General features: G+C 43.8%; 4 protein-coding genes and 1 pseudogene across 20 annotated transcripts in view; 2 read left to right on the top strand and 3 right to left on the bottom strand.

Annotated features, from left to right (window-relative positions):
- The window catches only part of KAT6B (lysine acetyltransferase 6B), a 185,688-nt gene extending 182,039 nt beyond the window's left edge, over positions 1-3,649 (top strand). For 3 of the 4 annotated variants that reach the window (XM_040242365.1, XM_040242366.1, XM_040242367.1), the window contains exon 18: positions 1-2,039. This exon is cut by the window's left edge and continues 474 nt beyond it. In XM_040242365.1, the coding sequence (XP_040098299.1) occupies positions 1-2,039 (2,039 nt within the window). The other variant, XM_040242364.1, reaches the window with a different exon arrangement.
- A 4,282-nt stretch (positions 3,650-7,931) lies between these two features.
- Positions 7,932-40,526, bottom strand: DUSP29 (dual specificity phosphatase 29). 4 transcript variants are annotated; one of them, XM_040242371.1, is made up of 5 exons: positions 29,172-29,260; positions 21,445-21,561; positions 20,783-21,030; positions 17,842-18,062; positions 7,932-8,583 (listed from the first exon to the last, which is right to left on the bottom strand). In XM_040242371.1, the coding sequence occupies exons 3-5, from the start codon at positions 20,899-20,901 to the stop codon at positions 8,339-8,341; spliced, it is 585 nt and encodes a 194-aa protein (XP_040098305.1). In that variant the 5' UTR covers positions 20,902-21,030; positions 21,445-21,561; positions 29,172-29,260; the 3' UTR covers positions 7,932-8,338. The 4 variants fall into 4 exon arrangements, with proteins under 4 accessions (XP_040098305.1, XP_040098302.1, XP_040098303.1 ...); XM_040242368.1 differs by lacking the exons at positions 20,783-21,030; positions 21,445-21,561 and adding an exon at positions 40,445-40,526 and having other exon boundaries at positions 29,172-29,405; XM_040242369.1 differs by lacking the exons at positions 20,783-21,030; positions 21,445-21,561 and adding an exon at positions 33,356-33,451 and having other exon boundaries at positions 29,172-29,405.
- An 18,380-nt stretch (positions 40,527-58,906) lies between these two features.
- On the bottom strand, positions 58,907-71,908 carry DUSP13 (dual specificity phosphatase 13). 10 transcript variants are annotated; one of them, XM_040242360.1, is made up of 9 exons: positions 71,649-71,908; positions 70,591-70,808; positions 69,069-69,276; positions 66,562-66,756; positions 65,473-65,567; positions 62,712-62,801; positions 61,674-61,847; positions 60,042-60,262; positions 58,907-59,375 (listed from the first exon to the last, which is right to left on the bottom strand). In XM_040242360.1, exons 3-9 carry the CDS (start codon positions 69,153-69,155, stop codon positions 59,173-59,175), a joined length of 1,065 nt encoding a protein of 354 aa, XP_040098294.1. In that variant the 5' UTR covers positions 69,156-69,276; positions 70,591-70,808; positions 71,649-71,908; the 3' UTR covers positions 58,907-59,172. The 10 variants fall into 10 exon arrangements, 9 of the variants coding, with proteins under 9 accessions (XP_040098294.1, XP_040098288.1, XP_040098291.1 ...); XM_040242354.1 differs by lacking the exon at positions 70,591-70,808 and adding an exon at positions 68,705-68,782 and having other exon boundaries at positions 71,649-71,861; XM_040242357.1 differs by lacking the exon at positions 70,591-70,808 and adding an exon at positions 68,705-68,782 and having other exon boundaries at positions 66,661-66,756; positions 71,649-71,861.
- A 1,627-nt stretch (positions 71,909-73,535) lies between these two features.
- On the top strand, positions 73,536-125,726 carry SAMD8 (sterile alpha motif domain containing 8). Of its 2 annotated transcripts, XM_040242352.1 has the most exons (6): positions 73,550-73,761; positions 100,859-101,451; positions 110,378-110,473; positions 114,186-114,303; positions 120,790-120,940; positions 121,121-125,726. In XM_040242352.1, exons 1-6 carry the CDS (start codon positions 73,588-73,590, stop codon positions 121,423-121,425), a joined length of 1,437 nt encoding a protein of 478 aa, XP_040098286.1. In that variant the 5' UTR covers positions 73,550-73,587; the 3' UTR covers positions 121,426-125,726. The 2 variants fall into 2 exon arrangements, with proteins under 2 accessions (XP_040098287.1, XP_040098286.1); XM_040242353.1 differs by lacking the exon at positions 121,121-125,726 and having other exon boundaries at positions 73,536-73,761; positions 120,790-121,104.
- A 4,410-nt stretch (positions 125,727-130,136) lies between these two features.
- Positions 130,137-130,748, bottom strand: LOC120865267 (annotated as a pseudogene).
- Between the last annotated feature and the right edge of the window lie 11,832 nt (positions 130,749-142,580).

Below are 142,580 nucleotides of genomic sequence, written 5' to 3'. Positions count from 1 at the left end.
CAGAAGTCTGCATGGACAAAGAAGACCCTGTGCATTCGGATGATCACGAGGAGGAGGAGGAGGAGGAGGAAGAGCCGTCTCACAACGAGGGGCATGATGCCGATGATGAGGATGACGGTCACCTGGAGTCTGCTGAAGTGAAGGAAGAACACCCAAGAGAAGCCTTCAAAGAAGTCCTGGAAAACCAGGAGGCTTTTTTAGACCTTAGTGTCCAGCCTAGTCATTCAGACCCAGAGGTCCTAATGGACTGTGGTGTTGACCTCCCAGCTTCATGTAATAGTGAACCTAAGGAGCCTGCTGGAGCCACTGAAACTGCCCCTGAATCTGATGAGGAACCCCCAGGAGCGCAGGCACAGAAGCAGGACCAAAAGAACAGTGAAGAAGCAGATTCTGAGTTCAAAGAGGGAAACACAGCCACCTTGGAAATAGACTCTGAGACCGTCCAAGCCGTTCAGTCCTTGACCCAGGAGAACAGTGAACAGGACGACACCTTTCAGGATTGTGCCGAGACTCAAGAGGCCTGTAGAAGCCTACAAAACTACACCCATGCAGACCAAAGCCCACAGATCTCTGCCACTCTAGATGACTGCCAGCAGTCAGACCACAGCAGCCCAGTTTCATCCGTCCACTCCCACCCTGGCCAGTCAGTACGTTCTGTCAATAGCCCAAGCGTCCCTGCCCTGGAAAACAGCTATGCCCAAATCAGCCCAGATCAAAGTGCCATCTCAGTGCCGTCTCTGCAGAACATGGAAACCAGTCCAATGATGGACGTCCCGTCCGTTTCGGATCATTCGCAGCAAGTTGTGGACAGCGGGTTTAGTGACCTGGGCAGTATCGAGAGCACAACCGAGAACTACGAAAACCCAAGCAGCTATGATTCTACTATGGGCGGCAGCATTTGTGGAAATGGCTCTTCACAGAACAGCTGCTCCTACAGCAACCTCACCTCCAGCAGTCTGACACAGAGCAGCTGTGCTGTGACCCAGCAGATGTCCAACATCAGCGGGAGCTGCAGCATGCTGCAGCAGACCAGCATCAGCTCCCCTCCAACCTGCAGCGTCAAATCTCCTCAAGGCTGTGTGGTGGAGAGGCCGCCAAGCAGCAGCCAGCAGCTGGCGCAGTGCAGCATGGCTGCTAACTTCACGCCGCCCATGCAGCTGGCCGAGATCCCCGAGACTGGCAATGCCAACCTTGGCTTATATGAACGGATGGGTCAGAGTGATTTTGGGGCTGGGCATTACCCACAGCCGTCAGCCACCTTCAGCCTTGCCAAACTACAGCAGTTAACTAATACACTTATTGATCATTCATTGCCTTACAGCCATTCCGCTGCTGTAACTTCCTATGCAAACAGTGCCTCTTTGTCCACACCATTAAGTAACACAGGGCTTGTTCAGCTTTCTCAGTCTCCACACTCCGTCCCTGGGGCACCCCAAGCACAAGCTACCATGACCCCACCCCCCAACCTGACTCCTCCTCCAATGAATCTGCCACCACCTCTGTTGCAACGGAACATGGCTGCATCAAATATTGGCATCTCCCACAGCCAAAGACTGCAAACCCAGATTGCCAGCAAGGGCCACGTCTCCATGAGAACCAAATCGGCATCTCTGTCACCAGCCGCTGCCACCCATCAGTCGCAAATCTATGGGCGCTCCCAGACTGTAGCCATGCAGGGTCCTGCACGGACTTTAACGATGCAGAGGGGCATGAATATGAGTGTGAACCTGATGCCATCCCCAGCCTACAATGTCAACTCTGTGAACATGAACATGAACACTCTCAATGCCATGAACGGGTACAGCATGTCCCAGCCGATGATGAATAGTGGCTACCACAGCAATCATGGCTACATGAATCAGACGCCCCAGTACCCTATGCAGATGCAGATGGGCATGATGGGGACCCAGCCATATGCCCAGCAGCCAATGCAGACCCCGCCCCACAGTAACATGATGTACACGGCCCCCGGACACCATGGCTACATGAACACAGGCATGTCCAAACAGTCTCTCAATGGGTCCTACATGAGACGGTAGGCAACATGGGCAGTCACAAAACCCCTGGGCATCTCTCTCGGATTGATCTGCACAAATACCTTCTAAGAGTACGATTTCAAAACCAGCAATTGGTGTGAATGCAAAAACATTTGTTGGCACCATTTATTATTAAAAAAAAAAAAAAAGCTGTATGCAGCAGAAAGCCTTATAAAGTTGTTTTTCTTTTTATCTTTTTTTTTTTTCCTTTTTCCTTTTTGGTACCTTTGTTTCTGTTACTTTTATATGAAATTCTCTGCAAAGGAAGGCCTCTCTTGGGACTACATATGGAGGCAGCCACGCGCTGCGACTGCTTCCGTTAAATAATGTGGATATCAAGCCCCGCCCCACCCCCAATTCTCTGTTTTAATACTGGACCTGAGCTTTTTCTTTTCTCCCCTGTCCGCTCCATGTAAATGCCTTTGCCGTCTTCAGTTACTGTGTATTTTGTTTGAGGTGACGCTCCAGCATGCCGCCGATGTCTTTGTTAGTGACAGTGCATTCTGTAGTACTGTACGAGTGTTGTGCTGACAGTAAGCCATTTCTTAAGTTTCTTGCCTTGATTAGGGTGCCCTGATTTGAGGGTTTAAAAAAAAAAACTATATTTTTGTTAATTATAAAACTGTAAAGAGCTATAAAAGCTATTCCCATTTGGTTAGTCAAAAGGGTTTTATTGCTAAATGTTTGGTGTAAAGTTGAGACCCTTTTCCATTTTGGTGACAGATTTCTTTGGGGAAAAAAAGGCAGCTTTCTGTTTTATAAATGCAGACTTCTGTTTATTGAATGAAGCATATCTCAGTGTTTATCTGTCAGGTTTTGAAACATTTCATATATGTCCAAATACTTGGCAGGATTTAAAAAAAATAGTGAATTTGGTGTAAAGTTGCTATTTTATGGAAATGCCTCTAACTTTACATTTTCATTCCATCTGTAGATTTTTCTATCTTTATAAAATATTGGAGTTATTTTTTAAGGAAAAATAGAGAAGTAGCTTGTGAATAGCTCAAACTAAGCTTACAAATCGCATGTAAAAAAAGCAAAAAAAAGTTATTTGTGTCTGTTTATATTGCTTCCTTTTTTGTAGCCTTTGTACCTGTACAGGGTGACTGTAAGGGCCAAGCAGGAGAGGCGTAATCCTTGTATAAAATAGGAGCCAGCGACACTCTTGTATTTATCTGTTCTCTTTTTAGTCAGTCACTTCAAAAAAAACAAAAAACAAAACAAAACAAAAAAAGCTGTACATTTTAACATAAAATAAATTATGATGAGCCATTTTTAGCCTCTTGTGTCCTGTCATATTATGATTGATAGAGAATGACCAATTGAACTGTATATCATGTGTCACATCTCAGATCACATTCACATTTTGGGAAAATAAATTATTTAGTGTAAATCGGAGTTAAGAGATTTTCTGATTTGTTTTGACTTTGTGGGAGGGGTTGGCAATAAATAAGAGTAATATCTAATAAAACCATCACATATACCAAATACCTATTTAATAAATTAATTTATAATGGATTTTAATGCTTTTCATGAAAGTTTATTTTATGCTAGTGCATACCTTCTGTATGCCAATCATTGTCTTTAAAATAAAGTGAATTTGTTTTTTTCTTTTTGACTTTGATCTTCATTTGCAAAGGGATCCTGCCCAAATATCCAGCTGCCTCGTTTGTACAGTCTATATAAAATCCCCTCAGGGCCTAGTCCATTGGTAGCAAACTTCGTTTTTATTAACAGTAATACCAAAAAAAAAAGCACCCAATTTGGACTTGAATGTTTGAAATATCATTTTCTTGAATAAGCATGCAAGTTTTGCTCTGTTGTGAATGAGTGATTGGATGTTATTTTTAGAGTCTAAAGTTTAGGGGGAAAAAAGTCATTGTTCACAAACATTATGGCATTCAGAGAAAGCCCTGTCTGACTGTGAAAACATTTGATGATTAAGTGACAAGCCTAGAAACGAATGCTTGACTCGGCACCCGCGTGGAAAGGACAGTGCACACGGTCACAGGTCCCGATGGAGGGCTTTGCCTCGTGCACTCACTCACCCTTATTTTTCTCCCACAGTTATGAAGCAGTCTGGGCTTGGTGTCAAGACTTTATCTTTTGGTTCCTCCTGCCCAAAACTGTATAGCAAGTGGGGGAACGTCTGTAGTAGCTGGAGGGAGGGCTTCCAAGAAGACACTTCTGCAAAGGCTGTTGTCACCAAGGGGAGAAGAGAACGTTTAAGGTCCTTTTCTGGTAGGAAAGGAAACTTCTCCTCCTCCTTCAGAGCAGGAATTGATGGCGTGCTGTTGTTGGAATCAGCTGCTGGCATCGGTTCTAGAGCTGCCGAGGATCTTAGCAACCTGGTGGATCCACACCTCAGGCAAGAGTCTGCCCCTAGGAGGGGTAGGGGGCTTGCGGGGATTTGCTAACCAGCTGATGGAACTCTGCAGAACCTTCCACAGGCCCCACCTGGAAACCGGCTCATATTTAGTCTCTTCTCTTGTGCTAAATAAGGTTCTTTGGGGACTGAGATTGTCCTCTGTTCCATGTATTGCAATGGCTTGTAACCGCACCCTATGGTTTGTGTGGCGCCTGGGCTTACCACACTCCGCCTGCCTCACAGTCCTCCAAGGAGCTTGAGGACAAGGCCCAGTCACTGCCTCAGACCTGCCGCACCAGAATTTAAGAACGGTACTAGGGACTCCTGGTGTCCTATAGGCTCCCCAGGGACTGCAGCATAGCCAGGGGTGGGAGCCCCTCTTCGAGCCCCAAGTCCTAGCATTCGTCACAGATGGAAAGGGGTGAGTGGGGAGAAGCTGCTGATCTGAGCCTGCCCTGCACTTGCCTACTCTCACTTAGAGAAATCAGCTCAGCCTTAAATGTGACACCAGGGAGCCCAGAAAACAGGAACTTGGATTCATCAGGAGAAACAGAGTCATTATTAGGTTGAGACCCATCAACAGGCCATACCTTCTAAACCCAGTAATGTGTTCTTTCATTTAGAAGAATTTTTTAACAAGGGACTGTCAATTGCCAGCCTGGCCTTTTTACTGGCGCAGGTGGTGCCTACCCAGGTGTGAAGGCATTGGCTTTCCTTGCCAACATTTCATTTTAGAAAAAAATGACACAATATCACAAGAAAAAAATAAGTCACAAATATCCACCTTTGCAGGGAATGGGGCAAACAAGCTAACTTAATTGTCCAAACACACTGAACTGAAATCTGTGAGCAGAAACAAATTTGATGCTCTCCAAATCATAGTCTTTTTTTTCTAGAACACTTTACTCTGAGAGAAGGCCATAACTTACCAGCTCTCTGATTTAAAGGCTTAGCTAGCTAATACGTAATGCTTTTAAAACTGTTAGGTGCTATACAAATATAGGTTACTTTGTTGTTACAAGCAATACTGATTTACAGTACAAGTAGTTACATTATGAAGCAGGAGCTTCAGTTTCTTTGCAGCACACTCCTGGTTTTCCTTCTCCCTTCTCCATCTTCCCTATTCTCACTCCTCCAACACCCAAGCGCTCAGGCACTAGCGCTTCCTGTTTTCTCATTATCTCACCCAGTACCATGACTTCAAACACCACCTCTATGCAGATAGCACCCAGGACTATATTGCTAACAGTGGATCTTCCTCTGAACTCTCTCTGTAGATTGAAGGTGAAATCATGGATAATCTTTTGTAGGTCTTAGACATGATGTAACTGGTGATCTCTAGCCCCTCCTTCCATTTCTGCCCTGGTCAACCCCATCTCAGTACTAAGGCACCACCAAGAAACCGAATCACTGCCTTCCAGTCCTGTCCCTCAAAGTAGGCTTTGTCTGTTCTCTAGGATAATTCTAAAATAATCTTGAATGCTAGTCACCTGGTGCTATCTTAGTCCAGACCATCTTCCTCTTTCCTGTCAACAGTTCAACACCCTCTTACTGGTTGCCTCACCTCCCTACAATCGATTCTCTATATTTCAGCCAGGCTGATTTTTTTTTTTCCAGAGTGATCTTAAAACATAGATCAAACCATTCCCCTGCTTAAAAACTGATCGTGGTTATTCTTTCCACTTGGAATAAAATCCAGTGTCTCTACTGTTCTGTATCCATCTCCTGTCTCACCCACAAGCTCCAGCTTTACTGATGGGCAGTTACTGAAACACACTCCCACTGGGTAGAAACACACTTCTTTGCCACCTCGGTGCCACTTCACCTGTGCTGTTCCTCTCTGCACTTGCCTACTCTCACTTAGAGAAATCCTAGAATGTTCCCTCCCCATTTGGAAGTTGCTCTCCTGGAAGTCTCATCTCCCCACATCCTCTCAGGTCTAAAGTGGGTTTTCCCCTGCCTCATCCCCACTGCTTCTCTCCCTCAGTACCTGCTTCCCTCATCCCACGCCGTTACAACAGACATTTCTGCACTGGCCTCCTAACCCAACTTTTAGCATGCCGTAGGTTCTCAAATACTTGTTGACCAAGTGAATATATCATTTCTGAAGAATTTAAATGCTTTTGCAAAAACTTCTGTTCTCCCTTTCTTCTAGCCCCGGCTCCTATCTCAAAGAGGCCAGGCTTTAACTTCAAAGTGATCTGCTTCTGCTTTGCTCGACAGGACTCATAGCCCCACAAAGGTGGGAACATGTGGGAAGGTGGAGAGAAAACACAAGAACCCTCTGAGGGACACCAGCAGCCAATGGACCTATCCTTCCCACATGTGGATTCATACATACTTCATGATGATGTATAAAAGTAACATCTCATTAAAATGGAAATATTTCTTTCTGGACTGACCAGAAATGGTCAGACCTAGGAGATAAGAACTGAATGTAGAAGAGCTATTGTGATCTTGTAATGGGAAAGTTTAAGTAGGGGCCACTAGAATCCCTTTTGGTCCACATCTCTTTTCCAAGAGCCTGTGTACAGGGCTCCCCTCACCCAAGTCGTCATGAGGATCCATTATGGGCCAAGGTGACTCCAGAGCAGACCATGGGCAATCCCAGGGAGCCCTACGAGGGCTCACAAAAGCAGGGCAGCTCCCCTAAAGTCACAGGGTGACCCTCGGGTGGCTTTATAAAGCTGCTGAGCTCCTAGTGGGTTCATTTTCTGTTTTCCCCGTAGGCCATTATCATTTCAGGTTTTCTGTTCTTTGACTACTGGCATCAGCATCTTTGGGTTCTGTCTGGTTTCCAGTTTCTAATTCTAGAAGACATCTCCCCCAGCTTTGTTCCTGCTGCTGCTTTCTCCTCAAGAAAGAATCAGGTGATCGTGGTGACTGGATTAGTTGGGCATGGGGGTGGGGAGCAGGCTCACAAGGCTGCCTGGTTCGCCCATTCCAGGGCAAACACAGTTGTAAATACTTTATACTGGGACTGAAAACAAGCTCGTGTTGCTTGGACTAGAATCAAAATGAAAGATTTCCAGTCTCCCAAAGTCTCTTTTCAAAATTATTGGTTTCCCTGGTGGCTCAGTTGGTAAAGAATCTGCCTGCAATGCAGGAGACCCAGGTTCAATCCCTGGGTCGGGAAGATCCCCTGGACAAGGGAATGGCAACCCACTCCAGCATTCTTGCCTGGAGAATTCCATGGACAGAGGAGCCTGGAGGGCTACAGTCCGTGGGATCACAGAGTCCAACACGACTGACTAACTTTCTGAACCGCCCCGGCTCCCTGAGGAAGGCAGGGGAAGCCAAAGAGGGGTCCTCTGTGCAGGGTCCCAGGACCTCCACTCCCCACGCCTCCCAGATAAATTGCTGTCTACAGCTTGCAGAGAGCAGCATCTCTGGATGGTGACCTGAGCCTTTGGAGTCTAACGGAAAGAAGACGCTGCAGCCACCGTTAAGGAAATCCCTGTTGTCCGCACCTCCCCACCCCAGGAGCAGACCGTTTAACACAGCTCTCCCAGGCACTTTTTCTGTGGTTAGAAAATAAAGTTATATTTTAAAATTATATTTTTAAGAATGTGACTTTCAGACAAAGCCAAATGTTTAATCACAGCACAATGTCAAGAGATTTTTAAGTCCTTTTCTCTGCTTCCATCTTACAAAAAAAAAGAAAACAAGGACGGCGCCTGCGCGCTCACCTGTAACCAAGTGTGCTGGGAAGCCGCTCCGCGCCATTTGCAGTGAAGCCAGGCGCCGGGCTCGTCCCGGAAGCCCACTGTGAATGCCCCCCTGTTCACCAGCCCCCAGGAAGTTTAAGATTGTTTGCAAGGCGTCAAGCTTTGGTTTCATGTCCCTTCTCTGTGACAAAGGAAGTCACGGGGCAGAGCTGTTTTCAGCCTCTCCTCTCCGTTCCCAAACGTCCGGCTGGCCCCGCGAGGGGGCCCTACGGCTCCTGCTCACAGCTCTTCCCGGCGTCCTCCCCGTGCTGGGCCTGTCGCCTCTGCTGCACCAGCTGCCTGTCCAGTTCCCGGAGCTGCTTCAGAAAGCCCCGGTTGGGTAGGACACAGCGGTTCTTGGCCACTTGTTGGATGGCGTCCACCAGGGTCATGTTCCTGTGGATCATCAGGTAGGCCAGGACAAGAGTCGCCGACCGGCTGCGGCCCATGGCGCAGTGAACCAGGATCTTATCTAAATGGAGAGGGGAGAAGAAAGACCCACATTGGAGAGGCAGGGTGGCCTGGAGGTTGGAGCGTACGTGTGGGGCTCAGGTGGAACCCACTCAAATCCTGATCCCTCTCCCATATTGTAGCACCCTGGGCAACTTAGTGTCTGGGAGCCCCAGCTTCCCCATTTGTACAGTGGGAATACCATCAGGAATCTTCATTAGTGTCCTTGTAAAGGCAATTTGCTTAAAGCACTTGGTACACTGCTTGGCGCATATCAAAGGCCCACAGATGTTATCATTGCCTCGGTAAGGAAGAGGGAGGGGTTGAAGTTGATGCTTCCTACCTGCCAAAGCGCCTCCAAGTAAAAGCTCCATCAGCGTGCAGGAATAAAAATTTTATGATTTTCTTTTTTTTTTTTAGTGCTCACTTGTAATTTCTTCGTGTTTATTATATATTATTTATTTTCTTAGTGCTTATTTTGAATAGGGCAGCCAGTAGAGTTCAGATTTCAAAATGTATAATATGGTGCCCACTGAAAAGTCTCCTCCCACCCGCTCCTCAGTTCCCCAAAGTGACAAGTATTACCAGTCCTTCTTATGGAGAAGTATCTGTGCATATACATAGCAAAAACATACTTTTTTCTCTTCTTTCCTTGCCCAGAAGGTAGCAGGTTTTACACACTTTTCTGTACCTTGCTTCTTCCATTTAACTGTGTCTTGGAGATCTTTGTATGTCAGCCTCTGAAGAGTTCTCGCTCTGTTATTTTTTCTTGTTGCTGCACAGAGCTCCTCTGTATGGATGAACCATAATCCACTTTAAGCAGAGGCACTCCATCCCTTCCATGACTGCAGGTGGATTGTGGAGAAATGCAGGCTTTCTGCACCATTTGCAGTCCTGATGCACTTAACCTCAGTAAGGAAAAAGTTACCCACAGTTCTAAGAGATAGAGGGCGTGGTCTGTTTGTCATGGTATCTGTGAGCATCCACATGACCCAGTCTGCCTACAGAACTCTAGCCTGTTCTCCTGCAGGCCTGGGTTCCAGAGTCAGTTCTGCTCCTAACTACCCGGGTTTGGGGTTAGCCACTCAGCCTGTGGAGCCTTAGCTTCCTCAACTGTCAAAAGGGGCAGCAACCTCAGGTCAGCAAAATCAAGTCAGTAAAATTTACAAGATAAGATTTTTCAAAAATAATTTTACCGTGTCATGTAGTACAACCACAGGATGACTATTCTTACAGTCTAGATGATGAAATCGTCATCTAGACCAGTGGTTCTTTAAGCATGATTTAAGACCCTGGGGGTTCCCAGGATACTCCGAGGAGATCTATAGCGTTAACATTATTTTCAAAATAGTACTATAGTGATATTTGCCTCGTTCACTGCTTGACTTTTGCACTGATGGTGCAAAGGCAAGGAGGAGGAATTGCTGGTGCCTTAGTGTGAATCACGGCAGAGGCACCGAACTAGACTAGTAATCGTTGTGTTCACCATCAGGCACTTGTGGGGGAAAAACAAGCCAACTTCCCGTAAGAATATCCTTGACGAAGCAGTAAAAATTAATTTTTATCAAATTTCAGCCCTTGGTTACACTTCTTAATATTCTGTGTGATGAAATGGGATATACATCCAAAGCACTTAAGCTGCAAATCAAAGTACAGTTGTTATCGCAAGGAAAAGCTTATGAGAGATTGAGTTGCAAGCTGAATTTTGCTAATTCAGCTTATGGTGTTTCGTGAAATACCATTTTTACTTAAAAGAATGAATGACAGAAAAACTATGGTAATTCAAACTTGGGTGTTTGGCAGATTTTTTATCAGAAGTGAACAAAGTGAGCCTGTCACATCAAAGAAAACAATTGACAGTATCTGTTGCCAGTGATAAAAAAGCAAGCTTTCAAGTAAAAATTAGAATTTTGGAAAAAACTTGTATCTACCACTGTGAGATTGACAGTTTCACAGTACTCTTAGGATTTTTCTGTTAAGATCAGCAGTGATATTAACAAATGTGTCTTTTGACAATGTACAATGAAAAATGTCAACATTTCAAAGATCTGCCTAACTCAGTGAATGAGACTTTCTGTGGGACCAATATGAGATATTAAAGAATCATGATGGGTAAAAAAATCCATTCCAAGTTCAAGACAGGCCAATGGATTTTCCTGTAACAGAATATGACATTTATAGATATGGTTTCAAATCCCACATCACAACTCGCCTTTAAGAAGCTATCATTTGTCAAGTTTTGGTGTAATATCAAAGAAGAATATCCACAGTTTTCTGAAAAGGCTATTACTGTATCCCTTCTTTCTCCAACTACATATCTGAGTGAGGTTGGGTTTTCTTCATATACTTCCATCAAGACACTGTTATCACAACAGATTGTGTGCAGAAGCAGATATAAGAACCCACTTGGATTCTCTTAAGTCTAATATCAAAAAGACTTGCAAAAATGTAAAATAATGCCACGATTCTCCCTAACTTTATTTTGGAAAATGTGATTTTTTTCATGAAAACATTGTTATATGCAGTTGGTTTACTTTATTATTTTTTAATGAATATTCTCAAATTTTTCAGTTTTTATTTCTAATAAAGATTGATAGATCTAACCTACATAAATGACAGCTCTTTGAGGCCTTCAGTAATTTTTAGGAGTGTGGAAGAGATCTGAGACTGTAAAATTTGAAAACTGGAGATCTAGAAGAATTTCCACTAGAAAAAAGCTCCCTTTGGTCACCGTCAATGGCAACAGCTGGGCCTGATGAGAAGCCACCATGAGAAGCAGCTTTCCATCCTTCAGGCCTCCATTCGGCAGTTCTCTAGACTAGAGCTCACAGAGCGCATCAACATGCTTAATCTCATTTCGTCCTTAATACAGCCTTCAAGGTTTCATTATTCTCATCCCTGCTTTACAGATGGGGAAATAGCCTCAGGGAGGCAAAATGACTGCCGGAGGTCACCCAGAAAGATGGTGCCACCGCTGGAAATAGTTCAGAGCAATTTGTTCTTGAGACCCTCCTGCGCGGTGGCTCCTTGCTACTGTGCCCTGGCGATTAGCATCTCTGGCTGTCCCCTGCACTGCCATACCACCGTCCCAGTGCAGTGGTGGCCCTCTCCTGCAGTTCTAGGATCTGTTTGCTGGGGCCAAGCTTAAGCTGTGTGACCCCAAAGCTGTTCCGAAGTCTCAGGCCCCAGGCCGGGAAGGATGACCAAGGAGAAAGATGTTAACAGATGTCACTGGGTTTGTGGAGCACCGTCAGGAGATACGAAGAGCTTGGCAAAGAACACTTCTGAGAGAACGCGGCTGTGTGTCCCTCTCATCCTCATCCCTCAGCTCATGGGACCAAGCCCAAGATAGAGTTGACAGTCAGTGGCGACAGCAGCGTAAGACAAGCAAAAGGGGTGAACTCAGGCACCGAGATTCTCTCTTGCCGCCTTCGTGGGCTGGAGAGGCCTGTATACCCTGCCCCACCACAAGAACCCCACTGGTGGCCTACACACACACGCTCGGAAGGAGCCTCATAGAGAACTTAATTTTACACACACTCACTCACTCACTCAGAAGGACCCTCATAGAGAATTTTACTGTGATTCATTTCCAAGAGTCTGCACAAGCTAACCAGGCAGGCCTCCAATCCTGGCAGCTGACCGGCGAGTGTGGCCGCCTTTTCCTTGAGCACCTTGGTTAGAAAGGCCAGAGGGCCAGAGCAGGGCTGGCTGCTTCAGCGCTGAGTGGGGTTTGGGGGCGGCTGGCCCAGCTCAGGGGCATGACTGTGCTCCTGGGGTGGAATGGCTACCTCTGGCATTCTAATCCCCACGGACTGTTCCAGAGATTGCCTGGCCCCTTGCCAGCTCTGCTGATAACTAAAGCGTTTCTTCCTCTCCTGGCAAAAAGGGTAATTCTTTCTGTCATGACTAAAGAGTTGAAACAGACGAAAGCTGTAGTTCATTAAGTCTTTAGGGAGCCTGAAGTCTGTTAAGTGGGAGAGAAGGGGCAAGGAGCTGGAGCAGCTCCACTCCGGCAGAAGGCCCTTCCCGCTGAACTTCGGTTTTACGACAGTAGCGCTAATGCCGGCTCAGCTGAATTTTGCTTTTACGACGGCAGTGCTGGTGCCGCCAGCCTCGTGAGCTTGGTGGGTCCCCTCGGGTAGAGGCGCTGTCCCCAGTGTCTCAGGGCACTGCTCCCTCTGTTCTGGATCTCTTGCTAAGCAACACCCTGTGGGCCCAGTGTTGGATGGTGAGGACCTGCCCTCGGGAGAGTTGGGGGACAAGGAGAGGAAGGCTGCCCTTGGCCTTTTCACAGCATGGCCCGCACCAGAGAAAGCCGGCGGCTCTCTGTGAGGTAGATGCCAGCCGGGGTTAGGACCCTGAGGGAAGGGATCATTGTCGGGGTTGGCATTTTCTAGATCGGTGATTTTCGAACTCTTCTGTGTTACATCCTGTTGCCCCCCGGCATAAAATTCACAGCTAACACGGACATGGGCTCAGCCCACCCCGTATCTTCCAAGCACTTTGTGCATTTCCGTCAGTCCTCACAACAACCTGATAAGGTAGATCAAGTCAGTGTTCCTGTTTTACAGAGGAGGCAGCGGAAGTGCTGTGTCTTAGTCACGCAGCTGGGAAGTGGCAGGACCTGATTCAAGCCCAGGCCACTGCCGCCAGAGACCTGAGAGGCTATAAAGGGGCCTCACAGGTGTGTGTATATCAGACAAGAGTTTTACAAAGTAATTAGCACTTCTTCCACATGCTGGGCATGCTGCTGGCTTCTGTTCTTTCCTAATCTTTTGAAATTTTCAAGAAATAGTAGTCACAGCCTCTAAATTGATTTCTCAGTCCACTGATAGGCCACAATTTATGTTTGAGAAATGATTTCGATTAAGCATTCCTCCTTTTACGAAAAAGGTGAATTCCCACAGGTTTATGAGGAAAAGTCAAATCCAGAATCTCTTGTTGTTCAGTCACCTAGTCATGTCCGACTCATTGTGACCCCATGGATTGCAGCACCAGGCCTCCCTGTCCCTTAACGTCTCCCAGAGTTTGCCCAAATTCATATTCATTGCGTTGTTGATGCTGTTCAGCCATCTCATCTCTGCTGTTTACCTAGCGGCGTGTTTTCACTGGTGACCAGAAGGTAAGCCTTGGTCACTCAAATCAGTCATATAGGCCAAGCCTGTTAATCACCAACTCATCCCATCCCATTCCCTGGGTTTGAGGGTATGCCCTTTGTCTCCCACTCACTACCTTGGAACCTGCAGAGTTCCTTCTCCTCCCAAAATGGTCTGTACCCGTGGAAGTCCTCAGGAAAAGGATGTGTGGCGTGTTTTAGAACTGCCAGGCGGCAGGCCTGTTCTTGCTGCAGTGGGTCAGGAGACTCTTAAAACACCCTGAAAATCTTGGTCTGGTTAAAGCCAGAAGCACCAGAGAATCAGCTTCCTGCTCAAATGCAGACTTCATTTATTTATTCATACCTTCCTTATCCATAATAGATTTTAAGATGGCTTTAAAAGCAGCCTATGGACTGTTTGTTTAAGAAAAAGAAAGGAAAGGAGTGTGGTGACACTAAAATCTGATCTTTAGAACCTCATGGTATCTGCCCCAGGATTTCTCAGAAGATTTCATTAAATTAAAACCACAGTAACTTAGCTCTGAGGATGCCACGCCAAGAGCAGAGAAGGCAGTCCAAACGGGGCTCCGGTGGCAGTATTTTTTCTGGACTTCTTTTTCTGATGAAGCATGATAATTCAGTTGTTTTAGATCCTGCAACCAGCTGGAATGTCTCATCTTTCATGATTTTGGCGACCCCTTATACTGCAGAGTCACCAGACGCTCAAAATAGGGATGAAGGACTCTTCCGTGAGGCCTGAGTGACAGAAGGGATGCCCATTGGCCTCTGATGAACTCTGACCCTCACCGTGTCATGTGACTTCTTTGGGTCTCTCTTTCCCTAGCTCTCAGGGCAGGACACTGGACCCGATTATCTCCCAAGTTTTTTCAGGAGTGACTGATGTTGCTTGGTGAGTTATTTCGGAACGGTCAGATCAAGGTTGGGTAGACATGGGGTGGGCCCCGTGGGGCTGACAACAGACCACAAGTACAGCTCCACAGCACCATGAGGGATGCTTTTCTGCTTCTCAAAAAGAGACTGACTGTGAGGGGCAGTGTGGGAAACTGTGCACTAAGCTGAAGCTAAAGGAAGAACAGGAAAGACAGGAAAAAGACACGCCTTTGCCTTTTGGCCAGACTGTCCATCAACAGCTCTTACAGCAAGAGTATAATAAGAAACATACGAGTGCATCTGGCTCTGGAATGCTACAGGAGCATCCTGTGGTTTTCCAGGGTGTGACAAGCCCCATCCAGGCAGCCTGCGCATGTGCCATACAAGCTGAGCACATACTGTCTCCACTACTGGAGTCTCTGATGACGCTAACTAGCATTTTATTTTGTTACTCTGACTACTCGGCACAGGTTACAAACTGACAGCCATTGGGTTTCTTTTGTTTGGTCTTTGCAGCATTTTAAGAAATTTTCAACTTGTTGCCTACACTTAAAATTTGAGCAGTTTTATGTTAAAATCCAGGTTGGAAACTTTTCCTGTAAAGTCAGATCTACCACATCAGCACTGATTCTCCCAAGATGATCGCTGGCTGGGACTGAGTAGCACTTGTGCCCTGTGGAGGGAATACGGGGCTCTTGGCTTAACCATAAGAACCCCCTCCCTGCACCCAGTGGCCTCCCCCACAGCCAGTGTCATTCATTTATGGCATCTGCCTGGGTCCTGAAGGGTTGGTGTTTGAGCCCTCAGCTTGAGGAAGTCTTTAGATATGCAGATACAAAGGGCACAGAGAAAGGATCAGTCCTCCCACCTGGTAACAGGGTCCTGTCCAGTCCTGCTCCCCACCCCCAGCCAGCTGGTCTAGGCTCACACTCCCTGCATGTCCTCTGACCTGTGGATATGCTTTTCTCTCTTGATGCTTTCTTGGCTAGCATGATGCTTTTGGCTGCACCATCTACCTGTCACAATCCACAGCGATGCTCTGAGATCTGCCCAGATATAAGCATATGACCCCATAGTCCATTCTTTCCTAATTCAGCAGTGAGTGGGGGCAGACTCTAAAATGGCATGTCAGGAACTGGGCAAGCTGTCCTATGCGTGTATCATGCCACTGAAGTTCAAAGTTGGAATGTCTTTTTTCCTTTTTTTTTTTTTACCCCTTTGGGGATTGCAAACTTTATTATGATGATATGCACGTGCTGGTGTGGTTATGTGCTTCATGGTGCGCAACCTTTCTTTATCAAACACATCTGAGAGCCTGCTGTGTGCCAGGTTCTAGGCTAAGTGCTTTTTGTGGGTTACTGCTGATCCTCATTATAACGTTTCAAGGTAAATATTTTCATCACCGGATGGAGAAACCAAGGCTTAGAAATCACATTGTTAGTAAGTTGTGCAGCATGAATTTGAAAGCAGCCCTGTCTTCTCTGAAGCCAGGCCCCTTCCATTAAGGGGATGGTTGAAGATATAGTAATAGCAAGTTGAGCACATTAAACAGAATCGGAAGGATCGGGTGGTTGAATCTTTTTGTTTTTTAATGTCAAATATGTTTTCAGTTAACTTCAAATACTGTAAGGCGAATTTCACCTTATGGTGATGAGTCAGAGCCCAGTTGCTTTTTGATCCTGCTTGGAAACCCTGCTTGCCCAACACAGAAAGATGGTCCATAAATAGACTCATAAAAAGGATGACTTTGAAATGAGGCATCCCCTAAGACAAGCACTGCAGCTCTGTGTTTTGTTTTATTTCCCCCCTCACTCTGACATTGCTTTCTGAACCAAAATAAAAAACAAGGTCTGAGACTGTCCAGCAGGCGTGGCCTTGGCCCAGCTGTAAGTTGCAGTTTCTGCAGCAGGCTAGTTGGTCAGTCAGTGAGCCTCTTAATTCCAACTGCTTGCGGCCAGAAAGACTTAGTAACTGTATATCCTGAATTATGTGATGAGTCCATAATTCAGTGTGTGACACATGGGGCTGAAGTCAGAGCACAGACCAAGGACTTGAAGCCCCTCTGACCTCTATGGAATGCCACTGAAATGCAACCTGCAGTCATCATGGAATATTATCTCACCCGGATGCATACCTACACTGTGCCCTTCTCTCGAAAATAGCCTTGCAGCCGTTACCTGGATTAGGGCAGCTAAAACTGCATTTGGAGCACAAGGACTAGCACCGTGATTTTTAAAGATGGTTATTAATTAACCTTGAAAAACTTGGACATTATGAGCATAAAACTCAGATTCTCATAGTTTGGCACTTACAAAGAATAACTTGTCAGCTTTCATTTTTTTCTTGAAAGCCTCATCCTTTAGTTTTAAAAATTGAAATATAGTTGATTTACAATATTGCATTAATTTCTGCTGTACAGCAAAGTGATTCAGTTATACATGTATATATAGTCTTTTTAAATATTCTTTTCCGTTATGGTTCCTCATAGGATATTGAATATAGTTCATTGTGCTATACAGTAGGGCCTGGTTGTTTATCCATTCTATATATAAAAGCTTCCTTCTGCTAATCCCGACTTCCCATTCCATCCCTCCACCAAGCCCCTCCCCTCCCCCTTGGCAACCGTCAGTTTGTTCTCTATGTCCAAGAGTCTGTTTTGTAGATAGGTTCATTTCTGTCATATTTTAGATTCCACATGGAAGTGATATATGGTATTTGTCTTTCTGAGGTTGTCAGCTTTCCACAGGAGAGTTCACTAGAGTGAATATGACTGGGGTGGGAGGATGGGAGAGGCGGGTATGAGCTAGGCTGGAGAGCAGGAGAATTTGAAGTCTCTATATTTCCACTCAGATTAGCTCCCTAAGGTTTTTCTAGCATCGAGGCCCTTGGCTATTAGTCTGGTTTGGACCCAGGCACAGTTAGCATCTTGGCAGCACCCCAGCTTTGAGGGCTTCCAACCAAACCTGGCGTTCAAAGGATGGCTGCTGTGCCTTAGGGAAGAGAAACTCAGGCCTAAGACCTCTCCTCTGAGCCCTCCTGACTTCCCACTAGTGGCAACCAAGTCCGAACCCCAGCAACTACAGCACGACTCAGTGAGGCTCAGAGACTCCAGGGGGTTCGACATTTCCAGCTACCCTGGCAGGGCAGAATTTGAGAAGGGAGCTTACTTTAAGCGTGCGGATGCCTCTTCCCACCAGGGTGAGGGGCGGGGCCGTGGACTGGGGGTGGGGCCTCGAGGTGGCCCGGGGCGGGGGTGGGACCACGGGACCACGGGCAGCTAAGGTCTCTTACTGTGATCATAGCGGAGGGCAGCGTCAATGAAAGCGGCAGCTGGGTAGAAGAAGACGCTGAGGTCAAAGGTGGGCAGGTCATCAGCCTCGACGCCATGGTACTCGATGGCCATATCGCGGTAGTAGTCGGGCCCCGTGTCCACGTTCCAGCGGCCGTGGGCAGCGTTCAGCACGTGGGTGAAGCCTGCCTTCTGCAGCCCATAGCGGTCCAGCGCGGTTGCCCTGGGTGTGTGAGAGAGAGAGGCTTGTAGGCAGAGACTTGGCCAAAATCTGGGGAAAACTCGAGCTCAGTCCACGGGTTTTTGCCATCAATTCTAGCTTCTAAATAGGCCTAGCCACTGAAATGAAGGACTTCCCCTGTGCAAGCCCTGCTCCTGCTGACCCCCTGAGTGCTTTGCTTTTTTTATATTTCTGGTTCAGCAGTTTAGAGAAAGTGGAGAGTGGGCAACCTATTCATTTGTCCATTCTCTCTTCCATTCACCAAATACAGAAGAACTTGGTGCTGGACACTCCAGTGGTGCCAGGAGTGGACTGTCAGCTGCCAGACCTCCTCTAAGGCCGTCAGAATAACCTGCTCAGTAGGCCGAGCTGAGCAAGTGAAAGGGAGAGGGCCGCCTTCACAGAGCCTCAAGGGACCCCTTAAAGCAGCCTCTCCTCTGAACCCTTGGATATTTCTGGGGTTCGAAGGGTGAGGTTCAAATGAATGGTTGAAAATGGGTCATTCAGTGTGAGGATATGGCAAAATTCTTGATCATGATGTTCAGGAGATTGGTGAACACTATACAAACTCTTTGCTTTGATAAGTAAATCATTGCCTTATTGGGCAAAGCACTGTTCTGAGAAAGAGTGTTGTTTAAGCAGTCTGTTGTTGGAACTCATTTTAGGAAGTTCCTGAAGCCAACAGTGAGATTATTTTCTCATTTATAGCCTTATCTTTCTAGGCAAGATTTTTCATTAACAAAGAGTAAAGTCTTTTTAAAGTAGGTGGCCTTGGAACATGGACAGAGGAAGCAGGAGTTATCATTCCTTGAAGGGCTAGGAAACACTTTGTTGGAAAGAGGGTTTTGAGCCTGCCTTACTATAGGTATCAACACTTGGTAATGGAGGAGAAGAGGGAGACATGGGCATGCCAAGCCAAAGAAATAGCACAACCTAAGGGATGGAGGCTGGAGATAACGAAAGCCGTTCAGGAAATGAACCTACTGTGTGCCAAGCACTGTCCTGGGTACTGCTGCCGCAGCCGTGAGCAGGTAGTCAAGGTGCCTCGGGAAGCTTAGATTCTGGGGAAAGCAAATAAATGAATGATCCATTTCAGATAGCAGTAAGCTGTGCAGAATCACTGTGGTCCTGCTGTAGGTAAGGTGATCAGGGAAGGTCCCTGCCGGGAGGTGGCATTTAAACTAAGACAACCAGGTGATAGGGGCCTAGGCAGGGGAAGGGGGTGGGGGGAACGTGTTTTATTCAGGCAGAGGCAACAGCGCGTGCTAAGAACAGAAGGGAGACTTGTGTGGCTGTAATCGCAAGGGTGGTAGTGGCACAAGAGGAAACCAAAAGCGGGGGCTGGGCCACGGTGGGCCCTGGAGGTCAGAGGGGAGCGTCTGGATTTTAGGCTCAGTATGGTAGCATGCCACATGCTACAGAGGCGTTTAAGGAAGAGGTGAGTGTTGTTTACTTCTTAAAGATCAGTCATGCGTGCAGACGGATTGAAAGGAAGCAAAAAATAGAAGTGGGGATCTCTTCCGGAGGTGTCACAGCCACGTGGTCAAGGGAGGAAGGTGGTTGGACTGGGTCACAGCAGACTTGCTGATGGATTGGGAATAGGAGAGGAAAGAAGGGACTGGTTTGGGCCGAGCATAAGATGTGAGAGGAGAGGAGAGAAAGGTCTGGAGAGGGAGTGCGGGATCTGACCATGGAGTGCTTGCAAGTCAGAATGTGCATTTGGGGGTTGAGAGGAGCTTTTTGTGTTTGAGGTGGGTGAGCCCATCTGAGCTCTGAGATGACATCTCCCTCAACAGCGCAAAGTCCACTTCTGCAGCTCAGGGAAGAGGTGACAAGGTCTGGAACCGTAACAGTAAGAGACCAAAAAGTGGCAGTGTGCTCCCGCGGAGGGCTCATCTCCAGGCCATTGGTAAGAGGATCTGGAGAGAAGTGAGCATATTGGATGCCAGCATGGATCAACACCCTGCACCTCCATGCAGCAGAAACACATGCCAAGGGCCCCGCATCTATCACTGGTTTCCTGGGGCTTTTTGTTGGTCGTGAGAGGAACCACAGTGAGCTTTTAGAAACGAGCAAACAGACCATGGGAACAGAGACGTAGGGAGGTGTGGAGTTCTACTGAGCCCCCCAGCTGGCTTTTGGGGCTGCCATGCTGACTACGAAACACATTATGCTTTCATTTTTTCCTCAGAAAGTTCTGTTTTTCATTTTTCTCCTCGCCCCAAAATATGTATACAACAAACATTATGCTTTTGGGATGTAGATCTGTGCTCAATTAAAGCCTCCACTAATGCAGTCCATCTTGCCGAGTAGCAATCAACCTCACTTTGAGGTTGAGCTCAGTGGAAAAATTAAAATAACTGTCCTTGACAGGAAGTTCCTACCCACCATAAAGACAGGTCTCTCTGGGTTCTGCAGCTGGGTTTCAACATAGTCAAATGGCAGTTTGAATAAATAGCAATTTGCACTTTGCTCCTTTGGGGGTCAAGGATCAAGGTAGATATGCAACAAGACTTGTTTCATGACACGCCCACTTTCACCCCTCCCTCCCAGAGCTGGTTTTTGACTGTGTCTGAAAGAGAGAAGGGGGTTCATGGGGAGGATTAGACCTGGTGGTATCCTGAGGCCTGTTGCAGGTCTTTGGGTTCTGTGGCTCCCTGGGCCCAGAAGCGGGGGTGGTGTCCTCACACACCCCTCTGAGGATTTCCCCCAGCTTGACTTACTCCGAGTCTAGGTGACGGCTCAACGGCAGCAAGGGGATTTGCAGATACATAAAGTGACTCTTAGTAGACAGCAGCTGTTTTGGAGGCAGGTCCCCAGTTGGCCCAGACACCCAGCTCATCTGTCGCTGGGATGATTGGAGGGTGTCACTGGTGGGATTGGAGGGTGCCGCTTGGTACTGTGTTGTTTTATTTTCTTAACTTTCAGGGCCATCTACTCAGGTATGTGAGAAAGACTAAGAAATGTGCCTCTGTTGAAGGAGAAAAGCTCAAAAAAAAAAAAAAAAAACAGAGTTAAGAAATTACTCCTAGAATCTAGGTGGTGCAGTGGCCTTAGTTTCCGGTTGTTTAAGAAAAATCCTAGATGTTGGTAATCTGTTCATTTTAAGTGTCAGCTAATTACAAAACTAACACATGTTCTCTGTAGAACATGAAAGACAAACATGCTCCTCCCAACACAAAAACACGTATTTCTACTCCTTAGAGATAAGGACTATTTGCCTTTTGAAATAAGATCTTCCAGTTGTTTTTCCATGAATATATTTGTATATTCTATTTAATGGTTGGGGGTAATATGGTAATATTATGATAATGGTAATACCACATATACAGTTTAAAAACCTTGCATGGTGATATACTGTAAACATCTTATTATGTCAACATACAGCCTGCAGTAGCTGCATCCTGTTCCCTTCCATAGATGAACCTCAGTTTTCCCTCCTCAAGTCCCTAGCTTTGGATGTTTGTGTTCTCTCTCTCTGGTCTGTCTCTCTGTCTCTATCCTGGAGAGAGAGTAGTGGTTATTATAATAAATAACTATAAACAAACAACTTGCTGTATCTTTGAGCACATCTCTGTGTCCTTGGGAGACATTTTTTTTTGAAGTGGAATTCTGGGCATGAGTGTTTTGAACACAATTGATACTTGTTACTAAATTATCTTCTAGAAAGCATGTTCAAATTTACATTCTGATTTTTGCTCATTGCTAATTTCATAGACAAAAAAAAAGGTGTCTTGTTTTTATTAATTTATTTCAGCGATGCGATTGGGCATGTTCTCTTTCATTTGTTGGACTTGTACAGTTTTACTTTTTAAAAAAAAAATTTTTTTTTTAGCTCTGCAGTGTGGGATCTTAGTTCCCCTATCAGGGATCAAACCAGCACCCCCTGCCTTGGAAGTACAGAGTTTTAAGCGCTGGGCCACCGGGGAAGTCCCCCGTACAGTTTCACTTTTGAAGAACAGTGTTATATCCCTCTTTTTGACCCAGTTCTCTTTGGCACTTCTCCCTGTCTTGTGAACCTCTGGCCTCAAATGTGGATTCTGAATCTGGTTTGGAGGGCCAAGGAAGTGACTCTCTTCTCCTGGGGTCCAGTTTCCTCAGAGACCTTCCCTCCCTTCCTCCTTCCAGCCCCTCGCAGTTTCTCCAGGAAACTTGCTTCACCCAGCACCCCTTCCACCTTGAGGAGTGACAGGAGCAGTCTCCTTGGACAGAGCTCCCGGCATCCTGCTTTTTCAGACCCCTTGAGGCCCTGTTGATTCCCGTCCTGCATACCTCAGCCCCTGCCCAGAAGCCCGTTTCCCACAGGTATGTGTCCTCACAGAGGGGAGGAGGGACGTCACGTGCATGTACGCGCCTGCCCCGGCCGCCCACCAGCTGCTCCTGTGTTGCCAGGATTCTGCCCTGGGCGTTGATGGACGTCCACTAGTGATGGGGAGGTTCTCCATACCCTCACATGTGAGGACCTGCCGATTTCCCACACCGAACTCTGGATTCCTGTTCACCATGGCCCACATCCTGTCATTTTTTGATGCCTGTGACACCCACTGGCTTCCCTGATGGCTCAGTTGGTAAAGAATCTGCCTGCAATGTGGGAGACCTGGCTTCAATCCCTGGGTTGGGAAAATCCCCTGGAGGAGGTCATGGCAGCCCACTCCAGTATTCTTGCCTGGAGAATCTTCATGGACAGAGGAGCCCGGTGGGCTACGGTCCATGGGGCTGCAACGAGTCAGACACGACTGAGCGACTAAGCACAGCACAGACACACACTGGTGAGTGTGACCCTGCTTGTGGTGGCACGTCATTTTGAGAGCGTGACCCTGATGGTGACCTTCTTCTCTGGAGTCTTAGCCACGCCTACTCCTTGCAGGTGCCTTTTAAAACAGGCACAATTCTAGTTTTTGGTCTCCTTCAATTCATCTGATATGAAGGCAGAATTCACTAGCTGTCTGTTTTCTGGGTATTCCTGTTACTTGCCGATGATGAAGCTGTTGGGCTACAAGGCCCTGCAGAAAGCACAGGGCACGCAGGTATAGTTTGTAAGCTTAAACTGCTGCATGAACCAGAACAACGAACCTCTGGGACCCTCAGATTTCTTTATTTGTTAAAGAGGACCAATTACATTGCCAGTACTTTCCTTGCAAGATTCTTGAAGAGTTGAGTGATGTTGATGATATTCAAGTTTCTTGGAAAGGTTAAAAGATAAATTCTGAACAAGGAGGAGGTAGCAAGCAACAGGAAGATGTACAATGAAATTTATCGGTGGTTATCTCTGGGTAATGGGGTTATAGGGAATTTTAATGTTCTTCCTTTTGTCTGTGTTGTGTAAATTTTCAGTATTGAACGTGTCATATATTCGCTTAGTGTTTAAATATATGCCAGGATTTTTATTGACATTCTATCCTTAGTTCTCAGGAGAGATTGACTGTTGCAAGGACCTAAGGTAGTCTCTGTGTTTTTAACTCCTTAGGAATCTCTCCATCATCTTCCCCACCCCACTAGGCTCTAGGCCTCCAAGGATTGAGGCTAAATGGGAAAAGACAATGTGTAGAAGGCCTGGTTTCAAAATATACCGTTGTATTAATGATTAGACAAGGCATTCGGCTAACCGTGAAAGGAAATGGTTGGCATTGCCGGGGGCCTTTGCTTAAAGTACTGCCACCCAGTGTGAGAAGGCCCAGTAGGGGCAGGACCATTGGCACCTCTCCCCTAGCACCTTGCCCATGACTGGTGCCCAGCTGTGCTTAGTCGCCTTGGGTGCTTGGAGGCTCAGAGTCCAGATTTTCTAGTTCTTTCAGATGACATTCAGCATGTTAAATTGTCAACCTTGGCTGTGTTTTCACTGCATCCTAGTCTAGCCATGGCCCACCCTAAAAAACGACAGTTAAATTTTAGCTCTACTTGGTGCCTCAAGGCTGAATTAGTTTTTTCTTTTTGAGGGGAAAGGTTGCAGCTGTCCAGGTACACCAGTGAGAGGTCCTGTCTCGATCTGAGGACTGTCTCAGCCATTGCTTTGCCTTCACCTCAGACCCTGATGCTGGGAAAGATTGAGGGCAAGAGGAGAAGGGGGTGACAGAGGTTGAGATGGTTGGATGGCATCATTGACTCAATGGATGTGAGTCTGAGCAAACTCCAGGAGATAGTGTAGGACAGGGAAGCCTGGTGTGCTGCAGTTCATGGGGTCACAGAGAGTCAGATACAACTTAGCGACTTAACAACTCTCTCCAGCATCTTTGACCAACCAACCTTGGAGATACCTCTGGCTTCGGAGGCTGATGGTCTGCTTGGGAGCAAAAAGGAGGGGAGAGAGAGACCCCTTGGCAAGCGAGCTCAGGCTGAGTGGGGCAGATGCAGGCATTTGAAGAGTCAGGCTTGATGGGGAGAGGCTGCTGGCTGTCGATGACCCTAAAAGGCAGACCTTGGAGGCGACTGTAATTTTAATAAAAATAGAGTCCCCACCATTCAAGCAGCAGAGCAACTTCACAGAGCCCTGGCACTGGCTCACAGGACTGCTTCTGTTGTGAGAGGGAGGAGAGATTTCTCAATGATGCCTTGCTGTGGGGAGCCTGTCCTGCCTGGGAATTTGCAGTCACTTTGACTGTAGCCAGGATACTTGCCCTCCTGCTGACTGTCAGGGAGAAAAAAGAAAAAAAGATTTTGCTAAGCAAATGAAAGATGTGAATGAGATTAAAGTTAGAATATTTAAATTACAGAAATTTAGTGCTTTCAAGCATCCTGAAGCACTTGTGAAGCACCCATTTAGGGACTGCTGATTGATAAGAGGTGATGAATTATTCTTATCTCATCATTGATGCCAGTCCCTGATTCTCTGGAGGGCAACACTTGGTTAACCTAATTTGAATCTAATTTGAATGACTTAAAAGTAATAAAACAAGTATGTGCTTAAGCCTAATAAAGCCTAATTTATTTAATAAGACATTTCTTAAAGAATTTTACTTCAGAGCTGGAAGGGACCTTTGAAATTATCCCTTTATTTTACAAATAAAGAAACTGAGTCCCAGAACAATAAGTTGTTTTGCCAAAGGCCACACAGAGTGGCCACCCACAATGGGGGCTTGAACTCTGCCTCAGTCCCTGCTGGACAGCTTTTGCTGTTCTCCACACTGTCCCTCCGGTTCCTACTTGGAGATTCAGACCCCCTACCAAGGCGTGGGAGAAGGCGGCTGTGCCTTGAGCCCTTGAGGGAGGAAGACTTCTCCACGAGGACATCCAAAAGGTGGCTGCCTAGGGGGGCCTACCGACCCCCAGCGCTGGGCCAGCGCGCTTGACGTCGACCACATCGCGCTCCCATCTGTGACCTCTGCTTGCCAGGCTGTGGTGGTACTGGGCAGGGCGGGAGATGGGGTTGCATCTGTGCCCTCCCCAGGCTGGTAAGCAGTGGGAACTTGGAGGCACCAGGCATCCCATTTGGTGATCCCCTTGGGATAAGCTAGGCTTGAGAAAAGCTTCAGAAATTCTGGAACCCACAGGCTTATAGGGCTTTGATGTGGCACTGCCCCCTTGGGCCTTTGGCCACCTGGGTCCCTGGAAGGCCGGGACAGTGTCTGTGGAGGGAGCTGTCTGGAGGAGGCCCATTAGGAGGGAGGGACCTTCCTTCCAACCTGGCCTTGGGTTTATGATAGCATCTCATGGGAGAACTGTGACTGGGGGTGTTTTCTATCCCAGGGCTGCCCTTAACACACAGGGACCCTTAGTGGCAAAGTGTGGTGACTGTTCTTTACCTTCTTCTCACACTGTGAGGTGAGTTTCCAGAACCTGCCTGATCTCTAATAGTTCACACTCAGTGCTGGAAACTGAGCTCAGCATCCGATACATTAAACCATCGAACTCACATCTCATAGGTAAAGAAATCTAAGCTCAGAAAGCTTGAGTGACACGCCCAAGACCACATAGGAGTCAGTATTTGACCTAAACATTGTGGCTCCTGAGCAAATGCCCAGCCATTCTATTCTTGAGGTGAGAGGAGGGCAAAAGAGTGAGGTGCTTCTTGGAGATCAATCTGGTCCTTCCCCCATTTATGCCATTTTAAAGGATCAAATCTAAGGAAATAACCTTAAATATTAAAAATATATTTATACCTAAAGATGTCCACTGCAGCATTATTTATAAAAGCAAGAACATGAAAATGACTGCTATATTCAACAGTAGGAAAAGTGGTTACATAAATGATAATTATGTCTATCTGATATATATAATTATAGTTATTATAATTAAGTATATGAGAAGTATATAAAAAGGGGAAAGTTTTTGAATGATGCTGTGTGGAATAAAGACAAAGATAAAATGAATAATCCATATGATTGCAACTATTTTAAACCAAAAGTAGCATATAGAAAGTCTAAGAGGAAATTACTACAGTATTTACAGGAATGGCTTTGGAGTGGTGGACTTAAGTGATTGTTTTGGGAGATTCAAAAGTTTTCTTTAACACGAAGCACTATCTTATTATTAAAGCTAATCTTTTTTAGTGCTTACTCTGTACTTGACACCACACTAGTATTTGACGTTGTTGCTGTTGTACAGTCACTCAGTCGCGTCTGACTCTGCGGTCCTGTAGCACACCAGGGTTGCCTGTCCTTCACTGTCCCTCAGAGTTTGCTCAGACCCATGTCCATATATTATCTCAATCCATACACCCTTATGAAGAAAGTTCACTTGTCAACCTATTATACCTAGGGAAATGAAGATGTCTATAACTTTATACAGTGAGTTTATATTACCTTTAAAATAGGAAAGCAGTATATTTACTATACTTATTTAATAATATTAGAAGATATTCAGATCCCACACATACACCTTTTATTGCTACTTTCGTATTAAACATTGTTGTACATATATCCTTATGTATTGGTGCTCTTATTTCTGTATGTTTCATTCCTTAAAGTGATATTTGGAGTCACAGTGTGTGCATACATTTTTTATTTTGAACTAATTCTAGACTCACATAAAAGTTGCAGAAATAGGGACTTCCCTGGTGGTCCAGTGGTTAGGATTCCATTTTTAACTGCTGAGGGCTCAGATTCAGTCCCTGATTGGGGAACTAAGATCCCACAAGCCGTGCAGTGAAAAAAAGTTGCAAAAGTAGTACAGAGATTATTTGGCAGGAAAAAAATAAAATACTAATACATGCTTCAACTTGGATTAACCTTGAAAACATTACGCTAAGCGTAAGAAGCCAGTCGTGAAAGGCCATTCATGTGAAGTTCCAGGTTAGGTAAATTCATAGAAAGGGAAAGCAAGCTGGTGGTTTCTCAGGCTGGGGGAATATGGGGAATGGAGTGTGATTACTTAATGGGTTTGGGGTTTCCTTTTGAGGTGAGGAAAATGCTTTGAAATTAGATAGTGGTTGCATAGCTCTGTGAATATAATAAAACCATTGAACTGTATACTTTAAAAGGGTGAGTTTTATGGAATGTAAGTTATATCTCAATAATGCTATTATTTTTTAAAAAGTAAACAATGAAGGCCCTATTTAGGACAGCCCAGGTTCCCCTAATGTTCACAACTGAGAGATGATGTGATAAATTATGGCACACCTATACTAAGGAATACTGAAAGTACAGAATCATTTAATTCCTTTTTTCCTGCTAAAATTATTTAAAAGAAATAAAAATCCTTTAAGTGTTTGCATATGTTTCCTTATGTTTTCCACGATATACATAAAGTGAGCTTAATTCTGGTTACTTATGGCAGAATTAAGAGAGGACAAGGGAGATTATGCAATTTGTTTTTAAAACTCTCTGTTTAGTTTAATTTAGTGTAAAAGGGCATATAATTTTTTTATAACTTTTTCCATTTAAAATTACTAAGGAAAAAAGAGGGATGCTGCCTCTGGATATCCCATGACTAGACACTTTTAAGCAGCAGTTATTGAAAATCACATATGAATGGGTCCTGTGCCATCTGACTCCTTGGAGAGGTGAGTTGTAAATTGGAATCCTGGGGGGTGGGGGAGGAGCAGGAGTGCTAATCAGGATGAAAGCTTATGAGTTAGGCAAAACTGCATTTGAATCTCAGCTCTCAGCCGCTTACCAAGCTGTGGACCTTGGGCCCATTATTTAGCTGCTCTGTGCCTCGGTTTCCTTATCTTTAAAATGGGAGTAATGAGATGACCTCTCATTGGGCTGTAGTGAAAATAAAGTGAGATCACTCATGCAAGATGCTTAGCACAGTGCCTGGCACATAATAGTCAATAAATGATAAGTATTGCTATTATTATTTTCCTTCTGGCTCAGTGGTAAAGAATTGCCTGCCAGTGCAGGAGACACAGGTTTGATCCCTGGGTTGGGAAGATCCCCTGGAGAAGGAAATGACAACCCACTCCAGCCGTATTCTTGCCTAGGAAATCCCATTAACAGAGGAGCCTGGCATGGGGTCGCAAAAAGTCAGACATGACTTTTAATGACCACCACCACCACCAACATTACTGTTATCACTATTATTATTTACAGTAGGCACTTCCCATTTTTTTTGAAGAGTGGGGCCTGGTGGCTATAAAAATCTAAAGCAAGGGACAGTGACCTCAACTTTGCTAGGTCTACCACACTTCCTGATACAGAAGGTGATGTGCTCTTATGCCACCCACCTGAGAACTGACTTTATTCTTGCTTGTCTTACCCTCAGCTAAAAACAGACTGCATTTCCTAGCCTCTCTTGCAGCGAGGAGCAGGGGAAGCCTTTGGTGGGACTTCCCTTTGGGAAGATGTCCTTTTCCTCTACCTTCCCATGGTCTGGATCCTACAGTTGGTGACAGGAGCCCTACTGGCAATGTCAGGCCATGAAGCAGCCTTGAAGAAGGAAGCCGTACCTGGGGGGGCCCAGGCACGGGAGCCTGAGCTGCTGATGACCCTGGAGTCACCATGCCAGCCTCAGCTCTCCTTCCTCTGCACATCTTTTATGTGAGACACACCAACCTCTATCTTGCTGAAGCCCCTTTTCTGAGTTTTCTGTAATAGGAAAATAAACCTAGCCCTAACTGATAAAGATTTCTCTCAGAACCAACCTGGAAAGCAAGAACTCACGGTGGGAAGGTAGCAAGGGCTGTGACCTGGGAAGGGCTGGCTACCAAACATGAGGCTGAATCTGGGCACTTACTCATCGCCGATGTAGAGCTTGGGCCAGACCTCGTTGACATGGGTGTACTGGGGACTGCCTTTCCAGAAGAGACGCTCCAGCTCGAAGGCTCCAGGAGTACAGTAATCCTCAGCCTCCCCCTCCTCCTCCACCTTCGGCAGCAGCTTCTTGGCAGATGGGTAGATGTTCTTGAGGCCTGTCCTCGATCCTCCAGATGTCATTTTGGAGCCAAGGGATTTTCTTTCCTTTGTGCAGCTGGTCATGAGAGAGGATCAGGGTTGGGGTTAGCAGGGGCAGAGTTGGGTAGAAGCTGATCTGAAGATGTGGCAGGAGTTTCCCCGGCTTGCTCTGATCCTCCTTCCTTTTCCCAGGTTATGGAGGTCAAAAAGGAAGGTCATGATGGCAGTTAAACAACACTTCCCTGACATTCCAGTCCCCTGCAGAGCAAGCATGCTGCATGCCCTCTGACATGGGCATATGCTGCAGACCCAGGACAGACTTTGGGTCTAAGAAATCCCTGCAGGCAGCCTGTTCTTTGCCATCTTTCTTTTAGATTTTTACCCCTTTGTTGGTGCCTACTCTTTCCTTTATGTGACTAGACTCTGCAGGCTGAGGCCATTTTGAGCATGAACAAGACGGCCCAGAAGGTCCCTGGCCTTCCAGACCCATGGTATTCAGTGTCTGCAGAGAACTGTCTGCAGTGGAAAGGGCACATCTGGGGATCCAGAACCTGTGAGGTCTGGGCAGCCAGGCATTGCCAGGGCTTCAGAAGTCTTGGGGTGGGAGGAAACTTGGCTGTGTGAGGGTTTGTCAACTTGTTAGAAGGTTGAACACAACGTTGGCCACCCTCACGCTAGGAGGCTGGCAGCTGTGTTAATTTAATGGTCATTCAGAAGACATTCCAAGCTAGAAAGCTGTGTCTGCAGATCAGGATGTTTGTAGAGCTTGTCAACCTCTGTGAATAGAATGTGTGTGAACAGTTTCCATTGTCCCCAAGGAAATGAATCTCCGTGGAATTGGGCACCGTGTGTTCTGTGGGCTGGGTGACCAATACACTTAGGCAGCCTGGGAAGGGAGGTTGTACTCACAGTGCTGGGAAACTGGAGGGAAAGAGGAAGGGGTGGAGTCACTGAGAAACTCACTGCTGAGAAATGGGGAGGGAACGCTATTCATATATGTAACAGAGCCTTGTGTAACACTTAATGTGTGCCAGGCACTATGCCAAGTGCTTTACAATTATTAACTCATTTAATCTTAACAACCCGAATTAATAGGTGCTGTGATTATCTTCGTTTTGGAGATGAGGAACACTGTAAATTGAGGATGTTTGTAATATGTGATCTTAGTCTTCTGAGCAGAGAAGGCAATGGCACCCCACTCCAGTCCTCTTGCCTGGAAAATCCCATGGACGGAGGAGCCTGGAAGGCTGAGTCCATGGGGTCACTAAGAGTCGGACACGACTGAGCGAGTTCACTTTCACTTTTCACTTTCATGCATTGGAGAAGGAAATGGCAACCCGCTCCAGTGTTCTTGCCTGGAGAATCCCAGGGACGGGGGAGCCTGGTGGGCTGCCGTCTGTGGGGTCGCAGAGTCGGACACGACTGAAGTGACTTAGCAGCAGTCTTCTGAGAAAAAAATAATTGCCGTGGGCTTACCCGGTGGTCTAGCAGTTAAGAATCTGCCTGCCAATACAGGGGACACAGGTTTGATCCCTGGTGTTGGAAGATGCCACATGCAGTGAGCAACTGAGCCCATACACCACACCTACTGAGCCAGTACTGAGCCCATGAGCCCCGACTGCTGAAGCCTGAGTACCTTAGAGCCCATGGTCTGCAACAAGAGAAGCTACCACAATGAGAAACCCATGCACTGCCACAAAGAATAGCCCCCACTCACCACAACTAGTTAAAGTTCACGTGTAGCAACGAGGACCCAGCACTGCCAAAAATAAATGAAAGAATAAATGTTAAAAAAAAAAATTGCTGAGAGGGCAGAGGTCAGAGTGTAGCATACAGCATAAGGAAGGGCAGGCCCCAGGGACTTAAAAATGTGAAAAAGCCCTGGGAACTTCAAAGACCAGTAGCATCCTATCGAAAGGACCCAGAGCACATCTCGAAGAGGCTCCCACTTATCAAAAATGGGACAGTTTGAACATGAATAACAAAAACAACCGCAGCTGACAGAAACACATCAAGCATTTAAATCGTGATGATACGTAAAACAATCATTCACTGTTGGAAGATGCTAGGGAACCAGCTCATTGTGAAGACAGGTCAATAAACAGAATCTAGCATTTGTTGTTCCTTTCTGATACAAACTGTACTACTGGGTAGATGAGGGGAATTTTCTTTTATAGAAGAACTTTAATAGAGAAGGAAGAAAGCACCATTTTACATCACCTGAGGAGCTAATGGATGCAGGAGCCGAGCACTGACAGCTGCAACATAAGAAGTGACGATCAGACGCTACGGGCCTTCTGATGGAGAAACACACCGCCACCACCAAGGAAGGCGTTTCGCCAAAGGAAGAGCTGGATCTTTGATCAGAGTCCTCAGAGTCTAGATCTAGCAACTGCTTTGCGGGAGATTCAGAGGACAGTTAAATTATACCTCAGGGTCTTATCTTTTAGAAATATGTAGTGAAATGTTCACGGATGAAATGATATAATGTCTGGGATTTGCTTCAAAAATAATACCACTGGAAAATGTAATCATATACTGTGTATGGGGTGGGGGGGAATGGATAGAGGTGTGATGAGGCAGGATTTGCTAAGGATGAGGGCTACAGGTAGTCACTGTTACTCCTTGTATGCATGAAAGTTTACATTAATTTTTTTTTTAAGAAGAAGAAAAGGGCTGAAACTACTGCTCTGGGAAGTTTGATTCAGCCAAGTTCACAGTAGATGAATTAAAGGATCACTGGCTAGCAGTGTCTTTGGTGATCATGGGAGGTCAGGATCTGTGACTTTTTCCTGCAGGACCCTGAGTGGAGGGGTGGGGCAATGGGCTGCAGAGGCCTCTCTTTGGAGTCTGTGGAAGTGTGATCTAAAGGCTACCTCCCACAGAATCATCTGGCTCTTGCAGACTCCTGAGTTGTACCCTGAACCAGGGTGGTGTCTAGGAGTCTGTATTTTAACAAACTCCCAAGTGAGTCTCATGCTAACTAAAGTTTGATAATATTTGTCCAAGTATGTGGTTCAAGAGTCAAGGAGCTGTTGAGTCAACAGAAGGGTAAGAAGGGTGCTCAATATGCTTTTCCATGTTCTCACTGAAGTGCAGACCCAAGTCTTTAGCCCCGAATAAGGATGTGGGACTGGGACAAGAGAGGGGCTAGAGAGCCTTTGGCCGAGGCTCCTTGAAGATGCTCCTTTGTGTTGTTTGCAGCCTCAGTGTCGGACATGTAAGAGGGGATCAGAAAGTATTTGTTGAATGAGGGAATGGCCTAGGGAGTGAATGAAAGGAGTGAATGGATGACCGAGGGTCGTGAAAAGACTTGGGGCTTGTGCTAGGGGCTTAGTGGAGCTGATGGGGCAGGAAGGAGCCTTGGGCTAATTTGGAGGAGGACGGAAGGTGAGTGAGGAGCAGAACACAGGATGGACAGTCCCCTGCAGCGGGGAGTTTCTCAGACCCTAACTCTGCTCTGGGGCATGGCTGCTGGCATTTGCAGTCACCAAGGGAGGTGTTATTTCAGGAATGGATGGAGGAACCAGCGTAGACATCCAGTCTCCTGAGAGTGTAAGCACACTCTCCCTGCTTCAGGCCTGAGGTGCTTCAATTTTAAGAGGACTGGAGCTCAGCTTGTCCATGGCACCAGCTCTTGCTGTTTCACAGTGAGTCAAAGCTGGGAACTGAAATTTGAAGGTTTGAGCCATTTTGAACACTGACTGCTACCAAAGTAGGCTTCCGAAGACGGGATTTTAGGGAGATGCTGAAGTAACTGCATTCCGAACCCTCTGCCTGCCTCCTTTGATCACTGAAGCTGACCTCACCCTTGCTGAGGCTGGTCCTCCTTCATTATACTGTGGAGGGAGCCATCCCCATCCCCGTGCTGAAAGCCTCGGCTGGATTTCCAGACAGAAGCGGAAGTGGTGTGGTCTACCCAGAGCGGCTTGGCACGCAGAGGGAGCTCTGGGATCTATTATCCTCCAGCATGTAGATTGAATGGGGGGAGAGAACAAAGCACAGAGCCGTCCAGAAACCACAGACCTGTAATCTTTCCAAATCCTGAAGGCGGCTTGTGTGCATCTCTCTGCATGGCTCCCAAGTCTCTGGATCTCAGAGAGGCCAGGAGCGTCTGTTTCCCAGATCACAGCCAAAGTGGAAGGGGAAGACAAACCTGCTCTGTTTGGTTTCCATAGATTCGACCTAAAGATTAACTGCCAAGGTCTCGATGACACATACAATATCAATCACAGGCTGAATGTCATAATGAGAGCTGGGCAGATTGTCAAGAGAGGCCTCCAGGTTCCTGTTACAGCTTCATATTGAAAGGTTTGGTCCCAGGAAATCAAATGTCAACTTGATGGCTACTTGGCCTTTATTTGCAGCATCAGCTTGCCTCTTCTCAAAGGATGATAGACTCAGGCTCCTTCCTGGAGGGGCCAGGCAGATAACATAGAGGAGTTAAGAGCATTGGGTGCTAAAGAATAAAACAAGCAAAAGCCCAGCTATTGGCCTCAGGTAGGCAATGGCACCCCACTCCAGTACTCTTGCCTGGAAAATCCCATGGACAGAGGAGCCTGGTAGGCTGCAGTCCATGGGGTTGCTACTAGCCGGACACGACTGAGCGACTTCACTTTCACTTTTCACTTTCATGCATTAGAGAAGGAAATGGCAACCCACTCCAGTGTTCCTGCTTGGAGAATCCCAGGGACTGGGGAGCTGCCATCTATGGGGTCGCACAGAGTCAGACACGACTGAAGCGACTTAGCAGCAGCAGGAGACATCAGGGAGTGGTGCGGACTGTGGCACAGTGGCGAGCAAACGCCCCCACTGAAGGGGGCAGCAGCTTGCCATTCCATGTGGGAATGTAAGCCCATACTGTTGGTTATTTTTATGAAAAGTCAGAAAGCCAGAGTTTTGTGGTAAATCAGCTGATTAAAAAAATTTAAGTCAGTAGGCAGCTGCACTAGAAACTAGTCTGTCCTGTCCCATTCCTCAGTTCGGATCACTGCCGTGGACAGCTCCGTTATACACAAAAGGCTTCCTCCCTCAAGGCCCTTTATTTCCCTGATTGAGGGCAGTTTCTGGTATTTGCACTGATCCTGTTTGTTGGAGCACCTCACAAACAACTTGTTCTCAAACCCTGGTTTCAGGGTCTGCCTTGGAGGGAACCCAACTAAGATATCGCTGATCTTAAAACATTCAAAGACACTGTGATAACAGAGAACGCAGAGACTGAGTGGTACTTGACCTGTAAGGCCCAAGTGCCGTTTCCCTCTGTGAAACAGTAGCCTTGCTTTGAGAAACTATTTCCAGGAATAATCAAAACTAGGATCCCTCGTTAATCTTAACTCCATGGCAGATTTTTCAGTGGTACAGCTTGTGTTTGATTAAAGGTTTCCCTTGCCAGTGAAGAAGGGCTAAAGCTGAATTTAGAAATATAATTTTGACACCGTGATTTGACTTTATATAAAAAAAAATTTATGGAATTTGGGATTAACCTATGCACATGACTCTATATAAATTAGGTAACCAGGGACCTACCACATAGCACAGGGAACTATACTCTGTGTCTTGTAATAATCTATAAGGGAAAAGAATCTGAAAAAAAAATGTATATATGTATATTCTTTTATATAACTGAATCACTGTACACCTAAAACAATATTATAAATCAACTATACTTCAATTAAAAAACTTTATATTATATATATATATATATATATATATATATTTTTTTTTTTTTTTTAACTAGCAGAAAAACTACCAAATACTGTAAACAAGTGGCAGGACTCAGAAAGATATTTTTGTGTGTCTTCTATTTTGGGATTCTTTATAAATAATCATGTTTTATAATAAATAACCACGTCTGTATTTTTTCACTGTGCTGGCCAAATAGAACAGTCTGGGCTGGAAGCTACTTGTGACTTCTGATTTATGATTTCCACTTCATCTGACTTGCCTCCGGGGCCTGGCTATTTCCTGGGGCTCCTCTACCTCTCTGTCCCTCTCTGCCCACATTCGCTGGCTGGTGGCCTTTCTCTACTCTCACAGCCTCAGCAATCACTGAGGACTCGGATCTACATGTCTCATCCTCCCTGAGCTGTGCCTCCTTTTTTGATCAAATAGAGCTGTAACAAAAGGGATGAAGATGCTTCAAAAACAAACACTTAACCTGGATTCTTTTGCTTTCTAAGGTGGAGGATGGAAGAAGCCCAGTGGAGAGATGCATCATTCATTTCAGCAGGAAACTTGAATATCTAAGTGGACCCCCTTGAGCCTGCAGAGATTGGCCAGGTAGCCATGTCCAGGAGTGTGAGCCACAGAACGGGCCTCCCGATTAACAAAAAAACACCATTGAAGGATCCTTTTGATGGGGAAAAGGTAAGTCCTAAAGCATATTTCGGAAAGTGATGGAGTGAACAAAGAGCTAAATTATTCTGTACAAGAAAGCAAGGGGAGTTCTGAGCCTCTAGAACATCCCCAGAGCGGGTGTGAGGGAACTGCTCTAGGGTGTGGGAGGCAGGGCTTGGGAGCCAGGTGAGGAGCATCCAGGGCACACAGCCACAGGATTCCTCAGAACAGGGATCCCCATGCTTAACTTTGTGGTTGCAAAGAGTCGGACATGGCTGAGTCACTGAACAACAACTGACTATATCAGTCTTCCCTAGTGGCTCAGTGGTAAAGAGTCCTCCTCCAATGCTGGAGACGTAGGTTTGATCCATGGGTCAGGAAGGACCCCCTGGAGAAGGAAATGGCACTTCACTCCAGTATTCTTGCCTGGGAGATCCCAGGGACAGAGGAGCCTGGCAGGCTCCAGTCCATGAGATCGCTAAAGAGTTGGACGTGACTTAGCGACTAAACAACAACTGGCTGTCAGCCCTCTCATTGTCACCCTGAAACTTCAGTGAAATTGTTAGATGGTACAGACTGCTATGTTTGCCGTGGTTTTGAGACATCGAAAGGGAAGAGGCTTGTGTTGGTGGAGAGAGGAGACCAGAAGTTTGTGAAGCAGCAGGTATAGTCTGATTCTGTTCTTATACAAAAATACATTTCACTAAAATATTAACACTAAGTATATCCTTATTTTAGAATGATGAGATTATATGAGCTTGTTCTTTTTTCTAAAATCTCTTGTGATGAACATAGACTACTTGAGAGTGTATGGCAGGGGGGAAAAGCCTGTGAAGGTTCTGTTTGAGAACTGTTCTGGGTGTTGGCGATGCACTCTCTAAACCTGTGGACTGAAGGTACAGACAGGTGGCCCTCAGGGCAAGCCCTGACCAGGAGTTCCTGCCGTGACACACAGCACCGAGCACCTTCCAGGCCATGTGAGTTTCCCAGAGGCAGGGCGGTATCCTTCGTGAGCCCTCTGGTGGCAGAGCCAGGCCTAGGTCACGTCACCGAGTCATTCTGGTCCCTCAGTGCTTCCCGGAAAACCAGAAGTGAGTCAAGTTTTGTGGGTTCTGAAGTGTATACAGTTTCTTTAAGAAAAAGAAAACCCAATAGGTGCAGGGCCTTAGAAGAGGCCAGTGCAAGTGTGGGGTGTTGACTCTTTGGGGGTAAATCTACCTCTGAAGGAAGCTTGCTTCCCAAGCGTCCCTTGGACTGGAGACAGACCTCAGGTAGAGAGGGCAGCATCCATCCCCGTCCCTTGGGACTCTCAGACTCTGCTGAGCCTGGTCTTGGTTTAGGCTGATTCGGCCAGCATCACGGCTGCTTTTTGACTTCACCTCAGAAGTTAGGCCTGGCCCTGCTCACCCTCACAATTTGCCATATCCCTCTGTTAAGTGCCAGGCCTGGGCTGGGCCAGAGAGGTCTCTGCCTTCTACAAGTTTCTGGTCTAGTGGAGCAGTTTATAATTTAGTCTTCTAAAAATTAATCCTCTTCCTTTGAAGGGATCCTGTGTTTATGGACATAACATATTTACCTTCCTAAATGTGTTGGGCTCTTGGGGAAAGTTAGCCTGTGTTGCCTACATACACATTTCTTCCATGACACCACCCAAGTTGGGCTTGGAATGTGCCTTGAAAGAAGGGGGAGAGTAAAAATGTTATTGTGGTTGGGAAAATTACTCTATTAGGAGAGTAATACCTACCACCAGAGTACGTGGAAGGGCAGAATTTGGCAGCAGTATATGTATATGAATATACATGTTTTTAATTTACTGCAAGTCATGCTTGTCTTTATGCATCTTAAATCTGCGAAAATGATCCCAACTAGGAAATAAAAGTTGTGGGATTTTTAAAAATTAAAACCTGGACGTGAAAGTCCTAGGAATTTTTTGTTGCCTATAATTTAATTCCTGATATATCAGACACAACCCAAGTTTAACAGATTTTTCTTTTCCTTTTGGATTCTGGCAAATATGTTAATAGGAGGCAATTATGTGAATTAATGTAAAATCCTTTTATTAAAAAAAAACAGAGAAGGCTTCATTTAAAGAGGTAATTTAATATTCCTTCTAAGATGGGGTTGATGTCATTAACTTGTTTGATTAACTCTTCAAATGGTTTCAAAGTGCTTCAGGGTGGTAATTTATGAACTCCTAATTGATTTTTTTCAGTCTTGGTTTGGCAGAGTTGGGCCTCCCAGAATCCGTGAGGAGGCTGGAGGGCCACATGCACCTTCCTTCCCAGACAAGGGAGCTGGCCGGGGTTGCCTTGACCTCCACGACCAGCCTCGTAGGGGAGAGGAGGCTCTGGCACTGGGGGCCGCAAGAGCCTCTGACCAGACCGGTGGTGGTGTAAACACTGCAGGCAGTTACACAGCTCATGAATTCAGGAATACATGGCCTTTTAGCCCCTCTCTTTCAAGGATCACTTCCCACTATGTGCCGCCTCAAAATGTGAGGCTTCCTCGTGAGGGGGGAAGATGTGGGGGTAGACTGTGGGGGTGCAGCCCTCACCATGCTCTCACCACCCCCCCACTTGCCCATCCACACCACTGTCACTCACTGGATCCATCTCTCTGTGCTGCGCAGAGGAGGCTCTAGGCCGTGGGAAGGCTGTAGGCCAAGCTCCCACTCTTACAGCTGCTACCACTGTGTTAGAAGCTAAGTTCTGAGCCCAGAATGTGTTAGGACTAGGGTAGAGCTGTTTGGTGGGGGCCAAAGGTCTCTGTGGGGGTAGTTGTGGCAGACAGGATGTGGCATTAATAAATACGTCTGAACATCCTCTGGGTGATGGGGCTCCTTTGCTTATAGGTGAAGTATAAGCAGAGCTTTGGGGAGAAGGAGAAAGGTCTCTCTCCAGCTTGTCAATATCTGGTGCCCATGCCAGGCTGCGATGAGACTTGATCCCCTATGAGTGGTGGGTCCAGAACCATCGAGGGTCACCTGCCCTGGAGTCAGGCTGGAGAGAACGCACGGAGCTCTGCCTTCTGACCCCAGAACCTGGAGTGGCCGTGTGCAGGCGGGAGTTCAGGGAACGAGGGAAGTGGGTGAAGTGTCCCCCCACCTCCACCTCACGGAGGGCCACCCGAGCACAGTGGCTGTGTGTGCAGGCTCTGAGGCACACTGGCCTTGCTGTGGTCTGGGCTATGTGATGCTAGAAAAGCTACTCCAAGGCTTTGTGTCTCAGTGTGCTCATCTGAAGTGAAGGTGATGAGGCGCACCCCTCCCCAGGCTGCTGCGGTTCCAAGTAGTAAGTACACGACCATGTGACTACCCAGAAGACAAGCTTTCTGAGCCGTGCCTCGCACGTGGTCAGCCAGGACCCCTTGCCAATTCACAGGGTTGCACGGTGTCTAGAGAAGGCCAGCCCTGGCTCCAGGGAGGGCAAGCTGCCCCCTAGGACTCAGCTGGGCATCACCAGGGTGATAGGAAACACAACTAAGGCCCTGGCCTCAGGGTCCCCTCTGCCCCTTGTCCCCTGTGAGGTTGGCAGCAGCCACTGGAAATCCACCCTCAGTCAGGACTTAGGGTCCCCTCCAGTCCAGTTCCACCCTAGGACCGACATGCCCCCAGCGAGGGCTTCCAGCTCGTCAGATGGAGGAGGGCCATCGCCCCAGCCCCCCAGCATAGATCTGTTTTTGCCCCTGAAGAGCCTCTGACCTCCCCCTGACTCCTCAGACCCTCCCCCACACCCACCTCCCCCTCCAGGCCCCCAGGTTGTTCCCCTGTACAGGATTCAGCTCAGAAGCCCTTTGAGTGCTGTTGGCAAATGTCATTTGGTGGGAACAAAATGCTTCTGTTGTGAAGAGGACAAAGACGAGGTCACGACAGAAGGTTCAGGGCACAAGAACACAGACCGAGTACAGAACCCCTCAGATGCTGGGCCTTTAGTGAGGCAGCTTCTCCACACACACGCCCTGCACCTTCCCCCGTCTTACTTGAAGCGTTTCCCCTTGGAATGTCCTCAGATTTCCTCAACATTCAGAGTCCCCCACTCCCAACTCTTGGGTCCAGGCCGATGAGGGGCCACTGGGGCCACAGGACAAGGGCCCAGAATCTAATGGGAGAGCCCTGGTCTGAGATACAGGACATGGTCCCACCTTCCTGCCTACAGGCGCTGGTGTCTTGGTCCAGAGGCCAAGTCCTTCAGTGACCCAGCCTCCCCATCTCTACCAGAGCAATCATCCCCAACCCCACCCTCCCACCAGGACAGGAAAAAGCTTCAAAAACAACCACTGTGTCCAAATGATGTTTAGGGTTACTGAGGATACAGGAAGCGTTCTCATCCCCAGAGTTTTGAGGACTTAGTTGTAATTTGTGCTGCCCCACACTTGAGGTGAGTCACCACGGGTGTCTCCATTCCACCCCCTCCTCCTGCTGAGGTTTTTTTCCCCTCTACTGGCTAAATGGATAAATGCAGAACCTTGCTGGAATATGATATGTGATGCAGTGCATCCAGTGCCTCAGAAGGGCCCAATGAGATTTAACCCACCCTATTATCCTTTAGAAATGGTCATTGAACTGGAAGCTTAGATTTAGAGGAAGGGAAGTGGAGAAAATTTCTTGGGAGTCTTTAGGGAAAGACGGAGCAAGAAGCCTGTCAAACTGAGAAGATGTCAGCTGGTCTCTGCTGTTCCAGAGACCAGGTGGAAAGGGGTCCTCTGATCCCCACACCCGGGACCCCAAAGAACAGTTGACTGAACCCAAGAGATGCCAGTCTCCCCACCAGAGGGCCTTACCTGTGCGCACTGGGTCCTGGCCGGGTCAGGAGGCGCTGGTCCGTGGGGCGTGTGGCGGCCGCACACCCAGCCACTCTGACTGGCATCCAAGAGCCTATTTTTAGGGTCAGATCTGCTGACGCTGACCTTGTGTGCTGCCCAGTCTATGAGGAGACCTGTGGCATCTGCTTGCAAAATGATTTGCCAGTGTGATCTGAAACCCTTGACTTTGGGAGTCCTGTACCTGGAGCACACACGCTTGTCCCCAGCCCAGCCACGGAGGCGAGACACGCGGCCACTAATGCAGGGACAGGCAGGGGGATTTCCTGGCTTTGTTTTCTTGGGATGGATGAGGCCAGGTGCCTGCGGGGCCCTGCCTGGGGCTCTGTCCTGGAGCAGCTGGAATGGGGGTGTTTTGCAAGCTGGCACAGTGCCTGTGCAAGGGCAGGGGCCCCCAGCCTGGAGAACTTTCCACTCCAGTATTTTCTGGGAGTTTCTGGAGCTGTCTTTGAGGAGTGAATGGAATGATTGCCACATCATGCAGGGTGATCAGTGAACCACATCCACCTTCCAGAGGAACCGGAAGCTTGGGTTCATTTGCATTGTGTCCCTTCTTGTGAGACCTTCGGCAGTTGTCCAATCCGTGTCTGGGCTTCAGTGGGGAAAATAATCATAATGCTACCCTCTTATGTTGTTATGAGAGTTACATGAAGTACCGTGTGGAAAGTATATAGCCAGTGCCTGATACATGCTAAACCTTTTAAAAATACTGGATGGTATTAGGAGGCCAAAAATATTCCCAATTCAACAGTCATTCCCAGATCTCTCTTCTTAACAATTCTCTCTCTCAGCCTCTTTGGCCCAGCCTTCTTTGCTCCTGGGTCCCCACCACTGTCCCTACTGCTAGGGTCCTCTTTTTTAGGGCTGCAGGTGTCGGGGGATAGCCCTGTCCAGGCTCCTCTATTTTTCTGGTAAAATCATTCCAAGGCTTCCTATAGTTCCTTTTAATGAGTGACTTGATTTTCCTTCCTTTCCCATCCCGTCACCCTTCTTGGGCATCCTTCAGTGTGTGAAGGATTAGGGGGAGTGGGTAAGGGGGTCCCCAGTCTCTCTACATCCTTCACTTAGTAGGGTCTTCTTATGTTGGGGTCATTATATTGCCCTTTACAACTTTGTATTCAGCAAACCAAAACACAATTCGCATGTTTAACGACTGCCAGTTTCATTTAGAGCAATTATGTCTTCTAGTATTTTTCATTGCGAAACTGCTAAGGAAGATTTTGCTTTTATTGATTTCTTGGTGCAGAGAATATTCACAAGGCAGAGTATTTAGGATTTAAGCATACAAAATGTATTAAGGAGGTCAAGCTGTCAGGGTCCACATGTCCCTGCCGTCATGTGCTGCAGTCAGAGCACCAGAGTCAGAGGCCCTGCTGCAATTGCCTAAGAACTGGAGAAGTCAGAGATGCTGAAACTAACTGAGGCTGAAGAAAGGTTTCCATCTAGCTGGGAGCCTGGAGGGCCAGTCCCAGCCTCAGTCCCAAACCCAGCCCAAGTTAAGGCCTGAGGTAGCAAGAGGAGCTGTTGAAGGTGTAGATTCAGAGGGGGCAAAAATCAAATAGCTAAAGACATCTGGGATGGGTAGAGAGAGAGATAACCATTAACAGAGCAGGGGAGTATTTCACACTGTCTAGAAGGATGGCCAAGGAAAGATTGGTGTGTGTTGCTGGATTATCACCTCCGCTAGACTAGCCCCTAAATGCTGTGATCAGAAGACTTGTGACCCTCTCCCCAACACCCCACATGTTGCCAATCCTTCACACATTAAAGGATGCCCAAAGGAGAGTGCCAAGGGTGGGGAAGAGTGGAAACCACGTAATTAATTGTGAGAAGCTATAGGAAGCCCTGGGAAGAGTTTATTAGAAAAGAGTGGTGGTGGTTGGGGGCACCTGGTCCATCTTTTAGTTAGCTGAAGGGCTCCCCTGTGAGAAACGACCGCCTTGTCTGCACAGCTCTCGGAGCAGCACTCAGGCTGTGAGTGAATGCCCCAAGGTCTGCCTGCTGTGGATGCAGCACACACACCATCATGCCAGGATGGGGGCAAGCCCGGTGACTGTCGGCTGGACTCAGAGACGTCTCGAACTGTTTAAGATTCCGAGGCTAATCCACCAGGATTCTGTGCAACAGCATGCCGCCCTAGTGCAGGCAAAGTGTGATCTGTAGAAACAGCTGTTGTTTTCATTGTAGCTTCTTAGGAACTTAACTTACATATGGCAGCACTTGACATAGGTTTCCACCCAAAGCCACTGCCTTCTCTGACTCAAGTGATTTTATTAGCAAATTCCCTTCCCCCAGAATCTCCCTCTACTTTCTCCATTTTCACATACGGGTAGACACTACTCTGGATCAGAATTCCACTCATGCGCAGTGGCAAGGCATGGTAGGCAGAATACACACACACTCACACTCATGCACACGCCCACAAAGGTGTCCACATCCTAATGCCTGGAACCTGTGAATATGTTACAAGGCAGACTAAGGTTGAAGGTGGAATTAAGAGTGCCAATCGTGAGATCTTTGAATAGGGAGAGTACCCTGGATCACCCAAGTGGGCCTGATGTAATCAGAATGTCTCTTTAAAGTGGGAGAGAGCGCCTGAAGAAGAGAGTTGAGTCCTTGTGAGAAGGACTCAGCTTCCTGAGGGGCCACAAACCAAAGAACAGCCTCTGGAAGCTGGAAAAGGCAACAGATTCTCCCTTAGAACCTGCTGAAGGAATGTCGTTCTGCCCATGCCTTGATGTAACCCACTGAGTCCCACATCAGGCTTCTGACTCCAGGACTGTATGAAGATCAGTGTTGCTTTGAGCCACTAAGTTTCAGGTGGCTTGCTATAGTAGCAGCAGCAGAAAAACTAGTATGTGATATTTGACTAGTACCTGATTTTTCTGGGTTGAAAAGATCCAAAGGCTTCTGTGCTCTGTGGACACCAGAGTTTATGCAGATGCTGAATCCACCCAGAGCCCAGGGAGAGAGAGGGTGCCCTCGCAGATGGAGCCCAGAGGGCCGAGGCCATACCTCAGCAGCACACGGGTGTAGTCTGACGGCGCGAGGTCCTCTGCTGTCCACAACCGTCTTTCTTTCATGTGAAGAAGAAAAGCAACCAGACTGAGGCCCGTGTTCTGCAGCCCGCCCAGAGCCCTCCACAACATCTCCAAGGACTGCCGTCCTCTTGAAGGAGTCCAGGTAGGACGGCTCTCATTTCTCTGGGGCAGTGTCCCTGCAGCCTTCTTGCCTCTCCACCTCACTGGCACGTGCCGCCCTCCTCTCCTCCAGCCTCATCCCAAGCTCGACACCATCCTCTTCTGTTCTTCCTCCAAAGCACCACTCACCCAGTGCCGTTGTGTGTGGCAGAGGGGACCACAGCACAGAGCAGGTGACAATTCCAAATTCCACGTCTGAGCTCCTCAGTCTTAGGAAGCTGTTGTCTGGGCCCCACTCCCAGGGAATTTCTCCCTCTCGAGACATCCGTCCCTGTGCCTGCCATGTTCATGAGGCTCCTCACTGTGTGAACAGTCCTCACAGCTTTCCTTTCCTTCCATTCTGGGCCTCTCCCTCTCTCCTCCAGAGCTCCCTCAGGGACCTTCCAGATTCCTGCTCTTCCAATGATTATGCTGAGCAGGTCAGCTCCCTCTTAGTCTCAGCCTCCCAAGCAGAATAAGCTAGGGGCCTCCCTTATCAAAAAGCCCACCATGGCATTTTGCCAGATAAGTCATTGTCACCCGTCTGAGAGAGGAGTTTTTTTTTTTACTCCCCTAGACAGTATCCAGAGAAGGCAATGGCACCCCACTCCAGTACTCTTGCCTGGAAATTCCCATGGATGGAGGAGCCTGGAAGGCTGCAGTCCATGGGGTCGCTAAGAGTTGGACACGACTGAGCAACTTCACTTTCACTTTGCACTTTCATGCATTGGAGAAGGAAATGGCAACCCACTCCAGTGTTCTTGCCTGGAGAATCCCAGGGACGGGGGAGCCTGGTGGGCTGCCGTCTATGGGGTCGCACAGAGTTGAACAAGACTGAAGTGACTTAGCCCCAGCAAACAGTATCATCCACAGACCCTGGAAGAAGGAGCCCTTCGCTGAGCTGCTTTTTTAGAGATCCCCACCTCTGTCTCTCTCTGTCTGTCTCTCTGTGTCTCACACACACACACACGTGTTGGGACGCTGCTGAGCACTCATTTGAATGGCTAAAAACAAGCAAGAAGCTTACAGTGCCAAACCTGAGTAAGAATGTTGGGGGTTGCAGTGACTGTTGTGTGTGTTGGTCATAGTGGTGGTGACACAACCGTACGAATTTGTCAGTAAAAAGACAGAGTGAACTTCGCTGCGTGGAAGTTTAAAAATCAAAAGGATGTGGGCAACTCATTCACCCAGGGTCTGGCTCTTCTCACAGGCACCCAGTGACCCATAACTCCGTCTGCTTTTGCGATTAACGCCATTTAGGCCGCAGAGAATGTGCTCGTCCTTCCCTTCCTCGGTGTCCTCAGAACGAAAAGTGACTGAGTCTGAATTCCGTGAAGGTTGATGGGTTGTGTCACTGCTAACTTGGGCTTCCAGAGAGGACGGGAGCCGGGGAAGCGGGACGGCTTATCCTGCTGAATCAGTCGTCAGCTCAGCAAGCGCATGGACCTGGTGGTGCTGAGCATCCTTTGTGTCTGCGTTCTGCTCCAGGGATCTGGAGGTGACCTGGCATTAATGTGGTATTCCCAACAGTCACACAACAGCTGAGGGATATTTTGGTGTGTTAAAACAATTCATAGACTTCTTTAAAGCATATATATTATATGCAGGTCTAGATGTACTATGAAGCAAATGCCACTTCTTTACATTGACTACTAGAATTATCCATCATTTTGTTTTTGTAACAGTTGTCTGTAAGATTTAACAAGGCTTTCAGAGAAGTGACTTAAGATTTTGGGGTTTATTTAGATTGTTTTGATTTAAAACTTTGATATCCAACAATTATATATTCCTTTTTACTTTTAATAGAAACTTGGAATTTTTTTTTAAAAAAGGAACTCTTTTTAAAATACACGTGGAGATGTTTCTCATGTTTTATTTTCATTTAATTTGCATTTTGATAAAAATTTCTTTGTTCACTTTGAATTGTCCCTTTTATTTTATTCTCCAGATCAGCACTGTTTAAAATATATATAATACAAAGCCATGTTTGCAACTTAAAATTTTCTAGGGGGTGTTCCCCATGGTCCAGTGATTAGTATTTGGTGCTTTTACTGCCATGGCCCTGGGTTCAATCCCTATTCGCAACGCAGCCAAAAAAATTTTTTTCTAGTAGCCACATTAAGGAGTAGAAAGAAACAGGTGAAATTAACTTTAATAATGTATTTTATTTAACCATATCCCAAATATTACAGTGTCAGTATGTAATTGGTATAAAAATTATTGAGATGTTTGACATGCTTTTTTCTATATGAAATCTTTGAAATCTGAGTATCTCACACTTATAACACATCTCATCTTGGACCAGTCACATTTCAAGTGCTCAACAGCCCAAGGGGCTGGGGGCTCCCATACTGGGCAGCCGGGGCACTGAGAGTGAGACAAGCCCTTGTGCTGATGGGACTCACAGTGGAGGTCTCCATCTATCCAGGCCTGCCCTACCTCCTTCCAGCACAGGTTGTTGCCGGTGTGTGGGTGCCTTGAAGGTTTCTGTGACTCTCCGGGGGGCTTGCTGGCAGCCAGCAGGGCCATGTCTGCTGCAGAGCTGTCACTCTTGACTTTGATGACCTAGCTATGTGAGGACTTCGTATTTGGAGAGAAGACCTAAGAGCTGAGGATGTTTCTCTGAAATCGATACCTCTGTTTATCTGCCTGGCTGTCAAAATACTGGGAGTGCCTGCTGCCAACCTCCTCCTGGGGGGCTCTGGAGCCCTGAGGACCCGGGGCATGGGCTGTAGGTTGGGGTCCCCCCAAACCCTCCCTTTCCCAGACGACTGCTGTTTGAGCCCTGCTTGAGTCTGTCAGTGATCTCAGCAAATGGGTAAATTGCGTCTCTATTAGCACCTCTGTCTGCATGCCAGGACTTGTTTATTTTACAGATAGATGGCTGTTTCCTCTTCATGGCCTGTCAGTGCATCAAAGTAACATTGATGAGGCTTGACAGTGTGATTATTCATGTGTGGGAGGCAGGAGAGTGGAGGAGGAAAGAGCATGTGCTTGCAAAACAGAAGGACTTGGGTTCAAATCCTGCCTCGGCCACGTGGACTTGGGTTCAAATCCTGCCTCGGCCACGTAACTCTGAGCTGGTACAAGTCCCTTAGCTTCCTTGGGCCTGTACATTGTATCTAACAACAGGATTTACCTATGGGGTTACCATGCAGATTAAATAAAACGATGCATATGAAGCCCTTGGCTTGCAGGAAGCAGACATTACACACTAGCCATTGCTGTTCTCATTCTCCCTCAACTCTGGTTAATTGTTTTTATCTCCCACTGGATAGATTAAGAAGCCCCTGCTGCTGCTGCTGCTGCTGCTGCTAAGTTGCCTCAGTCGTGTCTGACTCTGTGCGACCCCATAGACAGCAGCCCACCAGGCTCCCCCATCCCTGGGATTCTCTAGGCAAGGATACTGGAGTGGGTTGCCATTTCCTTCTCCAGTGCGTGAAAGTGAAGCCCCTAGAGAGGACTAAATGAACAAACCATTAGGTTGGGAGCTGAAACGCCCTCTGTGTGCTTCACTTATTTATTGAAGTGATGCCCTACTCTGAGTCCAGGCCCTGTCCTTGGAGCCGGAAACCAGGGCCTGCCCTGGATGAGCTCATTGCCCGGTAGAGAAACAGAAACCTCTGAACACACACCAGCAGCACGAGAGGCCAGGGCTGTGATGGAGGTGTCAGGTGACCGAAGTTGCCCGGAAGAGCCGGGAGACAGTACAAATGCTCAGAGAAGGCCAGCCTTGGCACCGGGGGAAGAAGGCTAGATGGGAACATCTGTGGTAATGTACTGGTGATCCATGAACCCAGTAGGCACTCAGCAAACACTCACTGCACAGAGAGTGCTATCACTCCAGACTGTCATGGACGTTTTCAGTTCAGTGCCAACCCACGCAAGTTTAGTTATGACAAGTATCTTGTGCCAATTCCAGTTAGATTTGGGGGCACTGTCTGGGATGGGAAAATACACACAGACACCCCATGTGTCAATATATAAACATATGTACACACATGTATATACAAATATAAATATGCACACCCATATATGTACACATAGACCCACATGTAGACATATGTTAATATATGGGGCTTCCCCGATGGTTCAGTGAGTGAAGAATCCGCCTGTACTGCAGGAGACGCAAGTTTGACCCCTGGGTTGGGAAGATGCCCTGGAGAAGGAAATGGCAACCCACTCCAGTATCTGCCTTGGAAATTCCATGGGCAAAGGAGCCTAGTGGGCCTACAAAGTCCACGGGGTCACAAAGAGTCAGACAACTTTAGCGACTAAAACACCACCACCACCACCACCACATATATCTATAAGCTGAACTGAGCTCAGTTTTAGGGAGGGGTTGACTCTGACACATTGTGTGCAGTGGACCTTTAGTCACAGGCTGAAAAGGGACAGAATTCACCAGGGATAGCTTAAAGAAAGAGATATCAATGAAGGGACTACATACAGAGTGTGAGTAGGGTTAAGGGAACAAGCCAGGGATGCTGAAGCAGCCAGGCAGTAGAAAGCCATGGGCTACAGCTTCCACCAGGCAGACGAGAACAACACTCTCAGGGCTGGCAGAGCAGCGAGGTGGAAGGCACTGGGGTCCCTGCATGACCCCTTGGAGCTGAGTCCCCTAACCAGTCTGGACTGCCCACCTACCTTTGAACAGTGACACCACAGAGAAATAAACAGTTACTTAAGTCACTGTGTTTTGGACTCTATCACAGTAACCCAGCCTGGACACCAGTGCTTTGAACAGCTAGTGTGGTTACACCAGAGTGGAGAAGAACAGGAATGTTGGCATACGAGGGCCGGTAACCATGCAGCATTGTGGTCTAGTTTGGATTTTATGCCAGGGAGGATGCTTACATGATTTGATGTGCATTTTAAGAAGAACATTTTGACCGGTATGTGGGGAATAGAGTGTGGTGAACAAGTAGTGTACCAGGGAGGGGTCTGCTCTGGTGCTTCAGGGAAGAGATGCTGGTGCCTTACGGGCTCAGGATGGTAGTGACAGGGTTTTTGAGAAGTTAGATTCCAGGTATGTTTTGATGGCTGATTGTAAAGAATTACCTGGTGAATTTGACTTTAAGGTATTTGTTGTGAAATGAAATGATATGAAGTAATTAACACAGGCCTTAGCACATAGTGGTGCTGTTGTTTTAATAAAAGTTCTCTGACTCTGATGGTGTAACTTTTCCCTGCACAAGTTGCTGATGAATCTTAGGAAAGAAGCTCATGTTTTCTTAAGCAACTTCACTACTTTGGTGTCTTGTCACACAGTCTCAGACTTGTCCCTGAGGCCAGTTCTCGAGGGGCATCAGGTGTACCCAGGGCCTGAAGAGACCCTCACTGCCACAGTCAGTCTGGCTTAGGGTGGGTGGAAAGTTCACACACTCTGCCCTTCCCAGAGCGCCTCTCAGGTGCTGGGCAGAGTTCTACAAGTGGAGGGAAAGGTAAGAGCAAGATAGGCTGCGTCACCGTCCTCATGTTGCTGTTCTTCTTTTCGCTGGGATGTACAAAGGAACTGAGGCATCTTTATTTATCTTTAGCTCTTCTAACCTTCCCTGCAAGCCCCCTCCCCACCTGCTTGGAATTTCAGACACTTAAATTTGCTAAATAATAACATCCCAGCTTCCCAGTTAAAAGCTCAAACTTAGAATCCTCTTCCTCTGTGCAAGCCAGACTGTGGATATATTGTAATACGGATTGTGGGTGTAGTACATCAGGGTTTGCTGCAAAAGCCGTAAAGGTGGGGAGGGAACCTTGATGCTGTGGGGCCCCTTGAGCCTGGCTGCTGCTCATGTCGGAAAAAATAAGTGAAGAGCAAGGCACTCTCTATAGCTTTCACTTCGCCCCGGGACCGTGTCTTAGAGAATGGAGGCCACCGCTCCTGCCCCTCCTCGAGTGCTCATTCTCTCCAGTCACTCACTTCCTTTTTCTTTCTCACTGGAAAATCCTCTGGGCCTCCTCTTACTGGATTTGGCCTCTTTTCGCCATTTGTCAGGGGCTATAAAAGTGAAGTGACTTCCAGGTAGGATTGACTGATTTACAAATACGTTTTTATTTTAAGCATCTCCTCTTCGGGCTTCCCTAGTGGCCCAGTGGTAAAGAAACTACTGCCAGTGCAGAAGACTTGGGTTCGATCCCTGGATTGGGAAAAGCATCTGGAGAAGTAAATGGCAACCCACTGCAGTATTCTTGCCCAGGAAATCCCATGTACAGAGGAGCCTGGCGGGCTGCAGTCCACAGGGGTCATAGAAGAGTCAGACATGACTTAAGAGACTAAGCAATAAGAACAAATGTCCTCTGCAATATTTGGGACATATTTATAATAAAAAATTATTTGTTGTTTATCTGAAATTCAGATTTAACCGGTGTCCTATATTTTATCTGGCAACCCTACTTCTAAGCAACTTGTTTATGGGGGAGACGATATAAAAACACAGCCATTGAATATTTTCAAAATATTATGCCTGATATAAGGCTTTACTCCTGCTGGTCTCTTGGCTGGACAGACTGACCTTTCAGAAAGAAGGAGGCTGCCCCCCACCTCCTCTATAGCAGGGGCTGTTCCCAGTTCCTCAGAGGAGCCCACTGTGTGTGTGCTATATGGAGAAGGCAGAGGAGACCATAAAGCAACTAACTTTGGCCTCCTGCCCTCCCCTAGACCCCTGCCCATCACACCAGGCAGGCTTCCCTGGGAAGTGGGTAGCTCCATCCTGCTGGCAAAGCTGTTGCTTATCTAGAACTTTTACAAGCACATTTTTATTGAGTTGTAATTGGAAAAAAAAAAAAAACCTCTAAGACATTCCAGATTTTTCTCATAAGCCTGCTTTAGGCGTGTGTGTGTGTGTGTGTGTGTGTGTGTGTGTGTGTGTGTGTGTGTGTGTGTGTGTGTGTGTGTGTGTGTGTGTGTGTGTGTGTGTGTGTGTGTGTGTGACTGTGGGAGGCATTTAACTTTTCTCTCTTCTTCCCTAAGTTAAGGACCAGAATAAAGATGAACTGGGGGTCTGGAGAGCCTGTAAAACTCTTTTCATTAAGCAAAATTTCTAGTGTTTGGTTAACGAGGGCTTTAGCTAAGAGGGCGGCATTTATCATTACAGTCTAATATCCTAATGTAAGTTTACAACAATATCTAAGAAACTTATATGTAATAGAATGCAGAGCCTCTTATATGTGTAAAACTCCTTGGCAAAAGTATATAAATCATATACATCTATTTAAAAGAATGAGAACGTAAACCCAGATGATGGCCTCTTAGAAAAGGGCTGGGGGTGACCACCTCACTGGGCCCCATCGCTGTTCTGAGAAGCTAATGGAAAAAAAAAATGCATCTCTCTTGGGGCCTGTGTGACCAGGCCTCCCTTCCCCAGCCAGGAAGGATGGAGATCCAGATATTCCCTCCCAAGGCTCCTGGCTTTCTCAGCAGGAAGGAAAGAAACACGAGCTTTCGTGGAGGACTTACTGTGTGCCAGGCACTGGGCTGCTCCCCTCTTTCCATCATCACAAGAGCCCTGTGCAGTGTGGCATCTGTCCTGCTTTTGCCCTTGAGGAATGTGAAGTTCAGAGCAGCTGACTGTCAGTCCAGGCTCACGCAGCTGGTTAAAGGATGGAGTCTGAATGGAAACCCGTGTCCAAGGCTCCGGTTCTTCCTGCTGCCCCATTCCCACCCCGGGCCGTTCAGCTCAGCAGTGGCAGTGTCTGTTGTAACTCCTTGTCTGGAGATGTATTGCTGCTTCTTGGAGGCACAAAGCCGGACCGAGAATAAGAGGGGTAAGGCCAGCTCCTTCTGTGCAGTGGCTGTTTCTGCGACAGACCTGCCTCCACTGACCCATTGTCCTGTCCAACTCATGTTTTTCAGGGGATCCCAGGGGTCTGATGGAAATTCAGGAAGGAACTAGTTGAGGTTCTTTCAGGGACCCAAGCATAAACTCACTCTCCAGTGACCTCAGGGGTTCATTGTAAGAATACACTGGCAAACAAGGAATCTTCTGGAGAATGGGAGTATCTCCCAGAATATTCCATAACTCCAGTGACCAGGTTTACGTGGGGGCTCATCAACATCAGCTGCTCTTCATCAATGGCAGCCTCTTACATCAGACCAGTCCACAGGCCTCTGACTACCTGAGGGTCAGGAGAATAACAGTTAAGACCAGTTTGGCTGCAAGTAACAGAGCCTTGAAAAACAGGGACTTAACCAAGACAAACATTTCTTTCTCTCTCATGTAAAGGGGGTGTGGAGGCAGTGGAGTCCAGGACTAGGAGGGATCCCAGCCAATCCCATTCTCGCCCTTACGTGGAACACACATTGCCCTTCAGGGAGACTTATCAGAAGTTCCACACAGTAATTCAGCACATCTTATTGAATAGAACATAGTCACTTGGCCAAAGTTACCTACTGGGAAGTTTGAAAAACATTCTACTTTGGCTGGGTGCCAAAGTAGAGCTTACCTGGTGGTTCAGATGGTAAAGCGTCTGTCTGCAATGCAGGAGACCTGGGTTCGATTTCTGGGTTGGGAAGATCTCCTGGAGAAGGAAATGGCAACCCACTCCAGTATTCTTGCCTGGAGAATCCCACAGGCGGAGGAGCCTGGTGGGCTACAGTCCATGGGGTGGCAAAGAGTCGGACACAACTGAGCGACTTCACTTTCACTTGGCAAGGTGCATCACCACCCAGCTAACAACTGAGGTTTTTCACCAAAGTAAAAGGGGAGGATGGACATGGGAACAAATTGAAGGCCGTGCCCAGGTGCCCATCCTGGTGCAGCCATCTATGGCTAGGACAGCAGAGCCGTAGAGTCATATGGTACAGAGTGTGCGACAGCAGGAGTCCCTTGGAAAGAGGCACTGATGTGAGGGGGATCTTTCATGGGCTGTGCAGAGTGCTGTCTGTGTGGGATGGGCCATGAGGGGCCATGAGAGCCCCTCCACCTCACCCCAAGTTTCCCCTTTCTAGTCCTGCCTGCAGGTTCAACAGTCAAGTGAAGACGTGCCTCGGTAGCACCCTTGTGATCCTGGGGAAATTAACCTGCCCTCAGTTCTTTATACGCACATGTGTATTTTCTCACGTCTGCTTAATGTGCAACCCTCTGCCGTAGTTGCTTCCAGAATCAGGAGGCTCTAGCACTAAGCTAGAGCCCTGGGAGGCTTGAAAACTAGTCTGATGGAGTCCCAGTTATGGGTCTTAGGAACCCCAGTGTGGCCCTAGAGGGCATAGGAGACAGAGTCGTACCTGCACAGAGCTGTAAAAGGGGAAGTGTTTCGAGGGATGGGCTGATGGAAGGCTCTGAAGTAGGGGCTGGGATGCAGGAAATCTCAGAAGAGGGGAGATTCTAGCAACTCCCCAGGAGAGAGGGCCAGGCTAACCAGACATCGGCTGGCTCAAGGAACATGGATAAAGAGATTAGTGCAGAAACCTGGGGGCATAACCTGAGAAGAACTGAGTGATCTGGGGAAAGGGAGAGAACACTGATAGCCCATTCCTCCTGCCTGCCAGGGACGGTGGAGCAGAGTAGCTAGCGGTAGGGTGGGCTATTTCTCTTTGAGTTTTCCTCAAACCAGCTTTCCTGAGGCCCCAGTGGCTACAGAGTTCATACTGTAGCTGCCTTGGGGAGGAAGTGGAGGAGGCAGGTGTCAGGCCAGGCTGTGAACCAGAGGCCAGCAGACCCACAGGGGCCTCCTGGGGGCCAGGAAGTCAGCAGGAGTGTGTTTTTGCCTGGAAGTTAGGTAGCTGTCGCTTAGAACAGAGCTTGGGAGAGGAGGGGGATGTTCCATTCCTGGCAGCCTCCCCGCCTTGTCCACCCCAAAGCCTTTACCACCGGCATTTCCCCTGGGCCTCTAACCATCCTCTGTTCTGCAGTGGGGCTCTTGGCAGAGAGAAGCCAGGGCTTTACTGTCATCTGTCCTCCCTGTACTGTGACGTGGCCTTCATGCACCCAGCACGTGGGTGGATGGATGTGACTGCTGTGTCCTTTTTTCATTCACCTGTTCCTCCAGAGACTGATTTAGCGCTTAACAAGTGGGACTTCTGGTCAGACTGGCTCTGCTGCTGTTGATGTATAACAAACTACCCCAAGTGTTTGTGGCTTGAGAGCGTTTTGTTTTATCTCATGATTCTGTGGGTCCTTAATTCAGGCAGGGTCAAGTGGACTGTTCTGTTCCGCGGGGCACTGACCCCTTTTCCAAATGGTATTCAGTTGGCAAGTGTGCTGATCTGAAGGGTCCAAGAGGGGGTCACTGTAAGGTCCCGGGTCTCGGCTGGAAGGCTGGACTCAGCAGGGCCAGTCAACCAGTTCACCTGTACATGGCTGCTCCAGCTTCATGGCCTTGGGGGAGTCAGACGTCTTGTAGGGTAGCTTGGGGCTCCCAAAGAGAGTGTTCCAAGAGCTCCAGGCAGAAGTTTGTGAGGCACCTTACGACCCAGCCTTAGAAGTCCCAGAATATATCACTTCTGCCCCAAATTCCATTGGCAAGCAAGTCACTAAAGACCAACTCAGAATGAAGGCTCAGGAGGTGTTTAAGAAAATAGGCTTGCTGACTGAGTTCATAGTATGGTTCTACCACTGCTAGCTAAGTGACCTTGAGAAAGTTTACTTAAACTCTCTTTGAACCTCAGTTTTCACATCTGTAATATGGGAATGTTAAAAATAGTATTTACTGCTATGGCTTATGAGAATTAACTGATTATATATATCTCATAGGGGGCTTCCCTGGTGGCTCAGACGGTAAAGCATCTGCCTGCAATGCGGGAGACCCGGGTTCGATTCCTGGGTCGGGAAGGTCCCCTGGAGAAGGAAACGGCAATCCACACCAGCACTCTTGCCTGGAAAATCCCATGGACGGAGGAGCCTGATAGGCTACAGTCCATGGGGTCGCAAAGAGTCGGACACGACTGAGCAACTTCACTAAATCTCATATCAGTGCCTGCTCTGGGAACACCTACTCACGATCACCAGTATCTGCAGTTTCCTTTTGTTCTTGGGCACCCTGCTAGACCACATTTCCCAGCCGCTGCTGCAGTTAGGCGTGACGTGACTGAGTTCTGGCCCTGGGACCTAGAGGGGACGTGATCTACATCCTCCCTTCTTGTTCTCGCTTCCGCCCATCAGCTTGTGTTCTGAGAGATAAAGAGAGCTTTGTTGGTCAGAGCCACAAGCCTGCTTAATGCTCAGGTATACACGCTCTCAAAGTCAGCTGCTATCTGTCTTAACCTCTCTGCACTGATGTTCTTGTCTGTAAAATAGAGTGATAATTGGACTCACCCCATAGGGTTGTGAGGATTAAATGAAATGTATAGTTGACCTTTGAACAAGGGGGTTAGGGGCACAGACCCTCCCACAGAGTTGAAAATTCATGTATATAACTTATTACACTTGGCTCTCCTAATAAAAAGTTCATCTGTTTCCATGGTTCCTCCAGATCTGTATCACTGATTCACATTGGTGGATTCAACCAACCATATATCGTACAGTACTAAAGTATTTACTATTGGAAACAACCTATCTATAAGTGGACTTAAGCAGTTCAAACTTGTGTTCCTCAAGAGTCAGTGGTATAGTTTGACTGACTGGCCTAGCTTCCCTTTGATCATAGTTATTTCATCTAAACTCTATAAACTGGTCATCATTACCTTTTTTCTTGATGCAAGATTAGCCATAATCAAGCCTCTTGAAGGTTTTCAAAGGATAACATGAATTTGCTGTATTTTTAGGCCTAAAACAAATAATGGGCTTCCCTGATAGCTCAGTTGGTAACAAATCTGCCTGCGATGCAGGAGACCCCGGTTTGATTCCTGGATTGGGAAGGTCTGCTGGAGAAGGGATAGGCTACCCACTCCAGTGTTTTGGGGCTTTCCTTATGGCTCAGCTGGTAAAGAATCCGCCTGCAATGTGGGAGACCTGGGGCCGAGTGACTTTCACTTTTTCAAAGCAAATAATAACAGCATCATTTAAATTCAGAATATTTCCTAAAACCCATTTGCTGATGGGTTTTAAATATAGAGAATATATTCTCTGTAAATACAGAGAATCGGTTGTCTCTCATTTTTAAAGTTTAGTCAATTTATATTTTTTAACTAGGAAATAGTTTTAAAAATAACCAAAAAAAGGAAAACCAGATATCTATACTCCCACAACTCAATATTGTCAAATTTTAACAATTTGCCATATTTGATTTCTATTTTTTTTCTAAATAAAACATTATGACGAAGCTGAAAAAAAAAGATATGTAATGTATCTAATATACTCAGCATAGTACCTGGCATACACAAAGCATTCAGTACTTGTCAACAAATTGTAAAAGCTTTTTATTTTGGAATAATTTTAGATGTACAGAAGTTATAAATAGCAGGGACATTTCTTAGCTACCCTTCAAGCAGCTTCCTCTAATGTTAACTTCTTATATAACCACAGTCCAAGTTCATGGTGTTAACAACACCTCACTTCTTTCACAAGCCTGCTCCATAGAACAGAAAGAGCAGACGCTTCATCATAGACTTCCTGGGCCAAGTGTGGCAGCAGGAAGGCTTTCTGGTGGAGGTGCCAGTCTGGAGCTCAACCTCTGTTTCCTCGGGTGCTCTGGGGCATGTTTGGCTTTCCCTGTCTTCTTCACCCCATAGCCCCAGAATCTGAGTCCAACCCTTAGAGCCCCGAGAAGGTAACCTGCTGAAACAAACGCCCCAGGCCCAGGGTACGGCTCTGTTCCAGATTGAAGGTGCTCCACCCAGCCAGCAAGGGCCAGCTGCCCCCAGTTATAGACCCGGATGTTGATTTAGAGACTAGTTTCTGGAGCCACTATTTTGGATCCTGCTGACCATGCATGAGCAGGAAATAGCAACAAGGGCTGAGCTGTCAGGCAGAGCAAGGGGATCCAAGGGAATTGGGGGTGGGCAGGCTGGGCTATGGGGCAAGGATTAGCTTTGTCTGCTCTGGAGAATTATAGGCCTCACTAACCCAAGGGAAAAGCCGAGAAATTCTCCATCCTGCCTGGTTGGGCACAGACTTCCGCTGGGACCTGTGTTTACCTTTTGGAAGAGGCCCAGAGAGCACCTGAGGCAGCCAGCTGGGACTAGGAAGAAGTGCTGCCGGGCGGAGAGTGGGGAGCCGCTGGGCAGCACCTGTCCTTCACGGCTAGGACCCAGAGATCCCGGGTCCAGCAGGCGACATCCAGCCTCATTTTAGCTTCTCTGAGCCTAAGTTTGCTCATCTGTAAAATGGGGATATTAAGTCTCTAGGACCCAGAGAGGGCGGTACATGCTTGTACAGTTTGTAAATCGCAGGAGTGAGGGGTCCTAAAGCACATCCCCTGCTCAGCTCCCTGAGCTGAGCACCGTGACTTGGAACTAGATCTGCTGCTTTGGTCAGAGGTGACCCCTTGTTTTTTTAATTTGCAACAAAGGAAAAGGACTTGCCCTCTGGAAATAGAGCAGAAGGATATAGACTCCTTAAGCCCCCAGGAGAGGGTAGGGCTGTCCCCAGAAGGCCTTGGCAGGGGAGCAAAGAGAGAGGTCAGAGGTGGCCCAAGGAGACGAGATGAGCTGGGAAGAGGGTGTCAGGGTGACCGAACGGTGAGATGCCGTGGCAGGTGGAGCTGGGAGGAGAGGAGGTCCCCCTGGAGGCAGGCCCAGTCCTGGGGCCGGGTGGGGATCCACTCCCCCTGGAGGCCCCCATAGAGAGGGCACAGTAACACACAACTCTCCCTGAAGGTAGGGTTACAGCCAGAGAGGGTGGGAGTCTTGGGTTCCTTGAGCCCAGAGAAAGCCTGATGAGAGACTGCCAGCTGGGAAAGAATGACAGAGACCCAGGCACTTACAATTCAGATGACAGGTGATACACAGGGGTGGATGGACATTTTGGTAGCTTGAGGAAGAACACTTCACTGAGGCTTGCAGGGTCCAGGGGGCTCCCCAGAAGTGACATCTCAAAGAGACCCAGTGAAAATGTGTGAGGATGTACATTCAGGCTGTATAACCTGAAGCATGTATAAAGCACCAAGAGGTGAGAGAGTGGAACATTTCTGGAAAGTGCAGGTAGATTTAGCATTTCTTAATTACACAGCATGTATGGGAACAGAATTAGAAGAGAAATGTCTGGAGACGTGAGAAGTTCTCAGAAAATGAAGAATCTTTATACTTTGTCAAGCTGTCTGTCTCTGGGGGGCTGTAAGTGTTAGAGTGATATGATCAGATTTTCATCTTAGTAAGATGTCTGGGACCTGCGTGGAGATTGGGAGGGGCAAAGCTAGAGGCAGAGAGACCATCGGGCTGAGCGGGAAGCCAGGTGAGAGGTAAGGTGGCTTGAATTTGGGTAGTCGGCAAAGATGAAGCTAAATAAGCAGATCCGAGCTCGCTTTAGGACATAGAGTTGGCAGGCCAACCGAAGGAAAGGCAGGAGTCCAGGGTGACACCCACCACTGGCTTGGGTGATAATGCCTGTCAGAACCCTTCACTAAAATGGGAACTAGGAAGAGGAATTGGTCCGGGTGGGAGGTGATGAAAAGTTCAGTTTGAAATTCAAGTGTATTCAAATGAAGGTGGCCAGTAGTATACTGAGGTTTTCAAGCTCAAAAAAGAAAATTCGGCCGCCATAGGGGTCTGAGAGTCGTCAGCCTAGAGATGTGAACTGAGGCTGTGGGAGCAAGAGGACCTCCCCTTCCCCCAAGGAGTGAGAACACAAGAAGGAGAGAAGACCCAGAGGCCAGAAATCTCAAGAGACCTTGACGTTCAGCAAGGGTCAGCTGGAGCAGGCAAGGGCTACATAGGAACCAGCAGAGAGGTAAAAGGAAAGCCAGCCCATCTAATCCTCATAAATACCTCACGAACAGGTGAGGAATTGGGGGCTTTTTGCACTGTTTTATCAGTGCACAACAAGTAAGAAACTCAAAGCCAGTCTTGCCCTATCATAACCATCCTTCACCAAGAATTTTGGCGTGTCTCCTACCCTCTTGTTTAATGCCTCTGTTAGGTTTCTGTGATTTCAGTCCGTGCTTTTGAAAGCAGATTGAAGATGAAAAGACTGACTGGATTCAGGAGATACCAGCATGTTTTTGCACAGCACATTCTGACAGTCAGTTTTGATACAGGGCAGGCATGTGAAGGATGGTGATGCCTCAAACTTTGGTCTTTATTCAGACAGTGGACTCAGACTCTGTCTCTAGACTGCTATCATAGGTTGTCTAGCCTTCTGGAACCTCCTGACCATCCTAGGAGTGAGCCACTGCCCCACAAACCACCAGAAGATGAACCTTCACCAGCAGATGAACTCACCAGAAGAGGAAGTCTTTATTATGATGAACCTTTTATTATAGAGACAGACTGAACTCTCTTTTGCATAAAGAATCTTTGGATTGGGTCAGGGAAAATCCACCTGCTAAAGGTCACCACCAGCTCTCCCTGCCTCTGCCTCAGCTAAGCCCCCACTTGCCATGTACATCTCAAGGTCACCGGAAAAAAGGCCCCCAGGTGCAGGCTGGTTAGGTGGGCCATGCCGGCCAGAGGGTCAGGATTCCTGGCTGCCCACCAGGTCAGAGCCGCCCCGTCTCCCGCCCAAGTCGGTTGTCCAGGACCTGGAGCTGCCGGAGGAAGCCCGAGTTGGGGCAGATATCGCGGTGGGCCTGCACTGTCTGGATGGCCTCCACCAGCGTCATGTTCTCGCAGATCATGAGGAAGGCCAGGACAACTGTGGCAGAGCGGCTGACCCCCATGGCACAGTGTACCAGCACGCGGCCTGTGGGGAGACCCAGCCGAGCATCAGGCACCCGTCCTTGAGGGAGTCAGAGATGCTTCTGCCCAGCTGTCACAGCATCCTGGGATACTGACACTGTCCTCACTGCTGAGGCCCGAGAAGAAAGGGGCTCGTTCAAGGTCACATAGCATGTTAGTGGCAGGGCTCAGGGTAGCAGCTGGGATCCCCTTCTCCTGGTCCAGGGTGCTTCCTTTGCAACGGGCATGCTTCGCAACTCCAGCATGCTTCGCAACTCCAGCATGCTGAGGGTCAATACTCCTGCAGTCCCCTGGGTTTGCATGGGTGTCCACCCACCTCCCTATCCTCCATCCTGCCCTCTCCCCTGCCCCTGCAGCTCCACACCAAAGCCTCAGCTTAGAGGAACCCACTCCAGCGCCCTTGCTAGGTCTTGGACCTTCTGTCAATGCCTGGCCTCTTACTGAGGGATATGGTTATCCTGATGACCACTCTGGACCTTAGTTATATCTATGATTGTTAGTTTCAAGGGTGAGATTCCCCCCTGAAGGGACTGCTCACTAAATGCTAGTAGTGAGCCCCCTGGGGTGGGAGGGTTGCTAAAGGACCCCACCATCCACATATTGGAAAAGTAGATAACCCCAGATCCCACCTGCACCCCTCTCCATTCCCTTTCTTTCCCCAGCAGCTGACCTTGGGGAACACTGAGGGCACTTCGGATGTATCGAGCAACAGGCAGAAAGTAGACACTGAGGTCAAAGAAGGGGTTGTCATCAGCCTCGATGCCATAGTACTCCAAGGGCATTCCGCGGTAGAACTTGGCACCTGTGTCCACCTGAAACTTGCCTGCGGCGACATTCACAACATGGGTGATGCCTAGCTGGGTCAACTTGTTCTTGTCCCGGGCCACGTACCTGGAGGGGCACAGGAGGAGGTGGGGTAGAGCTCACTGAGTCTGCCCCGGCTGCATTGGAATTCACCCCTTGGCAGCCTCTGCTGACCTCTTCCAAGGGTAGAGCTGGAATCAGTGAACTGGTCTGGGTTAAGGGGCTCCATTTCACTCGGGCCAACTTCTCTGGAGGACAATTCAGCCACATGCATTAGAAGCCTCAAAAACGTACACTTGCCCCAGCCTCCTCGGAACTTAAAAGAATTCCAGATGTACTCACAGACAAATGTAAACTGTATCTAGTGATATTTAAGATAGAGAAAAAGTGGGGGGTGGGGAGAATCACTAAATAGCCTATAAGAGGAGATTTACTATTGACACAGCTGAATGAAATACTGCACAGTCACTAAACTGTGAAAGATAGATGCAGGTGAACAAGAAAAGGTGTTGGTACTATACTGAGAACCCATGAAAAGAACAGGATAACAAAACAGAATGTCATTTAAAAGTGCTTTTAAAGTATGTTGGGCAGCTCCATTTAAAAAGTTTCCTATATAAAGCAGATTACAAAATGAGCTTATAAAGTGATACCATTTTTGTAAAAAAAGAACTGTGAAAAAGCTTTTATGTATGTATGTGTGTATGCATTTTTTTAAGTCAACAAGGATTTTACAACTGCTTATCTGTGCGTGTAGGGGAGATACATATTTGCCATATTGTTAATAAGATATTGATCTATATTTTCTAAATATAAAAGAAAACTTATAACATCCACATATATTCATCCATATGTTCTAAATTTTAAGACAACTTTTAGGGAAAATGAATCATATTGCACACTCTCTCTATATATATATCCTAGAGAAACGTGTGTGGTTCCCAGGGTACGTGTACTAGAATGCTTTTAGAATTTCTGTTTATAATAGCCCCCAAAGTGGAAACAATTCAAACAGAATAGATAAACTGTGATATTTACATGCAAATGAATAATATATAGCAATGAACTGTATACTGCACATATTGCTGGCATCTCCCAATTTTGAGCAAATGACGCCAGGTACAATACACAACATGACTCTTCCTATCACTTTAAAAGGTAGGCAAAACTAACACAAGTGGTGAAACTGTAAAGAAAAGCAAGGAAATAACTATTTCAGTACTCAGTGGTTATCTGCAGGGGAAAAGGTTAAGCTGAGAAGGGTTCAGTGGAGGCTTCCGGGGCGCAAGTAATGTCTTATTTCTTGACCTGGGGGGCGAAACAGGCTTTCTGCACTTTCTTGGATATGTTCTAGTTCCACAAATACTAACAGTGTAAAAGGAAATAAATACGTGAAAAGAGGTGGTCGGAGGCAAAGAGGGTGCCACTCTGCTCCTCACAGGCTCTGGGCAAGGGTCCCCTTCTGCTCCCCCCAACCCCCACCGTGGCTCGTACTTACGCATCTCCCAGGAAGAGGTTGGGCCAGACTTCATTGACGTGGTTCAACATGGCAGCCCGACGGACCCACAGTAAGCGCTGCAGCGAGGCCAGCGTGGGTGGCTGGTAGGGGGATACCCGGACTGACCCATGGATCTTGGGCCTCCGGAGGTCTTGCTTCTGCAATGAGTCCATCCTAGAACAGAGTGGAAACTGCAGTGGCAAGTGGCAGGCTCCCCACAGGTGGGTCCAGCTGACATGGAGGCCCAGGCATGGTGCATTGCCCAAGTGCCACTGGGATGCTTCAGAAGGGCCTCAGTTATTTCAGATGAGGTTATTAACCAGCTCGACTGGGACTGAGGCCTAGACCCTTTCCGCAGGAAACCAGGAGCCAACCCCTTGTCACCACTGTGGAGCCAGGAAGCCCTCTCCCCTACCCTCTCCAGAGGCCCCTGGTGTTGGAAACTTTGTTCAAGGGGCCCTCAAAGCTCCCTGTTGGTAGCAACTAGTCCAGTGCAGACCCCACCCCTTATGTCTCTGGCTACTTGGGAGTTTGTAAGGATGAGAACTCCAGATGGCTGTGGCCCACAGAAGGCTTAGACCCCCACAACTGGGCAGCTCATCTCAAGCCCCATTTCTCTGCTGCTTCTAGGGCTGGTTCTCAGACTCCCATCCTTTCTCACTGTCAGGTGTTTGAAGGTCAGAGCCCATCTCTGGAGTTGAGCCTGGGCTATGAACTGACCCTTGTTGGCACTTCCCTGCTGAATGCGCTGATGCCTCTTGGGCGCTGGGGCCTCATTCATGGAAAGTCCCTATTTTACATAGGAGGAAGCTGAAGGTCACAGAGAATAATTGGTTAAGTGATGCTCAAAGTTGTATGGTCACTAAGGAGCAAGGCTAGGGTTTCAGTCCCATTCTGTGTGCCTTCAGTTCCATCCCCCAGCCTTCGCAATACCCACTTTGAGGACTCCAGAGTGGTTGCTAACCCATCTTTCTCTACAGGGGAGCCTGCTGTGGCTGTTCCATGTCTGCCTATAGGCCCTGGGATTTTCCTCCTTACCCCTGTGACTCAGGCCAGTGCTGCAGGTCAGGCCTCACCGCGGTGGGGTGGCTCGTGTCAGGAGTCAGCTGGCTGAGGGAATCCGAGCCCCTGCAGAGCTGGGATGTCAGTGGCACCAGAACCTGGGTCTGGTGCTGGGCTGGGAAGGAGTGCCTCTCTTGGCTAACTGGCCTTGGCCCCTTCAACCAGTAACTAGGGAAGGTACAAACTGGGAAGAACTTCTTTGTTTTGTGGTAGGCAGTGCCAGGACCAGGAAGAGAAATGGGCACCCAGGAGGCCACCGGCTTGGCCAGGCTCACCCAGCGGGCAGTGGGAGGGCAGGGAGGAAGCGAAGACCTGGCTTTCCCTTTCATCCCCCACTGTGACCTCTCAGGGCAGGCTGAGTGGCCTGCCACCTACCTACGGCATGGTCTGGGGCCAGGAGTGGGGGAGTGGGTGCAGGGACAGGACCCAGCACGTGAGCAGAACGAGGCCGGGGCAGGTTCCGCCTGGAACACAAATGCTGTGAAGCGGCTAGAATTCCAGGTCCTCTCCTTGGAACTGGTGGGGGTGGGGCCTGAGAGCAGACGCAGGCCCCTGTGGACTGAAGTGCAGTCCTTCCACACCTCCGGACCCCTCTCTGCTTGGTGTCTCTTTGGGGTTAAAGGCTCTTGGCCCTGGAACTCCCCAGGGAGATGGGAGGCTACGTGAAGTGGTGGGAAAAGAACTTTAGAAAGAGGGCAGAGAGCCTAACCACAGCTCATTCTGAGGTCAAGAGCAAGTCTTAGCTCCTGTCTGGGCCATGATTTCTCTTCTTTATCTTAAAGATACTGGCCTTGCCTGCTTTAAGAAGTGTCTGGAAGGTCTGATCTGAGAATGAGAGAGGAGTGGCTGGGTTTGCAGAAACTACAGAGAAGAGTGAAGTATATATTGCTGGAGTGCGGAGAGGTCGACAGCCACACGGGTCTGGAGCTGCCAGCTGGGGCTGCAGGAGTCCCAGGTCGGGGGAGATGGGGCTTAGGGAAGCCTTGCGGGCGCAGCTGCAGGCTTCTGAGCTTGGTGTGGGGTAAGGCCGCCACCCAGTGTCCAGTGGGTGTCTTGCAGCTCAGCTGTGCCTGGGACTGGCAAACTCCTGCTGAGACAGAGCTTGTCCCTGATCCTCCTGGAGGGTCCTGGGAGATGGAGGAGCCAGCAGAGGGGTCGGGGATGAGAGCTGCTAGGCCACAGCCCAGCCTCAGCCTCCTCAGGGCCTAGGCCCAGGTCTGGAGAAGGAGGCTTTTTCCTTGAACTTAAGAATACTCGTTGTTAGGCCTCACCTTGGACCTCACACTCTATGCTCATGGATGTACCCCCTACGTGTCTGCTCTATCCTGTGAGGGCCCAGCCCCCACCCAGCGACTCATCCTTAGAGCTCTGGGCACAGCCACAGAAGGGAAGTCGGTGGCAGCAGCAGCCCCTGGTTTCTGCCATCCCCAGATCTAGACTGAGTCCTGCCTGACCCCTCCTCCTGCATCTTCTCGGCCATAACAGGGTGAAACCTGGGCCCGATGTCCAGACAAGATCGGGTGAGTTCAGGGACAGGGGCACACATCCAGCAGGGATAGGCTCTGTCTGGCTCTGCACCCCGCTCCCTCTGGTGCCCCTTCTGCTTCCTTCCTGAGTCTCCCCCTAAGCTGAGCAGCTGCCCTCTGTGGGCGGTGCTCTTCCCTCTCTTGAGTTGCTGCTGTTTACAAGTTCAGACACCTGTTTTCTGCCTTTGTGCCTCTCGTACCCTCTATGTAGCTGTCACCGGTGCCTCTGTCTCCACCCCCCTCACAGGAGCTCACGCTCCCCCACAGCCCCCCAGCACACTACCCCACATGCCACAGCCTCAGACCAAGGCTTAGGCCTCTGCAGGGCAGGGGAGCAGCTGTCTGCCATCCACCCCCTCCTGGTCTTCCCTCCTGCTCACTCTCTCCTCCTCCTCCAGGCAGACCACATGGGACTGTGGCCACAGGAGAGGTGGGGCTGGAGAGCTCAGGGCAGGGCAAGTGAAGAGTCTGGCGAAGGAAGCCTTGGGGAGGGTGGCAGGCGGGCGGCCAGTGGGGAGCTGCCTGTGACCCTGCGCCCTGTGTGCTGGCCTTGGAGGAGGGCAGGCCTGGGCCAAGTTCTCAGGTCTGGGGCTGGGATCTGTGTGGTCTTCTCTGAGCCAGCTTTCTCAGTGGAGCTGCTGTGAGAATGCCATGAGAATGCCATGTTCAGGGCACCTCCCCCGGTGTCTGCCTCCTGGTAGATGCCCAATAAATGGTGCATCTTACTCTTATTGTCATTGCTCTTACCCTTTGAAGCCTCAGCCATATCCCATGGGACAGTGAGGCTTGGTCTCTCTTTGTGTTCCTTGATTTGTCTTTCTCTGTCCAGTAATGGTTATTATATTTACCACAAACTAAGGATATGCTTTGTATCAGACAGCGCTAAAGGCTTAAATTTTTCTCACTGAATTCTCACAGCACTCTTATGGGGCAGATAACATTTACCATCCCCATTTTTACAGATGAGGAAACTAAGGCTCAGAAAGACTAAGCTCTGTGCCCAAGGTCACACAGCCAATAAGCACAGGAGCCAGGATTCAAGCCCAGGTTGATCTGATTACCAGGCTTCATCTGTGCCTCTATCTCCGACCCAGTCTCTCCGCTAATCCAGTGCAGCCGCCTCTCCCACCCCCAACACGCACACGCACAGGTGTCCTGGCCCTCTTTACCCAGCATGCTCTGCAGCCCCCAGAGTAGGGGCGCTCACCCACCTGTGGGGGTATTTGGCCCAGGCTGTGGTCTTCTCTGACGGGCACTTTTTGCTCCCAGCTTTCAGACGCCCGTCTCTGCACACTTGATGCTGTTTCTATTTTTTGATTGGAGTTTAATTATAAAGCATGATGTGCTGCTCCCCCGCTTTGGCCTCCCCCTGTCACTCCCAACTCCCCCACGGGTCCCCTGGCACGGTCAGTGCCAAGCCCAGCCAGCACCTGGCCCCGCTGGGAGCAGAGGCAGTCCGGCAAGGGGGTCTGCCTGTGACGTGTGTGGACGTGGATATGGATTGTGGGGCAGGAGGAAGGGAGATGGAATAAGCCATTTGGGAAGGTCCGTTGGTCTTCATGGGGAGCACGTGGAGTATGGGCAGCAAATTAAAGCGAGAAGGCATCTCCATGGGGGAGAGTGGGGAAGAGAACAGCCAAATCACATCCCAGCTGGCAGCGCTGACACCAGAACCCAGGCCCAGGGGCCCCTCGCTGGGAGCCGAAGGTTATAGGACTGGCCCTGGACTAAGATCCAGATCAGGCTGAGGGAAATGTGGGCAGAAAGACAGACAAAGATGTAAGTGGCGTTCAGAGCAGGTCTTTGGAACAGGCCCAGCCTACAGTCAGAAACCGTGCTTCTGGAAACCAGCCTGTTCTCTGCAAACCTCTTCCCTCCCTCAGAAGACATTCCTGGAGCAGACCTCACCGTTCTGTTAAAGTCCCTTCCAAGGCTGACAGCTCAGTTAAGAGACCTTGGATTTGGGTCTGTTAAGAATTCTCACTCTTCAGAGACCCTCCTCATATACCCATGCTTCAGTACTCTTCTCTACTCACACCCCCAGATGACCGCCACACAGCTGATTACCTGCAGCCACGCCTCCTCGGGGTCTCTGAAGCCAGAGCTCCAGCAAGCTGGGCTCAGCCCTTACTGCGGCTCCCTGAGCCCTGGCGAGGGCTGATGGAGGCAGTTGTGGCCACAGGCTATCAGGAGCACTTAGAACACCCCTCCCACTCCTGTGTCCCCCCACTCCTAGGGGAACTTAAAGCCCCTGGGAGAGGAGTCCTCAGGGCCTGGCTGAGAGGGCAGCCCCTTCCCACCTGTGAGAACTGGAGGCCGTGGCTGAGAGGGAGTGCAGGCAGCAGGAGGAAGTGGATGGAGCTGCAGGCTCGAGGGTGGGCCCCGCACTGGGCTCTTACCATCTTCTGGGTATCCACCTGGGCCAGAACCTCCAGCAGCACCAGCAGGGCCAGGGCAAAATGGCAGAGCCCCATAGCAGGGAGTAAGGCCCAGTTCTGGGGGAGAAATGAACTCCATGTTACAGGCAGGTAAACCGAGGCTCAGATTGGCCGGGACTCACCACGGCAGGGACAAGAGCTGCCAACTAAACCTGCTTCTGCCTTGAGCCTCTGTGTAAGATCAAGTGGGTTATGGGTGCCAAAAGAGATAAAGAGGCAAGTTTGAGGCCCAAGGCTCTTGAAGAGAGATGACCTCTCCCCAAAGCCCCCTCACCTCTGAGTCCTCAGCCCTAGGACTACTGTGTACAGTCACACAGGTTGCTCACTGCACAACTCTTGGGGGCCCCAGCTTCACAGACTATTTTGTGGATGTAGCCCCAGGAATTGTGCAAGGCTATAGCCCAACTGACTGCCCCAAAGCCAACTGCCTGAAAAGAAGAATGCAGAGGCCTGAGGTCAGAGGATTTAAGGCCCCAGGCTGAGGAAGCGGGGTGGTTGGGCATGATCAGAGATGTGCTGTTGCCCCAGTTCCCAAAGCCTGCCTAGAGGAATGAGCAAGGTGGGAAGATGCTCTTCCGATCCCCCTCTCGGCTGCCACACCTGCAGAACCCCCACAACAGTTTCCCCCCCAGCTTCGCCTTGGGCCTAATCCCAACCCCAGCTATAACCCCTGTTTTCTTTCATGGCATTCACCCTGAAACTAACTGAGACCTCCTTCCTGCCCCCATTCCCAACCCCAAGATGCTCATCCTCCTAACAGCACATGGGAAAGGGTTGATATTGCTCACGTGCTCCCCCTTGGCCAGGCTGGTTATGCATTCAGAGACAAAAGCAGCTCTTACGGGTAGTGGGCAGGGGGAGATTCGTTCATGCCCCAGGGAGGCTCTGGCAGGAGGAGAAAGCTGCTACTCTCCTAACTCCCAGAAGAGCCCAGGACAGTGTCCCACTTCCAGCTGGCAGCCCTTCTGAGCCAGTGGGTGGTGGGGCACAGCCAAAGTCAGATGGGTAGCAGGAGCTGGAGGTGGGATGGGGGAAATGGAGAGCATCTCTGGAGGCTTAACCTTCCCTCAGATGGCCCTCAGTGGGGATGGAATATAAGGAAAATGAGCTGTTGGAGCCAGACAGGGACAGCCCCAACATGGGCATGGTGGGAGAAGATGGGCCGTGGGCACTCCGCAGCTGCCTCACAATCTGGGGCCCCCACAGCCTCTCTACCCTCAGGAAGAGACACCCCTGCTCTCAATTGAGCAGGAAGAAAACACAGAGCTGATGCCAAAGAAATTACAGCAGCATCTTGGCAACCATTTGTGGGCTGGGAGCCTGAGACGCACCATTGCTGTGGGGGAGCCCAGCTCCTTCTGCCGGGCAGCTAGGGAGACTGGGGCCTCTGGCAGGAGGGAGGTGGCTTGGGCCGAGGAGATACTGGGGATCTGTCTCTCTTATGCAGCCTAAGGACTGAGGGCTTTTGCTCCAGATGCACTGAATATGGAACAGGAGGAGGCAGAAGGTAAATGGACAGACTTCAGGAAGGCTTTATGTCCTTTAGGGTCCCCAGAATCAGAGACGGAGGGAGGTTAGGGAGGGTCCTTCTGGAGATCTCTGAGATCACATTGGGTGGGGTGTGAAGGTAGAGAGTGGGGTGCTGAGTCCAAGGCAAAGAACTGAAGGGCGTGGCGCTGGGAGAACTTTGCATCAAGCAGGGCTTGTGTGAGGAGGTTGTGGCCAGTGTCGGGAACACCTGTTCTCTTTCTCCGTTGTGAGAATGGGTGCACGGGGCTGACATGATTATTAACTAAACTTGGAGCAATAGCTGCAGCCCCACGCTTCACCAAGGACTGGGATCCAGACCTGAGGGGAGGGTGTGCAGAGGTGTGGGAAGGGCCAGACAGCCCTCAGGTACAGGACCGGCTGTGCTCCTATCTTGGTGGGGTTCAGGTGAACCCCACAGGCTTTTGGCCAAGGAGGTAGGGCAGGTCAGCACCAGGACCAGTTTGGAAGGCCTCACCTCTTCCATTTTATGCTTCCCACCCCTTTCTTTCCCAGCCTTTCCATCTTCTCTGGCTCTGAAGAATCTGTGGGTGGGCTGGGAGTAGCGGGGAGGGACTGACGATCAAGCTGCCTGAGCCAGGCCTAGGATTGGTGAGGGCAGCCTAGTAGCTTGGGGAATGGGCCAAGCCCCTTTCAACCCTCTCTTCCAGCCCCAATCAGCCCTGAAACCCAACCTCTGAACTGCTCTCATTCATGTCCTCTGCCAGGCCTCACCCAACCTCTTATTCTAGTTGTACCCTTGCCCTCTGCCCAGCCCTCACCTGACCTTTCACTTGTCACTGCACCCAGCCTTGGCCCCTCACGCCCTGCCCAACCCTCACCTGGCCCCTCAGCTCCGGCCTGCACCCCGCAGCTGCTGGTCCAGCCGGCAGAGCTGGTGAAGGAAACCTCTGTTGGGGAAGACCCATCGGCGCTCCCTCACGGTGATCACCGCCTGGCGCAGGGAGAGCTGCTGGCGCAGCATGAGGTAGGCCAGGACCAGTGTGGCAGAGCGGCTCACCCCGACCACGCAGTGCACCAGGACCTTGGCTGAGGAAGACATCCTGCTGAAAGACCCTTTCCCACCAGCTAGCCCACCCAGTGGCTGAGGTGGGGACCCAAGTTCCTTCCCTTGCTCTGCTTTGGGTGTATTCTGTGACCCTTGGCAAATCACTCAACATGTCTGGGCCTCCATTTCCCGATCTGTCAAGTGGGTACATTAGCACCTCTTATGCCTACCCTTGGGATGGGGTAAACACACCCCAATACGGCTTCTAGGACTCTCTGTGGGCTGGCCTTGCTGACCTTGCAGCTTCACCCCAGGCTGTCCCACCCCAGCTCTCAGCTCTGGAAACACTGGGTAACTTGCAGTCCCTTGAAGCTGTCATGGTCCCTGGCCTTCAGCCTTCCCACATGCTCTTTCAACTACTTGTAAAAGTTTTTCCCTTCTCTCAGTCTGACTAACATCTACTATTCATTTGTCAGGATTCCACTGAGATAAGGCTTCCTGACTACTCACGGTATCATTTGAATCACAAAGTAGCTCATCCTTTTTGCATGGATGCAACAATGAATACTGTTGTAGAGGGAATTTCCCCCAACTTCCTGATCCTCTGAATCCAGGACCCTGTTCTGTACTCCGATCCCTCTTCACTTTTACCCACTCATCTGAGTAGTGCTCAGATGTAGTAACATTTTGAATGTCTCTCCACCAGGGACCCTGCTTTGCTTAAGGCAAGTATCTAGTGTCCCCTTATCTAGCTCCATGCCTGTCACAGAGAAGATAATAAATAGTTGATGAATGAATGGGTGAAGAAAAATGAAGGCCAGGATGCTTTGGATTGAAAAGTGCTATGAGCCATAGTCTTGTCTTTCCCATGACACAGATGAGAAACCAAAGTATAGAGGGACACTGGCTCATCCGGGGTCTGGTAGCAAGGGGCACAGCTCTCACCCAGGATGAACACAAAGCAGCTTCCCCAGGCTCCTTTGTTGCACCCCAGATATTAGATTTTTTTTTCCATTTGAAAGTACTTTGGGGCAGAAACCAGACATCTAGATACCAGATGGCAATCTCCCAAGGCTGAGTGATGCAGAGAAAGAACTGTTTTATTGTTTGGGAGACCTGGCTTCCAGCCCCAGGGCTGCTCCTAACTCGGGGCATGACCTTGTACTTCAGGCCTCCCTTTCCCTGTCTGTGGAGCAAAGCTACTGGATAAAGTGCTGGGACACTGAGCAGAGGATTTTAAAAACATGATGACTTTTTAAAAACTAGCGGTGGGAGGCCACTGATGTTAAAGGGGAAACTGGACATTCCCCCATGACTGAGCTGGGTGGAATATGGGTTCAGATGCCAGGTCCTACCCCCAGGCGTGCCAAGGGCACGGTGGATGAAGTCAGCTGCAGAGGAGAAGTAGACACTGATGTCGAACTCAGGAAGATCGTGGGCTGGCACCCCCAGGTAGCTCACACTGCTGCCATAGAAGTCAGGGCTGCCCTGACAGTAGAGGCCCCCGTGGGCGGCATTCAGCACGTGGGTGATGCCCAGCTTCCATAGCTCAAAGCGGTTATTTGCTGTGGCCCTAGGGAGGGGAGGAAGGGAAGCCATGAGGTCTGGGAAGGAGGCGTTGTCTGGTCCCCTGCTTTAGAGCGATGAATCCATTTGGGTCCAGAAGGAGCCAGAGGAACTTGTGGGGTTCACGGCTCACGGCCTCACCCAGGAGCTTTCTAGTAGGGGAGCTGGTAGTACAGGGATGTAGCTTTAGCTTCTCTGCTTCCTGAGGCAATCCGCCCCTGCCATGCCAGGACAGGAAGGAAAAGGATTGCTTCAGCCCTGGGACCCAGCTGCACCTCCCTTCTTGCCCCATGCCCTGCCTCGCACATCCGGCTCTTCCTGGCCACTACCTCATACCTGTTTCTAATCTGCAAATATTTAAAGGTGACACCTTCCTTGATTCACCTCCAGTCAGCCTTCCTCACCCAGTCTGTGTCCAGAGGAAGGAGGCCGGAACCGGAAAGGGGAGCTCTCTGTCCACCCCATTTCTCACCCCAAATCACCACAATTCCCCGTCCTTTGCCCCACCCCACCCCTAAGACCGCACCCCACCCCACCCCACCCCTAAGACCCCACCCCTAAGACCCCACCCCCAAGACCCACCAGTTGTTCCTGATGTGCCAGAAGACTGGGAACTTTTGGGAGCTCCCTTTCAGGCAGGCAAAGTCCCTGCTCCCCCTGGTGGCTGCACCTGATCACTGCACTGTTCCTAGCACGAAGGGGTCCTGGAGGAAGTCCCTGGCTTGGGAAACTCAGAGCAGAACCAGTTGCCCTCTCTCTCACCCCAACCCCCCATCTCTGGTAAAGATCCCAAGAACTGTCTCTCCTTGTCCTCACCCCTACGTCCCTTCAGCCAACTACCACTCACGCATCTCCTATGTAAAGGTTGGGCCAAACTTCATCCACGTGGCTGGAAGAAACCTTCCCTGCCCTCAGGAGCTCCTCCAGTTCCAGGACGCTGGGGCAAGGCGTGGCTCCCGCATCTCCCCTCAGCTGTGGGAGCGAGGCTTCTGCCATGGGCCAGCCCACCCACCCCTCTGTCTCTGTGGTCAGTCCTCTCTGCCTCTCCAGTGTCATTCCTCCTTCCTAGAGACTGGCAGGGACAGGTGAGACGGCAGCAAGTGACTCAGCAAATTACAGGGGCCTCTAGAGAAAACAGGACATTTTCCTCCCCAAGTCACCCCCTAGCCTGAAACTGCCTGACAGTAGGGAATCAGATCTATCTCTGCAAGTCACGTTACCTCTCAGCCTCAGTTTCTTCATCTCTCAAGTAAGAATTATAAGGATTAGCTGAAACAAAAGATACTCTAACACACAGTAGCTATTAATAGATTTAGAGTCCTGTATAAGTCTATTTGGTTCTGAGGACTGCATTAAGGTAGAGATCCAGGTGCAGAGGAGGTGGTTGGCTCCAAGGATGCATGATGGGAAAAGTTCTTCAGGTCTGGGTGGGTCACATACTAAGTGGAAACTGTTTTGACTGTTGGATGAGCTTCTGGATTGTGGGACTCAGGGGAAGTTTCCTGAGTTACAGAGCCTGAGAAATGTGGAGGGGAGGCCTGGAGGACCTCCTCTAAAGGGTACCCACAGTGTTTGTGGGGGAAAGTTTGAACAGTAGTTCTGTTATGAAGATGGCTGACTTCTCAAAAGATAAGGCTAAAATGGGCCATGTGTGCCAGAGAGGCAGAAGAGAGAGATGAATGTTTCCCTCGACCTTCTGAAGGGCCAAAGAAAGGGCTGTCATCAAAAATATTTTTGGGTGGGAGGGAGATTCCTCTGCTTATAAGGGCTTTTGTCCTCACAGCAAAAACAGAGAAAGGTCTGTATTCGTCCTTCTGCCAGAGTTCCTTGTAGGCTGAAGTGAGATGTCTTGCCCACTCTCAGATGCCTTCATGAAGGCTTGGGGGTGGGGAGGGGGGATGAGCTGTAGTGGGGAGCCACTGAAGCCTGCCTTGCACCGCCCGAGGAAGCAAGGTGGGGGCTGGAGCCCAGGTCGAAGGCGGTTTTAGAGGTTAAAGTGTCTGCCTGGAATGCAGGAGACCTGGGTTCAATCCCTGGGTTGGGAAGATCCCCTGGAGAAGGAAATGGCAACCCACCCCAGTACTCTTGCCTGGAGAATTCCATGGAGGGAGGAGCCTGGTAGGCTACAGTCCATGGGGTCACAAAGAGTCGGACACGACTGAGTGACTTCACATGCCACTGCTAGGCCTAAGGTGGGGGCTTCCTTCAGGGTGGGGTAGTACAGTAAAGCGAGAAGAGCATATGTTCTGAAGTTAGACTTCAGTAGGAATACTGGCTTCGGCACATATTAACTGCTAACCTGAGGCAAAGTTGCTTGGCCCTTCTCTGTTGTGATACCCTGCAGAGGTGGAACAAGGATTAAGTGATATATTTATATGGCATTTGGCATAGGGACAGTCAGAGAGTAAAGGGGCAGTAAACGGTAATAATGATGACTGGAGGCTGACTCTTGGAGAGGAGCTGGCTCCCTGCAAAGGAATTAGGGAAAAGCCCCTCTTGCTCCCAGTTTACTAATCCCATAGGCCCCGCCCCTCCTGTACTAGTGCCTCATCTCTCATCTCGTTAGCTTTGGACCAAATGCGTGCGCTCTTGGGTTTCCTTGCAGCCGTTTCAGATCGCCGTCCTCCCCGCACGCCCATCTTGAACCCCGAGCCTCTTCCGGTTTTTGCCCCACCCCCTAGGGCTCCGCCTCCCATCGATGGGGCCCCGCCTCGCGAAGTATATCCGGTTCGGATTTGAGCAGCTGCCGGCGCGGATGAGACCGCGGCCGGAGCCGGGCTGCAGCGATGCCTGCGCGCAGCCGCCACCGCCCCAGCCTCCACTCCGGCTCGCCTACCCGGGCTCCGCCCCCACCGCTTGAGGCGTCTCTCTCCCGGGAGGCCCGGAGGGCACCGGACTCCGGCAGCGGCTCGGACGCCGACCCGGAGGCGGGTCCGGGGAGCGCGATTCGGAACAAGGAGGTGAGCGGCAGCTGAGGTGGAGGAGAGGGGAGTTCGGGGTGGGCGCGTGCAGCAAGGGTGAGTGGGGGAGTCGGCGATGGAGGCGGGTGGGGGTGCCAGGGACAGAATTCGGAGGGCCCGTGGCAGACGGTTGAGGGAGCGTGGAGAGTCCCCTTTAGAACGGAATCTGAGGGAGATGGAGGTTGTTGAGCCGAGGCCGTGAGGCGGGTGACGATGGCCCCCGACTAAGGGGTAAGGAGAGGCCGAGGGGCGAGGGAGAGGGTGTGGAGGCTGAGGGAGATGTGGCCTTGAAGAGGCAGGGCATGGACGTTTTGGAAAGCCGGGTGAAAGTGAGGGGAGAAGACCGGAGGGGGAGATGCTGTGCGGTTTGGCGGTGGGAAGAGGGCTCAGAGGAGCCGACCCAGGGTCGATGTTCCCACTGGGCGAGAGAGAAGGAACTGGGTGGGACTGACGAGATTGCTGACCTAAGGGGTTGGTATTAATTAGGGGGAGGATTTAGGTTTGAAGAGGAAGGGGCTCTCAGGTGGCAAGTCGTCTGGCCTTAAAGACCAGAAAGAGAGAAATGGGGTCAAGACCGAAGAGGAGCCCTTGGGGGCTCTAATTTAGGGCTTGGGCATTTTCACAGGTGTCTTTCATTGCATGGAAGATCTCTGGGGTAATATACTTGGATTATGGAGCTTTCTAGTTTGTGGACAGCGAGTCCTTATAAGAATCTGGGGCGAGAAGGGTGTTCTTTAACACTGATTTGCCCAAAGGACTAGAAGTAGTGAAAAGGAAGTGATGTTTGGAGAAGATAGTGAAAGGAGTGATTCTGAATGTAAAGATAAATCCTTTGAATTTATTCTCACAGTGATAGCGTGTTTCTCTTTATTTGTTTGTATTTTATTTAAATTTGTTTTGTCTTAAATACCTGACAAGTTTAGGTAATCTTTTAAAAAAATTTAATACTTTACCTTTATTAAAAAAAAAATAAAGTCGAAACGAGTTTGGACACTTAGATTTTTCAGATACTCAGTACTGACTGATTTCACTCTTGATCATTTGAGTTGACACATACTGGTCACGAGGTAAAAAAGTGTCTGGTTTTATCTACCTAAAAAAGTAGATAAAACTGTGAAACCACCACAGTCCAGGAGACTGCCAGACCTTTCTCTCTCCTGTGACTCCACAATTGGAGTTATCCCTTGAAAACTGGAAGGATACCCTTGACAGATTTGCAGGACCAATACTTTGCAGTTATTGTATAAATAATATTTTTAGTAAAGTTATAAGTAAGAATAGAGGATGCTTGTAGCTGGCAGTTAACAGAACTGGGATAGCTGGGTACACAGATGCCTTTTACTGTATGGAAGACATAGTACCAAAACCATGATTGTGCCAGAAAAATAATTATTACCATATCTATATTTAGTTGAAATAGGGTTTTTTTTTTGTAATTGTTAAATAGCATGATTTGGTGAAGTGTTTGACTAGCCACATGTCATATGTTGTTTTACAACTTTTTATACAGTTAGAGGTTTACAAAGTTGTTGGCATTTCAAAACAAAAGTTTTAATCAAGTATTTCTAGTCTAAATGGGTATCTTAACAGTTTAATTTTAATGAGATGATAATTTACTTACTTCAGCTAGTTACTAAATTAGTGTGTGTATATACGCTATATGTCATATCTTCAAATGCTCAGTGGACTGATAATTATTTCTTCAAAAGAGAGATGAATTCTTAGCCTTGCTTTTAGCTATTATTAAAAAATTAGCTCCTTTTTCTTTAAATTAATATAGTTGAGAAAGTGTGTATACTGTTGTTTATTTATGTTTCCCTGGTGGCTCAGAGAGTAAAGTGTCCGCTTGCAATGCGGGAGACCTGGGTTCGATCCCTGGATCGGGAAGATCCCCTGGAGAAGGAAATGGCAACCCACTCCAGTACTCTTGCCTGGAAAATCCATGGACAGAAAAGCCTGGTAGGCTACAGTCCATGGGGTCGCAAAGAGTCGGACACGACTGAGCGACTTCACTTCACTTCACTTCACCCTCACTAAACTGAGATTCTCTAGAGATCTTATCTTCATGCTTAGCTCTAAATAAAAGTCTTGGCATGTAAAAATTTGCTGCACTGAACTGAAGTATAAGAACTCTATTAAGATTACATCTTAATGTTGGTGCAGAACTAAAGAAAGGAACTTTTAGATGAAGTTGTACAGTTAATATATTAATGTGCCTAATAGTTATTTTGTCTTTGTTTAGCCTTGGCAATTTTCACAGCCACTTAGTTGTAAATAAAATCATTTTTATGGTAGAGCAGTTTCTCTTAGGCAAGACAGTATGTGTTACTCCCAAATAAGTCATTATGATTGCAATGGCAGAACATGCAGATATATTTAGATAATCATTTTTTATTTCAGTAGCATCTTGGCCATTTTGCAAAGACTCTTCACATTTCACAATTCCTCATAAGCATTTTTATTTTGTTAATCACTAGATCCTCAGTGCTTTTTCAAAACTGTGCCGTAGATGATTTAGAGACATTTTCATGACTTTTCTTAGAATTGAAATTTGAACATTGTTTTGGGGAAACTGTTGAATCACAGATGTTCTGGTGAATATTATTATTTTGTCTTGTAACAGCGACCATATTAACTAGTCATTCTTTCAAAATTCTTAACCTCTAGGCCTGATACAATACTATGGTGTTAGTAGGATGTACTTAGCGTGGCCGTTATTCATGACAGTGCTTCTTCTTTATGTGTTTGTGCTTCTCTTGGCTTTGAGAAATCAGGAGGTTAACTTAGGCTCCCTTTGAGACCATTTCAGTGTTCATATGCTGCCTTTTTCATTGTCTGGTAATTTACCATTTGCAGATGTGGGTATAGATTTATGACATACCTGTACCCTCTCCTCCATACATGGCACCATCATCAGTGGATCTTAATCTCCCTGACTTCAGGGTTCTATAGTTGAAATGTTTTTTTACTTCACTAAATTTTGCACCCTATTAGTAATAAAATCACCTCACTGCAGAATGTAACATAATGTAAGTGTATCTTGGCTTTTGCTTAGGATAGTAGAAACTAAGAAAAGTTGGTCATAGTAGTTTCAGCATAGAGTTTTACCATTAAATAGTGCTTTATGATATGAACCCTAGAAGAATGTTATGGAGGCAGAAACCTCTTTATATTTGTCTTGAATATTTATTGTGGGTTTTGTATAGCTTTTGAATTGTGGCTGAGATAAGAGAGGTGGTAATATGTCTGTTATCTTGACCCCATTCTGTTCTCTTAAAGTTCTTGATAGGTAAGAAATTCTAGTATGGAGTGAGAACCATGAATTTAGGTTCTTCCTGTAAGTTAAACTGTGTTACTGAGTTTCTGGAGATACCTGCAAGCTGGTTTTAGTGTGGAACTTTGAGACTAAATTAAATTGATGTCAGTTTCATCAATGTAAATTGGTATGAAAGTCAAAGATTCCCAGAATCATACATTAAATTTTGGAGCCAAATCCATTGTATTTGCACAATATTGTAATGGAGAGTGAAGTCTTCAGCCAGTTTTTCATTTTCCATGATGCCGATTTGATTTAGAGGTGTAGCACATTTAAAAATAAAGATCTTTACCAGTCTGTCAAACCACTACTAGCCTGCCCAAATATTATTTTAGTGAATAGAATAAGAATTTGAATTTTATATACTTCTTTACTGGTGTGCTCTGGCATGCAGCCAGGTTAAGTATTCTTCATCAAACTCATCAGTAAATTTTAGCCATTGTGTAAAAACTTTTACTATATCTGAGGATGTAACCTACACAGTGTTGTCTGTAAGATTCTTATTCATTGAACTGAGACAGTTCTGACTGTGATATAGAATTAGGTGCAACCTAATAGTGGAAGTCTTAATTTGAATGCAGATTGGAGTCAGAAAACTTTTGTGTTCTGACAAAAACATAACAACTTTTTAAATAACAGTAGGTAACAGTGCATGGTCTGGGGCTGAAGTGCAGCCAAGAGAGTGATAATGTAACTGAAGAGGCAATTTAATGTATTTCAAATGTGCTGCCCCAGATTCTACTGCCCAGGAGTGGGATATAGCAGAAGGGTTAAAAAAAAATCACTGCTAGTACAGAGTGAAGCAAGTCAGAAAGAGAAAAACAGTTATCATATATCAACGTGTCTATATGGAATCTGGAAAGATGGCACTGATGAACCTATATGGAGGGCAGCAGTGGAAGCATCAGCATAGTGAACAGACTTGTGGACACAGTGGGGAAAGGAGAGAAAGCAGGAGGGTAGCACTGAGACATAAATATCACCATATGTAAAATAGATAGCCAGTGGGGATTTGCTGTATGACGCAGAGAGCTCAGATTCAGTGCTCTGTGACACCGTAGGGGGTGAGATGAGGAAAGAGGTTCAAGAGGGAGAGGACATATGTACACCTGTGGCTGATTCATGTTGATGCATGGCAGAAACCAACACAACATTGTAAAGCAATTATCCTCCAATTAAGAATAAATAAATTTTAAAAAATTACTACTAGTGTTTCAAAAATGGTAGTAAGTGGTTCTGGGTCTTTGAAACTGTTTTGTAATTATAGCAAATTCATAGATACTTAGAAATGGTGCTTACTAAGAAACAAACTGTCTTTTGATAACTATAAAGACAAAATAGTAGTTTTTTGTTTGCTCAATGAAAAGCTTTTAATTTAGGATTAAAAAAATTTAATGGGATTTTTAAAAAGCTGCGTAGTCCCAAATACTATAAACTGAGAGCTAAATGACCAAAGTAAATCTTGTCCTCTTACATTTTGGTTTGCTTTCATAAAAATTATTTTTATACTCTGATTTATGGATCTGCACATTGGTATAATTTGTCTCTATTATGCATATTAAATAAACTTTATTAGATAAAGTTGGATTTAAGCTTATTTTAGTGTGAGTGCAACTGTAATGTATAATTGCTTTAAGGAGAATAGATTAACATTAACTGAATAAAATTAAAAAAAAATCTCTTCCCCATTTTTTGTCTTGGGATATGGGTATTATTTTTTAGGTTTTATACATCACTTGGAAATGGTAATTTTTAAAAAAATTTACTGGATACCAAATCATGAATAACTTCCTAAAACAGCACATATATTTATGAACCAAATTTCATCAGTCATTTTAAATTCCTTTAGGGACATTTAAATGTGTGGTTTTTAAAGACAGTGTATGATATTTAAAGTGGACAGTTACTTCAGACAGCTGTACTCCAGTATTTTAGAATATTTGTACACACACACGCAGGCATACACACACGCAATCTAGTGAAACTACAAGAAAAATCCAGACTTCTTATTTATTTATATGTTTATATATTCCATTATGGTTTATTACAGGATATTGAATATAGTTTCCTATGCTGTACAGTAGGACCTTTCTGTTTATCCATTCTATATGTAATTGTCTGCTGTTTCCACACTCCTGATCCGCGGCTTCCTCCTCTGCCTTGGCAACCACAAGTCTGTTCTCTGTCTGTGATTCTGTTTCTGTTTTGTAGATTAAGTTCATTTATTTCATATTTTATGTTACATATATAAGTAGCATCATGTGACATTTATCTTTCTGGCTTACTTTGGTATAATAATCTCTAGGTCTCCCCATGTAACTTCAGATGGCATTATTTCATTCTGTAAGAAAAATTCAGTATGTTTAAATCACTACAATCACCATCTGAACAAAGACTTTGGTTCTGTAAAACACATGACAAGTAAAGGTTTTATTTTGTTGATAATGTCTTCATTATGTCTAAAAAGCATAATGATAAATTAGAAGCCATTTATCTCTTGTGTGTTTGTTAATTAAGACCAGGGGAGTGGTTTGTGTCTTTCCACTTATTGGTACCTGTCATGTTAGGAAATTTTCCCAGGGAATTCCCAAATTGTCATAGTATAGAAGTTCTTTTGGTGTCAGCAATAATCAATTACATCAACCTATGACATACTTTTAAAATGTGTTGGTGAGTGGTATGTTCTTGTTGAAATATTTTTGCTTAGTTAAATTTGGTATTAAATAAATGTTTGAGAAACTCATGTTGACATACAGAATTCTACATTGGTTTACGGGAATCACTATTGTTACTTTGTTTTTCAGCTTTTTTACTTAATTGCATTATTGTTTCCCTTAAAGATAATTCCACCTTGAGTAAAACCTTTATAAACTTTTAACGGTTGTTTTCAAATACCCATTTCTTTTGTATTAACAAAAGATTTCAAGATTTTGTATTAACAAAAAGATTTCAGGAGTTAAGAGTGGGTTTGATTATTAGTTGATAGATGACTGATCCTAATGATTTAATTTCAGGTGTAGGGCAACACGAGCAAAGAGCAGAGTTGATGGGGGCAATACCAGCTTACATTTACTGAGAATTTCTCTTTGTCGCACATTACTACAAACGCATTACTTGTATTAGCCCTTGTATTCTTTACAACAAGCCTGTGGAGTAAAGAACTAGTATTCTCATTTTACATATAAAAATAGTGACTCCCAAAAATGTTCAGTAACTTCTGTAAGATCACATAGCTTATAGCTTGTGAATGGTAAATCCACAGTTTGAACCCAGGCAGTTTGATTCCAGAGCCGGTACATTTTTTTCTTTTCAGGGAAAAAAAGAAGGATCCCACTTACCTGACCAGGGACTGATCCTGGGCCATAGTAGTGAAAGCCTGGATTCCTAACCAGTAGACAACCAGGAAACTCCCAGAGTCCCTAGTCTTAACTACTATGCTTTGTAGTTTTTATACCAGATTCTGTGGTGGAATAGCTGTTTGAAATATTTAACTCTCTAGCTCTGGTTTCTTAAGCTGTAAATTAAGAAATTGTACTAGATCTTACAGGTCACTTCCAATTCTAACATTATAAGAATTCTTCCATCCTGACATAAAAACATGATTTTAATATTTCTGATTATTCTTTTTGAAATCTCTTGATCTGTTGAAACACAAAGGTTCAGTCATCTTCCAAAGTCACAGTTAATGGATAACAACAGAGCTGGGTTTGTACTCAGATCTCTTATTATCTTGGTCTTCTTGTGTTTAGTATGTGTGTGTTTGGTTGCGTTAATAATTGAGTTGAATTTATTTTCTTAATTTTCAAGTCATATCTGTTTGTGTGATATGCTTCAAACAAATGAGAAATGATATTGCTTTTATTTTCTTACAATAACTTCCCCCCCTGATTATCAAGTATTGCAACATGCTTATTGTATAAAATTTAGAAATTTTAGAAATATTTGATATAGAGAAAGAAAGAGTCCACTGGAGGAGTAACTGTTGATAGCTTGGTATTTTATTTATTTTTAAATATATGCATGTGCTACAAGTGCTGTGTGCTTTTTAGGACACTTTCTCCTTTAAAATTTAAAAAAATTTTTTATTTTGAAATAGTTACAGATTCATAGGAAGTTGTAAACAGTACAGAGGAATCCCATGTACTTTCAGTGGTCACATCTTGCATAATTATAGCAGTATATTAAGACTAGGAAATTGACATTGACTCAGTGTGTGTGTATGTATGTCATTTTATCCTGAGCAAATTTCTGTAACCATTAATCTACTCAAGATATAGAAATATTTCATCACTGTGAAGATCTTCGTTGGGTTAGCCCCATCCCTCAACAAATTCTCTCTAACCTCTGACAGATAACATTTAACCTCTGTACTGTTTTTATACCAGTATAATTTTGTCATTTTGAGGACAAATGAAATCATACAGAATGTGAGGTTTTAAGATTGACTTTTTTCGCTCAGCATGATGCCCTTGAGAACCCTTCTAGTGTGTGTATCCAAGGTTTTACTGCTGTGTTTTCCATAGTATGGATGCATCACAGTTTAACTGTTCATATATTGTAGTATACTTGTTTTTATATGTCTCAGCAATTACAAGTAATGAAGCTAGGGACACTTGTGTATAGGTTTTTGTGTGGACATAAGTTTTCATTTGTCTGGGATAAGTGCCCAAGAGTACAATTGCTAGGTCATATGATAAATTTATGTTCATCTCTTTAAGAAACTGCCAAACTATTTTCCAGCATAGCTATATAATTTTACTTTGTCAACAGCAGTGTGTGAGAGATGCAGTTTCTCTGCATTCCTGCCAGAATTTCCTTTTTTCAAAATTTATTTTAGCTATTCTAGTAGGTATATAGTGATATCTCATCATAGTCTTAATTTTCATTTCCCCAGTAGCTAGTGATGCTGAACATCTTTTCATGGCTTATCTGCTATTCATATATCCTCTTCAATAACATGCCTCTTCATATCTTTTGCTAATTTTTGTTTCTTTTCATCCTAACTTCAACCCTCATAATCATTTTACACTCTTCTGACAAGTATTGTTTCTAAAGCACACTCTGATTATATCATCCTCTTTTTCAACAGTCTCTAGTGGTTCTCCATTATCTGTAGAGTATTCTCAATTTGACCAAAGTTTCCATTATCTGGCCCTAGTATATATTTTCAACTTACTATACTACTATTCCCTGTGCCCCAAGAATACTAACAGTTCTCAATTGTTTTCTGTCTTAATACCTTTGCTCCTATAGTTTTCTCTGCTGGTGTACTTTTCTCCATCTCTGCCCAGTTTTTAAAGTCTCAGTTCAAATGTTACTCCCAAGAACTCTTCTGTGATCTCACCAACAGGAAATAACCTCTTTCCAATTCTCTTTTTTATTTTTAGCAAGTCACTTAAGTAACCACTTTATTAGCATTCTTCAGAGGGTTAAATGAGATAATAGTATAAAGAACTAGCAGCTATAATTCCTTTTATCTTTTTAAGAAATGACTTTCTTCAATACCCACCTGTAAAGTCTTTGAGGGTAGGCTCTGCTTCAGATTTATCTAGGTAAATGCCACATTGCCTAGTATGCTTTCAGATAGCATATGCACAGTTTTAATCCAGTTGATGAACATATGTAACAAGAGGGCATCTTAAGACTGTGTCCCCAGTGCTGCCCTAGCTGACATCTCTATACAGCAGACAGTAAATGTTTGAGAGTGCACAGAGCAAAATTTGTGATTCACAGACAGCCTTCATCGTTAGGCAGTCTCATTACTGTAATCATTTTTTTTAAGATTTTTTTTTTTTAATGTGGGCCATTTTAAAAGTCTTTCTTGAATTTGTTGCAAAATTGCTTCTGTTTCGGTTTTTTGGGCATGAGGCCTGTGGGATCTTGGCTCGCTGACTAGGTATAGAACCTGCACCCCCTGAGTTGGAAGGCAAAGTATTAACCACTGGACCGCCAGGGAAGTGCCTCATTAATGTAATCTCTGACGTAACTGAAGATCTTTGATAAATTCTTCTGCTGATAAGTAGAAAATATTCAATATTTATAACCATCAAGCTCGACAAAACTACATGCTCGTGTGAGATGGTGTGGTGTAATGAATAAACAGATGGACTTTGAAATCAGATTGTCTAGGGTGGAGTCTTGTTTGTAGTAGTTACTAGTACAAGTTTCTCTGTTTCAGTTATTTGTAAAATGAGAAAGATAATATCTATTTATATGTTTGTTGAGAGGGTTATTTGAACATAGTAGTAAAGTATTTAGAACATGCTGGCACTTTGTAACTGCCTTAAATGTTAGCTGATCTATTTAACAGGTATGTTATTACTTCCTGAAAATACACTGAACAGAGTTTAGAATTAAAGGGAGTGAGTTAGGGTATATAGTTAGTTGACCCTTGAGCAACAAGGGTTTGAACTGTACAGGAGCACTTATTTGTCAATTTTTTTCAGTAGTAAATAACTGCAGTACTACACGATCTGCAGTTGGTCAAATCCCTGGATGAAGAACCATGGGTATGAAGGAACTGCCCATTTGGAGGGCTGGCTAGAGGTTATATGCAGATTTTTGACAGAGCAGAGGGTGGGCATGATATTTTTAAGGATTAACACTGCTAAGCTAAGCTAAGTTGCTTCAGTCGTGTCCGACTCTGTGCGACCCCACAGACGGTAGCCCACCAGCCTCCCCCGTCCCTGGGAATCTCCAGGTAAGAACAGTAGAGTGGGTTGCCATTTCCTTCTCCAATGCATGAAAGTGAGAAGTGAAAGGGAAGTCACTCAGTCATGTCCGACTCTTAGCGACCCCATGGACTGCAGCCTACCAGACTCCTCCGCCCATGGGATTTCCCAGGCAAGAGTACTGGAGTGGGGTGCCATTGCCTAAGGAATAACACTACAGATGTCAAATATCTTGTACCTGAATATCTTGCCCACCATATACCTGTACCACTGATTGGATGCCTCATTGTGCTTATCATGCTGTGCTATGCTTATTAGTTACTCAGTCGTGTCCGACTTTTTGCAACCCCATGGATTTTGCATTGCAGCCCGCCAGGCTCCTCTGTCCATGGGGATTCTCTAGGTAAGATACTGGAGTGGGTTGCCATGCCTTCCTCCAGGGATTCTTCCCAACCCAGGGGTTGAACCCAGGTCTCACACATCGCAGGCAGATTCTTTATCGGCTCAGCTACCAGGGAAGCTCGTGTATATGTTTATATTTTATTCAGTTGTATCATATAGATTATAAGAGAGACAACAACTCAACACACAATCAGCCAGTGTATAATAGGTCAAATAAGATGTGTGCACAGTCACCTCAAAGATTAGTTATCCAAGCCAGAAGTAGAAGAACAAACAATTAGATTGAGCAATGTAACATAGTGCTTTGAAACTCTTGGTACGTATCAGAATCGCTTGGAGAACTTTTAAAAATGTATAGGTGTAAAGCTCCTCTGGAAAAGGTCAGTTTTCATTCCAATCCCAAAGAAAAGCAATGACAAAGAATCCTCACTACCGCACAATTGCACTCATCTCACATGCTAGTAAAGTAATGCTCAAAATTCTCCAAGCCAGGCTTCAGCAATACGTGAACCATGAACTCCCAGATGTTCAAGCTGGTTTTAGAAAAGGCAGAGGAACCAGAGATCAAATTGCCAACATCCGCTGGATCATCGAAAAAGCAAGAGAGTTCCAGAAGAACATCTCTTTTTGCTTTATTGACTATGCCAAAGCCTTTGACTGTGTGGATCACAATAAACTGTGGAAAATTCTGAAAGAGATGGGAATACCAGACCACCTGACCTGCCTCTTGAGAAACCTGTATGCAGGTCAGGAAGCAACAGTTCGAACTGGACATGGAACAACAGACTGGTTCCAAATAGGAAAAGGAGTATGTCAAGGCTGTATATTGTCACCCTGCTTATTCAACTTATATGCAGAGTACATCATGAGAGATGCTGGACTGGAAGAAGCACAAGCTGGAATCAAGATTGCCGGGAGAAATATCAATAACCTCAGATATGCAGATGATACCACCCTTATGGCAGAAAGTGAAGAGGAGCTAAAAAGCCTCTTGATGAAAGTGAAAGAGGAGAGTAAAAAGTTGGCTTAAAGCTCAACATTCAGAATCCTCTATGATCCACCTCCCAGAATTCTGGAAATAAAAGCAAAAATAAACAAATGGGATCTAATTAAAATTAAAAGCTTCTGCACAACAAAGGAAAACATAAGCAAAGTGAAAAGACAGCCTTCCGAATGGGAGAAAATAATAGCAAATGAAGCAACTGACAAACAACTAATCTCAAAAATATACAAGCAACTCCTGCAGCTCAATTCCAGAAAAATAAACGACCCAATAAAAAAATGGGCCAAAGAACTAAATAGACATTTCTCCAAAGAAGACATACGGATGGCTAACAAACACATGAAAAGATGCTCAACATCACTCATTATAAGAGAAATGCAAATCAAAACCACAATGAGGTACCACTTCACACCAGTCAGAATGTCTGCGATCCAAAAATCTGCAAGCAATAAATGCTGGAGAGGATGTGGAGAGAAGGGAACCCTCTTACACTGTTGGTGGGAATGCAAACTAGTACAGCCACTATGGAGAACAGTGTGGAGATTCCTTAAAAAATTGCAAATAGAAATGCCTTATGACCCAGCAATCCCACTGTTGGGCATACACACAGAGGAAACCAGAATTGAAAGAGACACATGTACCCCAATGTTCATCGCAGCACTGTTTATAATAGCCAGGACATGGAAACAACCTAGATGTCCATCAGTAGATGAATGGATAAGAAAGCTGTGGTACATATACACAATGGAGTATTACTCAGCCATTAAAAAGAATACATTTGAATCAGTTCTGATGAGATGGATGAAACTGGAGCGATTATACAGAGTGAAGTGAGCCAGAAAGAAAAACACCAATACAGTATACTAACACATATATATGGAATTTAGGAAGATGGCAATGATGACCCTGTATGCAGGACAGCAAAAAAGACACAGATGTGTATAGCGGACTTTTGGACTCAGAGGGAGAGGGAGAGGGTGTGATGATTTGGGAGAATGGCATTGAAACATGTATAATATCATGTAAGAATCGAAATGCCAGTCTATGTCTGATGCAGGATATGACACGCTTGGGGCTGACGCGCGGGGATGACCCAGAGAGATGTTGTGGGGAGGGGGGTGGGAGGGGGGTTCATGTTTGGGAACGCATGTACACCTGTGGTGGATTCATGTCAATCTATGCCAAAACCAATACAGAATTGTAAAGTAAAAATTAAAAATAAATAAATAAATTAAAAAAAAAAAAAAAGAAAACGAAGATCATGGCATCTGGTCCCATCACTTCATGGGAAATAGATGGGGAAACAGTGGAAACAGTGTCAGACTTTATTTTGGGGGGCTCCAAAATCACTGCAGATGGTGACTGCAGCCATAAAATTAAAAGATGCTTACTCCTTGGAAGAAAAGTTATGAGCAACCTAGATAGCATATTCAAAAGCAGAGACTTTACTTTGCCAACAAAGGTCCGTCTAGTCAAGGCTGTGGTTTTTCCAGTGGTCATGTATGGATGTGAGAGTTGGCCTGTGAAGGAGGCTGAGCGCCGAAAAATTGATGCTTTTGAACTGTGATGTTGGAGAAGACTCTTGAGAGTCCCTTGGACTGCAAGGAGATCCAACCAGTCCATTCTGAAGGAGATCAGCCCTGGGATTTCTTTGGAAGGAATGATGCTAAAGCTGAAACTGCAGTACTTTGGCCACCTCATGCGAAGAGTTGACTCACTGGAAAAGACTCTGATGCTGGGAGGGATTAGGGGCAGGAAGAGAAGGGGACGACAGAGGATGAGATGGCTGGATGGCATCACGGACTCGATGGACGTGAGTCTGAGTGAACTCCGGGAGTTGGTGATGGACAGGGAGGCCTGGCGTGCTGCGAATCATGGGGTCACAAAGAGTCGGACACAACTGAGCAACTGAACTGAACTGAACTGAAAGCTCCTCTATCTTGAGAGATTCTGACTCAGTTGTCTTGTAGTGGGGCATGGGGATTGTTGGTACAGACATGTTTTTAAAATTTAGATTATTCTCATATATATATAGCCAGGGTTGAAAGCCATCATATATCTGGTTTACTTAGAGCATAGGCAGAGGAGGAGTCAGAGAGAATTGGCTTTTTATATCCTGCACTGTGTAGAAGAGAGACAAACAAACTGGGAGATATAAACAGCCTTTTCTAGATAGATACTCTCTGTGTGGCACAGATGGTACTTTAGGTCTCATAAGAGTCTGGATTAAATTTTGCTTAATAGCATCTGTTTTTCCTTGTTCTGGTTACTTACTCTACAAGTAACATTCTGCTTACTAAATCAGCCTTCTAGATATATCCAAATTATAAGGTTGTGTCTGAGACAAGGTGTTTGAGCATTCGCTCTAGACACTTGTCTAATGTGGGCATTCTGGTTGTGAGTTTGCTGTTAGTCTCCCTTGGTTTTGATGAACTTTAGAGGTACTGACAAGGTCAAGTTTTGAAACTTCAAGACTGGATACTAGATCCTGGTTCCTTGTGAATTTACCAAGTTAGTGACCAGGGGTTGTCTCTTGGGAATTAGGCATTCTAAATTTCTTGATTTAAAACTATTCTGAAGTCCTGAAGAATGTAATAAAATTTTGTAATTAAAATAGGCATAAATAACAGGAAAATTTTTAATCTTTTTAAGAGTGTATACTTTCAACAATGAAATAACCAATCTAAAGGCCGGATTTTATTTTTTAAAATGATCTTGTTCAGAAAGGCTTTGGGAATTGAGTTCAGTTATTTTGATTATTGCTACTTTTTTGCACATTCATTTAATAATACGGAGAACCTATTATGCGCTTATCACACAGACCTTAGTAGTGTTCTTAGTAATCCATACTATCTTCTGTAAAAATAAAACAAAAATAACCTAACAAAAACCTACTAAACTTTCTTGCTGTCCTAGGTATTAGATTTTTTTTGTTGTTTACTAACTACATTCTTATTTCCCTTTTTCTCCCCCTTTTTAAAATTTTTACTGTGGTATTTGTGTATTTTTTTATTCTTGATATTGTTGAACCTAATTAATAGGTGAAATGGCCAGATCTGAATATATGCTTTAGTTACATTTTTAATGGGACATTTTATTACTCTTAAGTCCTTTTCTACTGACCCAGTGTTCTTGGTTGAGGAAAAGATAGTTGAATAGGCTACTGTAATAAAAGGCTCAGAGGTTAAAGCGTCTGCCTCCAATGCGGGAGACCTGGGTTCAATCCCTGGGTCTGTAAGATCCCCTGGAGAAGGAAATGGCAACCCATTGTAATAAAACATGTCATTCATTCCAGAGATAATGGTATATAAATTTAATAAGAAGATATAAATTTAATAAGAGCAGATAAAACCATATCCTTCTTAATCAATTTACCAGGAAATTAAAGGAAACAGCATAAAGTTATTTGCCTTACCTAGAATTTTACCAGATTATGGACCTTATGAGTTAGTTTGAAGCCTTTAACTTTGCGTACTTTACTTGCTTTGAAAGATGACAACTTGAAAGACTGAAGGGCTAAAATGATTATATTCAGTCAGGATTCAGTTACAAGAGACAAACTAGCCTGTGGACTGGGCTGCTAAGAATGACTTCTATTGTTTTGTTTTGTTTTTTCATTTTGTCTGTGCCAGATCTTAATTGTGGCATGTAGGATCTTTTAGTTGAGGCATACAGACCCTTTAGTTTTAGCTTGTGGGATCTAGTTACTTGACCCGGGATCGAACCTGGACCCCTACATTGGGAGCGCAGAGTCTTAGCCACTGGACCACCAGGGAAGTCCAGGAATGACATCTAGAACAAGATTTGAACAAGCCTGTTAGAGGAGTGCTACCTTTGCCGCAGTTAGCAAAGGTAAATATTAGGGTATCAGAAGGCCAGTATGGAACTGTTAGTTTAAGAACACACCATTTGAACAACAACCATAACAGACCAATTCAAAAATGAGCAAAAGACTTGAATAGACATTTGTCTAAAGAATATATACAATTGCCCAGAAAGCAAATAAAAAGATGCTTACCATCCCTAGTCATTAATGGGACTCAAATCAAAATTACAGGAGATACCACTTCATACTCATTAGGAGGGCCATTATTAAAACCAAAAATCAAAAAAAAGCAAGTGTTAGTAAGGGATGTGGAAAATTAAAACACCTGTGTGTTGCTCTGGGGATGCAGCTGCTTTGAAAATGGTATGATGATTCCTGAAAAAATTAAGCAGTTAATCAAATGACCCAGCAATTCCACATCTGGATGTATACTCAAAAGAAGTGAAAGCAAGACTTGAACAGATATTTGTATACACTCATGTTCATAGCAGTGTTATTCACAATAGCCAAGAACTAAAAGCCACCTAAGCGTCCACTGATGGATGAATGAATAAACAAAATGTGATATATACACACAATGGAATATTATTTAGCCTTAGAAATGAGAAAGTTTCTGACATATGCTAAAACATGGTGAACCTTGAAGATATTATGCAAAGGAGAATAAGGCAGACATGAAAGGACAAACATTGTAGGATTCCACTGGTTGTATCTCGGTTTACTGCAGTTCAGTTGCTCAGTCGTGTCCAACTCTTTGCGACCCCATGGACTGCAGCACGCCAGGCTTCTCTGTCCATCTGCCAACTCCCGGAGCTTACTCAAGCTCATGTCCATTGAGTTGGTGATGCCATCCAACCATCTCATCCTCTGTTGTCCCCTTCTCCTCCCACCTTGAATCTTTCCCAGCATCAGAGTCTTTTCCAGTGAGTCAGTTCTTCGCATCAGGTGGCCAAAGTATTGGAGTTTCAGCTTCAGCATCTGTCCTTCCAAGGAATATTCAGGACTGATTTCCTTTAGAATGGATTGGTTGGATCTCCTTGCAGTCCAAGGGACTCTCAAGAGTCTTCTCCCAACACCACAGTTCAAAAGCATCAATTCTTCAGTGCTCACCTTTCTTTACAGTTCAGTTCTCACATCCATACATGACTACTGGAAAAACCATAGCTTTGACTAGATGGGCCTTTGTTGATAAAGTAATGTCTGTGCTTTTTAATATGCTGTCCAAGTTTGTTGTACCTTTTCTTTCAAGGAGCAAGAGTCTTTTAACTTCAAGGCTGCAGTCACCATCTGTAGTGATTTTGGAGCCCCCCAAAATAAAGTCTGTCACTGTTTCAATTGTTTCCCCATCTGTTTGCCATGAAGTGATGGAATTGGATGCCATGATCTTCGTTTTCTGAATGCTGAGCTTTAAGCCAACTTTTTCACTCTCCTCTTTCACTTTCATCAAGAGACTCTTTAGTTCTTCACTTTCTGCCATAAGGGTGGTGTCATCTGCATATCTGAGGTTATTGATATTTCTCTCAGCAGTCTTGATTCCAGCTTGTGCTTCATCCAGCCCAGCGTTTCTCATGATGTACTTTGCATGGAAGTTACATAAGCAGGGTGACAATATACAGCCTTGACATACTCCTTTCCCAATTTGGAACCAATCTGTTGTTCCATGTCCAGTTCTAACTGTTGCTTCTTGAAATGCATATAGGTTTCTCAGGAGGCAGGTAAGGTGGCCTGGTATTCCCATCTCTTTAGGAATTTTCTTAAAATTTAAGCATTTTAAGTTTATTGTTATCCACAAAGTCAAAGGCTTTGACGTAGTCAATGAAGCAGAAGTAGACATTTTTCTGGATACTGGTTGTGTCTAGAATAATAGAGACAGAAAGTAGAATGGTGTTTGACAGGAGCATGCGGGAGGAAACAGTGGGGAGTTTTCATTTGGCATGATGGAAAAGTTTTAAAAATAAATGGTGGTTAATGATTGAACAACAATGTAAATGTACTTAATTCCACCGAAGGAGTGAAGTGCTATGCACTTTAAAATGATTGAAACAATAAAACTTCAGGTACGTATAGTTTAACACACACATACAGAAGAAACGTATCATCACATATGTGATGCAGCCATTAGGAAGCCAGCACTGCTGCTCTACAGCTGCAGCTGCTTCCAGACAGAGTAAGTGAGTGGAAACTGGAGAATTACATACACACTCACACCCAACATTTCCATAATCTTTCTTGTGGATACCAAACTTTAGAAAAATTTGGCCCCTACTTCACTTTCTGCTTTTGATACTGTGCAGGGGTCCCTGTGGGGTTCCTGGGCACAAAGCCCTTCTGTGTCCTGCATTTCTTTGATTATAGGAAACAGCCTTCATTCATCCTCCATCACCTTCCCTGAGTCCCAGTGGGCAGATTCAAGCAGTTGTTAATTAGGAAAGGGATGGGAGACCAGGGAGAAACAAACAGTCCAGAGCAGCCTTGGGGCAAGGTCCTGTTTCCCTATCAAAGGTTACACACAGCATCATCTTTGAGCTATTTTGCAGATACTTGTCCAGGTGGGAGAAGTTAATGATTAACAATGATATGCTATCCACAAGCATGTAGACCCCAGACCAGTTGGACCTGAAGGTTGATGATGCTGACTCCTACTTATCTCACCATCAACCTGTCAAAAGAATGTCTAGGAGCCGATCACACCCTCTTGGACAATTATTGTAAAACTTCTCACTGTCTTCCCCAAGTTGGGACAGATGGTTTTGGGGGCATTAGCCTGCTGTTTCCCATTTTGCCTGGGAAAGCAATAAAGCCGTTCTTTTCTACTTCAGCCAAAACTTTCTCTGAGATTTGATTCAACACTGGTGTACAGAAAAGCGCAGCTTTCAACGTCACTTTTCCACATCTCATGTCAGGAGATATAGTTGGCTAAACTTAATTCACATTTAGAACCTTAGTGGCAAGGGATCCTGGAGGATAATTTTTAGTTTTTTAACTGTAGTACAAAAAACAACTGGAGGGAGATTGGAAAGGATGCTGAGTGCCTATTCGTCGTATTTGTCACAGACACTGAGGCAGTGGTGACTCACAGATGGTGCTACTCCTTGTGTCAAGTCATCATTTCCAGGAGTGGCCAGATTGGCCTGTAGCTGGTCAGTCACAGAGGTACGGAAGGGCAAAACAAATAGCTTTGGTGAGGCAGAATAGGGAAAGAGTTTGTTGATAGACATTGTCTCTTTTTGTAGTTCTGGACTGATTGTGCTTAGTTTGTTATACCTAATATACAGTATTTACAGTTTAATATAGTATTCACAACTGAGTTATTTATATTATTGTGAAGATGATAATTTAGTGCTTATCACTCCAGTGGAATGCATACCACTCACTGATTAATGAATAGCTATGCTTCTGTTAAGAAATACCAGATTTGGGGAGGACTTCCCTGGTAGCCCAGTGGTTAGACTATGTCTTCCGATGCACTGGGTGCAGGTTTGATCCCTGGTTGGGAAGCTAAGGTCCCACATGCCTCATGGCCAGAGAAGCAAAAACATAAGCAATATTGTAACAAATTTAATAAAGACTTAAAAAGAAATACCAGATTTAAAGTTCTTGTGTTATGAAAGCTGTTTTCATTGTGTTAAGTATGGAGATAAGATCATAGGAAATAATGAATTCTTTTGCTGTCAAGCTGTTGAAATCTCTAATCAATGTGAACTAAATTTGGAGAGAAATATAAATTTGCTAGTAAATGAACAAGTTGATATGCTGAAAACTGAATTTTTGAATAGGTTTCAAAAATTTGTTAGTCCATGCAAAAGATAAGGTATCTGTACAGAACAATCAGATACTTTAGTTTATGTATTATCTATGAGTTGGAACTAAGCTTGAGTAATGCCTGTTGATGGTACGGTTCTGCACGAGTAGACTGTGTTCTCAGTGCCTTGTATTGACCTTTGATATCTAATTTCTTAATTGCTCATGATTTCAAAATAAACTTCTTTGAAGTTGTGTCTCAAGTTGAGATCTTTGCTTTATGTACCAGTTAACATTTTGGACAGGTTCTATGCTTTGCATGCAGTGCTTTTTGATGTGGGTCAAGCTTTTTGATGTGGATCAGGCTTTAATGACTACCTAGGAGTTAATGTCCAATTAACATGTCAGAATTTTTTGATTCTGTTATTCTACTAGAAATCTAACCAAAGACACTGCAGTACTGTTTGTAATAGTAATAAAATTGTGAACAGTTGTCAACATTGGGAAATCAGCAGATTATTGTATAGACATACAATGGAATGTCCTTTTCAAAGGATAGTTTGACGACATTAGACAGGACTCATGCAACAATGTTAAGTAAAAATGTATTACATGTGGCATGATTTCTCTGTAGAAATTTTCTATGTAGAAAATACTATGTGTGAAAGATAAATTAAAAAATTAAAAGTTCTTGGGGCAGGGGTAATTTTGAAATTATAATTTCAGTGTTCTTCAACAGATACATTGTTCTTCTATATATTTTTCTGTCTTTATTATAGAAGTATATACTTTAACAGATCAAAAAAATGCAGAAATTTGTAGAGTAAAAACCATAAAATTATGTCCTTAAGTCACCTAACTAGGCAAATGAAGTCCAATTTATCAACTTGTACTCTTAAGGATTTTGTTTTTGTTATCATATCTAAGAAATCTTTACTTAACCTAAATTCAAAAAGATTTTCTCATATATTTTCTTTTAGAAGTTTTCTAGTTTTAGATTTTACCTTAAGTCTATAATCCATTGAAGTTAATTTTTATGTGGTGAGAGATACGGATTACTGTTTTTGCATATAGATATTCATTTGATCTAATAGCATTTGATGAAAAGACAATTCTTTCTCCACTGAATTGCCTGTGAACAACTGTAGAATATTATATATCCATAAATATGTAGGTCCGTTTCTCAATTCTCCGTTCTATTCCATTGATTTATTTTTATGCCAGTACTCAGTTCAGTTCAGTGGCTCAGTCGTGTCTGACTCTTTGTGACCCCATGGACTGCAGCACGCCAGGCTTCCCTGTCCATCACCAACTCCCGGAGCTTACTCAAATTCATGTCCATTGAGTCGGTGATGCCATCCAACCATCTCATCCTCTGTCGTCCCCTTCTCCTCCTGCTTTCAATCTTTCCCACCATCAGGGTCTTTTCCAATGAGTCAGTCTTGTAATTAGTTATCTAGTCTTATTCTTTTTCAAGCTTGTTTTGGTTATTCTGTGTCCTTTGCATTTCCATATCAGCTTTTGAAATAAGTTTACCAGTATCTACAAAGAAACTTGTTGGGATTTTGATTGGGACTGCATGGAATTTATAGACCAAATTTGGTAAGAATTGATGCATGTTAATGAAAATCAGTCGATCTAAGAAAGAAATGGAAAATTTTATTTGAGCCAAACTGGAGACTATAACCCAAGAACAGCATGTTAGAAAGCTCTCAGAGCTGTTCTACCAATTAGAAGTGTAGGCATAGTTATGTAAGTTTTTGTTTTTTGTGGGTTTTTTTTTTTTTTTTTGAGACAGAGGGCTGTACATTAAATGATATATTATTGACAGTTTAATACTCCAGATCTGAAAGTCTTGTGGCCCCTTAACAAGATCAAGAAGGAAAGTTATCTTTTAAGGAGTTGTCTTATTGGTGCTAGAAGAATGTTGCACTTTATGGCTGAGCAGGTGTTTCTGCCAATGGGGGAGGTTTGGTTGATGCATAATGCAGATATGCAGTTCTTGGTGGTGAAGGTAGAAGAGGCCAAAGGCAGAGAAAAAAATATTTTTTAATTTTATGTTTAAATTTTTCTTGTCTTGCTGTAAAATATGAATGTTTTTATATGTAAAATATGAATCCTTTTAAAATATTACTGAATTTGATTTGCTAAGATATGTTTCAGATTTTTCCTTCTATGTTCTTAAGGCCTGTCATGCTATAGTTTTATTTCTTTGTAATGACATGTCTGGTTTTGGTATCAGGATAATACTGGCCTCATGGAATAAATTCAGAAATATTCCCTGCTTTTCTGGAAGGATTTTATTTCAGTAGTCTGTTTCTCCCAACTTCTGTGCTATTGTTGACATATATTTTACTTATGTATTTACCCATGTAAGTACCATTTCTGATATTCTTCCTTGCTTTGTGTAGATTCTTATTTTCATATGATGGCATTTTTTCCTGTGTGAAGGACTTCCTTTTCACATTTCTGGTGGTTCAGGTCTGCTGGAGATGAAATTGTTTAGTTTTTGTGTGTCTGAAAAAGTATTTATTTTACCTTTGTTTTTTAACAACATTTTACTGGTCATAGAATTATAGGTTGATTTTTTTTTTTTTTCCCTTTTGGTGTTTTAAAGACATTATTTCACTGTCTTCTAACTTCCATTGTTTCCTGTGAGGAATCTGCTATCATTATCTTTGTTCCTGTGTATGTAATATATATATCTTCTCTTTTTACTTTTAAGATTTTCTCATTATCACTGATTTTGAGTGATTTGATTATGTTACTGTGTGGTATAGTTTTTTGTGTGGTTCTAATGTTTGGAGTTTATTGAGCTTTTTGGATGTGAGTTTATAGTTTTCACCAAATTTTGGAAAATGCTGGCCACTGGTACTTCAAAATGTTTTTTCCTGTCCTCTCCTGTCTCCTCCCTTCAGGACTACATAAATGTGTCTATCAGACTGTTTGAAGTTGTCCCACCTCTCACTGATGTTCTTTTCATTTTGTTTCTTTTTCTTTTTTTTAATCATGGTAAAATATACATAGCAAACTTATATTTTAATCATTTTGAAGTCCATAATTCAGTGGCATTAAGTACATTTACTTTGTTGTGCACCCATTACTACCATCCATTTCCAGAACTTCTTTATCATCCCAAATGAAAACTTTGTACCCCTTAAACAGTAATTCCCCTTTGTCTCCTATTGCTCAGTCCCTGGAAACCACCATCTGCTTTCTGTCGCTATGAATTTGACTGTTCTGGCACCTCATCTAAAGTGAATCATACAACATTTGTCCTTTTGTGTCTGACTTATTTCATTTAGCAAAAGGTCTTCAAGATTCCTTTTAAAGACTGAATATTGTTCTCTTCATTTTTAAAAGTTCTCTTTTTCCTGTGTTTCATTTTGAATAATTCATATTGTTATGTCTTCGAGTTTACTATGCCTCAACAATATCTAATCAGCTATTAATCCCATCCAATGTGGTTTTTATTATATATCTTTGCAATTTCATTTCTAGAAGTTTGAGTTGGATCTTATGTGTCCATATCTCTTATTTCACTTTTTGAACATATGTAGTACAGTTATCATATCTGTGTTAACATCCTTGTCTGATAATTTTATTATCTGTGTCTGTTCTGGGTCAATTTCAATTGATTTTCTACATGTTGTAGGTGAGTTTTCCTACTTCTGTGCATGCCTGGTCATCTTTGATTGGTTTCCAGACATAGTGATTTTACCCGTTGGGTGCTGAATACTTTTGTATTTCTATTAATATTCTCCCGCTTTGTTGAGGGATGTAATTAAATTACTTGAAAACACTCTGATCTTTTTGATTCTGCTTTTAAGATATGTTTGGCTGAACCAGAGACATGTTTAGGTTTAGGGCAGGATTTCTCCATATCAGCACTAATTCTTTGTTGTGAGAGACTGTCCTGTGCATTGCAGAGTCTTTAGATGAGCCCCTAGCTGTGACAACCAAAAATATCTCCAGAAATTGCCAAATGTTTTGGGGTGCCAGTTGCCCCCAGTTGAGAGCTCCTGTTTTAGGGTTAATTTTGCCTTTGTACTATGGAAAGATCTTGCTGTGTATTCTGCCCAGTGCCCCATGAATCATGAGATTTTTTTTTTTCCCAGTCTGGTTATTTGCAGTAGGCGCTTTTAGTGATCTTGTGTGAGTACTAGGCATTATCGCCTCTAATCTTTCTGGGTGGTTCTTTTTTCAGTCTTGTTTGGTTTCCCCACATACAAGTGTTGATCAGCATTCAGCTGCCTGTTCAAGGGAGATCCTTTGCAAATCTCTGGAGTTCCATCTTACTCTACGTACAGTGTTATAACAAAAATACTGTAGGCTGAGTGCCTTAACACGTCTACTTCCCATGGATCTGGAGTCCAAGGAATCCAAGATCAAAGTGCCAGCAGATTTGGTGCCTATGAGGTCTCCTTCATAGGTGGTCTTCTTTTATCTGTGTCTTTACATGGCAGAACAGCTGAGAGAACTCTCTGGGGTATATAAGGGCATTAATTCTGTTCATGAGAATTCTGCCTTAATGACCTAATCACCTCCTAATGCTATCCCACTAGGAGTCAGAATTTCAATATAGGAATATAAGCATTCAGTCTATAACAAGTTCTGTGTCTTTCTCCTCTCTATTATTCTCTCCCGTGTACACTAACCACCTTGATTTCCCTAGACTCTCACTTCCATCGCCACTCACGTAGCCTGCTGGGCCTCACCCAGTTCATATCCTGCTCATTCATGGCAGGGGCAGCAGGGCTCACCTGTTTCCTCCTCTCAAGGATCTCCTTGATGTCTTGTGCCCACTGTTTTGAAACGGGTTTTCTCTCCATATATTTTGTCTATATTTTGGCTGTTTAAGGTGGAAAAGTAAATCTGGTTTCTCTTACTGCATCTTGGTCAGAAACAGCAATCCCTTTAACTGATAGTTGATTCATATTAATTATTGATTAAAGCTGAAAGAATTCTGAAATGTTTACTAATTTCTTCATTCTGTATATTTGTATGAAATCTATAGCTGTCATACTCTTCATTAAAAGTTTCCTGTTCCCTGTAGGTCCTGTGGTACAACAAAAATATGTTGTCCTGAAGCCTTTTATCATCTTTTAACATACCTCTTCAGTGCAGGTTTTCAGAGTGTTAACTAAATATGGGCCTCTAACTATATGTAGCAGTATAGAATTAAAGGGCATGCCCTGACCTGATGGAGTACAACAGTGCAATGTGTGTTGCTTTTAGGGCATTGCCACAGCAGGTTCAAAGACTTCTAGGAAGCTTTCTTGTATGACAACTCATTTTTTCTAGCAGCTGAAACACCAGCATCAAAGCCTGTTTGTTAGTTAAATTGAAGCTATAAAGAACAGATTGTTAGCCAGATTGGAGGTGATACAAGACAGGAAAAAAACCAAAAATATGAGAGAGATCATTTTGAGCAGTATATGAAATGAAACTCTACTGAAGAACAAGGATAAAAGGATGGGAGTGACTTGGAACCCACTGGTGGTAAGCTGTTGGAAAAGTGAAAAAGTGAAATAGAAATAAAATGACAAAAGGAATCTGGCCTTATTTTGTATGAGATGAGCCTCTCATACTTTTTACATTGTAATTGTTGCAGAGTTCATAGCATGCACTTGTTGGATATTCAGGGTTGAAATAATTTATTCAGAGAATACCTTGGGGAAAAGATATGTATGTAGTATGTAGGATGAAGCCATCTGGCTGTCTATATGGATTAAAACATAGCAAAATCATTTTAAATGGTGCTATATATATGTAATAAGTGATATAAAAGTATATACATCAATGTGTGTAAATTCCATGAGTTGAAGTGAATAAATCATAATTCCCTGTCCTTTGGGGTGGTGATGCTATATTGTAGGTAAGCTATTGTGGAAAGCTATTGTGGCTTTAGACTATTACAAGCTTTGTTTGGAAACACTGAGTTAAGGTTTCCAAAAACTAGGTTTGCTTTGTAGTAATCAAAATACAAACATTTAATTAGCATGTTTCTTGTTGGCTGAATATTTTTGATGGTGTAAAAAGTACTTATGTAGCTGAGTATCTGCCTTTTTCAGGTAATTATAAGCATTCGTGGCAACAGTTGGCTAGAAGAATGCAGAAATGGCAGCTTTTTACTTTTCCTCCACATAAGGAAGCATAGAAAGTTTTCATAGCCAAAAATGCTTATGATAAAGGAATGATAAGCACTAAAACCAGAAGTTAATATGTCTGGGAAGAGAGAGGGGTATTGATGTTTTGTTTTAGTTTTTAAAACTTTTAAAATCAAGTTTAACACATGTAAAGTATAGCTCATAAGTATACGGATTGATGAATTTTCAGTGTATAACTACTATTCAGATTAAGAAATGGAACATATGTATTGGAACTGTTTGATTTCCACCACCACCCCCCCAAGCTGTGTAGTGGGCATGTGAGTATTTGTTGTGTCCTTCTTTCTTCTTCTTTTTTAATGCTTTAAAGTTTACTGTGTTTTTAAAAAATCATCTCAGAAGGAAATATGGTCTTTAGTGATCTGGAAAATGTCAGAAAACCCACTGACTTTAGTTGTTGAGAAAGTACTTTAGGGAACTAGGTTTTTTCCATGTAAGCCTTTGTCTCCCATGTATCTGATAAAAGTTTAGAAGCCTGATACAGGCCCAAGTGACTGAACACTTTAAAATGGAAAAAGAACACAAACAGAACTGTGTGGGATCAAAGTAGTAAAAATTATTAGTACTTTTTGAAATGGTACATTCCATTTATAATTGAAGTATAGGGAATTCCTTGGAGGTCCAGTGGTTAGGACACAGCTCTTTCATTGCTGAGGACTCAGATTCAGCCCCTGGTCAGGAACTAAGATCCCAAAAGCTGTGTGGTGTGGCCACACACAAAAAAGAAATAATATAACTCTAATTGCAGTGTAAAATATGGCCCCTCAAATTTGTGGGCATTGAAGTGTTTTATCACTAAATCACAATGATATTTTAAGAAGGAAGTTCCTAATAAGTTCTGTAATGGAATATTCAAAGTATAGAAAGAAATGAGCTATTAAGATATTTATAGATATTTATTTATATCTAGTAAAGATTTTATATCTATTGTAGCAATTATTTGTATAGTATGTTTAATCTTAAGGGGTTTCCTGAAATTAGTTTCCATCTACCGTTGTGGTTTTTTTGTGTTGTTTGTTTCTTTTTGGAGTCAGTTGCTGTTCAGTTGCCAAGTTGTGTCCAACTCTTTGTGACCCCATGGACTGTAGTGCGTCAGGCCTCCCTGTCCCTCAGCATCTCTCAGAGTTTGCCCAAGTTCATGTCAGTTGAATCAGTGATGCCATCCAATCATTTCATCCTCTGTCGCCCTCTTCTGCTTCTGCCTTCAGTCTTCCCCAGCATCAGGGTCTTTCCATTGAGTCAGCTGTTCAGAGCTGTTACTGATTGCCTTCCGCTCTTCCTTCTGAGCTGGGGGGCTCATCTTTTGGTGTCATTATCTTTTTGCCTTTTTATACAGTTTATGGGGTTCTCATGGCAAGAATACTGGAGTGGTTTGCCATTGCCTCCTCCAGTGGACCACGTTTTGTCAGAATTCTCCACTGTGACCGTCTGTCTTGGGTGGCCCTGCATGGCATGACTCATAGCTTCATTGAGTTATTCAAGCCGCTTCACCACGATAAGGCAGTGATCCATGGTTTGGAGGCAGGAGAGATATTTATTCCTCAAATGTGAAGATTTCTAAAATTTGATTTATTGTCACGTATGACAAATCTTTCTGTATATCTCATTTTATGAAAGTGTTGAGTTATTTTTCTCAATTGTTCTCACCAGTAGGCTTTTTCTAATTAAGTTATGGCCTGCTATTGAATGGGAAAGCCACCTGTAAAATGTTACCAAAAAAACATTTTATAAAAATGTTTGGTCATTAGCTTTTCCTCAGCTACTGAATTTATGTGTATAAACTTATTAGAATGTTAATCTATTGAAAGCTACTCATAATGAATAATTTTGTTTCTTTTTTCTTGTCCAGAAGCCAATATAGCAGTGTAGATGAATAACTGTTTCTGGTGTATTTATGTGTATTTGTTCTTCAAAGAAGTTGTTAGGGCATGTTGAGTTTTTGTTTATTTTCCTATTTTCCCTTGACAGACAGTTGAAGAAGAAATGGCTGGTCTTAATCAACTCTGCATTCGCCGCTGGACTACCAAGCATGTAGCTGTTTGGCTGAAGGATGAAGGCTTTTTTGAGTATGTGGATGTTTTATGCAACAAGCACCGACTTGATGGAATCACATTGCTTACACTGACTGAATATGATCTCCGATCTCCTCCTCTGGAAATCAAAGTCTTAGGGGACATTAAAAGGTTAATGCTCTCAGTCCGAAAATTGCAGAAAATACATATTGATGTTTTAGAAGAGATGGGATACAACAGTGACAGTCCCATGAGTCCCATGACTCCATTTCTCAGTGCTCTTCAGAGTGCAGAGTGGCTCTGTAATGGGGAGCCTTCACATGACTGTGATGGACCCATCACTGATTTGAGTTCTGATCAATACCAGTATGTGAATGGTAAAAACAAACATTCTATTCGAAGATTGGACCCAGAGTATTGGAAGACCATACTGAGTTGTATATATGTTTTCATAGTATTTGGATTTACATCTTTCATAATGGTTATTGTCCACGAGCGAGTGCCTGACATGCAGACCTATCCACCACTCCCAGATATATTCTTAGACAGGTAAGTTTTCTTTCCAGTTACCAAATTTGTAGAAGATAGCTATAATAGCAGTGATAATATATTCATGACAATTAGGTTGTTTATTACTGTTGCTTTGATTGATGTATACTTTCCATTTACTTTATCTGGTAATATGTAAAGATAGTCTTTGGAATTGCCTTTTTCCCTTAAACTAGACCTCAAGTCTAGATGAGTAGAAAGAACTGCTCCTTATTTTATTTTTCTATGTTATATTTCTATTTTTCTATGTTATAGCTGTAATATTTTCTATATTTATGTTATAGCTCCTTGGGCACTTCATATTTTAAAAGGGTTTCCTGGAATGTTATTTGTAATAAATGGAATTAGGTTATTATTATTCTTAAAGATGAACAGGGTTTTGCTTTTCTAAAAATGTGGGGAAATCTCCTGTATCATCAAATAAATTAGAATTATCATAGATGCTACAAACTGATTGTTGATAGTATTCTGTTGATTTATAAATACTGAATTCATAAAAAAGAATACAGTATATTTAATGAAAAATAAGAATAGAACAAAACTTAAAACTATTAGTTTTTATATTTGTGATTTTAAAACATCTTTTTAGTTTGTATTGCCAGCTTATTTGTTTTTATAAAATATTGTACCCTTCTGAAAGTGCCTTATAGTATATGGTTTGTTTTTTTTTTAATGAAGTGAATTACAGTGTCCACATTAAGGTGGCAGAATGACACATATATCACATTTTATTCTCTCTCAAGCCCTGACAAAAAGCATAGTGAAGAAGTTATGTTTGTTTGTAGGTCTTAAATTATAAACACAAAGAAAGGGCAGATAAGAGAGGAGAAAAGAGCCTTACATTTTTGAAAGTTTGAAAGCAGATGGGTAAGTAGCAACAAGCAGAGCTAAAGTAACCTAATTCTAAAGCAGCCATCAGGAAAACTGAGAAACAACCCAATCTATGTTGCAGATTTCTCAAACTCTGGATACTGTAGGTGAAAGGGTGATGCTAAAAAAAAAAAAAAGAGAGAGAATTGAATGAAAGCTGTTTAAGAAACTGTTAGATCCCTATATCTCCTTCCCTGTTTTATTGTACACAACTTTTCCAACAGAAAACCCTAAGGAAGTAAAGAAGACAGCTTATGGATAAGACTACTCTGGGCAGAAGAAACAGCAGGGCACAAAAGTCCTGAATTGTTAGTAGGTTTAGCATGTTTAAGGAACACCAGTTGAGAGATGGGGAGAACAGTTGGAGATGAGATCTAAGAGCAGACAGGAATCCAGACTGTATATGTACTTGTTGACAATTGTAAGGACTTGAGCTTTCATTCTAAGTGAAAAGGAAAGCCATTGAAAAGTATTTAGGATAAGAGTAGAGTGATCTAACATCCATTTAAAAAGGGCACTCTAATGGTGGTTGTATTGAAAACAGCATGAGGATGGGGATGGGAAAGCAGAGGTTAGTTATTGGAATTCATCTAGACAAAGATGAGGTGGGTTGGATTAGGATAGTAGTGGTACACACATACATACATGTGTGTGTTTGCAACAAGATTTGCTTGTGGATGTGCATGTAAGGTGTAGGAAAAAGAGAGAATTCAAGGATTATTCCAAGATTTTTGACTTGAGCATCTGGAAGGACGAAGTTGTCCTTTATAGAGATGGGAAGACTGTGGAAAGACTTCCAACTTCCTGGAGAGAAAAGTGAGGGTTTGGTTTTAGACATGTCATATTGGAGGTATGTTTTACACCAAATCAGATGTCAAGTAAGAGACGGGAAGATGAGTTAGAGTTCAGAGAGTCTGGGCTGAAATTTGGAAGTTAATGAGCATAAGTAAAACTGTGATAATTGGTTAATGTCTCCTAGGCAGTGAGTTTAGAAGGGAAAGGAAGAAGATTGAAGATTGATCCCAAGAATAAGTGTAATATCTAGAGGTCAGAAAAGTAAGTCAAAACCAGTAAAGAAGAAAACTGAGGAAGTCAGGGCAGAGAGAGCAAGAGAATATTCTGGAAGCCAAGTTTGTTTGTTTGTTTGCTTGTTTAAGTATTTTTAGAAGACAGGAATAATTTATAATTAGCTGTGTCAGATGCTGCAGAGGGGTCAAGTAAGATGAGGTTAAATGACTGTTGACCTTGACAAGGGCAAAAGCCTGATGGTAGTGGATTCAAGAGAGAATGTGAGACTGGAATATACCCAAAGGTGTATCTCCACACATATGAAGCAGCATATGTACAGAGTTATTCATTGTGACATTATGTGTAAAAATTATAAATATTGGAAATACTGTAAATGCTTATCCACAGAAAACTGGTTGAATACACTGTGGTATACTTATATAATAGAGTACTATCTAATCATAGAAAAGAATGAGGAAGATTTCTGTGAACTGATAATGAAATGGTTTGTAAGAAAAACTCAGTAGCAGTGAAGCACCACGAGCATCCAGATCATGGTTTCTAAATCCCAGTCTCTACTAAAGGGACAGACCAGCACTCCTTAGAGAAATGGCTGATTTTAAGTTTGGAGCATGGTAAGCATAAAATGAGCCTGAAATAGATCCTATGCCATAAAGCAAGGAAGTGGAAACCAGTGGAAACCTATCAAAATAACATATGATCTGGTTTTAAGGGGCTCCCGCTAATCAAATTAGGACAGTCAGAACATCAAGAAGCATAATGATGGTAATGAATTATAATATACTGAGTAAGAATCTGTGGACCCATAGTGATAAACAAAACCAAGATGGAGTTCCTCAAGGGAATTATGAGAAGTTGAAGAGCCAAAACCAAGCACAGCACATGAACTTTAATTGGATCCTTGATCAAGAAAAAAAAAAAAATTCTGCTGTAAGAACATTTTAGGGATAATTAGGAAACTTTGAATATAGATTGCATATCAAATGATACCGTATAACACTAACTGTTACAGTTCCCTGGGTATAATAGTGTATTGGCTTATAAAGAAGGTACCCTTGATCTTAGGACATATATGTTGAAGTGTTTAGAGGAGAAGTATCATAATGTTTGTGACTTTTCAGGAAAGATTTACTCTCAGAGAGAAAAGTGTGTGTATGTGTGTGTGTCGGCATGTATAGAAAGAGAGAAATAAAGCAAATGTGGGGAAATGTTATTGTAAACAATCAATAAATTTAAATAAAAAATATAAAGTGTTTATTCTTTAAAGGTTTTTTTGTTGTTGTTATCAGAATTTTTCAAAGTTAAAAAAGGGGGAAGGACAAAGAAATGATGTGAGAGAGAGGAGGAAAGTGGGGGGAGGGAAACTGGAAACAATCAAGTCTTACAGGCCCTTAAAAGTTTTCCTGTAAGGGCAGCAGAGAAACGGAGCTGTTGCTTGGAGAGGAGTCACCAGGGATTTATTTTGGATGGACTACATTGTATAGCGTGGCTGTTGTATTGATGATGGGAATGACCCAATTTAAGGGAAAGGATATGAGCGGGTATAATTGATGGAGTAATGTCCTTAAGTAGAGAACAAGAGGTTGGATCTTGTAGGTGGGCGAGGCAGGTCTTAGTGACATGATCTATTCATTCACGACAGGGGAGGATAGAAAATATGGAAACAGATATAAGATTGCCAGTTGTGTTGGTAGAGCATGAGGAAGTACTCTACTGATTGTCTTTATCTTCTCTGAAAACAGATTTAGAAGAAAGAGAAGGTCAGAGGTTTTCAGAGAAAGGATAAGTATGAAATGGCCGTCTGTGAATGAATAGACTGGTGTGAGGTAGCAGCAGTACTAAGGGCCTGCTTGAAGTTAATAGGTTGACTTCGTGTTTTTTCACCACTCAACTGCACAGATACAGGTATAGAATAGGTAGAAAGTTGGATTTCAGCTGGGTCAAAACTTTGCTAGCAGTACAATAAAGGAAGAAGAAGAAAGAGAGTGAGTATAATGACTGACTATAAACTTAGGTGGATAAGGAGGGAGAAGAGGATATGAAGTAGGTGAAGGACAGAGGAAGTGTTATTAAGATCTATGGATTTGGGGTCTCCGAATTATTGAAGTTGGAGAACTAGGAGGAATAAGATGGTAAAACAAGAAATGTTGATTAGTATAGGATTCTTGACCTTCAGCTGTGAAGAATAATCTTGGTGATGACAAGATCCAATTTATAACAGTGGGTGTAGGTCACTGAAGTAGAGTAAAAGAAGTTGGAGGAAAAGTTAAAAGAGGAGTGAGAAGAATAAATATCACAACAAAAGAAACTTTGGAGAGAGTGATATTGAACCAGAAACTAAAATCTCAAATCAGAGAATGGATGCTGAGGTTCTGTAGATGGCTATAACAAGGCATAATAAGAAAAAAGAGGGGAAATGATCATGAGGATTTTATTTTAAAGTGTACAATCGAGTGGGTTTTAGTATATTCATAAAGTTGTGCGGACTACTTCCAGAACATTTTCAACACCCTAAATAAAGTCATATCAGTCACACCCCATTTCCCTCCTCCCTCTAGGCTCTGGCAAGCAGAATCTACTTTCTATGGATTTGTCTGTTCTGGACATTTTGTATAATGGTTGTATACAACATGTAGCCTTACTTTATGTCTGGCTTCTTTAATTTAGCGTACTATTTCTAAGATTCATCCATATGAGTTGTATGCATCTGTACACCATTCCTTTTTATTACAGAATATTATTTCATTGTATGGATATATACTGCATTTAGCTTATCCATTCATTAATTGATGAATGTTTGAGTTGTGTTCACTTTTTGGCTATATTGATACTTCTGCTGTGAACATTCATATACAAAGTTGTGTATAGGCACATGTTTTCAGTGGGGATTTGAAACCAAATTTTGCCTAACGTGCTACAGTGCCACCAGCTACAAAGCCTCGTGCTCTTAAATATCTAAACTTCATTCATAGGAGAATGGTAGCAGGAGCCGTCAGCATTCCTTCTATATCCTCTTGGATTGTTTTTCCATTTTCTTGCACATTTATACTCCCAGCATCCATCAGTTGTGTGTCTTTGTTAGAGGACTGTTCTTGGGCTGCTGGGATACACTTTGCCTGCTTAAAAAGAGAACAGACATGCTTGGAACTTTTCGTCCCTGAAGCAGCAGCTCTTAACCGATGATGTGAGGTGGGGTATATGTATTTCATTTCTCTTTGCCCGAGTTAGGATAGCTTTTAGGTTGGACCTGCACTGTCTCCCAGATTCCCCACAGACTTGAGCCAGTTGCCCTTGCCTGAGTTTACCACAGAGGTTTGCTTGATGTTTCACCCTTGGTTTCCTGATCTCATTTCCCCACTACGGTATGATTTTCCCTTGGGAACATTCCTAATCACTTTCACAGTGATCTTTGTTGTGTCAAGCTTACTTGACACAATTCCAAGAGCTTCAGCACATCATAAACAAAAAATTAGGAAACAGAGATGCTTTTAGAGGCAGGCCCACTTACATGTGAGGAGAGATAGCTAATAACCATAATAACAAGAGAGGAAACAGAAGCACTGTAAAAAGCACACATAATTAATGGAAAAACCACATCAATCTGGGGCTTAACTGCCTTTCATTTCTCAGTAGTCCCTGAGGTCATTACCTTGTCCAGTGTAATAATCTGTGTTCATAGTAATGACTCTGAATTATGAAAGAAAATTAAGTTCTATCCAGAAAAAAAAGGAATAACATGTATATTGCACTTTAGAAAGCATTGCATCAAAATAAATTAGAGATATTGAAAACACATTTGACAATTTCCTTATAATGCTTCACTAAAAAACAAACAGGAAAAAGTGGAGATGGGGTTCCCAATAATCCAATGAAGGCAGAAGCAGTGATAATAATGAAAATTTGTAAAGTAGAAAGCTAAGTGCCTGTTGTGAGATTGAGGACTAGCAGTGCCTAAGAGATGAGTTTATTTGTACTGTGGTGCTCCAGAAAAACTTTCAAAATGAGAGGCATCAAGCATCTCTCAAGACAGGGTATAGATAGGAGCTAAATATGGGAGAGCTGGTTAAAAATCTACTTAAGACCTGTTCTACTGCAACTGAAGACAGGTAGTTTGTTCTCGAACATAGTTGATGTGAGGGTCTCTGGACTCGGGGACACCATTCTCAGAGGAGAACAAAGGTGCATGTTTTCATTGTATTTTCAAGGTGATTAACTATAAATCTATGGACTAATCACAAGACTTCAAGCTCCCTTCCTTAAGTAGCCAGACTAACTTCCCATGCCCAGTCATACCAGCCCCAATCCTCCAAGCAAGGAAACAAATTCCTCTCCTTGGAAAACCTGTAGAAGAGAAAAGGACTGTAGATACTGGAGGGTGCACTGACTTCAGTATTAATAGGTTGTGGCACATGGGCTCAATAGTGGTGGGTCCCCCACTCCAGAGCACAGGCTCGGTAGTTGTGGCGCATGAATTTAGTAGCTCCGCAGCATGTGGTATCTTCCCAGATCAGGGATTGAACCCCTGTCTCGTGCATTGGCAGGCAGATTCTCTACCATTGAGCCACCAGGGAAGCTCTTGATAGTTTCTTAAAAAGTTAAACATATTCTTAACATAGAACTCAATGATGTCATTCCTAGGTATTTGCCCAAGAAAAGAGAAAACATATGTCCATGCAAAGACCTGTTCATAATCACCCAAACCTGGAAATAGCCCAGAATACCCATAGCTTGTGAATGGATAAGGAAATTGTGGACAAAGAATTGTATACACAGTTACATGGATAAATCTGAAATATATTGTGTGAAAATAGCCAGATAGAAAAGGTGTTTGGACAAACATTGTGTGATTGCTTTTATATGCCATTCTAGAAAAGGCAAGCCTGTAGGCATCAGAAGTCAGATCAGTGATTGCCCCACAGCTGAGAGTAAAGGAGATTGACGACAGTGAAGGGACACAAGAGAAGTTTTTAGAGTGATGAAGGTGTTCTGTATCTTTATTGTAGTGGTGATTGCATGACTGAATGTTTGTCAAAACTCATGGAACTCTATAGCTAAAAATGGTGAATTTTTGTAAATTAAACCTCAGTAAATTTGACATTACGAACAAGTTCATCTTCTAGTCCCTCATCTGAGAAAATAATTCAGGGATACACTACATCAAAACTAAGAAGTAAATTGAGAAAGAGGAGGACATGGGATTCAGGAAATAGTGGATCCAATATAGAAAAGAAGAATTCCCAAGATGAGGGTTAAGTTTTACTGTAAGAAACGCCATGCAGAAGGGGTAGAAAATGCAGGCTTTCTAAAGAAGGAGCTCTTGGATAGATTTCTCTCAGTTCTCAATTTCTTGATATTGATAGAATAGTCTGGAAGTGAATTGGTGATAAGCACCCAAGAAACAGAACAAAAAGTTACTAGCTCCAGAGAATTGTAAGAAGTTGTACAAGAGATTGTCTTCCATTATCTTAACTATGAACAACACTTAAAATTTTACATTAAGTAAAAGCCAAAAGTTATTTGAAACAAAATTATGAAATGATATTGAGAGCATGGGAGAAAAAGAGAGGGAATATGTGTGTGTGTTTGCATGTGCTTTTGTGTATGTTACTAGAAGATACAATGTCAAATAAAACACAAGAATGAAAGTGATTGCCTTTCGGGAGCAAGAATTGCGTTTAGGCTGAGGATGAGGCAGAAAACTTACTTTTACCATAAAAACTGTGTGCTTTGTTGCTCGGTTATGTCTGACTCTTTGGGACTCCAGGAACTATAGCCCATCAGGCCCCTCTGTCCATGGCGATTCTCCAGCCAAGAACACTGGGGTGGGTTGCCGTGCCCTTCTCCAGGGGATCCTCCCTGCCCCGGGACCGAGCCCAGGCCTCCTGCATTTCAGGTGGCTTCTTTACTGGCTGACCACCAGGGAAGCCCGCGTACATATAGACCTTTTTGAAAATTGTTTTAAAAGTTGTAAGTTTTTAGAAGTCATGTAAAGGAATCTTTTATCTGAAAATTTGTATTATGTGAAATAACCCTTTTCCCCATAATGCCAGATAAATAAGCAACAACAGATTAAAAATACACGAGGAATTTTTTCCCGAGGTCATAGGTAAAAGAGAAGTCCTTGAATGAAGATGATCGTCTCTCTTCAGTTACTCTGAATAAGGTTTGAGTAGACTGTTAATATCTTGCAGATTTCATGTTTTCTTTTTAAAAATACCTTTAGTTCCTTAGTTATAAAATTAATGTGCCATAGTATAGAAAATTTTAGTGTAAATTAACAAAGAATAAAAATAAAACTATCAATAATCTTACCATTCAGTGATGACCTATTTGGACTAATTCCTTTCTGTCTTCTTCCTCCACCACACTTCTCATTCCTCCTCCTTTATTTTTCTTCCTTGTTCTTTTTCTTCCTCTCCTTCTCCCCACCCCCTTTTTTCTTTTTAATTGAGAAAAGTGACACGTCTTTTACTGGTGGGTAATCACAGGCACTGTGGATTTAGTAAGGAAAGAGAGATCAATGGAAAAGACAGAAGAAACAGAAATATAAAACAAAGGAGGGCAGAGAGAGACACAAAAAGGAGTAAAACCAAACAAAAACTCTATTTACTTTGAAAACAAAATACACTAAACAAACAACCAAAAAAAAGAGTAGTTGAGTTCAAGTCCTGACTGTGGATTCTGAAATGCGTATTATTTAAGAAGTGAGCCTTTTCCCCACTTCTCTTTTGGGAGCAGTCCTGTATCTGGGTCTGTCATGTTATGGAGAAGGAGAAAAGAGTTGTTACTTCTCTGCAGAGACCCATAACTGGGAATCACAGACAACAGAGAGGTGCAAATAGTTTCCTAAAACTATTTTATGAAATAGTTTTTTTTCTCAGGTTCTCCAGATACCATCTTCTAAAAGAGGTAACAGTTAAAGTACTTTTAAGGTCATTATTAGAAGAGTATCTTACTGAAAAGGGTGGCACCGTTTGCATACATGTACTTCATGTCAGTCCAAACGTGTAACTTTCTTCCTTTCCAGCGTTCCTAGAATTCCATGGGCCTTTGCCATGACAGAAGTATGTGGCATGATTCTGTGCTATATTTGGCTCCTGGTTCTTCTTCTTCACAAGCACAGGTACCTCTCTTATTTAAAATTACAAGACTGAAAATGTTTTGACTATCTTACGTAAAGGTCATCAAACCTTGTTTCTTCCTTTGCTGTTTCCTTATTAATTTCCTTCTCTAGTTGTTATAACATTAAAGTTATTGGTACAGAAAAATATTTTGGGTTTGATCGGCAAAAGAGTCAACCTGAGGTAGTACCTATATATTTAGTAATATTCCAAATATATTTTGCAGGGAAAGATGGTGATACATAGCCATGTGCTAACTAGTAACAGTCTAAGTCTAGCCTTACCTTTCTCTGTAAGCAAATTGGAAATATCACTGTCTGTAGAAGGCTTGGGACCCCTCCAGGGAACAGTCTTCTGTCGGATGTTTGGGTGAAAGAAACTATTCTCTGCTTGAAGGAGGCCCGTTAGAAAAGAGGTCATTTTGCACATCGTGCACAGCTAGCAAGTGTAGTTTACTGTAGATAACCCAGGAGACTGCTGGATAGGGAAGGTGCTGCCTTTGTACTTTCACAAGAAATGTAAAGGGAAGAATGTTTTCATTAAAAAAGAAAGGAGAGAAGCATAAGAGAAGGCTCCTTTCCTGTATAATTAAAGAGGGGAAATTATTTAAAAAATAAAGACAGTGTGTGAAATCTAAAAAGCAATATAGTTCAATTTATTTACAACAGAAAAACAGACTCACAGACATAGAAAACAAACTTATGGTTACCAAAGGGGAAGTATGTGTATGACACAGGAGGGGTGGGAATAAATTAAGAGTATGGGATTAACAGATACATACCACAGTACTGTGATATAAAACATATAAGCAACAAGGATTAAGGCATAGTAAAGAAAAAACTAAAGAACGGACAAAGTTTGTGGATCTGCTATCTGTTGTCTTTGGACACTGAAGAAGAATAGGGACATTTGCTTGATTTTTTTTTTTTTTTTTTTTTTTTTATTCTTTCTCCTCACCAGGAGGTGCTTAAGGTAAACCACAGTGATGGGCTTTTGCTCCTAAGCAGCAGTTATTTCAGTGCTTTGAAGGTGAAAAGAAGGGTTGATGATTGCTATTCTTATCACACTTTTAGGCCATATTGCACTTCATTCTCTTTTACTCTGCAGGAATATTTATAACTGGATTGCTTAAAACCAGACGTGGTTTAAAAACACATGTATCACTGCTGCTTTCTAATTTAACTTTGCCTCACAAGACCCTGTAGATCTGAATGGATCCACTCTTTCAAAACAAGAGTTGAGTTTATATAGGAAACCTTGGTAGGTTTGGCAAAGTGCAGCAACTAAATTCAAGTTTTGATGTTTACTTAGTCAAACAAAGTGTTTCTCAAAGTATGGTCTTTGTGCCACTTTCATTAGAATCACCTGGGCTCTCGTTAAAATCCAGGTTCCTTGTTATCTTCTTCAAAAACCTCACAAAATGATAACTTGGAAGAAAGAAGGCAGAAACCTTTGCTCTGGACTTTCCACCATGATAAGAAAATTCTCCATAAATTTTGTGTTAAGAAATTTTTATTGCATCACTGAGCTTGTAGGAAGACAGGAAAATCCCAAAGATCCCCAAACACACATACACGTGAAGAAGAAAACAAAGAAAAAATAACCTATCATGTAAAATCAGAGGAATGAATATGCATCTTTGAAAAAAGCAGGGTTACACTGGTTGTATTGCCAAAGCTGAGATAAGGAGACAAAGCCTTCGGTGTGTAACAAAGTTGAGTGGCTGATAGGAAAACTCGCAGATTAAGCTGTGAATCTTGGAATGGGCTAGACTGTTCTCAAGTCAGTAGTGCTAACTGAGTCTCAACAAATTTAATTCTTCTCTGGATGATAGTGTATTCAATTTAGGCTCCCGTGGTTTCTCAAAATGTTGGCGAGCAGGGCCTGTTAAGAAAAGTAAGAAACGGTAGAATCCTCCTGCTTTGAGTTGGGACCCTCTCCATTCAGTGTTAGTTCTTCTCTTTCTTATCTTCTTCTCTTGTTTTCTATGGTACCACACAGCTTCAGTAGTGAACCAGAAATGAAGCAGATCCTGCAGAGACGGAAACCTAGTTTGAGATAATTTCAGTTTCTAAAATTGTATTAAAGTGACCCCAAATTGTTAAATTCCTTAACTACTTGCCAAAAGAGATATCAAATCTCTCTTTGGGAAGACAGTATAGATCTATCAATAAATTTAATTCTAAAAATTTTTATATACAATATCTGGCACTCAAGTAAATAACTAATAAAAAAAGCACACAAGTATGTAAGAGAATATGATTAAAATTTAAGAGAAACAATAAATAGACCCACAGTGGATCCAGAAAATGGAGGTACCAGCCACAGATTTTAAAGTAATTCTGCTGACTAGTATAAGTAGTCTCCAACTCTTTGCGACCCCATGGACTGTAGCCTGTCAAGTTCCTCTGTCCGTGGGATTTCCCAGGCGAAAATACTGGAGTAGGTTGCCATTCGCTTCTCCAGGGGATCTTCCCCACCCAGGGATCAAACAGTCTCCTGCATTGCAGGCAGATTCTGTACCGTCTGAGCCAGCAGGGAAGCCACCAGGAAAGCCCCTGCTGACTGTGTTTAATATAATTTTAAAAGGATAAAATGGAAACTCTAGAAGCAAACACACTTTTTAAAATTCATGAAATTGAGAATTCAGTAATGGGTATGACATCTGGTTGAATCCAGCAGAAGAGGGGATTAATGAATCAGAAGATAATTTGAAGAAAACATATTTTTACAGATAGAAAATAGATTAAATTTTGGGGAATACTGAAGGGATAGCCTGAAAAAGGTGTAACTTATGAATAATAGAGTTCCTTGAGGAGAGGAGAAAGACAATAAAGCAGAAGTATATTTGAAGTGAAAAAAATTAAATCCAGATTTCTGGTCTCCATCCCGGGTGTACACACACTGCAGTTTGAAACTCACCTAACTTTGTGTTCAGTACTTTTTTTGAGGGTGGGTGGGAGGAGCATTTTAAAAATGTATAAGCCAAGTCTCTGTACTTAAGAATCTTCTAATCTGTTTTCGCTTAAAACATTTTAAAAAATTAACAGTACAAGTGATTTCATACAGTTTAAAGTTTTTGTTAGAGATGTGCTTAATGTAAAATTTAGTATTAAAAAAACAGTATTTTATAGCTTAAATTTAAGAGAAATTAGAGAGTTTATTATATAATTAGTTATTAACCAATTTATAGTGTCATTGAGCAAAATTCCCTAGAATCACGTATTTAACTTTACTTCTCATTAAGTAAATAAGTTATGACAATATATGAGTAATAAAACTAACACTAAGCTAAGTGTCAGGCGAGGGACTATCTTCTTTCTTGTGTAACTTTTGCTTTCTCTTAGTCATATTTTCTTACAGTAAAATGATGCTCTTAGGTCTGCACTGTCCAACATGGCAGGTGCTAGCCACATGTGGCTGCTCAAATTTAATTTAGTGAAAATGAAGTAAAATTAAGTTCCTCACTTGTACATTTCAGATACTCAAGAGCCACATATAGATGGTTTATTGGACAGTGCATAAATAGTCCCTTTCTATCATTGTGGATGGTCCTGTTGGACACTTCTGTTACATGGTCTCTTAAGATTTCTGTCTTCAAAGAATCTAATGGTTTTCCTGCTTGTTCTCCCTCAAAGTAAACTTGAGTTGCCTGGGGATATTTTGGTTTGTTTTCTTCTGACCTTTCTTCCTTTTTGGTCACTCTGTTCACAGGTCCATACTTCTGCGAAGGCTTTGTAGCCTGATGGGCACTGTCTTCTTGCTTCGCTGCTTTACCATGTTTGTGACCTCCCTCTCCGTGCCAGGACAGCACCTTCAGTGTACTGGAAAGGTAGCCTGCTGTCTTCTTTACCATTCTTCCCTCTTACTCTTGGTGTGTTGATGGCTTAGATGTATGTATGAACTAAGGCTTAGATTTTGCTTTTAATATTATTAATTAAATGTGCTTTTTAGCATTTTTGGTATAAGTAATAAATGTGTAGAAATAATTTGGTAAAAGTCTTAAGCCATAAGCCAGAATCTGCCTCCCTATTACTTCCATCCATCGATCCTAACTAGTTCAGTGCTGTAGAGCTACAGAAAAAAAGTAGCTTTCAATTATCATTTTTCCTTTCCCACCATCCTCAGCGTCTTTAGTTACTCATATTATATGACTCCGGACCTTTCACTGTCTTCATCACTCCTCTTTAAAAAAATGTTTCGGGGGTTTCTCTTGGTGGTGCAGTGTTTAAGACTCTGCTTCCACTGCAGGCGGCACGGATTTGATTCCTGGTCAGGGAACTAGATCCCACCGCGCCACCGCTAAGACCTGGCGCAGCCAAATAAAATAAAGTATTTTTTTTTTTAAAAAAGGGCAATGCAGTTCAACCATATTCCATTTAAAATATAGTACCCACTACTCTAAACTTTACTCTTTCGGCTGCTGCTGCTGCTGCTAAGTCGCTTCAGTCGTGTCCGACTCTGTGCGACCCCATAGATGAAAGCCCACCAGGCTCCGCCGTCCCTGGGATTCTCCAGGCAAGAACACTGGAGTGGGTTGCCATTTCCTTCTCCAATGCATGAAAGTGAAAAGTGAAAGTGAAGTTGCTCCATCATGTCCGACTCTGCGACCCCATGGACTGCAGCCTACCACACTCCTCTGTCCATGGGATTTTCCAGGCAAGAGTACTGGAGTGGGGTGCCATTGCCTTCTCCGACTCTTTCGGAGATGTATTTAAATAATGGCTGATTTTGTTTTTGTTTTATACTTTATAGGTTGTTTTGGTATACTGTAGACATACCTTCTCTTCTGGCTAAACTGAGAGAGGATAACTTATACAGATGGGAACAAAAAAAACCAAAGTAATGAATTATTTAAAAAAATTTTTTTAAATCATGAAGATCATTTGTGCTTTGTATACAAAATTGGCTGTTGTAACTCATTAAATTTGGACAAAAGGATTTGTTAGCCTCTTTTCTAAGCCTCCATCATTATTTAGGTTTTCCCAAATATTTTAATAATATACTAACACATTTCTTGTTATTTTAATGTTGTTTGTAAAGTGTGAAACAAATTAAGTGTCAGTTCTGCTGCTGCAATATAAATAGCTGAAATGTCGAGGAGAGAAGATTAAGCAGCCAAAGGAGATCAAGAACTAAAAATATAGCCCTGAGCTGAAGGGTATATAAACTTTCTCGAGGTATAAGGAGACTGACCAATAAGAAAGGAGGAAGGGGTAATGACATTTAGGATTTACTGTAAAGGAAATCTTTTATTTTTTTAAGGTAAAAGATGCTTTTGTTTCTTCTTTTTTTTTTTTTCCTCCCCCAAAAGGGAAAGTACTTCTAGTTACCAAGTTACATAAACTTATTATAAATTTTCAAATTTTATAAAAATATGTAAATTAAAAATTCCCTCTTCTTTCACCCCACTCCATAAATAATACTGTTAAAAGTTTATATAGCCACACAGACTATTTTTAACCAAGCTTGCACATTCACCCAAGTTTGTATAGATAGCTGCTTTTTAAACAAAAGATAGGATTATATTGCAGACATTGTACTTCAGCTTATGTTTTACTTAACAATGTGTTGTTTACTTTTTTCTGAAAAAATGCATATAACTATACCTCATCTTTTTAATAGCTGCAGAGTATTCCATTGTACAATTTACCACTGTCCAAGTGGCATGCATTTAGGTTATCTTCAAATCTTACTCTTTATAAATAATGCTATGGTAAACATGCTTTTTCACTTATGTAATAGTCTTAAGTTCCTGGAAGTAGAGTTATGAAATTAAAAGACATAACAGCTGTGATGCACACTGCTGCCATCTTCACCAGGAAAGACTACTTTTCCACTGCTGTCACCACACTGTGCATGGCACTGTCCCCATCACACTGCCAATACTACATTTTATCAATGTTTGGAGTCACTGTCATTCTGATTAATGAAAGATGATGTCTGAGACTTTTATGGTCTTATATTTTAAATTTCAATCTTTTAATCTCTTGACTGAAATAAAAATGCACAGTGTGAGAGCTCTGAGTTTGAGACCAGCCTCTTAGGAACTATGCAAATGAAGTAAGGGAAGCAGTTAGCATATATGTGATCTTGGAGAAAGTGATCGAGCCACACATCTTGGTAGAAAGTTGCTGCTAGGCGTGAGGAACAGATGTCTCAGTCAGTGATTTTAGTGCTTTTCTAAGTATGGATGCAAGAAATTAGGTTCATAAAATTTTCTCCTGGGCAGGCGGAGGGGAAACCGTTCTGAAGGCCTGCTGCTACTGCTAAGTCACTTCAGTCGTGTCCGACTCTGTGCGACCCCAGAGACGGCAGCCTATCAGGCTCCCCCGTCCCTGGGATTCTCCAGGCAAGAACGCTGGAGTGGGTTGCCATTTCCTTCTCCAATGCATGAAAGTGAAAAGTGAAAATGAAGTCGCTCCGTCGTGTCCGACTCTAGCGACCCCATGGACTGCAGCCCACCAGGCTCCTCTGTCCATGGGATTTTCCAGGCAAGAGTACTGGAGTGGGGTGCCAGTGCTTTCTCCGGTCCTGAAGGCCTATTCTGTGTGTTTTCGCAGAACACAGAGTACCTCATTCCTGGTCTCTGTCCTTGATGTCCTTTCAGGGTATGTCGAAGGTCAGGGACTACAGTGGCTAATGACTTAATTCTTGTACAACTGGATAGCAAGTGACATTCTTTAGCTAGAAAATCTGCTGAATTTCTGTGCATAGTGTGAAGGAGAGATAGAACACTTTCCCCCAAATCAATTAGAAGAGATTTAAAAGAAAAAATAAATAAGCTTGTTACAGTGAAAAGAGAATTCCCTGTAGCTGAGGAATTTAATTGCAGGTCAGCCACTAAAGGAAAGGATATATATGCATAGGGCTGCAACATGTGTTACAAAAATAAATTAGATACCATCCCTCTACAGTATGGACAGCCCTTTTTCTGTCTCTAATGACAGTTTTTCATTATCAGTTAGCTTAATGTGGGTATACCTGTTCAGATCTGCCCTAAATACTATTAATTGCTTTGAATTATAATATAACCTATTTATTGACCTGTATTTGCAGCAGTCATTAAAATTAGAAAGTTAAGATAATATTATCTATCAGTCAAATCCCTTACAATGAACTCCGTAGGGCTTTTACATTGTAATAAAGTAATTGCTTGAAATCTCATTCCCAAAAGTAGTGGGTTTGGAGACAGAACCAAGAACTTGCCTGTTTTTTGTTTTTTTTTTAATTTTGTGATGGAAAGGAAAGAAACAGTTAAAGCAAATTTCTCATCAGAATGTCTAAATTCATTCTATTGTGTTTCAGTTTTTATTTTTCTGGAAAGATATTTGGGGCATTTTACGATTGGAAAGGATAGGGAGACAAGTAATTGGGCAATAATTGCTTTTCTTTTTTGTACTATAGTATTTTTCTTTAATTTATTTCAGTATAGTTGATTTACAGTGTTGTGTAAATTTTTTTTTTTAAACTGACATCACTTGTTTCCTGTCTTTGGCTGAGATATTTTCCTAGCAATCTGTTCCTCACTGCTTGATTTTTTTACTCTCACTTGCATAACATCTCTAACCCTTTTCTCATTAGAGGTCATGGAAATAAGCAAACCATGTATATTTTAGTATCTCCTTTCCTTTTCTCTGATAATAAATTTCTCTCCCTCTCCTGCCATCAACTGAGACAGAAGGGGGAAACTGGGTAGTGTATAATCAGGTGAGATTTCTAATGAAATGGCGAGTCTAATGAGATTGTTCCTCTTGTTCATTGGCCATAGAATCTTTAAGATATAGGGCTCTAGAACTGGACTCCCTCTGTACACATTATTACTTATTAGCCGTGTGACCTCTCTGAAGCCAGTTTCCTAATCTACACAGTTAAATCAGTTCATACAATTTTGTGGAAATTAAATGTAATAACATAAAAGCATATAGTAGCATGCTGCACATAGAAATGCAAATAAAATTACAGCAATTTTTTATATTGTTATTATGTGTTAAATGCCTTTTTAACAAAGTGACCATTGCTCAAACTCTTCCTCAAAATGGATTACTTTTTTTTTTTTTTACTTTATTTTACTTTACAATAGATTACTTTTTAAAGTTTTATGTGTGGGGGTTGGGATTAGATTTGGCTACTAATAACAGGAACTTTATGGTGGCTGTAGTTTAATAAACAAGCAATGATTTATTCTCTCTCATAAGAGAAGTCTGAAAGTAAGTACTTCAGGTCAGGTGTTTGATAACTTTATGGAGTTATCAAAAATCCATGATTCTTCTGCCTTTCTGCCCTCTTGTCCTAACACTTGGCTTGTATCCTCAAGGTGACTTTGTAGCCATGGTGACTGCCAGAGCTTTAACTGTCATGTCTGAGTTGTAGGCTGGAAGAAGGAAAGGTAAAGAAGACTTCCTCCAAGCTGTTGTCTCTTTCATTGATAAGAGCCTTCCCAGAAATCATCTATACTTCCACTTTCCATCTTACTGTACAGAACTTAGTCGCTTAGCCACACCTAGCTGCAAGGAGGGATGAGAAATACAGTGTTACAGTTGAATTCGTCACTTCTTCTAAATGATTTTAGAACTGTTACTACTGAAGAAGGGAAAGAGGATATTGAATGGTAGTCATTATCTCTGTCATAGCCTGTTTCTTATTGGCAAGAACAGGCAAGCAAATACTACTGTGTTATAGGGTATAAAACTTGGCAATGCTTTTGTGCTGTAGTAAGCTTTTAATTTCCATTGGATCATAGAAAAAGCAACAGAATTCCAGAAAAATATCTACTTCTGCTTTACTGACTACTCCAAAGCCTTTGACTGTGTGGATCATAACAAACTGGGAAATTCTTTAAGAGATGGGAATACCAGACCACCTTACCTGCTTCCTGAGAAACCTGTATGCAGATCAAGAAGCAACAGTTAGAACTGGACATGGAACAACAGACTGGTTCCAAATCAGGAAAGAAGTACATCAAGGCTATATATTGTCACCCTGCTTATTTAACTTCTGTGCAGAGTACATCATGTGAAATGCCGGACTGGATGAAGCACAGCTGGAATCAAGATTGCCCGGAGAAATATCAGTAACCTCAGAAATGCAGATGACACCACCCTAATAGCAGAAAGTGAAGAGGAACTAATGAGCCTCTTGATGAATGTGAAAGAGGAGAGTGAAAAAGCTGGCTTAAAACTCAACATTCAGAAAACTAAGATCATGGCATCCCATCCCATCACTTAATGGCAAATAGATGGGGAGACAGTGAAACAGTGGCAGGCTTTATTTTCTTGGCCTCTAAAGTCACTGCAGATGGTGCCTGCAGCCATGAAATTAAAAGACAGTTGCTTCTTGAAAGAAAAGCTATTACAAGCCTAGACAGCATATTAAAAAGCAGATATGTTACTTTGCCAACCAAAGTCAAATCTATGGTTTTTCTAGTAGTCATGTATGGATGTGAGAGTTGGACTATAAAGAAAGCTGAGCTCTGAAGAATTGATGCTTTTGAACTGTGGTGCTGGAGAAGACTTGAGAGTCCCTTGGACTTCAAGGAGAGCAAACCAGTGAATCCTCAAGGAAATCAGTCCTGAATATTCATTGGAAGGACTGATCAAAGCTGAAGCTCCAATACTTTGGCACCTGATGCGAAGAGCTGACTCATTGGAAAAGATCCTGATTCTGGAAAAGATTGAGGGCAGGAGGAGAAGGGAAGATGAGATGGTTGGATAGCATCATTAACTCAGTGGACATGAACTTGAGCAAACTCTGGGAGATAGTGTAGGACAGGGAAGCCTGGTGTGCTGCAGTTCATGGGGTCACAGAGAGTCAGACACAACTGCACGACTAAACAACAACAGCTTTTTCATGGTAAAGGAAGTCCTAGTAGAGAAGTTTGAATTGCATTGATTTCACTGTATGTGTGCTCAGTTGCTTGGTCATATCTGACTCTGCGACACCATGGACTATAGCCTTCCAGGCTCCTCTGTCCATGGGATTCTACTGGCAAGAATACTGGAGGAATGGGTTGCATTTCCTACTTCAGGGCATCTTCCCAGCCCCAGAATCAAACCTGCCTCTCTTGCATTTCCTGCATTGGCAGGCAGATTCATCACCACTATGCCACCTGGGAGGCTATTGATTTCATTAAATTACCAGAATATTTCTGAGTATAGCCATGCTTTGACCACCCATTATTGGTGTCTGCAGTTAATTACAGTGGGAGTCTGGTTGATTTTGCTTAGATCTGTCATTCAGTCTTTGAATTTCAGTGGGAGTTGTAAGAGCCTCTATTGCCCTAAGCATTTGAAACACTAATTCTTAGCTTTCTTTATAGGTATATGGCAGTGTATGGGAGAAATTACACCGGGCCTTTGCCATTTGGAGTGGCTTTGGTATGACCCTGACTGGTGTTCACACTTGTGGAGATTACATGTTCAGTGGCCACACAGTCGTCCTAACTATGCTGAATTTCTTTGTCACTGAATGTAAGTATCTCTTTAGTGCTTCTCTACATAGCAAATGACTAGCTGTACAGAGGCCTGTGGGAAGGGTGTCAAATTCTATGAAGAATGGGAGAAACAGATCTAGGAAACGTATGACTGAAAAACATTGGAAGAAATGTTGGAAGAAATGATTTTAAAATGATCTTTCTGTCCTTTTCGCAGATACACCAAGAAGCTGGAATTTCCTGCACACTTTATCCTGGGTTCTCAACCTCTTTGGAATCTTCTTCATTTTGGCTGCCCATGAACATTATTCTATTGATGTGTTTATTGCCTTTTATATCACAACGAGACTCTTCTTGTACTACCATACTCTAGCCAATACCAGAGCATATCAGCAGAGTAGGAGAGCAAGAATTTGGTTTCCCATGTTTTCTTTTTTTGAGTGCAATGTTAATGGTACAGTCCCAAATGAATATTGTTGGCCATTTTCAAAACCAGCAATAATGAAAAGACTAATTGGATGAAGACTATCTTTGTAATGGGCTCATGACTAAAAATACAGTCATTGTTGAAAGTAACTTTGTTTTCTCCCCCCAGCTGGTTCCTGAATGTCTTGGTTTTTTGCCTATATGTTGACAAAGTTCTCTGTCCTGAGCGAGGCTGTGACCATAGCAAGCAAACAAGAACAATCAAGAGTCCTTACCTGTCTGTCAGACAGAAGTTTAAGTAGATGTTTTCTGCCCGTTCTCTTTAGGCAGACTTAATGTTATGATTGAAGTCAGGCTCTTAGCTTTACCTTTTGAGTATTTGCCTATTGAACTTAAGCTTAAGCTAATCAACGTAAGCAGTTTGCTGGTTGAAAGGTGTAAAAACAAAAAAAATTCCAGTAAGACTGTAGGCAAGAAATATGGAGAAGAATACTAATAATTTGTTAGGCTCCTTATTTTCTTCAAAGGAAAAACCCCTACCCAATGAGCAGTACTTGTTCTTTGAACTAATCCCTGTGTCTTTCTAAAAAAATGCAACTCTGGGAAGTGATCCATTTTACTGACAAATTAATTTTTGCCTTCTGAACTGTCTGTAAGAAAAGTATACTGAATATACCAGGATCCTTGAAACGAGAATGAAAAGAGGCCATATATAAGATGACAAAGTACAAATATAACACTGGCATTTTTTCACCAAAATTAACAAAAGATTCAGTTCTGTTTTTGTTCTAAGGGTTTAGTATGATCATCAGTAAGTATTCATGAGGGGAAAAATGTCTGCGTCCATAAAAATAAAATTGGCTTAAATTTAGTGATGAAAGTACCTGGAATAACTTTGTGACTGTTAGCTGGATAGACGACAGGCCAATTTTATGCTTTTTAATGATGTTATTTAATGAGCAAAATGAGAGTTTTTATCAGATGTTAGATAAAGTTCTTATGTCCTTAAGTGGGGATGTTTGCATGCAAATTTTTCTCTTTCTGAAATTTATAACAGGTTGCAGGCATAATATAACTATTTGATTTTTGAAATTTCTCATCTTGACCATCAGACAGCCTCAGACATATTTGGATATGAAAAGGTTTTGTTCTTTTTTATTTTTAAATACAATTGTGTACATACATTCTTTCTATTTAGCTTTAATTTGGCAGTCAGGAGTAATATAACTTAGTTGCTGTTTACAACACTAGAAATTTAGTACCTTAAGTAATTTGACCTCTGTGATAACCTTTGTCACTTTAACTTTTAATGATTTTGTACAGTAGTTCTGATAGTAGGATGGTTCTAGAATTAGAAGTTGAACCCCAACTCATGAGCTTAGCCACTTGGAATATGAATTGTGTAGTTTTGCATTCAATTTTAAAACAAGGAGTTAGAAAAGGTGCTGGCATATTGAGGTCTAAAATTAGGCCACTTAGCAGAAACATGCTGTTTATATAGTGAAATATTTTGTTTTTGCACTTTGAGTCATATTCCCACCCCCTGTAAGTTACAGAGGAGCCTGAGTGGATTGGGCAGGAAACAAATATAATGCAAGCAAGTTTCAGCTAGTGCTGAGTGACCCCAGTTTGGGTCCTCTCTGAATATTCTTTTTTTATTTTTCACTTGAGAAAATGTCATGAGATAATTTAGTTTTATTATGTTTTTAAATCTCATACTTTAGAATCTGATAATACCTTAAATTCTTGATTCTGTTACATTCTGGGGATGAAAATGTCAACATTTCATCCAAGAAAAGTGCATAATCATGAAGGTTGAAGGATGTTTCCTATGCAGTTAGAGTAGTTTGACCCTTGAATTCAAAAGATACGTAACATCCACTTTTCCAAATGACAGAAGAAACCTGAATTTAACTAGAAAGGGACTGATGTTGGCTTTTGGGAAAAAGCTTGGAAAAAATCCATGGCACCATTAAATCAAGAATGTTGAATAACTACTTAATGGTAAATTTCCTAACAGCAATCTTCTTTCCTTCATATGGATTTTATTCTCGAACAAAATAGGAAAAAAAAAATTACAACTAACTTTGCAGAGCTATTGATACTGAGAGTGCCTAACAGCAGACTGCAATGAGGAGTATAAAATAATTTCCCAACCTTCCTTTTACTGTATCCGTTTTGAGGAAAAGGTAAGCTAGATTTATAATTTATTGTTATAACTATTACAAGGCAGTGTTTACATACATTAATCATCTCCAGGTCTCTTCCTTGGAAAACTTTGAGACAACGTTTTTTTCCATTTCTTTTTTTAATATAAAACTTATATTTTTGTTACTTATTGTTTTGTCCAGAAATTTCCAGATTTTCTTTGTATCTTTTTTCTTGTAACAATTTTGTTAAAACCATAGTGAAACTAGAATTTACATTTTGACTGTGACTGTGGCTAGGTAGAGAAGCTGCATGCCTTAGATCTACAGATTTTTCACCTTGTATGCAGTTTCAAACATGTGAGAGGTTTACCTCATTAAACACTGAGACTTCAGTATAGAGGGAACCAAGGCAATTTTTTGTTCAGGGATGCAAACTGGAGGTTATACTGAAAGTCTTCCATACAATTTCTCTTTTCTTAAGGGCAGCATTACCCTTTTTTCTTTCTGTAAAATTCCTTGCAGGACAATGTTACTGAAGGTGAGTTGAAGTTTGTAGAGAATATCAGGTTTAGAAGAAGGCAAGTTTGCTACTATCACCACATACTTTGGGAGAAACTTTTTTTGGCTATGCTGCAGAATTTTCACCATGCCTATCTTCTCGATAGTCCTCTGTAGCCAAAATTGCTTGGGTAAAAATAGACCTTCCATATGCTAGGTCTGTTTATTAGTATCACTTTAAATCAGAACGTAGTGAACTCAGCTACAGAGCCAATCAGTTAAAGAAGTGTGGACTGTTCACAGGAAGAACTCCATGCTAGAGACCTGCTGATAATGTAACTCTGGCACTGCAAGTGGCATTCTCCCCTACCCTGTACCTGCTTAAAATTCTTACTTAAAATAATGACAGAGGTGCCAAATCCTTTTATAGCTAATATGAGACCTGTGTTTTGAGGACACCTGTTTGGAAAGTGTTATTTATACATTCAAAGTGATATTCATAACACTAACCTGCTTTGACTGTATTCAGTAAAAAAGCAATTTCATTGTCAGTTTCATAGTAAACTTTTTTTAAAGGATTCTTATTCCATAGTGTTTTAGAACATTAACCATATTCTTGTTTTAAACTCTTTAATAAATTTAATTCTTTGATTGTCTTCTTGTAGACTTAAATTATCCCTTGCTAAAAGTAATTATAGTAACAATCATTTGCCAGTTCTTTGCAGGCATTTGAGATAAGGTAACTTTTATAGAATAGTCCCATGGCTTTCTTAAACAGTATTGGTTTCATTTAGAGAGTTTCAGAGCCAACAAAGCATGTCAACTTTAATGCCATCTTTACTTGGCCATTACAGTTTGCATTTGTGAAATGTTTAATCTGAATTACCCTGTACTGCTATAGAGGAAATTGTTAGTAACATCAGAAGTGCAAGACTGTTGCTACAAGTGACCAGTGAGAAAGGAAGGAGGTTGAGGGTTTTTTCCTTCTCTTTTAGTAGCTTTGAATGACTGAAATTACTATGGAACTAGGTTTTGATGCCCTTCTCGCTTATTCCTCACCCCCAGCAAAGACCACCAATTTCAAGTAACTAAAATGTGGCCTATTATTTTGCATTAAGTTGAATTAAAACATCTGTCCAGTCTATAAGCCATAATTCAGCTTCCCCCAAAGTTAATTTTTTAGACTATGGTTCTACCTTATATTAGCCAAGGACTTTTTCTCTGTGTACTCCATGTTTATGCATAAAGAAGTTTTGTACCTAATATGGAAGGAGAGGGAATACTATATTAATTTTGCTGTTATTTCAGCTCTGTTTCAATCTGAACTACTGGGTTGTCTGAACTAGTGAAGCATTGTTACCAGTTAGTAATACCATCTTTAAAACGTTCAATTTTAATAATTTCTTATTCAAAGAATCTATGACTTGTTAGGACAATTGAAGTATTTCTGATATGAAACAAAAGAAGTGGAGACTGGTACTTAATGGGGGAAGCAAAATTAGCTTGGGCTAAAATGGGCATGTTTTGTTCTATGAATTCTACCTAAATGTCACCCAGTGTGCCAGAGAAACTAGTATTACTTGAAGATGTGAAAGTTCCTGTGGTAGCCATACCTTGAAGCACAGTATTGTATATAAGTAAATATCTCAATTCTAAATTAAATCCAGATTTAACTAATATATATTATTTTATATCTTTGTTGTATTAAAATGTTTAAAAACACTAAAAATAAAACATTTGAAAATTGGATTGTAGTCTCTTCTTTAAATGTCTTTGCATTATTAATGCAGCTGCTTTATTTTTTATAAAATGAATTTTTTATTTTTGCAAATGATTGGGTCCTCAACTTTAAATACTATTGTCTAGTCCCTGGCATGCACTACTTCTTAGTTGTCTATTAGATAAGCCATTTGCCCTTTCTCCTTTCTTTTCCACAAACTAGGGAAAGAAAAGTAATATTACTGATGGTTTAAGAATAATTATAGATCAAGTTGAGAAGGAGGAAAGGGAAGCAAACAGCTACTTATTCCTGGGCACATTAAAGTTTGTGTTTGTTGGTTTGGGGTTTATTTTAATTGTAGATTTTATAGGAAGGTACCATCATCTTTTTGGATCAGGTTTGGAGATAATGATAAATAGGAAAAGAAGAGAAAATAGTTGTTAGGGGTAGCTCAGCAACTCAGAGCCATGGAAACACCAAACAAATGAGCTTCCCACTGCTGTCTGCTGGTGTAATGTGAATATAGGATATGATATACTTTGTATCCAAAATGGTCTGTCTTGTGCAGATGCCCCTAACCTATTGAAATGCTGAACTGCCCGGCAGAAGTGGTGTGGGAGCCAACTCTGGGAATACTAAGTATTGTTACGGGACCATGTGAGTTTATTAATTCATGACTGAATTTGTCTTCATGATCACTACTAATTGTAGCCTCTCTGGTGCTGGCACCAGCTGGTATCTTGGGGAGTCTGGAAAAGAATTGTCCAAAACAGACTGAGGGGCAGCTTGGTAGAATAGAAGATGTGGTGGATTTAGACTTTGAGGACCTAGGTATGGGTTGAAGCTCTGCTGCAGATTAAATTGGGTCTTTTCTTCCAGCTTCACTTAACCTTATGTGTAAAATGCAGGGGGAAGTGCCTACCTCATAGGCTGTGTTAAGAGCCAGATTATGGAAGTGTTATAGCCTTTATGACTCAGAACCTGGTATATCATACTGAACTATTAGTTGAATTTAGGTCAGTAACACAGGGCCTGTACTCCAGGGAGTTAATAATCTTAGGTTAATATGACCTAAAAATGGAACTAACAACATTCATTGGCAGAATAGAGCAGTAGTTTTAAAACTGCCTGGGTGAACATCTGGGGTACTGGAAGGGAGTTGAAGCTTGTACCATTTTCATCCAGAGTTCGTGTTTTACATATATGGCTTTCCTAGTTGGCTTTCCCTTGAAAAAAAGGTTGAGAATAAGGGAAGTAAATGTTTGGAAACCACTGAGGCAGATGAGTTTACTCTCTTCATTTAATACTAGCTTGGAAGAGGAAGAGCTCACTGGGGACTGAGGATCCAAGAAAAATTCACTAAACTTGTGAACCTTGAACTGAACCCTCCTTGAAGGATAAATCCTCTAGGGTGTGATGAAAGGTTTAGAGGGCTTTAACTGTGATGCAAAAAAATTGGATTTATTTGAGAATAAGTTTGGAAATTGTTGACAGGGTATATGATTTTATTTTAAATAGAAGCATTAGGAATGCCTGTTGCCAAGATCTAAATTGTTTGGACAGGTATGAGTAATTCTTTGAAGCAGGAGTTGGTAAAGAGCAGAAGTATAAGTTTAAAAGAGAGAGGAAGGATGATGTAAAGTACACAGATCACTGGAGATGAAAGGCCAGAGGGACCCCAAGGTAGGTCGGGGAACCAGGACTGGGCACAGCCTGTAGGAGGCCTTTGTCCCCAGTCAGGGAAGATCAAGACACCAAACAAATGAGCTGCCCACTGCTGTCAGCTGGTGTAATGTGAATGTAGGATATGATATACTTTGTATCCAAAATGGTCTGTCTGGTGCCCATATACCTAACCTATTGAAATGCTGAACTGGCCCACATTAAGTGGTGTGGGAGCCAACTCTGGAAACTTGAGGATGGTGCTGTCATAAGAGAATGCCTCAGAGGAGCTCAGTGATCACCCTCAGCTATAACTTAGAAATAAGAGCAGATGACAGCTGAAAGGCCTGATAGCATGATATTTAAATGCTATTATGTACTCAGTTCACAGGGCTCCCCAAGAGAGCAAGAGATACAAAACCACCTTGACCTACCTGTTCATATTTCAGTTGTAAGAGCCTTGTATCCCAATCTAAAGAGAATATTTGTACTTAATTATTTTTTAGTTGGAGTATCAGTTCAGTTCAGTCGCTCAGTCGTGTCTGACTCTTTGCGACCCCATGAATCGCAGCACACCAGGCCTCCCTGTCCATCACCAACTCCCGGAGTTCACCCAAACTCATGTGCATTGAGTCGGTGATGCCATCCAGCCATCTCATCCTCTGTCATCCCCTTCTCCTCCTGCCCCCAATCCCTCCCAGCATCAGTCTTTTCCAATGAGTCAACTCTTCGCAAGAGGTGGCCAAAGTACTGGAGCTTCAGCTTTAGCATCATTACTTCCAAAGAACACCCAGGACTGATCTCCCTCAGAATGGACTGGTTGGATCTCCTTGCAGTCCAAGGGACTCTCAAGAGTCTTCTCCAACACCACAGTTCAAAAGCATCAATTCATCAGTGTCAGCTTTCTTCACAGTCCAACTCTCACATCCACAGGAAAAACCATAGCCTTGACTAGGTGGACGTTTGTTGGCAAAGTAATGTGTCTGCTTTTGAATGTGCTATCTAGGTTGGTCATAACTTTTCTTCCAAGGAGTAAGTGTCTTTTAATTTCATGGCTGCAATCACCATCTGCAGTGATTTTGGAGTCCCCCAAAATAAAGTCTGACATTGTTTCCACTGTTTCCCCATCTATTTCCTATGAAGTGATGGGAACAGATGCCATGATCTTCGTTTTCTGAATGCTGAGTTTTAACCAACTTTTTTACTCTCCTCTTTCACTTTCATCAAGAGGCTTTTTAGTTCCTCTTGACTTTCTGCCATAAGGGTGGTGTCATCTGCATATCTGAGGTTATTGATATTTCTCCCGGCAGTCTTGCAGGATTATATGGTAGTTCTATTTTTGTTTTTTTAAGGAACCTCCATACTGTTCTTCACAGTGGCTATACCAATTTACATTCCCACCAACAGTGTAGAAGGGTTTCCTTTTGTCCACATCTTCTTCAGCATTTATTATTTGTGGACTTTTTAATGATAGCCATTCTGACCAGTGTGAGGTGGTACCTCATTGAAGCTTTGATTTGCATTTCTCTGATAACTAGTGATGTTGAGCATCTTTGCATATGTTTTTTGGCCATCTGTATGTCTTTGGAGAAAAGTCTATTTATATCTTCTGCCTATTTCTTTATTGGGTTGTGTTTGTGCCATCAAGCTGCATGAGCTGTTTATATATTTTGGAGATTAAATCCTTGTTGGTCACTTGATTTGCAAATATTTTCTCCCATTCTGTGGGTTGTCTTTTCATTTTGTTTTTGGTTTCATTTGCTGTGCAAAAGATTTTTAAGTTTGATTAGGACCTATTTGATCATTAAGTACCAAGAATCTTTATTCTTAGGTCTGATATTTAATCTGTGGCTGCAGATAATATGTCTCTATTTAGAGAATAAAAGGTCCCATTATTTTCATTCAAGTCTTCAGCCACAAAGTTACACCTTATTCTCATACAAGATAAGGGTTGGTAGGGGATTAAGGAGGTACACAGGATAAAAGCAAAAGGGAACAAACACTTTTACAGGCATATCCCAGTTACCATGAAGGTTACATGTCAGGTTAATTTACAAAAGTAGTGACAGAACCATGATTTCAGTGATAATCAACACCTTTTAAAAAACCAGAAATACTAAGGCAAGCATGCAAAATTCAGAGTATAAAAAAATGCAAGGGCTGGCTGCCCAAACAGGTATTTCCCTCAGAAAGAGGGATTTGAAAATGCTGCACAGAACCAAAGGAATTAGAAGCTGAATTAGCAGACCCATTTCCAAATGGGCAGACATTAACTGGTAAAGCTTACTCAGTCAGATTAAGAATGTATAGACATCTAATTCCTCGTGCTATCCGCAACTACATGTATCTAAAATACAAGGAGATAAATATCCAGAATACATCAAACCCACTGATTTAAACAAAATATTTCAAGGGAGGGGGTGAAGTTGTTATTATAGTATAGCAGCACATTACACATATTTAAGAGATTAAATGGAAAGAAATAATCTCATTTTAATGCTCAGTTTTGATCAACACAAGTTTCCAGCCAACTTTCTGATGTAGAGCAAAACAAGTATATTCTTCAGTTTTCTTCTACATTTTTTTTTTTCTTCTACATTTTTTTGGGCCTATCTTTCAAAACTGAGCACTGGGTATTTTTAATGTAAGTAATGGGATGTTATATGTACATTCTAATTACACATTTTAGGAATAAACAAAATGCATATTTCAGTAATTCATAGTGTATTTATAAAATTAAAAGCTCTCTATCAAAATAACACTTTTCACTGGGAAAAAGAAATAAAACAGACAAATGGATCTACACAAAGTAAAAATTTAACTTTGGTAGACTTCACTGTGGAGGACAGTCCATAACAAGCTTATCTGCCCTTACTCCCCCAGGGCCGATCATCTTCTGAGTTAAGGTTTTTAAAATATGTTTTAATTGAGATCATTATGTTGACATTTGTTTCTCATTCCACAGCATCTTCAGCCAAGCTCTGAGCACTTACAGTTCTCTAATTGCTGGGAGCTTAGTCAGGAGCATCTGGAACACTGGTGGTGGAAGAGTTTGTCGCAACACTTGCATTAACTGCTGTGGCTGTCCACACACAGTAGTCGCATTTGTCAGATGGTCTACGCCCTTCTCATACTCACCTTGAGCTAGTAATTCTTCCACCAAGCTGTATTTCTTCTAGAAAGAATTTCTGAACGGCTTCAGCATCTTTAAGCTCAGGTAACTTGGAAAGCCCAGCTCTCTCCTTGGCAAGCTTTTGTTTGTTTCTTCGTTCTTGCAGCCTGTTCTTGAAGTTGGGGTCACTCCGTCTCTTGCAGTCGAAGTAAATGCAATAACTGATGAAAAGGGCCCCGCACACTCCAGCAGCTATGGTGCTGTTCTGGCCCACCATCTTCTCTCCACCGAGGAGCCGGGTCAGCTGCGGCGGGGCCTGCAAAGAAGCCATTGACCGCGAAGCCTCACTACTGCTGTGATTTATGTCAGTGTTCTGCCTACATTTTCCTCTAAGAGTTTAATAGTGTCCAGTCTTGCATTTAGGTCTGTAATTCATTTTTAGTTTATTTTTGTGTGTGTTGTTAGTGTTCTGTTTCATTCTTTTACATGTAGCTATCCAGTTTTCTCAAAACTACTTACTGAAGAGAGACTGTCTTTTCTTCAGTATTGATCCCACAGCAGTGCCTGTGATTCTTAGTTTTTTTTTTTTTTTTTAATTGTCTTTTGGTTGTGCTGGGTCTTCACTGCTACGCGTGGTTTTCCCTAGTGGTGGTACACAGGCTTCTCATTGTGGTGACTTCTCTTGTTGCGGAGAATGGGCTTCGGTAGTTGTGGTTTCTGGGCTCTAGAGCACAGGCTCAATAGTTGCAGTTCACAGACTTAATTGCTGTGCTCCACGTGGGATCTTTCCAGATCGGGGATCAAATCCATGTCTCCTGCGTTCGCAGGTGGATTCTTCACCACTGAGCCACCAAGGAAGCCTCTTACTCTCATTTTTTAAAGTTACTAATTTCAAGTAAATAAATTGCAAACATGGTAACAAACTGTATACTGAAGACTCTTTCCTACTCCTGTACCCCAGCCTTTAGTTCTTCCAAGAGACAACCATTTTTACTGAATTTTTTCTGAGCTATTTTCTATGCACATACAACATATTTTAAAATTTGGCTTTACATTATTTTATACAAATTGTAGCATATACATATATATACACATATATACATGGTTTTGCACCATGCGTATTTTGCTTCACATGTGCCAATGCCTTCCCCTCTAGGGACACACCTTAGTTGAATCAATAGAGCTTATTGCTCATTGCAGTGAGTGGGAACACACCATCAGGAACTACAGGGCATCTCAGTTGGAGTGTGTTGGAAAGAACTTATAGGATTGGGGTTTATATTAGTTGGTTTAATGAGAAAGTTTTAAGGAAACTCATATTTGCTGTGGATTAGATGTATTTAGGATGCTGGAGCACTCCTTTGTGTGTTTTAAAATAAATTCTAACGGTAAGATGGGGAATGAATTGAGGCTAATGTTAATCGATAAAGAAGCAGCAGCCACTCATATCAGCCAGGATAGAGGTATGCTTGATCATGTTTATAGTTACAATAATATTCATGTTTTTATATGTGTTCAGATATCATTGCTAAATAGTCTTGTTTTCACTTGATCTGTCATGGTCTCATATCTCGTCTGATATTGATGTTCTGGGAAATTTTTTGTGTTTAGCAGGATAACAGTAAAGCTAGTGTTTTCTCCAATGCATAGATATTGTAATTTATTACTCATTCCCTGAGAGATAGACATTTAGATTGTTTACTGTTCAAACAATGCTGCAGTAAATAACATGTTACTTAACCTGCGTACAAGTTTATCTGTAGAATTGCTAAAAGGAAAGTTTTTGGGTCAGAGGTTTTGTGCACTTTAAATCGTGTTAGATATTGTCAGATTGACCTAAATAGAAGTTGTACCAGTTTATTTTTCCATTAGCAATGTATGAGTTTGTCTATTGACCCACACCATTGCCAAAATAAAATATTACTGAACTTTCATATTTTTGCCAACTTGATAGGTTTAAAAATGGTACCTCAATTCCCTTTCTGTGTAAACAAGCTGCAAAATTATTTTTAAATTGCAGTATAATAAGGAAATAATAGAATGGTGACAACTTTATTAACATGTGAATCTTTCTGGAAGATTAAACCACAGATTATGTCCTATATTTTGTTAAAATATAGAATATGTGGCTATAAGATGTTGGATGGGAAGAGAAAGATGATCATTAAGTTGAGTGTTTCATTTTATTTGTAGCATAGCATTTAACTTGGTGTCTTTTATCATTGGCGAGTAGTGTTTTTTCATGGTAAAGATCTTCCCTGTGAACTGATGGAAGCTAAGTCCTATCTGGTCTGAGGGACAGTCCAGAGGACCCAGTTGGTCTCCTTGTCTTAAATTTCTATAAAATGTAACTGTTATTACTTGCCTGCCCACCAGCGGCTGCTGTTGGCTCTACCATCACTTACGAGATATTCCAAGGACTCAAATTTACCTGTCCCAGATATAGGGCTGCATTGTAGATATGTTGGACCTGAGGTATGGAAAATGTTTTGAAAGAATATTTATCTAACATTTATTGAACATCTTACTATATGCCAAATAATGTTTAAGCACTGTGCTTCAGTGCTGAGCAAAACAAAGTCCTTGCCTTCAGGACACATACTTTCCAGACCATGAAATATATGATGAAGAAAAAAGCACCCCATTAGCTGTCAATTAGCTTAGTTACAACGGTATTCCCTGATGGCTCAGGCAGTAAAGAATCTGCCTGCAATGCAGGAGACCCGGCTTCGATCCCTGGGTCGGGAAGAGCCCCTGGAGAAGGGAATCGCAACCCACTCCAGTTCTGCCTAGAGAACTCCACGGACAGAAGAGCTTGGCGGGCTACAGTCCATGGGGTTGTAAAGAGTCAGACATGACTGAACAACTAACACTTTGACTGAATATAATGTTACAGAACATCAACAGCAGATGAGGACTCTGCATGAGCATGAAGGGCCTTCAGTCATAATTCAGCCTGAATGAACACTGCACACCACAAAATAGTAATACACCGCCCTTTCCTGATTAATACTAGTAACTACGAGGGACCTCCCTAGTGGTCCAGTGGTTAAGAGACCGCACTCCTTGTAGGGGGCATGGGTTCGATCCCTGGTCAGAAACTAAGATCCCCACAAGGGGAAACTAAGATTCCCCTTGGTGTAAAGGAAAAAAGAAAACTAGTTACCAGGAAACTGAATTGCTCCAGCTTTCTGAAAGCACTCAATCTGAAATAGCACCCTTCAACCCTCTATAACATCACCTAACACAAGCCCAAATCTTGTACAAGTCCCTCCTAAAACCCTCTCACGGAGATTCTCCACTCTTCTGCATGCTGTTCAGCCTCTCTTGCTACAGGGAGTTTAATTTAGAAAACTAACTTTGACTAACTTGTGTTCCTGGTGGTCTTCGACTGGTGGGAATTGACTTTCTAGGTAGCCAAAAGTAGTGTTGTCTTTCTGTCTCACATACACACACACACACATGATGAAAGAAATGAAGCATTTGTTGTCTGATGGCTTTAAAAGGCCTGCAGAGGTGACTTGCACAGAGGCATGAAAAAAATGAGGAAGGACCCATGTGGATATCTAGGAGAGAGGGAACAGCAATTGCGCTGGCCTCTGGGGCAGGCTTGGCATGTTCTCCAAACAGTTATAAGGCCAGTTTGGCTTAAGAGTGAGAAGTGAAAGGGTGATTAGAAATGAACTTAGAGAATTAACCAGGGCTCTAATCATGAAGGCTGCAAAGGCCCTGGTGCAAACTAGATTTTTGCTTCCGGTGTTGTAGGAAGCCATTGAGAAATTTTGGTTTTGTTTAGGGGAGAGACTCATGTCTATCTCCCACTCAACCATTGTAGTGAAAGTGACATTGCCCTTGGGCTAAGGCAGGGAAGTCCTCATCCACCCACCTTTTTCTTTATGGGGCAACTTGCCTGGCCTTGGGGACAGTTTCACCAAGCTCTTCTGGAGTCCTTTATCTGGAGCACAGAAGAATGAAGGATGCAGAAGGAAATGAAAGCGTCAGCAGAGCCATAGGAGAATGCACTTTGAGCTCAGAAATGCTACAGCGGGATGAAGCCACAGTGGATGTAATAGGAAACAGGAGTTTTCTTTTCACTTGAATAAAAAACAGCAGGCTGTCAAACCTAGTTACAAGCGCCTTGTTTTTACTTCAGAGGTCGGCCTTTGCAGATGGGCACCAGCAGAGGGCGCTACAAACGTCAGCAGCCTGTGTGCTTCTGTCACAGGCACCAGAATGAACTACAGAAGTCGCTGTCTAGAACAAAGTACAATAGATGGTTAAAACACATTAGATCCTACCTTCCGAGTTTGATTCCACTGATGGGGGGAATTTGCATTTCTGAAAGGTTCCCAGGCAATGCAAATTGGTTTTGGAGTCAATCACCTAAAAAGCCTATTTTCAAAGCGGGATGCCCTTCCCTAAGAGCATTTCATGATTGGGTGGGCTGAGAATACAGGTATTCACAAAGCTCCCTCATTGGATATGAAAGTTCACTGAAGATTGTAAGCATTATCTCTGTGCTTGGTTGCTTAGGTGTCCAACTCTTGGCAACTCCGTGGAATGCAGCCTGCCAGGCTCCTCTCTCCGTGGGATTTTTCAGGCAAGAATACTGGAGTGGGTTGCCATTTCCTCCTCCAGGGGATCTTCCCAACCCAGGGATCATGTCCTGTGTCTCCTGCATTGCAGGCAGATTCTTTACCTGCTGAGGCACTGGGAAGCACCAAGCATCATATTTAGCTTTTTATTCCTCCATTTCATCTTTTAATTTTGGTTTCTGATTGTATATTACTAATATATATAAACACAGTTAATTTGGGGATGTTGATCTTTTATCTTGTGACTTTGCCAAACTCGTGTATTAGTTCTAGAAGTTCTTTTGTAGATCGCTTAGCATTTTTTACATAGGTAGTTTTGTCATCCATGAACAGGGACAGTTTTATCCTTCCCCCTTTCCATCTTGAACTCTTGTTTCCCTGGTGGCCGGAAATAGATCTTCTAACCCAATTTTGTCATGATATTCAGGAGCAGATAATGTACCAGTTCACAAAGCAATTGACAATATTCTTAATCCTAAGTGTCCATGGAGGACACTTAGGGGGGAAAACATCTGCAATGATGATAAGACTTGGAGATGAGAGAGACCTAGTCTTGACAAAATAGTTTGTTCTCATTGGCCAGAGCCAGAGGGTCTAGCCCCTACCACAACCCTGCCACTCTAAGTCAGGAGTTTCTGAGTTGCAGCATCCCAGGGGATGGGATGGGTTAACTTGGCTTAAGCGTTGGAGTGGACCAGGGCTTGGTAGAGGGGGATTGCCCATTTGATAGGTCCTGTAAATTGGTCACTGCATTCTCAGGGAGGCCTTCAAAGGGAAAGCAACAGATCGGGCTTCTAATGTAGGCACTGGAGAGAGGAAGTGCCTTTTCCTGGGCAGTAGTTGAGTGGGGGTGAATGACATCTGAGAGCAAAGTAATGTGTTTGTGTCCTTGCTCCCTGCACACTGCTTGGTGCCTTCGTACATTGGCACTGGAAGCATAAACTCCCTGGGCTCTCCCTTTGCCAAACCCCTTTTCCTGGGAACTAGTTTCTGGGGTCAGTTTACTAAGAGTTTCCATTTCCATAGCTTCATCCTTCCTCTGCTTCTATACTTAAGGGTAGCCATTGTCTTCTCGAGGAAAATATCAACATGTATAAAATGCATTACACTTTGATTTCCCTAGCCATAGGGTAGCATGTTTTAGAGTAGATTCAGAATTAGTACTGCCTTTGGCCTCCCACTCTGGGCTCCACCTCTCATCCTTTATATTTCTTCCCATTGGGAAAATTATTTAAAATAGAAATGGCTGATAAGCTCAGCTATCACACTGTAATAGGTCTTGACTTAGAGGGGAAGGAACTTTGTTCACACGTTTTTCTAGTTTTGATGTAGTGGGACTGTGGGTGAGTTCAGGCAAGTCACCAAACCACTCTGTCTCAGTTTCCTCCTTTGATGTAACGGACGGCAGAATAGTACAGTGGTTTAACGGCATGGGCTCCGAAGCGAAGTGCCTGGACTCAAATCTTGGCTCCTCTGATGATTAACCGTGTTAACCTTGGGAAGTTCCTAAGCCTCTTTGTCTCTCAGTTTTCAGCTGATGACAGTACTTACCCTCTAGGGTTATTATGAGTATATATGAGTTAATACATGCAAAAGATATAAAACAGTACTTGGAACATCGTAAGTGCAAGATAGCTTCATCATCATGATTATAAGGATCAAGGGAGTTGATATTGTGAAGTACTTTGAAACTGGAAAATGATACCCACCTTTGACAATTACCTTATCAAAGGTATTTAACTAGATGCTGTGTCTAGGTTGATCATAACTTTTCTTCCAAGGAGCAAGCGTCTTTTAATTTCATGGCTTTCTCTAATTGCAGAGAGTGGAGGCTACCCTAGTTGCGGTGCACTGACTTCTCATTGCGGTGGCCTTTTTTGTTGCAGAGCACAGGCTCTGGGGTCTCAGGCTCAGTAGTTGCGGCTCATGGGTCTTAGCACACACAAGCTCAGTATCTGTGGCACATGGGCTTAGTTTCTCCATGACATGTGAAATCTTCCCAGACTAGGGATCGAACCCATGTCCCCTGTATTGGCAGGCAGATTCCTATCCACTGCGCCATCAGGGATGTCCTGAGGTTATACTATTACTCGGCGAATTACCACTCTTGAACAAAACCTCCCTAAGAGTGAGTTCTATTGGAGAGTTGGGGTGTGTGGGTGAGCAGTAAGCCCTGTTGACACAGGGCGCTCTTGCTGGCCCTGTCTGGCCATTCTGTTAGATTATGCTCTCAGTCGCACTCTCTGGAGGCTTTGGTTGGATCTGCAGAAGTTTGTCCACTCAGCTACTCAGTGTTTCCAGTGTTCTGTCTCTGCATGCTCAGCAGGAAACCTGGGGAAGGTTTCCTTTCTTTGCTTTGCAGCCCTTCTGCACTAACCCCACATCATACAGGTGTTTTTGCCACGTCACCAAGTCCTCTGTGGTAGAGAGCATAAGCTTTTGTACTGTGACTTCACTGTTTCATCGATCGAGACACAAAGTCTGTTTCCCCAGCCCTTGAGGGTGCTCAGTCTGTGACTTGCTTTCACTAATAAAATGTGGTAGTTTTGCTGTTACATGACTGTGGAAGCTACCACTTTCACCCTCTTGGGATGCTGACTTAAAACTGCCATGCCATGAAGTAGCCTGGGATGAAAGATCTTGTGAGGTGAGAGAGGCCCCGCCGGCCAAGATGTCCCAGCTGAGTTCACTCCCCACCTCACCTATGCAGCTGCCTAAGTAAGCCCAAGGGAGACCAGAAGAACTGACCAGTCAGTGCGCAGGGTCATAGACATAAACTGTTTTAAGCCACGAAGTTTTCGTATGGTTTGTTCTGTGGCAGTTGATAACCCATATACCTTACATTTTATTTCTAAAGCCCCTGCCCATTGGTCTTCTATGTCTTGAAAGCCCTGGCTCTACATCTTTTAACAGCTCAGAGTGTGTTTTCCCAGGCTTCTTGGCCAATACCCAGTTCCATACTGTCCTGAAGTCTGTTTTCAGAAGGCTGGTCTTGGCTCTGAGGCTGTTGTATTTTAAGTGTAATCTCACTGGTGAGTCACTGGTGCACTGTTGCTTGGTTTTGCCTGGAATTAAAAGGACCCATTTGAATGCAGAGTTCCAAAGAAAAGCAAGGAGAGATAAGAAAGCCTTCCTCAGCGATCACTGCAAAGGAATAGAAGAAAACAACGGAATGGGAAACACTAGAGATCTCTTCAAGAAAATTAGAGATACCAAGGGAACATTTCATGCAAAGATGGGCTACATAAAGGACAGAAATGATATGGACCTAACAGAAGCAGAAGATATTAAGAAGAGGTGGTAAGAATACACAGAAGAACTGTACAGAAGAGATCTTCATGATCCAGATAATCATGAAGGTGTGATCACTCCCACTCACCTAGAGCTGGACATCCTGGAATGTGAAGTCAGGTGGGCCTTAGGAAGCATCACAACGAACAAAGCTAGTGGAGGCGATGGAATTCCAGTTGAGCTGTTTCAAATTCTAAAAGATGATGCTGTGAAAGTGCTGCACTCAATATGTCAGAAAATTTGGAAAACTCAGCAGTGGCCACAGGATTGGAAAAGGTCAGTTTTCATTCCAATCCCAAAGGTAATGCCAAAGAATGCTCAAACTACCACACAATTGCACTCATCTCACATGCTAGTAAAGTAATGCTCAAAATTCTCCAAGCCAGGCTTCAGCAATATGTGAACCGTGAACTTCCATATGTTTAAGCTGGTTTTCAAAAAGGCAGAGGAACCAGAGATCAAATTGCCAACATCTGCTGGATTATCGAAAAAGCAAGAGAGTTCCAGAAGAACATCTATTTCTGCTTTATTGACTATGCCAAAGCCTTTGACTGTGTGGATCACAATAAACTGGAAAATTCTGAAAGAGATGGGAATACCAGACCACCTGACCTGCTCTGAGGCTCTTGAGAAACCTGTATGCAGTTCAGGAAGCAACAGTTAGAATTGGACATGGAACAACAGACTGGTTCCAAATAGGAAAAGGAGTACGTCAAGGCTGTATATTGTCACCCTGCTTATTTAACTTATATGCAGAGTACATCATGAGAAACGGTGGACTGGAAGAAACACAAGCTGGAATCAAGATTGCCAGGAGAAATATCAATAACCTCAGATATGCAAATGACACCACCCTTATGGCAGAAAGTGAAGAGGAACTAAAGAGCCTCTTGATGAAAGTGAAAGAGGAGAGTAAAAAAGTTGGCTTAAAGCTCAACATTCAGAAAACGAAGATCATGGCATCCGGTCCCATCACTTCTTGGGAAATAGATGGGGAAACAGTGGAAACGGTGGCTGACTTTATTTTTTTGGGCTCCAAAATCACTGCAGATGGTGATTGCAGCCATGAAGTTAAAAGATACTTGCTCCTTGGAAGGAAAGTTATGACCAAACTAGATAGCATATTAAAAAGCAGAGACATTGCCAACAAAGGTCCGTCTAGTCAAGGCTATGGTTTTTCCAGTGGTCATGTGTAGATGTGAGAGTTGGACTATAAAGAATGCTGAGCGCTGAAGAATTGATGCTTTTGAACTGTGGTGTTGGAGAAGACTCTTGAGAGTCCCTTGGACTGCAATGAGATCCAACCAGTCCATCCTAAAGGAGGTCAGTCCTGAGTGTTCATTGGAGGGACTGATGATGAAGCTGAAACTCCAATACTTTGGCCACCTGATGCAGAGAGCTGACTCATTTGAAAAGACCCTGATGCTGGGAAAGATTGAGAGCAGGAGGAGAAGGGGACGACAGAGCATGGGATGGTTGGATGGCATCACCGACTTGATGGACATGGGTTTGGGTGGACTCTGGGAATTGGTAATGGACGGGGAGGCCTGGCGTACTGCAGTTCATGGGGTCACAAAGAGCTGGACACGACTGAGCGACTGAACTGAAAAGGACCAACCATATGCTGTCAAAATTTTTTAATTAAGAAATCACAAGTTTAGATTTCTGCCTGTGACAGGGTGAAGCAATAGGGTCCAGATTTACGCTTCCATTTCATTGATGCCCCCATCATCCTAAATATGATATTCCAGTTGTGATATGGACCTAATAGTGAAGACAGCCGGCCCATGCCCCTCCCTTGATCTGGACTCTATGTCTATCATTGCATGCTTGTATTTTCATGAAGGAGGTAGAGCCTGAACAAGCAATGTCTGGTAGCTTGTGATCTGGCCTCAGCTGACCTCTCCAGCCTGGCCTTGCTAGGAAAGCCCTCTTGCTGCTGCCTCCTCCCCTAACATCCCATCTGTGGTCATTTCCATCCTTGTCATATTATTTGCAGTTTGTTGCACATGCCATGTTACATGGTCATGCCTGGGCATTCCTTCCTTATGCAGTGCCTTTCCCCTACTTGTCTGCTGCAAACACACACACACACACACACGCACAGACACACAGACACAGACACAGACACACACACACACCTTCCACTGTTGAGACTCCTTTGAACTCTGAAGCCTTCCTGATGCTTGCAGGATGGTCCCTTCTTAACCCCACCGTCCTCTGTTCATAGAGCAATTCCTGCACAGGCAGCACTTTACAATACTTGTTCTTGTTGTCTCTCTTTCTAGACTGTGAGATTGTTGATTTCTAATTAGTCTTTGGCACACTGTCTCACAGATACTCATTGCTTAATAAACATTTGAGGAAGGAGAGGAGAGAAGAAGGAATGTGTGTTACAAAATCTGAAAGAATAGAGATCTCCCCCTGCCACCTACCCCAGCCAGAAGAATATCTGATACAAAAACCGGGTGTTCCTTCTGAGTGTTGAGTACGGTAACTTTGTTTCATTGCTTTGTTTATTGGGACTGCACTAATTTGTGAAGGAATACCAACTTGGGTAGTTCATTTTATACCACTTATAAACATGGGATTTGTTCGACTGAAATCCTGCCGTATAAGCAAGAGCAAGCATTTCAAGTATTTCCATATACACAATTGATGGACTGAATTAGAAAATATTCTCATTTGTTCATTAAAACAGACTTCCCTTAAGACCTATACTGAGAAGCCCTTTATTAGCATAGCCCCACTAGATTCCTAAAGGTAATAAAACTGAATTTCTTTTAATATGCTTTATGAGTCAGTCAAACCAACTCTTGTCAGCTGGACCTAGTTAATCTGAATTAACTTTATATGAAATCCTTGGCACTGCAGAGGGCAGAGTGATTCATTCAAATGGTGTTTGGTAAAAAAGAAAAAAAAGTTTCATTGTAGCTTGTCTCATAAAATTGCTGGAAGCTCAAAGAAAATGGGTGCTGTTTTGAAGGCAGTGAAGATGTCCTTGGTACACTTTGGCTTCTAGATTTGAATGCATGAGCTTGATGGTTTTCTTCTTGTAAGGGAACTATATATAGCAGCAGCCCTCACTCTTTTAACAGGCACCCCTCCTGGTGACTCCCCTTCCTGCCAGTTGCTTCCTTCTATATACGTATCATGTGTAGAACTTTCGTGGGGCCCTGGGGGCCCTTAGATGGGCCATAGAGGTCATCCTGCTTGAAGGGAAGAAAGCTTGCTACACATGAACACACTTGCCTACTGGGGGAGGAAAGAGGCCACTAGTGCTGGCCTGTACCCCTTAGGCTGCTGCCTACAGCTTTTCTACTGTTGGCTCAAATATACTAGAGTTGGGTTTCAAGAATTAATGAGGTTTTGGGCTTCCCTGGTGGCTCAGATGGTAGAGAATCTCCCTGCAATGCAGGAGACCTGGGTTCAATCCCTGGGTTGGGAAGATTCCCTGGAGGAGGGCATGGCAACCCACTCCAGTATTCTTGCCTGGAGAATCCCCATGGGCAGAGGTGCCTGGCGGGCTACAGTCCATGGGGTCACAAAGAGTCAGACACGACTGAGTGACTAAGCCCAGCACAGCATAGCACAATGAGGTTTTAGGAAGAGCTGAGGCTAGTGTGAAGGCCTCCCCTCCCATCAAAGAGCAACAGTGAGCCCGCGGGACAGATTATGCCCTTTCCTGAGCCTCCCCAGATGCAGAACCACAGTTGGGCACACAGGCAGAAGATCTAAGAATTCCAAGTAGCTTCCTCCCACACCAACCCCGTAACAGGTTACTTTGAGGGGCTACCGCTGCTGTGCTGTGCGAAATTTCCCCTACCAAGTCAGGGTCCATGGGAAAAACCTTAAAACCAACATGACCTGACACCATGTACTGAATGAGAAGGCAGTACTCTGAGCTAGGCAGGAAAGCCCACCCTGGTTCTCTATGTTCTAACTGTGTCCATGCATTGACATGATGTTTACTATTATCAATCTTTGCAATTTCCTTCTTTCACTTTTCTTCCATTTCTTCCTGGTTGCACTAACCTTGGGTATGAGGCTTTTACTGCTAAAATAGCTCTTCCTGACTGTGTTTACAGGGCTCAGAGTGCCAACCTTTGCACAAGAGCCTGGGAGCACACCTTTGAACTTCCTGGCTCTCTCGTAGGCAGTTATTTCTGAAATCATGATTCTTTTATATATTTGAATATCATATGTATATTTTTAGATGTTAT

The sequence above is a fragment of the Oryx dammah genome, unplaced genomic scaffold, assembly GCF_014754425.2.
Source record: "Oryx dammah isolate SB20612 unplaced genomic scaffold, SCBI_Odam_1.1 HiC_scaffold_6, whole genome shotgun sequence".
Lineage (NCBI taxonomy): Eukaryota > Metazoa > Chordata > Mammalia > Artiodactyla > Bovidae > Oryx > Oryx dammah.
Note: the sequence above shows the minus strand (reverse complement) of the source record. Positions and strands in the feature narration are given on the sequence as shown.

What these genes read in the sequence shown, in the direction of transcription:
- SAMD8 (XM_040242352.1), top strand. Translation starts at nt 73,588, where the DNA reads ATGCCTGCGCGCAGCCGCCACCGCCCCAGCCTCCACTCCGGCTCGCCT. An exon ending in CCAGATATATTCTTAGACAG is followed by an intron (nt 101,452 to 110,377) that starts GTAAGTTTTCTT and finishes CTTCCTTTCCAG; the next exon opens with CGTTCCTAGAATTCCATGGG. An exon ending in CTTCTTCTTCACAAGCACAG is followed by an intron (nt 110,474 to 114,185) that starts GTACCTCTCTTA and finishes CTCTGTTCACAG; the next exon opens with GTCCATACTTCTGCGAAGGC.
- DUSP29 (XM_040242368.1), bottom strand. Translation starts at nt 29,371, where the DNA reads ATGACATCTGGAGGATCGAGGACAGGCCTCAAGAACATCTACCCATCT. An exon ending in AAGCTCTACATCGGCGATGA is followed by an intron (nt 18,063 to 29,171) that starts GTAAGTGCCCAG and finishes TCACACACCCAG; the next exon opens with GGCAACCGCGCTGGACCGCT. An exon ending in TGCCCTCCGCTATGATCACA is followed by an intron (nt 8,584 to 17,841) that starts GTAAGAGACCTT and finishes CTCTCCATTTAG; the next exon opens with ATAAGATCCTGGTTCACTGC.
- DUSP13 (XM_040242354.1), bottom strand. Translation starts at nt 71,857, where the DNA reads ATGACACTGGAGAGGCAGAGAGGACTGACCACAGAGACAGAGGGGTGG. An exon ending in TGGGCCAAATACCCCCACAG is followed by an intron (nt 62,802 to 65,472) that starts GTGGGTGAGCGC and finishes CCAGCTCTGCAG; the next exon opens with GGGCTCGGATTCCCTCAGCC. An exon ending in CACTGGCCTGAGTCACAGGG is followed by an intron (nt 61,848 to 62,711) that starts GTAAGGAGGAAA and finishes ACTCTGTTCTAG; the next exon opens with GATGGACTCATTGCAGAAGC.